This window comes from Plutella xylostella, chromosome 26 (assembly GCF_932276165.1).
Source record: "Plutella xylostella chromosome 26, ilPluXylo3.1, whole genome shotgun sequence".
Lineage (NCBI taxonomy): Eukaryota > Metazoa > Arthropoda > Insecta > Lepidoptera > Plutellidae > Plutella > Plutella xylostella.
The window spans coordinates 4,042,572-4,149,073 of NC_064006.1; the positions used below are offsets into that span (position 1 = coordinate 4,042,572).

Consider the following 106,502-nt stretch of genomic DNA (forward strand, 5'->3'; position numbering starts at 1 on the left):
GGTAAGTATATACTTATAACAAAGTCTAGACAAGTTTAAAGGGTTTATAAACTCTTGAGAGCAGACAAACAAGCTTCGAAGTCAAGTTGAAGACGACAGAGATCATAATATTAGTTTCTTAGGTCGTATACTTAACTTTAATACAAAGGTACTTTATTGAAATTTTTTCCCACTTGTTACGAGAAAAAAAATAAAACATATATTAGGTACATAAGTACCTACCCTAATTGTTAAAGAAATAAAAAATAGGTACTTGTAAGTTAAATCAGATTTATTTGACATCGGGTTTTTACAGGACCAGGGAAAGTACAATAAACCTATTGGTGAAGATAATATTCGATGTTGTATCGGGTCCAGCCAGAGATGTCTACAAATGATGTAACTTTTGTCATGACAGCTGGTGCTGATGATTACATAAATAAAAAGATTAATATTCGGAATTTATTCAACGTAAAATTTAACAATTATTTGATGATTGCTGTCAACACTCAGGAGAAAAAATGCAGAAAGAAACTCCTCGAGCATCTTTTCAAATTTTGCCAATATCTAATAGGTACAATTATTGTCAACTCAAATTTAAATATGTTCTTTTAGATTTTATTTACATTTTCAAGTTTAAGTACAGCTTGGGTAGAAAATGCCCCAACGTAAGTAAGTAGGTATTTAATCTTATCCCTGCGCCATGCCACCAACATTCAACACCCTATTCCTGGAATGAGCACGCTTTTAAAACTATTTTCCCGCCATTTTCCGCCTCATTACGACTGGGAAAAAGTTCAAGGATAGAATGGTAACGTTTTTAATTTGCCGCCAACGTCTCAGAGATAGTAACATCCGTTTCCGGGTACACTTCGGGCGTTCATTTCCGGCGATGGGGTTCCGGCGGTGTGTGCTCAGAAATATGGATCGGAGAATGTGTGAAATCCAATATGGCCGACCTAGATTAAGTCGCCTATCAGTTAAGTCTAGGTGCGCGATCGAGGCAGTATTGAATGCTTGTATATAGCATTGTACTGTTTGGTTACAGCTACTGCTGAACCTGCCCGTTAAATCTAGAGTTTCTCACACTCAATACACACAAAACACAAAGTATAATACACTCACGGGCAATGAAAAGGTTCCACTGAAATAAACACCATAAATTACTCCTAAACTGAAATGACTACCTTAATGACGCCTTCTGCAGCATTGAAGTACATTTAACAGTGCATCAGGATATTACCAACTAAAAACAATAATATTTTGTAAATTTTTGAAAGAATGTAAGAGTCGAATTTTTACAATGAACTTTAGGTTGCACAATCGCTACCATTAAGTACGTATCCATAGAGAAATGCAATTTTGTAACTTACTACTCACACATCTCGTACAAAAGCCTCTGGAACAGCATAGATGACAGTTTGTGATCCCTATTCAAATAGATTTCAGTATTTCCGTTGCAAAAATGAATGAAAAGTAAACCGGAACCTGCTGAGCTGATGCTTCCGGTAGCGCCGGATCTCGCTTCCGCTTCTAAGAGATTCGGGGACTTCTAGTTATAATGATACAATAGCAAAACATTGTGACTGAAAGTATTGATATGTATTTTAGCCAAACTATATTTATTTTACATCGAACAACGCGGACTCGGGATGATTCTACATATAAATAAATAGGTTTAAATCTGTCTGTGTTTTTTGTTGTACCCCACTAGTGATGTGGTTATCTTATATTTTAGAATTTCATTATTGCACCTTTGATGTGTTATATATTCTTTATATCGTTGGACCAGTGTATCGGGGGTTAGTTTTATAATTCCTAAAGTAGACAATATTCATAATATATTACTTATATATAAATAAGTAAGTAATACCATATAATAACAAGTACAAGACAATTTAAATATATAGTTTTAATGGTATAAAACCTTTGTTTTAGAAGCTTCTGCCTGTGTTCTGTTAAAGAGCCTCAAAGTTCCACCTTAACTTTGCAGTGACTTCAACGTGAATAAGTAAAGTTCTGCTTGTACAGTGCGACACGACCCAAAGTTTCATGTTGTGATAAGATTTTTCCGAACGATTGAAGTAAAAGTACATAAATAATAATTATCGTGTATATTAAAAGGAGTCCGATTAATCAAAAAGGGGTGACTCAGGGGTTCATTCTAAATAACTATAAAAATACCTAAGACTATTGAAAATTATTCGTCAATAGAAACTTTGTTGGTCACTTGACTCTTTTAATACATAAATATTAGTAGAATGACTCTTTTAATACATGTATAAATATTAGTAGAATATTTTTTTCTAACTTTGTTAAGTAGGCAGTTTTAAACGACGAGCAGAGACCCAATTTTTCGGCTTCCTATACCATCACGTTGTCGCTTTTGAGTCGTGCTTGACTGTATCTGAGTTGAAGCCTCTATGAAACCTTTTAAGACAAATTGTTTCAGACTCGCGCCACTGTCTTCACTTAGGTAACTTAATGAAGCTACACGTACTTGTGTTGTGTTTTGTTTTGTAATTTGTAAATTAATTAAATGGATACCCATTCTCATGTATCGGTATCAGAAATAATATGGTACCGGTACTTGTAATTATGTAGATAGGCAAAACTTTTCAGATACAAAAAAAAATTGTGCCTTAGGTAAGTACTGTTCAATTTTTTTAAGTTACAGGTATGGTCGTTTTAGTTACTACTCGTAAGTGAGTTACCAATTTCGGATTCTCCACCGTTAAAAAGAGAGCTGCTACATACACAAAATAAACGAGAATAGGTATGTAGAATAATGAAAATGCATATTTGTTATTTGTTCCATTGTTTATTTGCCGTGTTTGCCGAAGCTCGGAAGATTGATTAAGAATAACGAGAGACAGTGGGTCCATTACACAATTTATTACTCTATTTTACTCTACCTGTTTGTTTTCAGGTGCTTGTAGATTAAATTTTAGGAAGTAGGTATATAGTACAGAAAGATTTGATTCTATTAGAATTTTAACAATTTAATCTTGAGCCGTTTTGCAGAACAATTATTTTATAATAGCTAAATACTATATTCATACAAGTTTCAGTATTACTTTTATATCTTTATAACAAGACAAAGTTCTCCTTGATGTATCATACATCACACATCACACGTGATCCATATACAGGATGTTGTAAAATGGGAATAGTAATCTGAAAGGGGGTGACTCAGGGGGTCATCCTATTGATATCCAACATTTGTGATACAAAACTTTGGTAGTTCACGAAAAAAAATAAAGGTCAATTAGCGACTGACCACTACAACCACTCTGACCACTGACCGGCAAATAATTTAACCAAGTTGACGTATCCTAGCAAATCTAACTGTAGTGTTTGTCATCGACACGATATTATGAAAAAGATAAAGATAAAATACTCTTTATTGCACACAAACAGAAACAGTTTCACAAACATAGAAAATAAAAGAAACAGTACAATCGGCGGCATTATTACTAAAAGTAATCTCTTCCAGACAACCACATAGATAGGAAATAGACAATATGAAAATGATATATGAAGATACCTAGTTTACAAATTGTTTAAAATACCTCTTTAGCACTATTTAGGTCCACAGACGGATTTTTTAAACTTACAACACAAGTCTTCTTGAGCGAGGGTTAAAGATACATCCCGATTGATTTCAATTAGAGTTCAAGGTAATAAGTTGGTTTGTAAGAGGAAAATGTTGAGATTGGCTTTTACAAGTATATTTGCATTTTCATTGCAAGCAATTACCACTTAATTAATTGATGTTTGCTATAAAAATGGCCCAAGTAACAAGTGAATAGATTTTTTTATTGAGAGAGAGTAGATTATTTTCTTAATGTATCGGTACAGAGTGCCTGTTATTATATCTTACTAGCTGTTCCCGCGAGCTTCGGTTCGCCTTAATTCCGGGATAAAAAGTAGCCTATGTTCTTTCTCAGGGTCTAGACCATATGTATACCAAATTTCATTCAAATCCGTTCAGTAGTTCTGGCGTGAAAGAGTAACAGACAGACAGACAGACAGACAGAGAGACACAGTTACTTTCGCATTTATAATATTAGTAAGGATATGTTTAATTGTTTATACATTTCACTATATTTAGCGTGAAAATATCCTAAACTTCTTCTTATCGTGTCGCTGGCACAAGATAAATATTTGTATGTGACAGACCGTGGTGAAAGGATGAGATGAGTGAGATCACAGTCAGTTGCTGACTCCCCATAGTTGATGGATGGAGGGGGGTTCCGCTCATCTGGCATAATCTTTATTGACCAAAACTCATTTCGCATAACTCGTATGGTCTAAACTTTTTTGGCCGAACCATCACTTTGCCAAGACTTATGTGGCATAAGGCTCGTTTCGTCTAAAACTCTTTAGGCACAATCTTTAAACACCTAAGTTTCGTTTGCTCAAATTTATGTTCGTCTATACCTATGTATAATCTTGTTTCTCCTAATGTTATCTTGATAAATATTATATTAAGTATGTAGTAAATGTACAAATTGTGGTATTTTTCCCCTACATCCCGAAAATCACGATATTGTATGATCAAAAAATCGAAAGTTATAGATTGGCAAGTTGCTTAGCGACCCTCCTTGCGGGGTAAAAGACGCGGCGGGGACGAGGTACCCAAGACGACAGCGGGTAGCGGGAGGGGTAGCGGTGGAGGGCAACGCGTGCACTGCATGTCATTGTTACGGCAGTCTCGGCCGCGCAGCCGAGGCGGCCACATGTCTTATATAGTCTGTCATAATTTGAGTGCGACCCACATGAGATCATTGATCCTGAGACCATTAGTCTTAGGATGAGTGTTGAGGCCTTTTTAATATTATCATTATATTATTATTAGGTATCTATAATTCGTCAACAAAATAACGTTAAAAACAACAAATCGTATAATGTCTCAATATAGGGGCTTCTTGTAGAACAGCGTACCGGATCAGTCATGCTACGCGGCTAAAGGTTGGTACTGCGCAGTCAGATACGAAAAAGTAAACAAAAAAGACGAAGAGTCCATATGACAGTGCGTCAGTTGTCAGTTCTTGTAACTAGGAAAGCAACCAAAATTTATGTGATTTAATGAAAGTAATTAATGAGCAAAACACAGAGAAAAATTACAAAATTGATGAAATTTTGTAAGAAAATGGTCATATCGTGCTTCGCCTACCCCCATACCACCCGGAATTAAATCCTATTGAACTTGTGTGGCGGTACGTGAAAGGCGAGCTCGCAAGAACGTCGATTGACTCTAACTTAGATAAAGAGATAAAAGACTTAGAGTTGCTTTTCTCTAATTATTCGCCTGAAAAGTGGAGAAATTGTGACGACCATGTCATAAAAAATTAAGACGAATATTATAAATCTGATAGAGTATTTGACGATGTATTGGATAGGTATGTTATTGTTTATTTATAATTTAATGTAAATTAAACATAAAATATTATAGGTGTACACTGAACTAATATGAATGGCGTACTCTAGTACATTATACTTCAAAGTAGGTATAATGTTTTTTGGTTTTTGTCTTAGATTTATAATTGAAGTTAATGAAAATGATGATGAAGATGAGGATGACGACGATGATGAACAAGTTCAAACAGAGAGTGAACATGAAAGTGACATGGAAATTGATTTATAAAATAAAACACTTTTACATAAATAAATTCAAATTGGTAGATATTCTGAAGGTAAATATCCAAATTTTGATGCTGTCAAACTATAAATATTAAGCTAAATATGACATTTACGGGAACACTCATAGAATAAAATTTTACTTACGTCAGAAATAGTTACAAGCTATCGCGAGATTAATCCGGGCACACTTTTTTACGTGTGTAGCATGTCGTGCTACCTCGCCCCCGCCACTCCTTCACCCCGCAAGGAGGGTCGCCAAGTAACTTGCCACATTATAACGACCAATATAATTATTACAAACCCCATGAGATCGAAACCTAAAAATAGGTGCGACGACGAGCAAAGCGAGGAGGAGCGTGTTAGGTGCACATGTTCATCAAAACCAAAGCGGAGCGTTTTCCAACCAGGGGAAACAATACAAGGCACCAGTTTGCGCTATGTAGGGAGACGCTCCGTCAAAGTTAAACCAAACAAATATTATTACTTTGTATAAACCTATGCCATAGCATTATTAGGCTATTCAAGATTTGGCCATACCATTATTAGGCTAAACAATGTTATGCGAAATAACTTTTTACTAAACGAGATTTATGCCATACGATTTTCGGCGTAACGAGACTTTGACCAAACGTTACTATGCAATACGAGATTAGGCAAAAAAATCTTATGCCAAAAAAGGTAGAACCGATGGAGGGTGATGCGTCACTGGAGGCCACTCCAAGCACCCCTTATCTCATGTTTTTCCGAGTTGCAGAAATGAACTTTAATCTAATGTCGACCAATCCATGTCTGTCTCTTTTTAAAGAAAGATAAAGATTTTTGCCCGTATACTGTCAAAGCAAGGCAGCGCTACTCAACTTATAAGTCACCACTCAAAAGAAAAAAAACTTGCTTGACACGGATAATAGGATAGCTACTGTGTGGGCTAAAACAGACCAGGTATAGATACAGATGTTGTTGTCCTAAGGTACCCCGGTGGTACAGAGGGCCTTCACGAGAGTGCGCCGTCCAGTCCTCAGCAACCGCTCTGGCCTCCATCCAGCTCAGGCCTTGCGCTAGTAGCTCACCGTCCACTGTACGCCACCATGTCTGCACGGGGCCTCCTAGCGGTTTCCACTCGATGGAAATGCTTGCCATGTTCCCGGCTCCCCTTTTGATAGTGTGGCCGATCCATCTCCATTCCACAATTACACACTATAAATTTATATCACCCTTCTTTTTCTCCTCTTTCTCAGACCATTTAAGAACTTGGTCCATACGCTACAATTCTGTGCTACCTGGTGGGCCTGGCGTATCCAGGATGCAGGGTAACTCCTGGCTGGGATAGTGCAATACCCTTCTTTTTCTCCTCTTTCTCAGACGATTTAACCACTTGGCCCACACGCTACGCGTATGCGGTGAACGTTAAAAGCGTGTGTATACTCACCCACATTACGGGGGAGCGGGGAAGCCGCCATATTTAACAAAAAAATTACACGAAATTATGCGAATGAGTTTAGGAATGAATTTAATGTGTTTCCCGAATCGAGCAAATGTTTATATTTTAATCTGCTTTCGGAACTTTTGAAAATTGTTAATATGTGTATGGGTTTGGGTAAGTACCTAGCTACTATGGTTTAATATGTTTTCATTCGTTCGTTTTAAATTTTTATTAAGGCCTAAGTAAACAACAATTTTGCAAATTAAAATATATAGGTAGTACTTATGAGCAAAAACCTTTTTGAGACGAGTTTGTTTTAATTTACGCAAAAGAATTAATATAAAAATTGCGTAGCGGCTGCGGCATATTTTATGCAAATTAAATTCATAAAATTTTAATTTAGTCTATTTACTGACGGTAATCTTTTTTATGAATGCGGAAGAGCATAAGTTTACTTGCTCCCCATAACAGAATAATATGGTAAAAAACAAATACTTCAGAATACTAAATTATTCAAACATGTTAGTATTTAGTATTCTAGTAGGTACGAATATATTATTAGGTATATTATTATTAGAATAATTACCAGTGATCCGTGAATTATTCAGCATAATTATTATATTTTTTATTTATTTAATACTTTATTGCACAAATATAACATAAGTGTACAAAAGGTGGACTTAATGCTAAAAGCATTGTCTACCAGCCAACTTACAACCTATATTCTAATGAATAAGTATTTATTTATATCCTATGATTGCCATCTCATCATTGGAAAGAAAAGCAGAGTACTACACTTTGTAGAATGTGCTATTTTTCATTTCATTTTTATTTAAAATCATATATATGCGTAACTACCTACCTAAGTGCGAAAATGAAAAGCGGTGATTCAATTTCACAAAAATATATTTTTAAAGGTTTTACGTAAAACTGTTTTAGGCGCGTTTTCACCACCACCGAAACAATTACGTAGGGCCTCTACCCTTGTACCCATTTGTTATTTTTTAACCTTTTCCATTCACGGGTAATGCTCTTATCTCCGTTACTTTCACCTCACTTGTAGGTAGGTACTTATTAACATATCCATAAATTATCTTGCATTTAATTATAAAATCTAGAAACATATTAATTAACAGGCACTTGAGCAATGTTGTTTTATTAGTTTCTTCGTTGCAGGGCGATCTGCCAGCCCGACTCCGGCTTTATAATGAAGTCCTGCTTCAGAACAAAACTGTCCATGTCAGCTGTGACCCGGTAGTGTCGGAGTAGGTGCGCCAGAGATGTCTTTATAGACATCGTCGCATACGTTTTACCTGGAATAATTAATAGTGTCATATTTTGTTTGCCGCCGAAAAAAAAGAGCGGGCGTCTGTCTGTGGTAGAGTAACTCACAAACAGCTCAGCCGATTTTCGATTTGTTTATTTTGGGTCATAGTTAATGTTACCTCCAGCGTTCTTAGCTATATTTCATCAAAATAGGCTAAGCCGTTCAAAAGTTATGTGAATTTTAGTTTTGAATATCGGTGATATTTTTACGTTGGTTACTTAATTTATACGTGGGTTACAAAATAGTGCAAGTAAGCAAAAAGAGGGTGATCAGGGGATGATTGAGATCAACTTTTGAAACTTTGTTAGACTCATTGACTTTTTACCATTTTTGATTTATTTTTTATAATTGCGCTGAGTACGAGTATTGCAGCATCCTTTTCTTAATGGTATTAAAATTAAATAATTCTAGCCAAAGGACATCAATAATGGGAAACCTATTACGTAAAAATGACCTTAAAATATTATTATTTTTCTAACAATTTACGTTTTCGCATTGTTTTGAAATTTTCAACTACAGAATATTAAATCTGGTTGTTGACACTATGATTTAAAAGCGGATAAGTACGAGTATTATGAACGAAGCATGTCGCGGATTAAATTATGTAATTTTATATTTTATGACAAAACAAGTGGTGAATTTTATATGGCATAGTTAATTTTAAAATAGACATGCATGAATAAAAAAAATAATTATGGTTTATGTTCTTGACTTTTCAAAAAGCGGGGCAAATTGCCTCACAAAACGCCCAATGTCCTTACCTATACAGTTTCTTCTGCCAACACTGAAGGCGCTGAAGGCAGCGGGGGTCGGTATGAGAGCGCCTCCACTGATCCACCGCTCAGGCCTGAACACCTCCACGTCAGGGCCCCAACACTCGTGGGAGTGCATACCCGCGACTGACAGGAGTATTGTGGAGTCCTTCGGTATGGTCACGTTTTCTGAAGCAAAATAATAATAATAATAATCTTTATGTGCATACATAACTTAGATTTCTTGGTGTGTACCTGTGCAGCGATTACAAGATTTTCGAAATTACGTTAACGTTGCGTATCGTCAACTGTCACTGTCAAATGTAAGGTGAAAATTGTTAGTTCCAAATGTGACTACGTTGGCGCTGTTTTTTTCCATATGTTTGTGTAGTATCGTATAACGCTAGCAAATTGCCACATTAGCCCGTGATAGGCCCTCTGAAGTGCATTGCTCTCATTCTAAAACAGCGATACGGCTCGCGACCTATCATGTGGGTGCAAATTTACAGCGGCAAGCGAGTCACCTTTGGATACCTCTTCGGAGATTATAGTCATGATCATAGTGAACTTATTGTGTTTATTTATGTAAGTATGCATGCCAATCAAATTACTGGTGTTATGTAGACTAAAACTTAACTTACTCAATTTCACATCTTTCTGGGCATATCGAATAAGAACTTGCACTATCGGTATAACTCTCAAACTCTCCTTGAGCACAGCTTCAGTGTAAACTAGTTTGGGCATGTCTGCCTTAGTCACGTCTCTGTCTGAGTTGCCGAAAACTTCCGTGAGTCTGAAAAATATCAAAGAAAACTACCTCAGAAGTGTTTCTGAAGTTATTGACGGAAAAATCTGCAAGATAATACACTCTATAGCAATGAAAAAGTTCTACTTGATGTGTTTCTATAGTTCTCAACGGAAAAAAATACCAGATGAATACCTACACTCGCGGGCAATGAAAAAGTTCCACCTACAAACAGACAAATATTGAAGCACATTTTACATCACATCTAAATATTACCTAAACAAACAAAAACGTAAATATTTTATTAAAGTTTAAATTTAATCTCTTAAATATTTCGGGACATTATTTTGTGTGGGCATTTTCTAAGTGGAACTTTGCTCGCGCGATGATTGTATGAAAATATTGCCTGAAATAAATGAATTAATTATTATTGTTGCTTATTAAAGACTTACTCTCGATACACTTTATCCTGGACTTCGGGGTGGCTGCCAAGTAGGAGCAGGGTATACATCAGAGTGGTGGAAGACGTGTCGTACCCGGCTGCTATCATGGTGTCCAGTTCTTCCCTGATCTGCTGGTCCGTCAACTCCCCTTTGTCTCGGAGTTCCAACATCAAGTCTAGGAATACTTTGAAGCGACGGCCTGTATAAAAGTTAAGCGTCTTAACGATACAATTCTTAACAATTGACTCATACGGACATAACTACTTATATATATTATAAGTACAAAATAGAAATTTAGGTACTTACAATTACTTAAGTATAAAACTACGAAAGAACTACCGTCTACTCCTAACTATAAATATGTTAAAATAATCTTAAGACTGTTTTATGAAAAATAACATAAGTTTACATTTGATATCAAACGAAACATACAATTTGTACCTATGTGGAATCTGAGTCTATACGTATTATGTATAGTCTTTATAGTTTAGGAAACTATATTTCTCGATATCTTCTACCTAATAGTAAATATGTAGGTTCTATGTCCTATGAGTATGTTTAATATTTGTACTCACCACTACCGTAGTTATCAGTATTGGTATCGTTATCTTTTTGAGTAAGCTTTGTGGTTTGCATTACCTGCAAAATAAACAGGTTGTTGCAAAAAGGGTATACTAAAAAACCGCATACCAGTAAAAAAAATTCTACGAACTAGTCACAGGTACCTACAGGAAGATGGACAAAGGCGGTCACAGAATGGAGGCCTAGATACGGGGGAACAGCTGTTGGCAGATCAAATGCTAGATGGTCCGATGACATCTGCAGGGTTGCGGGGTAACAGTGGACCAGACCGGCACAGGACCGGAAAAATTTACGTACAAAAAAGGAGACCTACAGTCAGCGATAGAGGGCTGATGATGATTTCTGCCCTCTGCTCCACTGAACTCAAAACAAAGAAATCCAAAGCTCACCTCGTTGGACATATCATGCACTATTTTGGCGACCTGTTCCTCTTGTCTCTTCAGGCTGGATCTCTTGTACAGGAAGTCGTTGTGGTACCAGAATTTGACGAACCGCTGCCGGGGGATGCTGAACATATTGGAGGCCGCCTCGCTGTACTCCTTAGTCACCAGGTTCTCCCCAAGCTTGGGAACCCCTAGAGCTGTACCTGTACGGACAGCAAAAGAGATAATTACAACAAAAGCATGAAGATTCTGAAGGCACAAGATTTTTATTTTGTGATTTCAAACTTTACTTTGCCAGTGGAAAATTTACGCACGATTTACGAATCATAGGTCGTCCGTCGTTGTCCACCGCACACGTCAACGTCACGTCACGAGAACGAGATTATTTCAGGCCGAGTTTAGTATTGTGCGACAAACTTATCTGTTCCGGTGAGATCGAACTAAATTGATCCATATCTCATAACTTACCAATGAATTATACAGGGTTATTTGCAAGTAGACCTGATCCTTTCAGGAGGTGATAGAGGAAGGCATTTCCAGTCGATTATACCCTATAATGCATTTTCCGAAACTTAACCATTTCTAAGATATTTAATATTTAAAGATTTTTTAAATTTTTGCCAAAATTTCATGTTTAAAACCGAAAATAAAAAAAACTAGCCATATTTCAATACTTTTTTTGTTTGTTTAGCATTAGTAACATCTTAATAAACTAATTAAAATAATCAAATGTTTCTAAAAACATATAAGTCACAAACATGCATTATATCCACTAGAAGTTTCGTCAAAAAAAAAATAATAATAATTATAATATACCTACAAATATACTTACTACTTACTTATTATAACTAACTAATCAAAAATACCCCTCCGAGCCACACCCGACCCAAAGGTACCCATGACACTGGCAGCGTTACCACGCTGCACAGCCAGGGATAGCCTCTGCATCAGGTGTGCCCCGGAAGAAGATCCCAGACCACGACTCCTCAAGCGTCTGGTGATTTCCCTTAAGAAGGCCCTGCCCTCTTCTCCCCACACCCCCATCGTCTCCACAGCCAAGGGCACAAACAGATACCGCTGCATTAGCTGGCTATATTTAAGTTTTTTAAGCCGAGCCGCGGCTTCAGCAGCGGCACCCGCATTGGCCGCTGTAGACTGCACGTGAGACGGCGCGAGGGTGCAGACGCACGTCGCGTCCCAGAGTAAACTGCGGCCCTTCTCCCACGGCACCATGGTGAGTCCATCCGGACGCTTGCCATCAGCCCGGGACAACCCTGGTGGCTCCAGGACCGCCGGGACATCCGCAGAAACAAGAGCTCTCCGGACGATGTCATTGATAGCATGGTGCCGTGAGAACCTGCCCGCACTACGCACACAGTGTAACCCGTGACGTCCCGATTGATCCACCCGCGCGCCGCAGACACAAACATGGGGTCATCAAACAACATCAAATCAAATGTGCATTCTCTCTCTCTCAGCCTTCCGTAGTCCACTGTTGGACATAGGCCTCTCCTAACGATCGCCACCCCAAACGGTCACCCGCCATCTGCATCCAGCGGCTTCCCGCTACCTTCCGCAGATCATCAGACCAACGGGTTGGGGGGCGACCGACACGCCGTTTGCCGACACGGGGTCTCCACTCCAGAACCTTTCTACTCCATCGGTCGTCGGCTCTGCGGGCTACGTGGCCAGCCCATTGCCACTTCAGCGTGCTAATCCTTTTGGCTATGTCGGTAACTTTAGTTCTCCTGCGGATTTCTTCATTACGAATCCTATCTCGCAGGGACACGCCTAACATAGCCCTTTCCATAGCACGCTGAGCAACTCTGAGCTTGTGGATAAGCCCTTTGGTGAAGCACCACGTCTCGGCTCCGTAAGTCATCACTGGCAACACGCACTGATTGAAAACTTTTGTTTTCAGACACTGAGGTATGTTTTCAGTGAAGATGTGTCGTAATTTCCCGAACGCTGCCCATCCGAGTTGGATTCTACGAGCTACCTCTTTATCGAAGTTGGATTTACCTAATCGGATCAAATGTGCATTATTCGACTTAAATTAGACACAATACCTCAAAATAGATAAATATTTAAAAAAAATCATCAAAACCTAAAAACAAATAAGTTAAATTAAAAAAGAATTTCATATAACAATTTTTTGTGCACTTCAACTTAAAAACATTGTCAACTTATAAGCTTTCAAATGAGATATTTCAATATCAAATCGATTTAGGTATCACCAAGATATGGCCAAAACAATCAGAGAAGGCGGAGAAAACTCAACAGGGGTTTCCAACTTTCCATACTAAAGTGAACAGGACTGAAAACCATCACAATTTTTACCTTTAAATTGCGCTAATTTTGTTAGTTTTTCTGTTGAATTTTGTCCGCCTTCTCTGATTGTTTTGGCCATATCTTGGTGATACCTTAATCGATTTGATATTGAAATATCTCATTTGAAAGCTAATAAGTTGACAATGTTTTTAAGCTGAAGTGCACACAAAATTGTTATATGAAATTCTTTTTTAATTAAACTTATTTGTTTTTAGGTTTTGATGATTTTTTTTTAAATATTTATCTACTTTGAGGTATTGTGTCTAATTTAAGTCGAATAATGCACATTTGATTATTTTAATTAGTTTATTAAGATGTTACTAATGCTAAACAAACAAGAAAAGTATTGAAATATGGCTAGTTTTTTTTATTTTCGGTTTTAAACATGAAATTTAGGCAAAAATTCAAAAAATCTTTAAATATCTTAGAAATGGTTAAGTTTCGGATAATGCATTATAGGGTATAATCGACTGGAAATGCCTTCCTCTATCACCTCCTGAAAGGATCAGGTCTACTTACCAATAACCCTGTATATTCATATAGATTAGATTATAGGTTATATACAGGGTGGCCCAAAGAGTGACGTCCAAAGGAAAATGTTTGATTCCTTAGGTCAAGGGGTAGCCAAATCACCCCCATGTATGTTCAGCAATTTTTAGTAGTTTAGGAGTTATGATTGTTTTAACTAATTTTCTACGAAAATCGACCTCAGTAGATCAATTATGTTTTATTATTTTTTTGGATAACTTTTTAAAATTATTTTTTATTTTTGTGTCATCCTCTTAAGTTGTTCTTTTAACCATAAAAGTTTCAGCTTCCTAGCTGTAATGTAAGTTAGTTATTTTTATATCGAAAGTTCAAATTATATCATCGAGCTAGACTGCTCTGAATTTTCAACTTGAAATTAAAAATTGAACTAGATATTCTCATGGTCCCTTATTAATTTTAAAAACTCCGCAAGGTTCCAAAATAACATAAAAATAAAAATAAACTATAGCTTAATGGGGTATAATTTGCAGAAAACAGCCTTCAAAGGTACTTGGGTGGAAATTACCTCATTAGTCAATTGTTTCAGAAAGTTGAAAGATTCCTGTTATGTCATTACTAAGGACTAATTCAGTTAGAAAATGTATCAAATTAAAGGGAAAATAAAATTATTTACTATTATTTTTTATTTAAGTTACATTTTTGAATGTAATTTCTTAGTAAAATGTTTATGTCTGAGTTGTAAGATTTATGAGATAATTGTATTATTAATAATAAATAAATAAACTCAAATAATTCTTTTACAAAATTACTCACAATAAATTTTCAAAATGGCGACCTCCCACAGCAATACACTACCTACATCTACGCAAGATATTTTCTACAATCGACCTCAGTGGATCAATTGTATGTTTTATTATTTTTTTGGATAACTTTTTTAAATTATTTTTTATTTTTGTGTCATCTTCTTAAGTTGTTCTTTTAACCATAAAAGTTTCAGCTTCCTAGCTGTAATGTAAGTTAGTTATTTTTATATCGAAAGTTCAAATTATATCATCGAGCTAGACTGCTCTGAATTTTCAACTTGAAATTAAAAATTGAACTAGATATTCTCATGGTCCCTTATTAATTTTAAAAACTCCGCAAGGTTCCAATATAACATAAAAATAAAAATAAACTATTGCTTAATGGGGTATTATTTGCAGAAAACAGCCTTCAAAGGTACTTGGGTGGAAATTACCTCATTATTCAATGGTTTCAGAAAGTTGAAAGATTCCTGTTATGTCATTACTAAGGACTAATTCAGTTAGAAAATGTATCAAATTAAAGGGAAAATAAAATTATTTACTATTATTTTTTATTTAAGTTACATTTTTGAATGTAAATTCTTAGTAAAATGTTTATGTCTGAGTTGTAAGATTTATGAGATAATTGTATTATTAATAATAAATAAATAAACTCAAATAATTCTTTTACAATTTTACTTTAAGTCAGAAATTTTCTTTAAGTCAAAAAAGGGACAAATGTAAAAAATATGACATCTGTCAAAAAGTTAAACATGTCAAAAAAGTAACTTTTCTAAAAAATGTGACATCTGTCAATAAGTGACATCTGAATGAAACAGAGAAGCGTATAGGCGACTTAAAGAAAATTTCTTGCGTAGATGTAGGTTGTGTATTGCTGTGGGAGGTCGCCATTTTGAAAATTTATTGTGAGTAAATGTGTAAAATAATTATTTGAGTTTATTTAGTATTAATAATAAAATTATCTCATAAATCTTACAACTCAGACTTAAACATTTTACTAAGAATTTACATTCAAAAATGTAACTTAAATAAAAAATAATAGTAAATAATTTTATTTTCCCTTTAATTTGATACTTTTTCTAACTGAATTAGTCCTTAGTACTCGTAATGACATAACAGCAATCTTTCAACTTTCTGAAACAATTTACTAATTAGGTAATTTCCACCCAAGTACCTTTGAAGGCTGTTTTCTGCAAATAATACCCCATTAAGCAATAGTTTATTTTTATTTTTATTTTATATTGGAACCTTGCGGAGTTTTTAAAATTAATAAGGGACCATGAGAATATCTATTTCAATTTTTAATTTCAAGTAGAAAATTCAGAGCAGTCTAGATCGATGATATAATTTGAACTTTCGACATAAAAATAACTAACTTACATTACAGCTAGGAAGCTAAAACTTTTATGGTTAAAAGAACAACTTAAGAGGATGACACAAAAATAAAAAATAATTTAAAAAAGTTATCCAATAAATAATGAAACATAATTGATCCACTGAGGTCGATTTTCGTAGAAAATTAGTTAAAAGAATCATAACTCCTAAACTACTAAAAATTGCTGAACATACATGGGGGTGATTTGGCTACCCCTTGACCTAAGGAATCAAACATTTTCCTTTGGACGTCACTCTTTGGGCCACCCTGTATATATAGGTTTATATAGATATAGATTATATAGATATAGATTATATATAGGTTTATTAAAACCACAAGGGTGAATTACCACTATAGGCAAACGTAAAATCTTACAGAATCAAGAAATATTAGACATTTACGTGAGTTCTCACCGGAACAGATAAGTTTGTGGCACTACTACGATATGACGGATGTACAGTGCCACAAACTTATCTGTTCCGGTGACAGCTCACGTAAATGTGTAATATTTCTTCATTCTATAAGATTTTAAGTTTCCCAGTAGTGGTAATTCGCTCTTGTGGTTTCAATAAACCCATTTAATCTATATCAATGTATATAATTATATTTTGACGAAACTTCTAGTGGATATAATGCATGTTTGTGACTTATATGTTTTTATGAATAAATGGATACAATTTATAATAATATTATGAGATATGGATCAATTTAGTTCGCTCTCACCGGAACAGATAAGTTTGTGGCACTGTATATGTACCGCTACTTCGGCGACGTCATCTCGTTCTCGTGACGTGACGATGACGGCGTGCGGTGGACAAACGACCATAGAGTTGAATTTTAATTACGAGTGATTTGGTGCTATTGTGGTGCACTAGTCACTGGAATTTTTTCATCCCGAGTGTATTACTCGTAACTACTTACGGCAAATAATTTCCAAGGCGTTTTTAGACAAAGCCGGGAAATGGTCAAACTTCCCCTTGTCCACTTTTGACGCCAGCTTGGACACCAGCACTCGGGACTGTTCGTTGAATATCTCCAAGAACCCATCTAGAATGTGTTGGTTGAACGCCGGCACCAACAGTTTGCGATTCCGTTTCCAAATAGGCACTGAAAAATTTAAATAGTTAGGTAAATAGATTGCTTTTAATCGCCAAGCACCTTCATACCACTAAGGAACGAAAGTCCAGCGATGGCAAAGAATAGCGCAAAGTCTTCGGCGTTTCAGCTAAAGCTATCAAAGTTGCTTCTTTTTGGTCTGGACAAATATAAAAAATCGCATTTCACTGACACGAAAGAAGAAGAAGCTAAAACTATTCCTGTGACAGTTCACAATTTTACTTTTTTTTAACTTTGTTTATTTAGTAAATATAAATTATTACATATTGTACACAGTACCTTGCGCTGAAACCAACAGATTTAAGTGCGATATGGTGAGATCCCTGAACTACTCGACGGAAAGTAAATAATACTAACTTTTTTACTATTCCGAAATCTATGTCATTTAATATATAATATAACATTACATATTGCATTAGATATGATTCATACAATAAGTCGATAGACAAAATATATATAGAGAAATCGTTAAACTTCTTAAGCTGCGTACAGACCAGCCCTACGAACGCCCAACGCTGGATATTTATAATACATAATACAGGGCAGATTGCAGTAACGAAGGTCAACGAAACACATTCGTTGGCGTTCGTTTGGCCGGTCTGTACGGTACGTAGCTTTAGCTGAAACGAGGTATAGTGGGTAGAGGTCTTTACATAATAGTATACCAGCTACCCTATTCACAAAAGTCGCTCGTTTTTGTATCGTTACGATCTAACTAAGATATTGCGGTGTCTCGCCACTCAGCTTCTTGCCGTATTTTTATAATTTTTATTACATTACATTGATCATTTCGACTATTAAGTACACTTACCAGATCTGGCTGTGAAGAGGCCTTGACCGACGAAGGCTTCGCCGAATGAATACAAGAAATGTTTCTTCAAACATTCATTCGCAATTTTATGGACTGTCTCGGGATCTGTTACCACTGTCAAATACAAAGATGATATTACAATTATTTCAGTTTGAATTAGGTATAAATGGTTTAGATAAATATTAGCATATTTCGATATAAATACCTACTAGGTTCATTTTTTAAAATAAATAGTTACAAAAAAAATACACTTGAAAAGTATGTTGATAATATTTTTGTTTGATTACTACCCCCTCGTCACAGCGAATAGAATAGAATATGTAAGTAAGTAAATAATATTTACCGTAAACTAAATACGGTCCAAACCACATAGTAGCAACGCCTCCACGCTCGTTCGTTTCTTTGCTAACATCTTTCAATACATTGAATACATCTGAAAATAGAACCTTCATCGTCAATTTGTCACTTTGTATGAGGAACATAATTTAGTAACGACAACGCTAAGCGCGAGGCCCCATTGGTGCGTTGCGCCGTCGCGTCGCACTCGTCGCTGCCATATATTTTTATAAACGTTCCTTTTGGACGTTGACTATGCATCGCAGCACAAAACAGAGAATGGGGCCTCTCCCTAACAGTCTGATTCGCAATTACGCACAAGAAAATGACATATTTTATATTTTGACAGTAATTTAGAAGGCAAATATTTCACTTACTATTGTTTAAATCAAATTGATCATGCCATATTGACATCTTTAAGCAGACTGGCTTCCCTGTATATTTTTTTATAATTCTATATATATATATATTATATTTCACTCACGGGCAATAAAAAGGTTCCACTGAGAAAAACACCAAATTATTTCTATACGGAAAAGGCTAGCTTAATGACGCATTTAGCAACATTGAAGATCGGAATATTACCCAACTAAAAACAATAATATTTTGTCCAATTTTTTTAATAAATGATTGAAAGAATTGGTTTTGTTTGGTGTCAGCATTTTGTGAGTGGATCTTTTTCATTGCCCGTGAGTGTATAAAATCTAGTGACAATAAAAAAACTACTTACGAACACCGTTCCCAAGGAACTTGTGAGCGTGTCCAACAATGGGCACGTAACCCGATATCATTGGAGCTTTGCTCGCCACGCGCCACACTCTCCATTTAGTGGCGACATACCAAATGATGTAACCCACAGCTATGGATCCCAGTAGAAGCAATGATACAGACATTGATAGGTAATTGGTTCTGTAAAAGAAAAAACTCTTTTTATCCAGTTGTACCTCATTTTAGTAAGTGTCATAAAAATATTATTTTGAGACGACGACGACGACGCAGCGACTCAACGCACAAATGGGGCCTCATCCTAAATTGTAAACTTGATTCCTGCTCAAAGTTCAGCCAGTCATAGCGCTGCTCCATAGGTATAGGTACTTTAGATAAACTTAACTTTCTCAGTTGCAGAAAAAATATTTAAAAAAATCACAAAGTCGAAAATGATTTCTAAATAAGTAAAAAATATTTTATGACTGCCGCGCACTGCTCCACATTATAAACCTTCTTAATAAATACATAATCTATTTTCGATGTAAACTATTTTCTCAAAGAGAGTTTACCACAAAAGCTAACCGTCCTTAATCCCAAGTACAAAATAATAATAATAATCTCATTCGCAACACATTTTTGTGACGAGAACTTTGACTCAATCTAACTTTTATGGGTTCCTTAGTAGTATTGGAAAAAGAGAAAACAACGTTGAATATTACACAGGCTGTTGCAAAAAGAGTAAACTAAGCCGAAACCTACATGTGCAGCATGGTATATCTTTAAAAAAAAACATTCTCCATAGTAAAAAGTCACGTGACCAACAAAGTTTCTATGGATAATGCAAAAAAAAATCGCGAATTTTGAAATTCTGTTTTCATTTTCGGGCTAAGATATACCATGCTGCACATGTAGGTTTCGGCTTAGTAGGTATACTTAGCCTTTTTGCAAGTAACTGTATACAAACAATTTTTTATGCTTTCTAACGACAGCCTTTTGAAAAGATGAAAAAAGATAGAAAAAAGATACATCTGAACAATCGGAACAATATCTCGACAGTTGACTTGGTACTTAGCTATTTTCATATTTTACGAGTATTATATTCTATCCCTTATTTTTCTGACAGTTTAGCGTTGGAAGAAATAACAATGAAAGAGGATTTCGTATCTCCGATGCCAAGAATTGAACTCCTTTAGTACATAGGTACCTAGCTAATGGCTGGTTCCCATTATTCATTCCTTCTGTTAGGTTGATTAAGATGACGTTATGAATATAAAAAAGAACTATTTTTTTTATTTATTCAATTGTTTGTTTTTTGTTACTTTACTATATTGGGTTGGGTGACTTGTTGAAATTGTTGAGTTCTCGAGTGACAGGATGTTTCAAAAGTGGTATAGTAAGAAAGGAAGTGACTGCAAGTAGTATGTAGAAACAGGCAACTTTTATTTATATATTCCCAAGTAAACCTTTATAAATGAAAATAGGCCCAGAGCAAAATAAAATTAAAGGTAGTTGTTTATATAACCTAACCATAGTAACCAACGTAAAAAACCCTTCATCACAGAAAATAGCATATCTTTTGAACTACTAAAGAGATTTTCATGAAACATGGCTAAGACCACTCGTGGTAACATTACCTATGACACTAAAAACAAAACTAAAATCGGTTCGGCCGTTTGTTAGGTACCTACGCTATGTACGTGTCTAGAAAAATACACCCACGCAGACACGTTAAACTTATAACAGCCCCATTTTTCGTACGGTGGTAAAAAATATACACCAACTGTCTCGCAATAACTCAAACAGAAGTGAATCTCAGTCGACGTGTATTTCAGAAGAACAATAAAGAATTCCTTCTGACAATAAAAGGTATATTGACATAGGAAATCGTCTGAGCAGTTTGCTTTAGAGCCTTTCGGGAAAACAGTGTTGGGAGCTTAACTGGGTAGTTCCATCGGGCTTTGTGCTCGTACGAAGTGCAGCAAAATGTGCAATCATAGAGAGGGATGAAATTTATCTATTTTTTATTTATTTGATTCACCAATAAAGATTACATAGACGACCGAATGGAGTAGTGGTTAGTGACCCTGACTACTGAGCCGAAGGTCCCGGGTTCGATTCCCGGCTGGGGCAGATATTTGTTTAAACACAGATATTTGTACTCGGGTCTTGGGTGTTGATATTTATATTTAGTATCTATCTATCTATGTATTTGTGTAGATATATCAGCTGTCCGACACCCATAACACAGGTTCTGCCTAGCTTGGGGTCGGATGGCCGTGTGTGAGATGTCCCCACATATTTATTATTATTATTATTTACATCAATTACATGCTAAATTAAATTAAGTCTAACGATAAATGCATCTTCAATTATAGGTGAATACAGCATGCATTATACAGGGTTATTGGTAAGTAGACCTGTTCCTTTCAGGAGGTGATAGAGGAAGGCATTTCCAGTCGATTGAACCCTATAATGCATTATCCGAAACTTAACCATTTCTAAGATATTTATTACTAACATTATTTATTTATTTATAAACACAATCATTATTTGTATACTTAATACACATTTTCAAAAATGGACTTAAAAAGTAGTGTATTACTAAGGCGGGCTTATTGCCAAGAAGCAATTTCTTCCAACCAACCAAGCTTAATGTAATAGTATTGTGTAACTATAACGTCAAGCGGCTATCCACTTCGAGGGCTACATCTCAATGTTACGGTAAAGTTATAAATCAGGTTTTTACTACGACAGCTGGGCCGCGATGAAATGGAGACAAACGATCCTCTATGTTGCGGTGAAGTAGCTTTATTGCAGCTGGACTGTTCTTAGATTGAGTTATGTTATGATGTAATGAACATTAGTTCGTGTACCTATCATAGTTAATTGTTCGTAAAATGTTGGACATAGGGCTCTTCCTCATCCAACCACTACCTAATAAACGACTAAATACGACTTTTTAGTTTATCCTGCTTTCATATACTTATAATTTTTTGCACTTTTCTACATTTTTACTTGTACCTCCTAGGTAGGTTGTAGGTTGGCTGGTAGAAAATGCTTTTACCATTAAGTCCATATTTTGTACACTTATATCTCATATGTGTGCAATAAAGTACATATTAAATAAATAAAGCAATGTATCGGTACTCCTGTATAATGAGTACGGAATTCTCTCAAAACGTTACGTTCATTATTTCACTGTATTCAATTAAAGGCACCAACTGCCTGCACGCAGTTTAGTTGTTGTTATTTTACTTGTTATTATGCAGGTATGTTATAGATACTTACATAAATACTTAGATACTTACATAAGCTTTTGTTGCGAGATTCGCTTTGCCTCAAATTGTTTCAGCTTCAATAATGCACGGTGTCAGCTTACTACAATGTGTTTTATCAAAATTGGTCGAGCCAAAATCCGGTTAAAGAGTAAAAAACATCCATCCATCCCACGACATTTCACGTTTGCAAAAGTTAATACATATTAATACTATTAGTATTATACATAGTTATGTATCAACATCATCATCAGCCCGTATTCTTAGAAACATCAAGAGCATTGTACTACGAATGTAATTTCAATATTATTAAATTATTATCATCGATTCACAAACGCTGAGATGTCGGAGGTGTTTACCTCAGATCAACAAAATATGAACAAGATGGTGTGTCACATAAGTACAAAAATAGAGCAAAGAAAACGCGTTTTGTTTAGGGTGAGGCCACACGAGCGTAATTTCGGTCGCAGAAATTCTGCCCAGCAGAAATTCTGTCGGGCTGCCACACGGGCGCATTTTTCTCATTAGCATTCCTGTAGCTGACTGACGCTTTCCCCGCCCCCTCGCCCATGCCACGCGAGCAGAATTCTGTCGGAATTGTGCTTGTGAGTCGGCAGACAACTCATTTTGCCGTGTGAATCAAATAGGACGTTTCTATGAAACCGAATGCGGCAGAATTTCTGCGACCGAAATTACGCGACTCACAACTCACAAAATTAAACTCGTGTGGCCTCACCCTTACTGTCAAACTGTTTAAGTTCGACCTGATGACAACCATTGTACCAATGAATAGCAGTAGAAGTGGGGCTATATTTGAAAAGACTTTTCTTTTACACTGACACTCCCATCTATTTCGTGTATTAAAATACCGTTGTTGGTGTTTACATAAAATATGAAATGGAATGTCACATAATACGGGTGACGGCTACGGCTGTCGTATGAAAATGATATCAACCAGAAAATACAATATTATTTTGAATCCGCTTATATGCCGTTCATAATGCTTATGAAATAATTTATAATGAAATAACATTCACACAATTATTTTTAACTTATTGCCAAGAGTATTTTGAGTATTTCCGATCAAATTATATCCTAATACCACGGAACAGATGTCATTATATACCTTATGCTTCTGTCAAAACTCAAACAATAGTTGAACTAGTTTTATGATAATGCAGTGTGCAAAATGTTTTCCTAACATTAACGGGACACCTCCATGCAAGTTCGTACCGGATATTGGGGTATGTTTAAACTTCCGGTGCGTTCGTATGCTTGAATTTAGAACAAAGCTTGTGTGTCGCCGCCTGGCGGGAGTTTGCTGAAACTACATAAGACTAGTGAAGCACTGACTTTTGTTAAATATAAGGCAGCGTTCCCACTACGCTGGACCGGCAGATCTGCCGAAAACCGGACACCGGACAGAGTGTTCACATTACATCGGATCCCGGAAGAAATTCAGACAGTCCTCAGTTGAATTTGGACCTGCGCGCACAATGGACGACGAAATTGTTGTGTTGTGGTGGTATATGTGGTGGTGGTTTGGTCAGTATTAAACATACTTCACGCCATGCTTTAAGTTTTTGTCTTTATAGACGTCTTCGGTCTTATTCCACAGAACAGGTCTCTCTTGGACAAGCGTAATTAAAGTTTCTGCTTGAATATCCATGCTAAACGTCTACTTTTACCAGAACATGCGAGCCGAATGACGTGAGTGGAACACGGGCGGGGCGAGGGGAGCACGAGCGGGGCGAGCGGGGGACAGATACCGGCACAAACTCGTTCACATTACTCCGGGCCCGGTCGTTCTACCGGCAATTCGTAGTAACAAAACGTTCGGTAGAAATGCCGGGCTCGGCAAAAATGCCGGACCCGGGATAATGTGAATAGCTTCATATAAATTGTACAGCCACTAGCTCTTCCGGCAGATTTACCGGCGCGGCGGATCTGCCGGTCCGGCGTAGTGGGAACGCTGCCTAATTAATTCCTTCCAAGATCGGTTCTTTTACAGATATGATTGGCCAACTTCCAGTTTAGCTTTCATGTAGCTTTGGTACAGTACAGTACAGTACAGATAGAGTCCGACAAAGCCATATTTGCTACATCCTAAATAATATTATTATTATTAGGGGAATTATAAAACGAGCGAATAAAAAAAAACTTTGCGACTGATGATGACATACTGTTTTAATAACTTGAGCGGTATGAATTTAAGTAAGCGAAAAATTAACTAAACTGACGACGAATATTGATTTATTATAAAATCCAGAACGAGCTTACAAAAAGTGGACTGTGATAAATCCATTTCAGATATTAAAATTTTATCCGAGCGACTTCATTACTAAGTGAGCGACTGGAAATACAGAGAGGGCAACTTCAATATTAAGATATATTCGATTTTTCTAAGTGAGGTTATACTTAGCGAACTACTAAAAAGTTCACTTTGAGCAAAGTTTTGTATGCTGCTTTATTAATGATTATTGGATACTGATATTCTATTTGAGGGCCTATGTTTTTTATTTTGATACGCTTTTTAATGAAAACTACAGATTTTTAAATGCACTGGCAAAAAGGATCGTGCGACTGTCCCGAATTTTTCAATAGATATGTATGCAAACTCGTTTTGGGGCTATCAATTCGGCTCAAACTAACAACACCACCACTGGAAGCAAAATGATACCCATTGGACAAAAAAGAAAACGAGGCCGGCCCAATAAGTCCAAGCCCGCACTTATTTACCAGTGACGATGAGTAGTAGGGCTATCAATGTTTCTTAGTATTAATAGACGCATTTTTCCTGAAATAAAAATGACATATTATGTATCTAGCCTATCTGAAACCTAGTTAAACATTGTGAGATATGGCGTTTCGACTTTCTCCGTGTTCGGCATCATAAGGGTCACAGTGACAGTTAAATAAAGTCCATATTTCTCTCCACCTTTAATTTGCAAGGTGCGGGTGCCTATATAAATAGAGTGAGTCGCCCGCGCGCCTCAGTTGTAATATCACCATGCAGAAATGACTAAAATAATAATAAAATAATAAAAACGTTTATTTATGAAAAGTTACAATAATTGGCCTTATAATATTACATTGTAAAATATTTTATTTGAGATAGGTTTAGTAAGGAATAAGGACATCGTTATCCAAACTAGGGTAACCTGTATTTTGGGCACAACACCCTGTATCCCCTACTTTTGGGAGTATCAGATTATTATAAGGCTAGTGAGCACTTGTTCCCAGACTAGATCAAATCTGTCTTCTGGGAGAAAGTTAGGTAACTATGATGTTTTACACAAAATATTTAGGCAGGTACTTATAACAATATTGTAAGATACCGAAACTTATTATTTAAAGACACAGAGAAAGCATGCATTAGAGAAAAATAAAAATAGAACAATAGGTATGAAGCAAACGATATGTTGGTGGATCATTATGTGTATAGACATATTAAAGTGTGTGTATGTGTGTGTGTGTGTGTGTGTGTGTGTGTGTGTGTGTGTGTGTGTGTGTGTGTGTGTGTATGTGTGTGTGTGTGTGTGTGTTAAATATTTATTAGAACTAACCTAACCTATCTAATGAATGCAGAGTAGAGTAAGGTATATTTTTTTTTACATTAGGTACAGGATTTCATTATCTTTGTTGGATAAGGTCTTCGGTTTCATTATAGTTAAGTGCTTTTAGCCATTTATGTAGAGCAATTTTACAATTAAAGTTATTTAAGTTGAAAATAGTAATTTCCTTATTTATACGATTATATGTGACTTTACTCAGTATATAGAAATGTCGGCCCGCTAGTTTCGTTCTATGCCTTTCAACCTTACAGACTAGGTCACATCTTCGTTTCAGATAGGCTAGATACATAATATGTCATTTTTATTTCAGGAAAAATGCGTCTATTATGTAGTCTGAGCCTATCTGAAACCTAGTTAAACATTGTGAGATGTGTTTATTATCGCATGGTGGAGAGAAAACCAACTGTGACCCATAAGCTACTGATGTGTGTATCAGTAGATAAATATTTGAATCTATAAATTTATAATTCATAGATTTCTAGGTAATAGATATACTAAAAAGACAGGTATAAGTATACATAAGACTTAAGTACTTCCTTATTATTCCTGACTTGTCAGAAAGTTATGGAAGGTATGTACCTATACATATAGGTAGGTATTTATACATATGGATACACAGTGCCTCTTCGAAAGCAATACTTATAAGTAATTATTGATCAAAATCTTGGTATTGTCAAGGCAATATTTTTAACATACACTAGCCGAATGGATGGAACCAGTGAAATACTTTGCAACAATATTTAAAAGCTGTAAAATGTAGAATATCGATCCAGGCCGCTGGGGCTCAGGCCAGCACATGCTGACTAGGGTATGTAATTCTGGACTGACCTCAGAAATGCAGCAGCCGACCCTGGAGCCTCAAGGACCTGCTCAGTCAGCCCCGTACGACGACACGGCCTGCAACACCTGGCGCGACATCTAGTCCTTGGAACAAGGAGTGGTGCTTGAAGGAAAGATAATTTTACTAAATATCTCAGCCTCATCAGCTACTGGAAAAGATTAGATGAAGGCTGTGACACTGGCGGATAACTAAGTATTCAGTTTTTCAAAACATGATGCAGGTCACTATATTCATATTCTAGATTGACAAGTAACACACAGTCTAATTTTGTATTCTAACTAACTCGGCGGTTCCTCTTCCCTCGGATCGCTGAGTACGGTCAGTCGTGTTTTAAATCTTAACTCTAAAACATTTTATTAAAAACAAGAGGTCAAGTTACACTGGACAGTCAGCCGATTTGTTCTTATTCATCGATTGCGACCACTTCTGTGTGACCTCTGATAAGATACAGGTCTTCTTATCTGGACGGAACGCGATTCTGTATGCGATCGTCGATCGGTGACCAGTTTTGGTGACCCCTTCATACCTGCGTGTGCCTAGCAGTTGAAAGTCAGATACATCAGTGCCGCGCCGATAATATGGATAAGTCATTATCTACGCCGGACATTTCTAGCCGAGAAAACGCAAGTACACCTCCTAATTTTGTCTCGCAACGGAATAAAAGAAGGAGAGAGTTTGAGACGGATGATATGGATTTGGCGTTCAGTTCATTTAAGGAAGAAATGAAGGAAATGATCAAGACGCTGATGGAAGGACAAGAAATTGAACTTAAGAAAATCACCCCGACACTCATGGAAATAAAGGAAACTAACTGTAACATTGAAAACTCTATAGCATTCCTAACTGCTCAAAACGATGAGTTTAAAAAGAAAATTGAGCAAATTGAATTACAATCTAGAAAGGATAAAGAGTATATTACTTTACTTGAAGAAAAACTTGAAGATATGCAACGTGGGAGTCGAAAGGCAAATATAGAAATTAAAAACGTTCCAAAATCCAACAAAGAAACTAAAGATGAATTAATAAATATGGTTATGAGTCTGGCCAAAAACATAGACTGTAAAATTACGAAAACAGATATCAGAGATATTTATAGAGTACAAGGAAAGAAAGATGCTAAGACTAACACACCAATTATAGTTGAGACTTCTTCTACTATTTTGAAGACTGATATACTGAAGCTGAGCAAGACTTACAACTACAAACAAAAACAGAAATTATGTGCCAAACATCTAGGCATCACTAAAAATGAAGATACTCCTATATATGTATCTGAACAATTAACCGCAAGAGGTTCTCGCCTTTTCTTTCTCGCAAGAGATCTTGCTAAATCAAAAGGATATAAGTTCAGCTGGACTTCTTATGGAAAAATTTACGTGAGGCAGGACGAACACTCACCAATAATTGCAATCAAAAGTGAAGCTCAAGTTAACAATCTTATGCAAAAAAAGTGACTAGTTATAACTTTACCTACATCTATTATTGGGATTAGCTTGCTCATTTTATATATAACCATTCAAAACACACACACACTTGATTTCAACACAAACATTCACACACATTCACAATTAAAAACGATAAATAAACTACTTACACTAATTGCGGGTATAATTATTTTTACTAACTCAAACAAAAATATAATCAAACATAATATTGATGAGATTACAAACAAAAAAGTTTTCATGTGTCACATGTTTCTGGTACAGATACACCTTATCCTACAGACATTGAAACATGCTTAACTCTCTTACGACTTTACATGAAATAGACAATACAGAAACTGCGCGATCCATTGCATGTCAAATCGAAGATTTGTCCAAGACTGTATGCATAAAAAATACAGATCTAACGATCATTTCACAAAATATAAGAAGTATTTATAAGAATATAGACGATTTACAAATTACTCTGGCTCAGTTTGATTTTAAAAATGATATAATTGCTCTAACAGAATGTAGACTTGATCCAATGAAACCTACCCCACAAATTGATAATTATAATTCTTTCTCCACAACTTGTCATCTAAACAAATGTGACGGGGTAGTTGCCTATGTAAAAAACAATCATAACGTAAGTTTTAAGGAAGTAAAACTTACTCATGCATCATGCTTACAATTAACTATTAACGATGTTACTATCCTATGTATTTATCGCTCTCCCTCAAACAAAAATGCAGTAAATTTTATAAATTCGTTGGATCTTCATTTACATACCATAAAGACCTGTAAAAATATTATAATCACGGGCGATAAAAATATTAATATAATTGCTAATGAGAATGAACAATCATATGAGCGCTCAAATAGACATTTTTATTTAAACATGTTAGCTATGCATTGCTTACTTCCCGGTCACATGCTGCCTACACGAAATGAGAACTGTTTAGATCATTTCATTATAAAACTAGATAAAAATAGTAATAATAAAAAATCTGCTTTAATCGCTGTTATAGATACAACCATCACTGATCATCGTATGATATTTTTAAAGATAAAAAAAGTAGCACACAAGGACACAAGCTCAAAAACTAAAACCAACATTGACTTTGAAAAAGCTCTAATCACTCTAAATAAAAATAATGTCTCGGATTTATTATCGTGTGAAGATCCCACCACATTAACAGAACAATTCATCAATATACTAAGAATGAGTTTGATGGAAAATACTATAACTATACTAGTTCCTAGAAATGATCGAATCATAAAGCCTTGGATAACATTGGGCATTTTGCGATGCATCCAAAATAGAAATAATATGCAAAGAAAACTGCGAGCTGACTCAGAAAACGAAATATTAAAAATCACTTATCGAAGATACCGCAACTACTGCAACAACCTCATAAAAAAATTAAAACGTAGATATAATAAAGAACAATTATCAAAAGCAAACAAAACCCCTAAAACTCTATGGAATGCTATAAATAAAATAACAAATCGTAAACAGAATAAAACAAAGAACTTGGAATTATTAAATATAAAGTCATCCCCACATGATTCAGTAAATCTAGTAAATAGTTATTTTGCAAATGTCGGAAAAACATTGGCTGAAAATATCATCCCCGATGGTACAGCAGAGCCACATAATGTCACCTTGGAACCGACCAACTCACAGGTTTCGTCTTTTGTACTGTCCGAAACTGATAACAATGAGGTGTTTATGGTCTTAATGGGTCTTAAATCCGAGAGTGCTCCTGGTTGGGATGATATAACTACCAAATTTCTGAAATTTGCTAGTGGTATTGTTGTTCCAATAATTTCTCATCTGTGCAATCTATGCTTCAGCCATGGCATTTTTCCAATACCTCTTAAACAGGCTATTATCACCCCAGTATACAAAGGAGGTGACAGAGACAATCCTAGCGACTATAGGCCTATATCTGTTTTGCCTTCTATATCCAAAATTTTAGAAAAAGTCATTAACATTCGGCTGATAGGTTACCTAAACAAATTCAACATAATATCCGATTCGCAATATGGGTTTCGACAAGGTATATCAACTGAAGATGCCGTAACAGCACTAACTTCTATTATTGTGGATCACGTAGATAAAGGTAAAAAATGTATTACAGTCTTTCTAGATTTGAAGAAAGCTTTTGATACTGTCTCTGTCCCAATCCTTGTGCGTAGACTTGAGAATATTGGCATTAGAGGCGTCCCTTTGGCACTTTTCAAAGATTATCTTGTAAGTCGCAAACAAAGCGTTAAAATAGGAAAATATGTTAGTGAAAATTCGAACATTACATATGGTGTCCCACAGGGCAGTGTGTTGGGCCCAACCTTATTTCTAATATATATTAACAGCTTATGTGACATGAAAATTGAAAGAGGACACATATTTTCCTATGCAGACGATACTGCTGTTGTGTTTGCTGGTAAGACATGGAGTGATGTACGTGGCTCTGCTGAAAAGGGACTTGCCCACATTGCTCACTGGCTTAACTCAAATGTACTAACCCTAAATTTGTCTAAAACTAACTATATATGTTTTACAAAATATAATAGTACTCAACCGTTGAACGACTTCCAAATTAAAATTCATACTTGTAAGAATCTTCAAAACACTAACTGTTCATGTGGTTTAATTGCTAGGGTTACAAAAACCAAATATCTAGGGATAATGGTAGACCAGCGTTTATCTTGGCACTCTCACCTAGAACTGGTTATAAGCAGAATCAGAAAACTGATGTGGATTTTTAAAACGTTAAGGCACGTAGCCACAGCAACCCTTCTCAACCAAATGTACATCACTTTGGCCCAATCAATCCTAATATATTGTATACCTGTGTGGGGTGGGGCAACTAAAGACAAATTTCTTGGATTAGAGAGGGCACAAAGGTCGCTCTTGAAAATTATGTACTTTAAGCCGCTGGGATTTTCAACTGAAAACTTATATAAAATTTGTGACTTACTTAGCATTAGAAAACTTTATATCCTGCACGCTGTTTTAAAACTACACAAAACTTTAACTTATGACCCTCGTATCCTCAACAAAAGAAGGAAAGATATAGTAGCCCCTGTAGTTTCTGTAAATTCTACTTATGCAAGTAGACAATATCGTAAACAATCTGCATTCTTATATAACCTAATTAATAAAGACATACAAATTTATCCAATGAACTGCTACGAATGTAAAAAATGTGTAACAAAGTGGTTAAAAACGCATACATATGAGCAAATTGAAACAATTCTACTAAATTCTGGATAAAACTTTTAAAATATTACATGTGCTAAACCCTCACAAATCGTAACAGACACCCGCTATCACACATACACACATTCACACACACACAGTCACAAACACACACACACACACACACACACACACACACACACACACACACACACACACTACTTACAAACTACACTTACACTTATCAAAACTAAATTACTAACTAAAACTTCCTTTATAAAAATCATATTTTCTTATATTGTAACCATTGTGGAAGAGCGGAGCCTCCTGATACAGGTATTGTTTACTTAAAAGGAGACTCCATTTACTTGTAAATGTTATGATTATTTTGTTAAAGGAAATAAATGATTTTTGTATTTTGTATTTTGTATTTTGTATTAACGAGTTACTGTGCAGTCCTACTAGGAAGGAAAGTTATTTTATAAGCCTTTGCACAGATTTTGTGGGCTACTATCATTCTGTACCTATCATCATGTGTGAATATTATGAGCTCTGGCAGCATTCCTTGGTAGATGACATCAATTAATAAAGATTGATTAACACAACAATAACAATTATAATAGTTGATAAATGAAACCCGGCTAACATGTCTTAACTGGGTAAGTAAATGATCAGTCATGCCACCAGGATAAGTAAAATGTTCAGTACTTCATATGAAAAACATTAACAAGGTCACCTTTAGGTATGTTCGTCAACACTAAGGGCAGGTCTCGGCCAACACCTTAAGGCTTCGCCTCGTTGCAACTTCAAAGGTACGTAGGTAGGTACCTACTTATATTGTTGTAGGTTCGATTATGAAACCATTAAGTCAACCTAGATAAAACAAAATAAAATAGCTCGATTAAATAAAGATGGTACGTAAAGATGTTAGTTGTACCTGATCAGACCTGATGCAACGACAGCCAACATAGACTCTCTAATCTGTGGAAGCAACAATCATGGTGGCGGGAACATGGACAGTTGGACGAGCCACCTCGAGCCTGACTTATCAATCAGAACTGACAGTTCGCCAACAGCAGATAGCTTGCGGCTATCTATAGGTAAACTAAGCTATACCCAAGAAAAAGTCCTGACAGTGGAACGGCGAATAACTGTGACATTCTTTAAAACAAAAAGACTTGTTTTTGTTGTTGTCCAGCTAAGGAAGGTTACCTACTTCAGCGACCTGGTATTGCATTCTGAAAGAACTGCGAAGAGTTAATATTATGACTAATAATTATTACTTATTTAGAAAGTTTTCAGCAAACTCTAATAAATCAAGCAGCTACCACGTCACCGCTGCCCGGTTATAACTCTGTACTAGCTTAGTAGATATATATACCAGTTCTAGCCTTCAGCTAGAGGCCAGAGAGCTCCTAAATGAGATGCGAGTACGAGCATGACACAAGTATTTTTTTTTTTTTTTTACTTGGTGACTAGTTACGTAACTAACTGAAAGATCCATAAAACAGTTGAGGATTACTCAAAATGGAATTGTGAAAACGGCACGTCTGCATCTTAACCAGTCAGTCTAAGTAGTTTCAGCAGATACAGTGTTGAAAAATAGTTATGAAGCGTTTGCGCCAGAATCGAATTAAAAATACATTTTCATTAGAGAAGCCGTTTAGGCATGAATAGGTACTTTCACACTTTGGATTGTGCTCCAAATGATGACCTTCGAAATTCATAGAAATTTAATGACGACTGCCATTGTTTATTATCTAGCCCCGTACATTGAGTAGGGCTGCGGCTACACGTGATGTGATACACAGTACACAGTAGGTATATGCATGTTCCCAGAATAGTGGAAGTTATAATTTTACCAAAAGGTAGTCGTCTCGTGCAAGAGCACCGTTACTCGATTTATTCGATAGACAACTAGTAGACAGCTGCTGCGTAGGAGGTTCACGCATTTTTCAACAAAGAGCTCGGATACACACTCACAATCCACTGGAACATAAGGAAGACAGCTAATATGGTGCCACTCAGAAACCGCGATGACACTCCGATCATGATCACCCGACAGGTAGGATCATAATAAATTCGGTAACTTGTGAAGCGGTATGGTATAGCAACAGCGACTTTCATGAAATCAGGAATTAGCTCAGTGCTTTTAGGTTGAACACTCGCCGGTGGGATTCACTTTGCTCACAGCCGGGAAAAGAAAAGACTCAAAGCTGGAATCTGCCGATGTGTCATGACACTTAAGATAGTGTCTGGGGGTCACTTTATATGACGAAAAACGAACTTTCAGTGCACTGCGGCGCGAGCCGCTCTATCTGTTTGTATGTATTAAACGTGCCGATTGCACGACAGCTCTCGTTCGTTCGTTTCTCATCAGTATAGAGTAACGCTCCTGTACTTACCGTGCGTCACCATTCCCATGAGCAGTCCAATGATCTTTAGGCAGTTTAGAACAAAAGCTGCATTAGACAATTTCTTCAGCAGAGACATCGAAATAAAAAATTGATTGCACAACTATCCCCAGGAGCAGTCTACAGGTCACTTTGGGCAGTTCAGAAGAAAGCTGCTTTAATAGAATACCCTACCTCAGCGGAGGCATCAAATTGAAGTGCTATAACACTTTTAGAAGCGGTGCACGTTAAACGATTTGTCGTCACCCATGCCGATGCGGCTACGGCGACTGCAGGTGGTTACTCAGGCTTCGTTGGTGTGCCCTTGTATGGCTAACATGACCAACCTTGGCAGTAAACGTTCGTCTGCATATGCCAAAATCACTGATGAATAGCGCACGTTACTCGATACCTTCTAAATAAGTCACTCATTATGATGGCTGATGATGATGATGACCGTGCTAGGTGCAGGCGGTTCCGCTGAGCATAAAATCTCTTCCCAGACAGGGGGCGTTTGGATCTGGCAACCAGAACAGGAGTGCCAGGTGTGCGCAGCGATGCAGGTGGGACAACACAGCCGCCAGGGCAGGAGTACATGGCTGGGTCTATGCAGCGATGCAGGTAGCACAAACCGGTGGCCTGGGCCAGGACCGGGTGTACGCTGCGATGCAGGTGGCAAGAGACGGCGGCCAGCGCAGGAGCACAGGGCCGGGTGTATGCTGCGATGCAGGTGGCACGAACCGGTGGCCAGGGCAGGAGCACAAGGCCGGGTGTATGCTGCGATGCAGGTGGCACGAACCGGTGGCCAGGGCAGGAGCGCAGGGCCGGGTGTACGCTGCGATGCAGGTGGCACGAGACGGCGGCCAGCGCAGGAGCACAGGGCCGGGTGCAGGTTACACGAAACTTCAATTTCACCGAATCGGCCTGCCTACCCTCAGCGGGTAGGTACCGGCGGATCACATTACTCGCCGCACATGCCACAATGTCCCAACATACTGAAACTCGGAGCCATGTGCTTCCTGTAAAAAATCCTATGACGGTCCTGGAAAGCTCCTGTTTGTAAAGCCTTACATAAGCTATAATCAAGTGCATTACTGTAATAGCAAAGTTTTTATCAACTGTTTTCTAAAAATATTAGAAATTGAGGGTAGAAAAATATATTTTTATTATTTTTTCCTGTATAAAATTAACATATGCTTTACTTAAAGCGGTCATTAATGTAAGTATCTAGCTCAAGCGCCACTAGTAGGACCGGAATATGTGATCAATCATCACCACGACTATTGAATCGGACCCTACTGCGTGGGATAAAAACCCCAAGCGCCGGAGCATTATGACCAGTGGCTGAGCTTTTAAAAGCAGTAAATAATAGCATTTTACTCACGGCTTATCAACTCAAACCTTCGTTGCGAAATCCTCAGCAATGGCTGTGTGCGCAGCAGCCGGCAGGCCTCGCGCCGCCTGGTCCGCATCACGCTACAACTCCCGGCAGCGAGGACTCCGCAAATTCAATATTATATTTTTCCCCGTCGGAGCGAAGCCGACGAGAACCGTGGCTACATTAAGCCATTTTGCCGAAGTGTTCACTTCAAAAATCAAAAACCAACTGAGGCGCGCGGGCGACTCACTCTATTTATATAGGCACCCGCACCTTGCAAATTAAAGGTGGAGAGAAAAATGGACTTTATTTAACTGTCACTGTGACCCTTATGATGCCGAACACGGAGAAAGTCGAAACGCCATATCTCACAATGTTTAACTAGGTTTCAGATAGGCTCAGACTACATAATAACAAGTTTTTTTTTTAGTTGACTGAAGCGTCTTATTTAAATTTTTGTTCATTTTATTGAAATAAATGCATGCATATTACTTTATTTTTATGGAGTACATTGTTTTATTTAATTACCCTTATATTTCAATAATAAAATTTCTCAACTAATAGAATAGTGTTTCTTCAAATAGTTATTTCATATTATTTTTATTTTTTAAATATGAGCTCATTATACTCTGCTCAGTAGTGTATTTTTCAAAGTGGTTTTTGTATTCGAAACACTTCATTTAAGATAAAATGCCGCTCAGTATAAAAAATACATTTGCCAAATATAGAAAAAAATGCAGGACGTAACGTTGACACTCAAACAAATATTAGGTCGCTCAAATATTATGAAGCTGCTCATTTTGTATTTTAAGTAACTCAAATTAATGTTTGTAAGTTGCTGTTCTGTTGATTTCTCGTCACTCGCAGTCAGTCGCTCACTTAGTAATTCTATAACCCAAATTAATTAATTTTGACACTTAGAACTGTAATTTACAGTCACTCGTTTTATTGCTACCCTTATTATTATGCGAAAGTAACTGTGTCTGTCTATATGTAGGTATGTCTGTTACTCTTTCACGCCAAAACTACTGAACGGATTTGAATGAAATTTCGTATACATAATAATATGGTCTAGACCCTGAGAAAGAACATAAGCTATTTTTTATCCCGGAATCCCCACGGAAATCTTTTTAAAGCTGCGTACACACCGGGCCAACGAACGCCCAACGAACGCCAACGGTTATTCCAACGATGGATATTTATCATACATAATACAGGGCAGATTGCAGAAACGAAGGCCAACGAAAAACGTTCGTTGGCGTTCGTTGGCCCGGTGTGTACGCGGCTTAAGGCGAAGCGAAGCTCGCGGGAACAGCTAGTTATAATTATATATGACGACTCAACCGAGTCCCATCCCTATTCTCCGATGTAGAAACTTCAATAGCCATGAATGAGGTGACAGGAAGGGAAAGTTATTTTCGTATCGTATTTGTGCCCCGATTGTCACCTTGCCTTTTCTGTTTTGTATATTGTGTAAACAAACTGTGCTTTGAAGCTTAGGAAAAAAAACTGCTGCGCCAACCATACCTCTATCTCATTGTATTAAGAGAGCCGATTGTGTGAAAATTCTGCGTCGTACATTCGTTTGTAACATTTTCTGTATTATTTTCTGGTTTTTTTTTTCATATAAATTTTTTGTAGTATTCTTTTTCTTTTTGTTTCTGTTTTTTATTGTTCAGTGTGTCAAATAAATGTTTCTTTCTTTCTTTCTTTCTAACATAACACAGGCGAAAAGTGCAGCAATCCAGCCTACCTCGCAAGGGAGTACATTAGTACAAGGTGTGAGTGTTTGTTTTTGTGTTTTTTTTTGTTTTATTCGTCGATTTAGAGCAAATTAGTTACGTATTGTGAGTTATTGCATAACTATCACTCATGTATTAAAGCCTACGCGCGTTAGTATACCCAAAAAAATAATGATAAAAAAGAGAAACCTAAGGTCACGGTTGTTGTGTGACACCTAAATACAATCGTGGAAAACAACTGAAAATAGTCAATATACCTACCTAATGTATTTACGAATATAATAGAGGTATGTAACACTCGTTATACAGGGTGTTGCAAAAAGATTTTTGTTTTCATTTCCGAACTCAGATATAATCATAATCATGCTGCACACATAGGTTTCGGCTTAGTTCAGAATGTTCAGATATAGTTAGATAATAAGCTAAATTTCTATCATATAGCCTAACCAACTACTCGTAACCTTATTTACCTAAGTACCAAAATTATTGTTATTGTTTAATATTTACTAATGTATCTATACAAATTACTGTAAACCGTAATAGTCGTATTTAGAATGTCGTAATCTGATCCTCACTCCACAGGCTTGCCTAGTGTGAGGGCCGCAGTGTATTTCTGATTGTAAATTGTGTTTTTTGTTAAATAAATATATTTGAAATTTGAAATATTGCGAAAAATCCAGTCATTCTGCAAACCTTTCGCAAATATTCGCAAGAAATATGAAAATCCTTCACAGCAACATTTCTACACATTCCCAATCCTTCTTATACAGGGTGCTACATCGTTCACATATTTCTGTGTCGGATTATTGCGGATCACTGGACGATTTTAGGCTCCATTGGGTATGGAGACTTACGAAGCTACCCGATTGAAGATGAAGATAATAGTAATGTCTATGGATTTTGATGACTTCGACAAAGTGGTATAGATTTTAGTATTACGTAGCTACGGTATATTCGGTAGAGGACAACTTAATTGTAAGCATAATAAATAATTAAGTAGTAAATAGGTAAGTAAATACTTTATGAACAAAATGAACATTGGTACTATAAATAAGTAAGCACTTAAAATATCAAGTTTTGTGGTTGTTTATATAAGTACCTAAGTACTACATTTTTCTAAAATAAGACAAATACACCGTCCTATACTTCTTATTGTAGAAGTATGTCTACATTTAAACCTTGGTATTCGTAAAATATTTAGTAGGTAAGTACTAACATATTTTAGAAGAGATCCAATTAAGGATAGATAGGTAGGTACGTATTATTATATATTCATTCAATTGTATTGCCATTCCAGGCAGGTTGGTATTTTCTATACAATACTTGAAGCTTGTAAAATTCCTAAATAATGAAGACATTACTTAAATTGAATATAAATCTTGCTTTTGACATCAATAAAATAAAATGAACGTAGAATTCAAATCTAAAAATGGTTTATGATTCAAATATCTTCGCTTCGCAAAATATTTCAGTTAACAAAAGCATCATTCTCGAATTCTCGATTTAATGCGATTACGTAACGAACTCGTTTGAATAATAACAAATTGTTTATTATTGATTAAACAGGGACCTTAAGCCCCAATTTCTCCATAGTCGGTTATCTAACCGACCAGGGTTTGGTTAGGAATTATCTCCATATAAAATTCTTGCCAGTAGTGTCAAAAGTAGACCATTAATACCTGGTTATGCTCTAACCGACAATGGAGAAATTGGCACTGAATGTTGTGAATCAATTTTTATTCTATGTATGCTTTATCAATGGCTTGTTTGCTCAGGGGTCTGAATCTGGCTTAGTCCTATTGATACCTGCACTTCATACATTATTCATTTTCTTTTTTCATAAAAATACCTACTACCTAAGTTACGATATTTCAATGTTCATAGTGCTTGACATTATGTGATTAAATTTGAATTTCGTGAAAGAAAACCTCTAATGAAAGGATTAGAAAGTGACCCTTTTACAATTATTAATTGCCATCGGAGGTATTTCATCTGAAAGAATGGGTTGCATTTCATTATTTTATGAACACTTTATTGTACATTTAAAAAAATAAAAAAGTACGTGAATATATCATTAAAAATACAGAGAATGTACGTACAAAGGTGGGTTTATTGCCAAAAAGCAATTTATTGTGGATAAAACATCTCTGGACGTTCGGCAAACAAAAGCGTTTCGTTTTGTTACCTTTCTCATGCCATCTGGCCGATATGCTGCGTCGGTCATTAAAAGTTGTATCTCTTCAGTTAATTATTAATTATGTGCCTACTGACCCACTCATTAGGGACTTTAAAAGTCGTTTTCATTACTCATGCTCTCAAAGCAGGTGTGATATTCACTAAACAGAGGCATGAAAATAGCGCTCCGGGCAAATGGCTTTCTAGAAAAGAAATGATGATGGGATTTGGAAAATGAACGGGATTTCACCAGTAAACCTTTATTTCTCCGATTGTAATACCTAACGGTGATGGAAAACATCGTGAGGAAACCTGCACATCTAGATCCTAGATGTGTATCCTAAGTGCATTGTACCTACTTATTCCAAAACGACCATATGGTTCGCAAACTATCACGTGAGTACAAATTAATGTGCTGCGAAAAGTGGGTGGCTCGCTTGTGAGCCACCTCTGACTACCCCTTCGGGGATTACAGTCGTGAGTGCATGTATGTCATACCCATACCTAACTATGTGTCAGTGTATTAAGTGTCTGTCTGTCTGTATTCTGTATCAACAGCGGTCCGAGGCTAAAATTAGAGCCATTATGTAAGTAACGCCCCAACGCATTATTTCATGAGGGTATAAACAATTACACGCTAGCTTCGCTCACGCTCGATAGCAGCTTTGATGCTATTTATACTTAAGGTACCTACTTAAGAAGGTGGAGTGAAAAACAAGTTTAAATCACTATAGGTACATACTTGAGAAGGGATAATTAAGTATAGTTAATTAAGTAAAAAATAAACAACTATGAAGGGGTCTTCTTCTTCTTGTCGTGTGACAACACATAAGCAGGGCCCGAAGTAAAAACACAAGGAAATTACATTATTAATCCAAACTAATATTAAAAATGCGAAAGTAACTGTGTCTGTCTGTTACTCTTTCACGCCAAAACTACTGAACGGATTTGAATGAAATTTGGTATACATATTACCACCACACAGTATTACCACAGTACCACCTACCTACTTAGTTAATCATTTTATTTGTAACCATGTACACTGGCATCCACGACACAGGCTGAGCCTAGTGTGGAAGCCACCGAATTTCGATAATTTATAACCTATCACCCTTTTATTTAAGCAATTTCCTAAAATTATTTATTTGTACCTACTAACTTTTTTAAATTCTATGGTGTTTAAATAAAAATTTTTTTTATTGATTTTTGATTTTGATATATATGTGGTCTAGACCCTGAGAAAGAACATAGGCTATCCCGGAATTCCCACGGGAAAACTTTTTAAGGCGAAGGGAAGCTCGCGGAAACAGCTAATATAGTACCTATATAAGACAGTCTAGCGTCAGTCGCTAGCTTCCGTATTATAAATTTAATTCCACAGTATTTTTTCTTACTTCATTTTACCAACAAATCAACAACAACTTGTTATTTGTGTTGAGATGCGAGAAGGTGATGAGTTGATGACAGACTAGTTCAAAGGTTACTTACTACTTTACTAAACACTACTTAACAATGTGACAATGTTCTACAGGGTGTTGCAAAAAGGGTATACTAAGCCGAAACCTACATGTGCAGCATGGTATATCTAAGCCTGAAACTGAAATCAGAATGTGAAAATTCGCGAAAAAAAAAATCATTTTCCATAGAGACTTTGTTGGTCACGTGACTTTATACTATTGAAAATTAATTTTTTTTTCGCGAATTTCCAAATTCTGATTTCAGTTCGGGCTTAGATATACCATGCTGCACATGTAGGTTTCGGCTTAGTATACCAATTTTGCAACACCCTGTATAGCTTTCACGGGTTTATTCATCCGGTATTCAAATTATACGGTTGATGATTTTTTAAAATTTAATTTGGCATGGTAGGTAAGTACGTAGGTTTTTCCCCGGAATTCCCACGGCAAAACCCTATAAGGCACTGCAAAGGGAGCGTTGAAATTTAATTCCCAGACGAGAATCGAATCCACAACACACATCGTTGTGTTCTAGATTATTTCGCAGATCACAGGGTACAACTTCGACGGTTGATTTAACCTTAGTCCGTATTAATGCATACAGGTGCTTACATAAAGAATCGGGTTCCCTGTATCTACCCGTACCGGTAACATGATTTGGTATGCGAAAGTGATCATTGAGAGATTTAAAACCGAGAAATTCTCTAGCGCGAAAGGTACGGGTAGATATAGGGAACCCAGTCTCTCTATGTAAGCACCCTACGGCGATACAGCTCGCGCCCTCTATCACGTGAGTATAAGAATGTACAGCGAAAAGCGGGTGAAACGCTTGGGAGTCACCTATAACTACCCCTTCGGGGATTACAGTCGTGAGCATAATGTATGTATGTAATAATAATGTATGTATGTAGTCCATATACCTAGGTACTTAGTGAGGCAATTGTGGAAATAGCTTACCTGAAAATGAAGCACAAAAAACACACAGTCCCGACCACCGACTAGTTAACACACCAAAAAAAACTACTGAAACCTTGTGTAAGGTTGGCATTGAATTTAAAGACTTTTAGTTAAATTCATAATACAATAGATAATAAGTATATTTTGCAAAAAAATATGTTAGGGCCAGATTACACTGTGTTTTCTGTACTTAGTATTTATAGTCGCATGGTGGACCCACATCACATAATAGCTATACCTAAGTACTTTCATTAATTTCATTAATGGTACTTAGGTACCTTAGTGCTCCTTTATTTTTTTAAATGTTTCAGAAGTGGTACTTATCACAGTTTTTAGCTTTGAAATCAAGGAATTTAGGAAAAGCTAGTTGTACCTTAAAAAAAGTTAAATTTTATAAATTCCATTTCAGGCATCTCTGGCATTTCCATGTAAAATACACAACTGTCGGGAATATCTGCGATTACATAGGTACATTGACATGCCTTCGGGAAGTTACTTAAAACTACAGTTTGATGTCATCAGTCGTCACAGCTGAAAGTTTCATTCCTAAAGTTTTTTCAACTGAATTACCAGTAGGTACCTACCTATTAAAAAATCTTTAGGTTGTGATACCTCCATCAAACCTGCTTATGGTTAAGGAACCGATCGCAGATCAAAATCACAGAAAAAAAAGGTTGTGGTGTACACGAGGTCTTAGTAATTATAAATTCCAACACTTCAAATAAGCAGTTTCATAATATGGTGACCTTCAGACTAAAAAATATTATTTTAATAAGTAAACAATCGTTAGGTTATGTACCGGTGTACCGAGTGACGCCTAAAGTCTAAGGAAATCTGTCGTTCCTACAATAAAAAATATCCATTGATAGGTATTTTAATAATTATAAAGGACCCTTTATATACTTAATATAATTATTATCTATTAAAGTATGAAAGTAAATTATTATGGATATTTTTGGTAGCTCAGTCGGGTAGGTAATCACCAGCTTCTCACGCCAGAGATGCGGGTTCGAATCCCCGCGCTGACATGAACCAATAAGTTCTTTGGAATGTAGGTACACCATCGCTGTTACGGTGAAGGGAAACATTGTGAGGAAACCTGCATTATCTAGATTCAGCTCATCTAGATAGCCCTGGTGAACCCACCAACCCGCAGTGAACCAGCGCGGTAGGAAATGATCCAAGCTTAGGAAGGCAGTTAGACCTTGGGGATATGCGCAAAGGTTCCATTCGAGATAGCCACAGTGAATAGAATAGAATAGTACCTATACCTACTGATGCAACAAGTAAATTCGGAGCCTAACATGCGACTAGATTATAAAAGTGGTTGGATCGAAAAAGTTAATGAAGGTAAACGAAGCAGTGGTAAATAGGTAGACCACCCATCTACCACTGCTTAATTCATCATCATAATCATCAACTGTTGGACATAGGCCTAAGGACCAAGGACCGTCAGTCACCACACCTTGTCCAAGTGTCCACTACCGGCTACCCTGTCTATAACCAGTGGACCGGAGAGCGTCGTCTATCCCAATGGCCTTCTACTCTCCAGTTCTGCGGTAGCGGCAGATTATAATATATTATAATATTATGACCGACTCACTGCCACTTCAGCTTGTCTGTAAATATTGTTATTCTAAGATTATTATTTAGTGCACTATTAATATTATTTATTCTGAGTAGTACAATTAAATTTCTGAACGGAAAATCTAATTGTCAATGTCATGTCAACTGTCAACATCAAACGTCAGACGTCAGTGTCAAAACTGTCATTAAGTGTCTCACAAAAATTTTGAGGTTATAATTTAAATTAAAATAGAAAACACAAGATATTTTTACTAAATTGCCTTATAAAATAATCCAAAATGCCGTTCATGAAAGGAAGAGCCCCTATTCGACGCACTCTGGACTACCTGAACGCGGGAAAGCTAGTTTTCAAGGACAGAGTCAGGATATTCTCGCTCGCCTACAACATCACCGGGACAAACAATGCAGGGGCGAAAGACTTCGTCTTCTGGTATTTACCACAGATCCAGTACAAAAACCCGGACGTCCAAGTGGCCACCTTGAAAAACCTAACGCCATCGCCCTTCATAAAGTGCTATTTTGACGATGGCAGGCATATTCTCGTTGACATTGATAATAAGAGCAAAGAAGACATACTGCAGCATTTAATCAACACCATAGGCAAGTCTAAAGAGATCCTAGAAGCTGAAGCAGTTGAAAAGGAGGACAATCCAGCCAATTTCGGTATCGGCTGTGAGCGAGCATGCATCTGTGAAATGAACGGGCAAGTTCCATGCCCCGGTGTTGTGCCTTTACCAAAGTTCATGAGAGGAAAGTTCAAATATCAAACTAACTAATTAAGTATTATTAAGATTTGTAGAAGCTACTTTGTATTAAAAACTTTCTTGTCTACAATTTCTAAAATGTTTGTCTAAGAATGAAACTTACAGAGTAGTAGATAAGCATCTTATTTAATTTTAAGACTTGTAGATAGTAACAATATTACAATAGATTTATAAAACAAATACAATACTTTAATTTTACTTTAAAATTTCATCAAAACTTGAAGTTTTTAACTGTGAAAGCCATCAACGCTGCGGCTATGTACTGGTAGTTATTAAAAGTATTGAATGTCCTAGTGTTGGTGTGAGTGACCAAAGTGTCATCAGGATTTAGTCCCCGTAGGTCACTGTGTATAAAAATCCATTGCTTACTGGCATTTCTTGTAATATCCTAGAAAACATATAAAGGCATTGTTGAATTAGTATAAGGTTTGATTATCCAAAAGTGTTTATAATACTATTAAAAGAGTAAGGCCTTATGTCAAGTAAGTATTAGGTCAGTTACTTACTTTCTCTCTAACAGTAAGTTCTGGATGAGTGTCTTTGTCCCCCCTTGACCCAGCAATTATCACATTTGCTCCGCCTATCAATTCGGGTATAGCAGTACATGACCTAGAGATTGTTTGTGTGGTTTCAACCATTTTTTCACTCTCTTTGTAAAGCAGGGGACTAATAGGCTTATTCTGAAAAAAAAAAACAATTATTTTAGTAAAGGAGAAATCACAACATAAGCTAACTTAGAAAATGTATATTAAGCGCCATCTATCAATATAGGTAGACACTTTAAAAATGCCCTGCAGCGCCATCTGTTGAACCTATGCAAAAGTTTTTTTTTCCAGGCAGTGCAATATCTTGACAATAGGTCTGATGAATTTAGTCATTCTTGAACTAGTGCGTTATGAAGACAACAGATAGCGCTACTTGTATTAAAATAATACAATATGGCTGTTATGAAAATAACACAACATATATACAATACATATAGATGTAATAACATATATTGTAGAACAATGCGTTTCCGAGTTTTTTTTATAATAGGTAGGTACTTTACTTATATCTTAAACATTGCCTGAAACGGGCATAATTTTAAATTTATCTCTAAATTCTTGTTACCTGACAACAACATTTGAATTTAATATTTGCACCGAGCATCGGACAGAGAAGAAGATACGAGTTGAGGACCGGGTGAGGGGGCCCCAGATATGACACCGTCAAGCCTCTCATACAGCCGAAGTCTTCCTGTAAATCAGCAAAACATAAGTACTAAGCTTGGGTGTTTTCTGTGGCATCGCATCGGATATGAATTTGTTCATCAGATCCTTAGAGGTAGGTAACCTTCAGTTCTTTAACTGCCAGTTTCTATAACTCTATCTATCCATAACTATGTAACAGATTGTTACTTTTGATTATGTCAAAATCGTATGAAAGTAACTACCAGTTATGGATTATTGAGTTATAGAAACTGGCAGTAAATGTCCATGCTGAAGTTTTTACGACTGTACCTAATGGCCAAACGTAGCGTGTGACATATAGAGTGACCCTCCTGCTACCGCTTCATGGGTTCGTTATCGACGTTGGTTTTTTAAACGACACTGTATCGAAATTCACCGTACTTAAATACGGCGCTGTGATTGGTGCGACGACGACGACGAGTTTATCGACGTTTCGATAACGAACCCGTGTAGCCGCTGCTGTTCATACATTCGGGTTGGCTCCTTCACCCTATAGGTTCATAACAACCAAGGGTATTAGTCATTATTCTGTGTAACAAGTAACTACAACTCACAACAACACTCATGACGGTGGCCAGCGCCTGCACGGAGGCGTGCGTGCGCGAGCGCATGCACACGACCGGCACCGAGGCGCGCGCCGCCAGCCGCTGCACGCACGCGTGTGTTAGAGTACTCACGAAGATTATGTCCGTCATGGTTGAGAGCACCCTGTAGATAATAGTTCGGATTAGTAAATCAAATAAAGTCTGTTAATCTAAAAGTTTAGTCAACAAAGAATTATCATCACAACCCGTCACCTCCTCACTGTTGGGGCACGGGTCTCTTTCCAGGGAAGGGTTTTAAGCCTAGACCGAATGGCGTAGTGGTTAGTGACCCTGACCACTGAGCCGATAGTCCCGGGTTCGATTCCCGGCTGGGGCAGTTATTTGTTTAAACACAGATATCTGTTCTCGGGTCTTGGATGTGCCCGTAAAATGGCAATAGGCCCGCCCCCTATTACATTGGGACTAACATAACGCTCTGGCGAAAAGTGGGTGCAGCAATGCACCTCTGCCTACCCCGCAAGGGAGTACATTAGTACAAGGCGTGAGTGTTTGTTTGTTTTTTTTTTTTTTTTTTCCACTATGCGGGCCCAGCATTGCGGATTGCTGGACCCCAATACAAGCAATCTTGTTGTGAGAGAGTGGTCGGGAAGTGGTCAACTCGACTGTCAGATGTTTTCATGCTACCCGAAGGCCTCTGATTAAGCTTCACGACTGCTGCCGAAACAGCAACCAGCATTAGTATGAAATCTCCCCATGGGTATAAATAGGTCTTACCATAGACGTAAAAAACTCTTCCTTTAGTCTATGGTCGCACTATTTGGTCCGTGAATGAATGTCTGATTGCACGCGTAGAAAACTCTGAAGAGTGCTTATGGCGCTCCTATGGACTTTGAAATAAGAATTACACCTTTGTAACATACCTACTTACATAGCTACCTAAAATACTGAATAATACTTTCATGATGAAAGATACTTCTGAAAATTGAGTAGGTAAAATACGTTCATTATGTACGAATGTCGGCATTTCTTTATAAAATGCTTCGTTCAGTATTAAACTGCTTTCCGTTCCATCACTGATCAAATTACTCCCCTATAGGTAGGTACTAAGGTATAATTTGATATTTTGTCGGATAAAAATATCAAAATCCACAGAAGGGTAGAGTATTTAAAGACCAAAGGGTCTAACTGTCGCCGCCCGCCCACGCTGTATTAGTTATTTCAGGATTTTCCGCAAAAATGTCACGCGAATTTCGTAATAAATACCTAACATAGATCTTATTTCAAGGCCAACATTCTATGTTAAGAGCTAACGAATTAGTAGTTTTTGTATAGGTATTTGCTGATACGCTAGCTATTTGGCTATAAGTATACACAGACACACAGCCATAGGACGTCCACTGCTGAACACAGGCCTCCGCTAATGTTTGCCCCCTTTTCTGATCGGTGGAGGCCCGCATCCAGCGCTTCCCCGCGGACTTGACCAGGCCCTGTAGCACAGGGCGCTATTAAGACGAAAAATGAGTTCTCCGTCACGCTCGCTCTTGAGGCTGCGCGATGTGAGTGAGCGCGATGCAAAACTCTTGTCACGTCTTAAATGCGCCCCGTACTAGCCCTTCGTCCGTTCATCTCGCGGAGGCCGCCCAACGCTCCGCTTGCCGGTACGTGGTCTCAAGTACGGGTTCCGCTCATCTGGCATAATCTTTATTGACCAAAACTCATTTCGCATAACTCGTATGGTCTAAACTTTTTTGGCCGAACCATCACTTTGCCAAGACTTATCTGGCATAAGGCTCGTTTCGTCTAAAACTCTTTAGGCACAATCTTTAAACACCTAAGTTTCGTTTGCTCAAATTTATGTTCGTCTATACCTATGTATAATCTTGTTTTTTCTAATTTTATCTTAATAAATATAATATATTAAGTATGTAGTAAATGTACAAATTGTGGTATTTTTCTCCTACATCCCGAAAATCACGATATTGTATGATTAAAAAATCGAAAGTTAACGACCAATATAATTATTACAAACCCCATGAGATCGAAACCTAAAAATAGGTGCGACGACGAGCAAAGCGAGGAGGAGCGTGTTAGGTGCACATGTTCATCAAAACCAAAGCGGAGCGTTTTCCAAACAGCGGAAACAATACAAGGCACCAGTTTGCGCTATGTAGGGAGACGCTCCGTCAAAGTTAAAGCCAAACGAATATTATTACTTTGTATAAACCTATGCCATAGCATTATTAGGCTATTCAAGATTTGGCCATACCATTATTAGGCTAAACAATGTTATGCGAAATAACTTTTTACTAAACGAGATTTATGCCATACGATTTTCGGCGTAACGAGACTTTGACCAAACGTTACTATGCAATACGAGATTAGGCAAAAAAATCTTATGCCAAAAAAGGTAGAACCCTCAAGTACTCTTGTCAAAATAATGATGATGATGAAGAATGTGTTAGTAAATACCTTCCAGTGTAGTCGTTGCCCCACTCCACATGTTCCCAGATGGTGTTGTCATACGCCCCCAACATCGTCGCTGCTTTAGACACGGCCTGGCTGAGTATAGGCTCATTCACTTCTTTCAGTATCGTCACTTTACAGTTCTCTAGAACGTCCTGAAATAAAGGAATCTTAAGTTTTTCGTCTTAAGCCGCGTACAGACCGGCCAAACGAACGCCAACGAACGGGTTTCGTTGACCTTCGTTGCTGCAATCTGCCCTGTATTATAATGTATGATAAATATCCATCGTTGGGCGTTCGTTGGGCCGGTCTGTAGGCAGCTTTAGCGTAGGGGTTATAAGAATAATGGAAACTAGAGATATTGGATTTGTCATTTAGTGAAAGGATTGGCCACTCAGATTAGAGTCAGTCGCTAACTGCCCATGCAGGGTGCTAACAAGGCTGTTAATCCCTTTCTTAATTTTAATTACCTATTCATTAGCAAATTCCTGTTATAGACTGTAACTAACACACAATGGTGAAACAAGGCCTTAAACGTCGCTCAAAAAGGCTCCTTTCGTGACCTGAGCTTAAAATATATATCTATTTCTAAATATATACTATCTATCTATATTGTTAGTATTTAAGTTTTTGTAAGTTTCTTTTATGTGTACAAATAAAGAATATTCTATCTATCTATCTATCTATCTATCTATTTTGTATTTACTGACAAATAGGATCAAAACATTAATAATATGACTCGTGTATTATATTTTACATACATATATTTCAGAAATGCCTCTGTACCACTAACCGAACTTATGTTTCATAAGCCGATTTAGATGCACGGCAAGAGAACATGACTGTGGAAGCTAGATACGATACGATTTTACGATTCTGCTGTGCTAATCACAGCTCTGTGGCATTGAGTTAGAGGTAGCAATAGCATGGCAACCCAATATTTCCAGTGCAAGCGAAAACGCTGGAATGGCTGGCAAAAAGCTTTCGTTAGAGGTCTTATAAGCAGATTATATTATGACTAGCTGTTCCCGCGAGCTTCGCTTCGCCTTAAAAAGTTTACCCGTGGGAATTCCGGGATTAAAAGTAGCCTATGTTCTTTCTCAGGGTCTAGACCATTATGTACCTATACCAAATTTCATTCAAATCCGTTCAGTAGTTTTGGCGTGAAAGAGCAACAGACAGACACAGTTATACTTTCGCATTTATAATATTAGTTAGGATTCCTACGTTGGTCCTTATCACAAACATTCTCGCATGTTCATGTTCATGACTATTATCTTCGTAGCCACATTTTCGCCAGAGGTATTATGTTAATAGAATAAAACCGCGCACCACTGACCTTTATGAAAATATCAGATTGAAACATTATTACAAGTATTCACTTGGGAGAAAACCGACTGAATATGGGTAAGATGATAGTGGCTGTTATACCTACTTATGAAGTAGGTGTTGGCTTCAGTTTTCTGAAAGCCTTCAAAGGTAGCCGTTGATATCAATATTAATAATAATGACTATGAATACAGTCATTATTATTAATATAAATAAGCCTATACCCTGCAGTGGGTTGACATAGGCTGATGATGATGATGATGATGATGTATTCATACGCTGTATTTTCAAGGACATTAATTTGTTGTCTTTCTAAATGGTACTTACCAAAGATTATACAAAGTACCTAGTAAGTTATATATAACCCAGCACGTTAAACATATAACACCTCTGTTTTTCCGTCGTGGGAACACCAATCGACAATTGTTTACTACAAAAATAGCTAGAAAAAGTTACCCATCTCTGGAAGTGCGTTGATTTACAGCTCTCCTTCAAAGTGATAGCACTTGAGACTATGTTCATCACCATATCTTCATTCCACTGAAGGAAACATATTAAATGCTGGGGTTTCCTTGGACATGAGCAAACAGTACGATTTCTATAATATTTTCCTAAACGAGGCAAGCCGCGGCATTTTAGCACCGAAAACATTTTTTTTTTGTCAAGTTCGTCTAATGTGTATTAAGGTATTATAATTATTTCCTCATGTTTTTATATTTTCTAAAAATATAATAAAGTTTACCTATACATAAAAATAGGGTTATATCAGGGGGGGGGGTCAGTGCCTTAATGGCTGAACTTTTAGTAGAAGGTAGCGCCATCTCTTTATATTACTCCAAATACCAAAAAAGATGTAAGATGGCGTTATGAACAAGACCCTAGAACAATAACAAGACACATAGATAAGTAGTATTTGAATGTTAACATTGTCATGATCTATGGCTATTGTGAAGAAATTGCGTGTCAGTGTCAGTTCAGTTGTCTTACAATGTCTCGCAAATAACATTTTTGTAATAAAAGCCTATATTCTCGGTATATTGTTATTTATAAATTTTATATACCTACAAATAAAAATAAACATGATGTGTCAAGAAAAAGCATCTTTATCCGCTAAAAGTGTTTTTATGAAATTCTTGCGATCTGACCGATTCCATATGGATCCAGGTTCCATGTGGTTCCACGGGAACCGAGCTGAAATGGCGGCACTGGAAAAGAGCGATTGACATCTTCATATCCGCTGAAGATTAAAATACTATGTGTTGTGTACCAAACTGATAAATGTCGTCAAAGATTTGCCTCACGAGGATAAATGATGCACTATTATCTTGGACGAAATGACAAGTGCATTATGATGCCGCTAGGGATCAATTGAAAGGATTTGCTTCTCTTGGGAAACATAAACTAGCAAAACATGAATTGGTTTTCATGGTGAAAGGAATAAAAATGGAATACACACACCCACTCGCATATTATTTTACAAGTGACATGAACAAAACTGAACTGAAACATTGTTATATGCGAGGTAATAATGAATTATATAATAATTTGTTTTTTATTTATTGTTGCATGTAGGTAGGTACATAAATAGATTGAACTTACATTTAGCTAATAAATGTAATAACTGTTGTGTGGTGTAACTACGTTAAGGCAAATATGCCTTATAGTGCAGGTGGGTTATTCCGAATTTCGGCTAATTCCGATTTTAGCCAATTTCTTCCAAACGCAGCCATACTTTGAACCGTGGAACCATTCACTTTGATGGCAACTTAATCTTCTTGCTTGGGTTTGTTCCACGGTTCAAAGTAACGCTGCGTTTGGAAGAAATCGGCCAAAATCTGAATTATCCGAAATTCGGAATAACCCACCTGCACTATATCTTTATAGATTGAAGTTAATTACTTGTGATAACAATATCTATATATACAGGGTGTCCCAACAGGGCACCCTGTATGTATGTACAATGAGGCTGAGAAATATAAAGAGATGCCGCTGTTCAGTATGACGTATAGAGTATGACAAAAACTCCTCGAGATGGCACTCTTTTCACAATTATTTATTTTTTCTCTATGGGTTATATTATAACCGTCACAGATAAGCAAATAATCAATAGAACAACTGACAGAGTCTCGTAAAATATTCGTAAAGTACTTATACAAATATGAACCAGGTTATCTGTGCACAAGTTCTAAGCCGCAGCCGGTTACACTGAAGATTTTTTGTAATAAATAACCTGGGCTAGTAGCACGGAGTGCATTTAAGACGTGACATAAGTTTGCATCGCGCTCACTCACATCGCGCAGCCTCAAGAGCGATCGCAACATAGAACTTTTGTCACGTCTTAAATGCGCCCCTTACTAGCCCTTTTGGTTCATGTACTTATAGTATTTTGTTGTCCGAGTAAGACAAAATAGGATGTCACGGAAAACAGACAAAACATTTCCTACACCATGCGTATAGTAAATATTGCCTCGGAAATATCGTGTCAAATCTCTGTCAATGAACTACAATAACCGGCAGGCGTCTCCGCGGCACTTCGTCAACACAATTCGTTAGTCCGGTGAGCGGATTACGGCCACCGGTAATCCGGCCAATTTTAACCGGTTCGTTCCGGTTTTTTGCTCGTGTCTATTGCTGATAGATTCCTGGCAGTTTACCAACTAAGGCGACCACTTGAGAATCTTATTCACATTCTCTAAAAGAAACTACGTTTGTAAGACATTTCTGTCTAATTAGAGCTAAGTAGTTAAGAAAATTGGCACTAAATATTTTTCACAGTGACGTTGTTTTGCAAATTCCTTTGACATACGGAGATCATTCTCCTGCCGATGCATTTAAGGTTCAGTTCACAGTCACACAGCTCAGACCGGCTTGAATAGGAGAGCAGATAGTAACACGATGGAAATAGAACCTCGAGTTATTAAGAAGGATTATAGTAACAAGATTATAGGTTTATTTATTTATGTTTTCCTGCCTGTGTGAACGTACCCTAAGGTTGCTCCCACTATACCTACATCCACAGAATTTCAGTTGTGTTAACGTTGCGTTGCACCGAAGGCAATTATGAAACTTTTTGATTGGGTTTACCCGCTGAACTGATCCTAACGACTCCAGGATTTTCACGTCTGCCGCACGTCCACGGGGCACGGATAGTTCAACCGCTAAATTGGCAGATGAACTTACCTACAGGGTGTTGCAAAAGTGGGGATAAGCCAAAAAGTGTGTGATTTAGCTGATTGTTTTGATAATTACCGAAAAAAAGTTGTTTCTCCATGGAAACTTTGTTGGTCACGTGACTTTTTAGACGAATTTTCCCATATAAGTACCTATATTTTATTTTTTTCAAATTAATCCCTGAGTAGTCATTCTCTTTCGACTCTACAGATACTTAAGTACCAAAATTTGCCCTGTATAGGTGCTTAACTTTTGTATCCAAAGCTTAACTGATTTGTATTAATTACAGATTAATTAAAATCTTATTGGATTGGCTGCTGACTGCCACTCGTGAAACAGACAAATGGCGATTGTGGTTACAATAGCTGATCATTTTCATCATTCTAAAACACAAAGCCACAAATGATTTATTCGAACATTATATAAATCAGAGAAGCAAAGCAATGGTTAAAAAAACTAGACTTTCATTTGCCGTAGATATTGATATGTTTAAGATTTATTATAGAACCTATGGGTACATATAAATGATATTAAAAGGAAAGCTAGCTCTTATGTAAAAGGTATTGCAAAAGGCTATTTATACCGAAAAACTGAACTGTAGTTAACTCTGTTGAAAATATACAAAATACGCTCGTAGTTTTAGTAGCTTTTAGTACCTACTTAATTGTGTCCGACACATTCTATATGTCGGAGTGTAATTTTATTTGAAAATATGTTTTTTTTGATTCGTCAGATAGAGTCATGGGGATGTAAAGGATAAAGTCTCGGCTCTCTTTCGCGAGGTGATGGGTTCGATTCCGGGGAGTAGAGTACAAATATACCAACAGACCATTTCCATTCCGTGGCTAATGCGTCGTAGAGAAGAGTAAGTATTTAAGTATATTAGTTTTGAAGTACCAAACTACCAATGTACACTTTTGTACTACTCAAATGTATGAACATCTTTAGCATTAAAGTATCATTTTTGCAACATCATTTAGGCAATAACAAAAGGTTGCTGGTATATTATATTGAATGTGAAAAGCTATGTATCCCATCCAGTGCCTGGGAGAGACCTGCGTGCAGCAGTGGACTGCTAGGCTGAAGATGATGATGATTTAGAAAATGTTTTGTCTTATTTACTGCTAGACAATCTATGTAGGTATTTTGCATTAACAGCACCTGGGTAAACAAATATTCTAGCTAAATAATTAATATAGGAATTGGAATATATAATTATTATCTACATATTCATGATATTGTGCTAACAGTCTGAGTTCAATAACAGTAGAATCTTGGTGGTGTCTGTATTCAATAAGATAAATTTATAAACTTACTTATTACGATTAATATAATTTAAAAACCGGCCAAGTGCGAGTCGGGCTCGCGCACAAAGGGTTCCGTAGCAGCAAAATTACAGTTAAATCAACCTATCTCAAAAACTATAAGAGATACTTTGATCAAACCAAAAATCGTTGAAAGAGTTAATTAGCATGCATCACCTCTATTTTTTTTAGAATTTTATACCCCGTAGTTATAAAAATAGAGGGGGGGGCACATACTTTTTACGACTTTGAGAGCTGATATCTCAAAAACCGTTCACTTTAAGAAAAATGTTTTTTAGAAAACTTTATATCATTTTAAAAGACCTTTCCATTGATACCCCACACGGGTATGTACATCGAAAAAAAAAATTTCATCCCTCAGTTACATGTATGGGGGGCCCCACCCCCAATTCTTTTTTTTACTATTTAGTATCATATTTTTGTAGCGGTTCATACAACACATATTCCCATCAAATTTCATCACTGTAGTACTTATAGTTTCCGAGTAAATCGGCTGTGACAGATGGACAGACGGACAGACGGACAGACGGACATGAGGAAACTATAAGGGTTCCGTTTTTGCCATTTTGGCTACGGAACCCTAAAAATGACTGTAGAGTAGATATTTTATTTATTTCTTTACTACATTTAACAATGATGATCATATGGTTTCATAATGAAAGTTACTCAGTGTTTTGCATGGCATGGTATGTTGAAATGGCTGGTAAAATTCTTCATGACACAAAATTCATAATATTATTTTTGGTTCTTTTAAAAGGAATTGAAAAAATATTAGTTAAAAAAAATCTTTCTGTAAGTACCAGTTCTATATGGCAATAAAGTAATTTTTCGGGAGTCTATCACTTGCAACCTTAAGCAAGCAAGCGAGCTTAAGCGAGGGGAACACAGCCATCTACCTAGACAGATTCTCACAGCGACGTTTATCCAGTAGATATTCGCGGCGCAATAACGCTGCAAACTGGTGAGGAGACGTCGTCTGTTGTGGCCAGGAAATAATACAGGGTGTTGCAAAAACGGTATACTAAACCGAAAGGGGGTGATTCAGGAGGTCATTCTGAACAACTTTTGTTGTACAGGTTCGAAAATTCACGAAAAAAAAACCTTTTTCATAAAACTTTGTTGGCCACGTGACTTTTTACTATGGATCCCTTTCGGATTAGTATACCCTTTTTGCAACACCCTGTATAATATCTCTGTCCTGTGTGCGTGTAGTAGTAGTAATCCGATGAAAATGCACAAAAACCGCCCTCATGCAATTTCCTTGGACGATTAGGTATTGCCCCGCACACCGCTATGCTAGCCCGCTCCGCTCTGGTGGACAGGCCAGAGGCCGCCTAATCCTAGGCACAGTACAGCGTCGTTGGCTCCCGCTGAAGACCCTTCAGGGACACCCCAACTACTTTCAGAAGCGATAATGATCCTTCCGGGCCACCACGTCTACATTACAAAGACTTTCCCATTTCATCCACTAATACTAATGGACTCTCTAAATAAAAAAAACTTCAGATTATCATGATGGGCAAGGTGGAGGGTAAAAGGAGTGCTGGAAGGAGAAGGAAGTCGTGGCTCCGAAACATTAGGGAATGGACAGGAACTGTCAGTGTTGAAGACCTACTTATTTCACTTGGCAAGAGAAGGAAAAGAGTATGCGGAGCTGACTGCCAACCTCCAATAGTGGAGAGGCACTTGAAGAAGAACTCAAAATTCTAACTCGAACTGATTATAATGACTAGCTGCCATACGAAATACTCGCTGCGGCGGCATCAGTACGAATCCGAAAGGATACGTCGGCATATTGCATTCCTATATATTAAAATTTATATCCGCTTTATTTAAACCGGATGACACGTTTCGATTAATTTTAATGGTTGGTTCTTGGAAATGCCAAGATATTTTCATTTTTATCTTATCTGCTTGATTCGTTCGGGCATATTAATTATATGCTTGATCGCGATGAAGATAGGGTTATCTATTAATTTATATACTTACAGAAAACTCATGGAAACTGTTTTTTGTGGGAATACAATGACATGCTGTAGCATGTAGGCATATATTTTTCAAAATATGACCTAGTACTAACTAGACCTTAGTAATTACTTACTTATGGAATTTGGAACAGTTAATAATTATTTAGTACTGTACGTCTTGTAATCTAGCGGAAACTATCATTAAACTTTTGACAGAAAATGTAAGTAGTATACAGTAATTAAAGGAAAACAATTTTTTTTTCGTTTTTAAAAATTGCAAAACCCTAGAGGCTCTGAACATAAAAAATTTGCGTGTCATCCAAAAACGCTCACTTCGTAGCGCAAAGATATCACGAGAAACGTCTTCTCCCTACAAAATATACTCACGATATTAGACTCAAAATGCAACTAAAGTATATTATTATATACGTCAGTGCTACTCCCACCTCCGTAGTCAAATGTGTTGATCCTGAACAAGTTCATAAAATTCAAACTATATTGTCTTTATGCATAACTCATCATAGCACGGCAAAATTGTTACCTACGTGAGAGAATAAAATTCACCTTTACGAGAAATTTTATCCTGTAGCTACAGACTCTCATAAAAAGTTAGTTATGTGATGTTTTCAATAGAATATTGATATTATACCTATTATGGGGAGATACACTGGTACAGGTGTTCGGATGGAGAAAATGAACCTTGTAAAGTACTAACATTATTCCTAGTTTTTGGTTAAATCGTAAATGTCTCGGTCGAAAATTAAGGTGAAAATCCACAGTCGTTTTAAACGGAAACTTTTGATTGTAGGTTGTTAAATGTTACAACTATAATAATGACGTACCTACTACCTACCTGCATACAGTAAATACCTACTGTAAACATAATTACATAACTAAAATGTTTGCTTCATTTTCACCCAATCGTTATGGCACTTCGGTGCTGACTGTTGTTTATACAGGGCGTTGCAAAATAAATCCAAATGGGGTGATCTCATCATTCTAAACAACTTTAGTAAAACGAGTTTGAGAAATTCAGGATTCTAACTCTACTCTTCATATTAAAAAAATCACGTAATAAACCAAGAAAGTTTATAAGGTGAATAAAGAACATTCAACTTTTTTTTTGCAAATATTCAGAAGTCTGAAAAGTCAGCGACTGATATTTATCGGACTGAATAATCCTCTGTCTGTTCACGGTGACATATCAATGAAAAATACTATTGAGGAAGCCAGTATAGCTAGTATTCTTCTTCCATAGATAGCAATGAATGAAAGTATTACAAGGATATAAACTTCAGACTGTCTGGCCAAGTTTTGCAGTCTTCGTCAAAACTTTTCAATGTTGAAAATAACAAAAATTCCATTTTCCATGTAACTTATACCATTTTTTGCGGACAAGTTAATCGAAATAAGTTTGAGAAATACCTCTTTAAGATATACCAATGAATTAATTTACGAGTTAAGTAAGGAAAATGACTTTTTGCTCTAGCGGCTATAGATACTTTAGCCAAATAGAGATTGCTAATTTTAATTTTAATGTATAACTAATCACGTATACAGAGTTTGAAATGAACAATAGGGTAAACTACCCTATTGTTGACACCCCTCCATTTATTGACACAGCGCGGAATAATTAAAGAAAACAAGACAACGCTTCGTTCTATTTAGTGATATTTATCTTTGAATGCAGCAGTAATAGTTATTCTGTAATGGTAACACTCGGCAGTTCTTTTTACAGCAATGGCTGACCAATAAAACATAGACAATTCGTGCCTCTCCGTTGCTTCTTCAAATTCCGCCATCTTGGATCGCTTTTTGCAAAGGACAGTGGCTACTTTAAGAAGAAATTTGCTAGTATTTCTTTGAAAAAATTATAAATTTGTTATTTGGACTGAAAAGTGAACAAAATTCCTTTTCCATTTCTTACCTCAAAAACCACTTATTTTCGGTTATAACTTTGAATTTAGGTGGTGTCAATTATAGGTAGCACTTTCGGTATATTTTCCTAATATTGACATATTGGGTCAATAATTGGAAGGAATGTTTTTTGTTTTCATGTTAATATTTTTGCTTTTTCCGGTAGTATATCCTATAATGATCATGTTAACACTATTTAATCATTTATCCCACACGAATTTCCAATTCATGACACAGTGTCAATACAGTGAAATCCAATTATCGACATAGTGTCAGTAATCTATTTCCCTATTATTGACATGTCTATATATAGGCAAAGTGTCAATAATTAGTCTCATAAACGATAAATATTTACATATACTCAAAAAATAACTTTTCCTGCTTCACTTCTCACTGCCTTCCTGCAACCTATACGAAGTCGTCTGACTATCAGTGGCAGGTGGCCTGCCAACTGCTCTACCTTCACCTGTCATCATTTTGCCTGTCCAAAAGTGTCCTGCACACTTCCCACCCAGCTGAATCCACCTCGTAATCTATTAAAACTGGGATTCTGACCCGGTGGGTAAACAATGATCAAGATAGGTGTTAAGATTCACAAAATTGAATGATATCCAGCGGTATCGTTCGTTTCGATTGGGACACTGGACATTACACCTTAGTCTTGAACATGTTTATCTACAGGCCAACCCTCAAGGATGCTACGTGTAGTTCTGCGAGCATAAACTGGAGATATCAGAGGCATATTCATGATTCATGATGTCTTCATCAATACAGATGTGACAAAGGTACACCACACTTTTTCTTTGGCCTTTCTCTTCCAGCAGCTACTTACCAGGTACATGTCTAAGATCAGCCTTGGTCCTGATGGCCAAAAGGCGTGCTATGTCATGCTTGCCTGTTCGTTACCTCCACTCGAGAACTCGATTACTCCAACTGTCTTTCTTCTTGGGTGGCTGGCCTATTGGCATCTCACATTGGTTCTCTGATGGATTGATTACCCCATTTCAGTCCGCATTACGACTTTATATCAGTGGACCTGTTAGCCCAGCCGAGACCACGTTTCTGAACCATATGGCATCAGCAGCAGGACGCACTGGCTGGAACCTTTGAGAAATGCCCAGGAAATCATGAGACGAAGCAGCCTAACTCAGTGGGACTAGTCTGCTAGCATCAGTATTAGATGTAGTACATATGGTATGTCAGATAACTAGCTGACGACTTATGGTATGTGACACTTATGGTGTTTCAATATATCACCGTGATATACCAAATAGAGAACCGGACCCATGGTACCCTCCCAAAGGTTTAATTCCTGTTAAAAACGGTTTTTATTACCTAATATCAAGCATGTCAATAATTGGTACAGGAGGTGTCATAAATTGGAAAACGCGTGTCAATAATTGGGAAATCGGGGTTCTTTCAAATTTATAGCTGATAATAAAAAACTAACACTATAGGGTCATTGTTTTGTAAAAAATATTATAAATGAATATACACCTGAAACCGCTACAGAAAAAAATACCACAATACTAATATTTTATGCGTATTTATGGCCAGTTTTGCAGACAACTCGTCTTAAAGTGTCAATAATTGGGTAGTTTACCCTAGGTCATTGTCATTAATAATTAAATTTTAATGAGTCCCATTACCGATAGTCGTGGCATATCTGCTGAAATAAAATTAAATCACAAAATTCCGCTGAATTGGCCGTCTCTATATAAACGGCTGTCAGTTCTACTGTCAATTTAAATCCTGCACAGTCTTAGTTTAGTAGAAATTCAAAGTTAGTGATAAGTAAATGGAAATTTAGGTGACTTTCGTGTCAAGAGAAAGAAGATTCATTGTTTTTTGCTACCAAACAGGCTGTTAATTGCAAAGTGACGCAGGTGGTCAATCTATTCTATTCTATTCTATTCTATTCTCTGTGGGGGTAACAGTACCTGCACCTGGCTCTCTCGAATGGAACCTTTGTGCATATCCCCAAGGTCTAAACTGCCTTCCTAAGCTTGGACCATTTTCCCACCACGCTGGTCCACTGCGGGTTGGTGGGTTCACATATCTAGGATGTGCTAAATCTAGATATGCAGGTTTCCTCACGATGTTTTCCTTCACCGTAAGAGCGATGGTATACATTGTACTTAAATTCAGAAAAGAACTCATTGGTACATGTCAGCGCCGGGATTCGAACCCGCATCTCTGGCGTGAGAAGCGGGCGCTTACCCGACTGAGCTACCACCGCTCCAATGGTGGTCAATCTAATAAATGAGCAAAAAATATCTATCAAAGTTGTTTACCTGTGTGATAAAACATAATTTTATTATAATACGTAACTATGCTGTCCCTGTCTAAAACATAACAGAAAGTTATAAGTCAACATGACTTGTATTTTATCTCACAGATAACTTTTATCCAGATAATGAGAAATAGGCGGTAAACATTGATAATAATACTTAATAAGAAAATACCTAATGTAATATTGATATGATGAGATGTAAATGTAATTATCGACATGGTCAAAAATAAATGAGTTTGTAGGTACCTCTAGAGACGAAAAATTGGGTCATTTTCGGACACAATAAGTACTGTACTTATATATTTTATATGGATAAGAAAACAAAAAAATATATTAACTAGGTACCTAATCAAAAGTTTTCAAAATCATATACCTAAGAGTAGTGTATTAAATACCTTCAGTAAAATATGCGAGTAAGATACGAAGAACGTTGCACGTTGCATTTATTTGTACTTATTTACATAAAATAATAACAAATGATGGAAATGCAAATATAATATGGCAATTATTAACATAGGCTGGTACAGTAACGTAGTGCCTATTTATTGATACCTATGTGAAGTGTGTTTTTAAGTACATACAATTGATTTTAATAGTAAGTAACTGATAAAATATAAATTATGTCCTAATTAAATGTATATATTTACAAGCGAATGTACTCCGATGTATGTTTTCATACAGACATAAAGTTTTATAATTTTTAGGGTGTGGATATTGTGAATGTGATAGAAAATGGAAGTTAAAGTATTCCATAGTGCATACTTTCGGCAGTATGCTTGTGTAATTTTAGGTAAGTTTTTTAATAGTTACTGTACTGCATTAGCTGAGTAGACACCTTTTTGGCGGACAACAAAATTTATAGCTATAACCTGTTTAGTATACAATTTATAATTATAAGTATGATTGCTGTTAGTGTCAAATAAAAAAAATCTCTCTTTCTTTATTTCTCTCTTCTAATGAATTGCAAAACTGAAAAAAACTAAAAAGTCTATTATTTTATTTCGGATACTTAACACATAAATATCATCGTAAATGATCTGTTAAAAGTTTTATTAAGGGCTGATTTTTCTATTCAATAGTCAGATAAAAATTATCGGAGTAATAATTCTGATGCTGTCGCGTGTGAATGTTTGAATAATTGACAGTGACAGCAACAATTTTGTTCCTCAAATAACATTTAATCTCACCATTGAAAAATCGGCCCTAAAGCTTCTTGGCTGTATAAAAGCTGCCTAAAAAAATCTATTTCCATTGTTACAAATTGAAGTTTAGACATTGCTTAAATTAAAATTAGTTCCTTCAAAATCGGCCCCCATAATGGTGTTTTTTTTTTCAGCAACTCTAAACATGATCGGTGCTGGGATGGACCTAACCTGGTCTTCGCCAGTATTGGTCAAACTCCAGGACGCGAACAGCACCGTAGTCTCTCGACCAATCACAGAAGAGGAAGGCTCGTGGATAGTATCTGCTATGCTGGTACCGTATTTCTTTTGTAAGTTGAGACTGGCCGGTCTGATGACAATTTATTTCCGTTTACTGCCTTAGTGCCAATTTCTCCATTGTCGGTTATCTAACCGACCAGGGTCGGTTAATCAATTACACCTCATCTCCATATAAAATTCTTGACAGGTGTGTCAAAAGTCAACCACTAATGCCTGGTTATGCTCTAACAGACTATGGAGAAATTGGCATTTAAACTACTATGTGAAAATCACCATCATCTTCAGCCTATGTCAACCCACTGCAGGGGTATTGGCCCCTCCTTCATGTTATTTTTCACGATCACACTTACCCAGTTTGGTGTTAACTGGGCACGCTTGTGCTGAGAGAGTTGTCGGGTGTGGGCAACCTGTCACATTGTTCCAAGTGACCCGAAGACCATAAAATTGGTGACACATACAAATTTATTATCTTTTTCAGTATATTTCCTCTTCACTCCAATGGTCGATAGGATTGGGAGGAAATACTCAATCATTTTATCTATTATACCAAGAACCCTTGCTTATGTGGTATTTATATTTGGTAGCAAAGTGTGGATGGTAATTATGGGCAGGATATTGCAAGGTGCAGCTGATTTCTTTACCTTAGGTGCTATGCCTATGTATTTAACCGAAATTGCCAGTGTAAGTAAACCAATTTCTATATTTAGGTATTTAAATATGTCTGTTCCGTTTAACTGCGTTATTTATTCAATTGTTGAATATTTTTGGATGCCATTAAATACATACGCAAATTAATGTCAGTCTTAATAAATGAAACACGTGTAGGTAACCTGTATTACTGCAGCTGCTAGATGGTAACTGAAGTTTAATTCAATGTTTATTCAGAATGCATGGAAAATAAAACGTGTACCTTTTAAAAAGAAAGGTTATTCCTTAATTAATTAATCATCATCCCAAGGCTGTTATTGTCCCCAGGTGGACATAGCTCCACAACACTCTGTACTTCCTTATCTCTTTTAGCGTTCCTCATTCAACCAACTTACTTACAGGGTTATTGCAATAATAACTAAAGTCTGTTTTTTTTATCTCAGATACTAAATTGTCAGATTCTAAACGGTTCATTAACTGTCGATTGTCCCACGATTTAGTAACGTACCTATCGTTCTATGGCTGGACAATCGACTATGGATGAACCGTTCAGAATCTGTCAATTTAGTATCTGAGATTAATTAAAAAACAGTTTTTAATTGGTAGGTACAATGTTTCAGAAAGAGATTCGCGGCAGTGTGGCCATGGGACTACAGTTGGCGACTGTCTCTGGCATGGTCCTCATGTACTCTGTTGGACCATTCATGAGTTATGAGCACTTAAACGTCTTAGGATTAGTGACTACTGTAGTTCTGAGTGTTCCTCTGTATTTTCTGCCTGACAGTCCCATCTTCTTGTACAAAAAAGGTGAATAATACTCATTAATTTAGGCACATACTTAATAACGAAATTTAAAGATAAATTCCTTCCTATTTTATATTAATTTTATAAATATAAATTAAGCTTTTCTACTTTTTCAGGAAGAAAAGACGAGGCACTTAAGGCACTGAAATTTTTCCAAGCATCTGATCAGAAAGCCATGGAAGAGCTAAACCAATATGAAAAGTGTACGCCCAAAAGAAAAACGAAAATAAAAACTTTACTTAAAAACAAAGTTATACTGAAAACACTCGGCTTAGTAGCAGTTTACTGTACTCTTTTAGTGTTAACGGGACATTCTGCTGTCATGTACTATCTACAGCCGATACTAGTAGCTACAAATACTAATATTTCATCGGAAATAGCGTCAGTAATTATATCTGTAATGCAATTAGCATCGTCGATTGTAACCGCACTTGTCGTTGATAAATTTGGAAGAAGACCTATTCTTATAGTAACTGTTATTGGAATATTCATTGGGAAGGTGAGATGGAAAGCATAAAATAATAGATACATACCTACTACAGTACAGTTATGTAGATGAAATAACTAGTGGAGACCGTGAACAGGCAAACATAGCGAGGGATGTAAAGTAACCGATTCTCAGTTATCGGTAGATATAGTTTTGAAACCGGGCATAATATTACTGTCTAATGTACGATTATCTTATCACGGTCTCCACTCGAGACTTCTATCTTCACAACTGTCTGTTTTTGGGCAGATTATGTGGCCAATTATTCTCAAGTATTTTTTCGTTTATATTGGCGTAATTTTCAGATATCCTTAGGGACATACTTCAAACTATTAGAAACTGAAAATCCAGTGCTGAAATCTTTGAATTGGATGCCAATCACATCACTGGTGTTAGCTATATGCTCTTATAGTGCAGGTAAACAAACAAAACTATGTTAATTACACTAAGGCCCTGTTTCACAATGTCTGGTTAGAAGCTACCTGTGAGATATAATAAATGCTGTCACTGTCAAAGAAATAATATCAGAGAGTGACAGCATGTATTTTATCTCACAGGTAGCCACTAACCAGACATTGTGAAACAGGGCCTAAGTACTTATATTGAAATTTGACTGTAAAGTCAAAGTAAAGTGGCTCTGACTGTTATGCCGAGGGTTCCAGGATTGACCCCCAGTCCTGTCACGGCAGATCTTGTGTATGAAATGTATTTTTTTGTGCTCTGTGATATATCAAATCCGCTTGCCAACCGTGGAGATTACACCAATACCCTTCCAGTATAAAGCTGAGGCCAAACGCTCCCGCTTCGCAGTCGCTTTGGTCGCGCAGGTTTGGCCTCAGCTTTAGAGGAGGCCCACATCAGACAGTGGCACCACAGATCATAACAATCCTTAGCGTCGTTTGCTTGTCAAAACTGACATAATTTCTATGGATCTGACCTGACAGATGTTTGATTGGCTAGCCACGCTGCTTAACGATTTTGAAATGGTAATATTTCGGTAGTGGTACGGTACCACGATTTACGGTCGTATGAAAAATGTTATTGGAATTTTAATTCTGATTTTAGGCCTCCGAACTTAAAATTAAATGATTAATACTCAGTATCGTTTTGTTTCAGGTTGTGGCTCTATATCCATGTGGTACATGTCCGAGTTGTTCGACGACCAAGGCAGAGCGTTGGGGATGTCCTTTGTTATGGGAATATCAGGACTGGGCGTGTTTCTATCATCCTTGTTCTTGGCCCCATTGATGAGAATACTCGGTGCTTCGACCGTGTTTTGGGCTTGCTCAGTTTTCACACTTATTTTGTGTGTTTTCGTGTATTTTTGTATGCCGGAAACGAAGAACCGTAGTTTCGAAGACATTCAAATAGAATTGGGAAAGAAATGTGAGGATATGCCAAAGGACAGTCATAATCCTTTAGCCTAAGATTTTCTTGGTATTACAGAATTTATATAATCAAAGGCGAATACAAGTAACACTATTAGACTCACGAGAAAAGAAAAAGTTCCAAACATTTTGGTGTCGACATTTTGAAACTGGAACTTTTTCTTTGCTCGTGAGTATAATTATGTAATCTGAGGAAGATATCATGTGTGATTATAAATCTATAAACAGCTTCGTAGGTATAGCTATATTATTATTTACAATTTAGGATTTGTCTTAAATGCTGTAAATGCTAGACTTAAAGTTTTATCCATCTATATTTACATGTACCTACTTGCTTGTGTATGTGACCATAACAAAATACATTATTCTATCTACATTATGAAGTATTCGTCTCAAACTATGCGCAAGTGAAGCCTACCGTGAAATTCAAAAGCTTTCACATTCATACAGCTGTTGATTACTGAATCTTCAGGAGTTTGGGTTGACAACGAATATGTCTACGCCATGGACGCAGGAGTGAGAAGCAACTAGTTTAGTATTTTAAACGTAAATTATGTCATTTGATTTTGATAGATATAATTTTAACTTACATCACAATGATAGATAAGTGTAATTTTTTACTGTTATTGTTAAATATGATTTATTAAGTATTTTTATGAATTCATTATGTTGTAGATATATTACTAAACAATAATATTGTAAAAAATAATTTATAACCAATAAAAAATATGTTGACATCAACGTAAGGTTGCTTATTGAAATTTACACCAGTTAGTGTAGTACTATAGTACCTAGTAGGCTTTACTACAAAAGGGTTTTTTTATATACCTAATAAATGTAATTTCAGGCAGGTTGACAAACATACGATAGTTTACTAAAAAAACGGCCAATTACCAGTATGGTGCGATACTCTAAAATGCCGTCTTCATTTCCACCTCCATGTCAGTATTGTGAAGTTGTGGACAAGTTGTGATAGCCAATCAAACTACGCGATAAGTTTAGCGACCTTGTCACGCGGAATGTGCTGCGGCGGCGGGAAAAATTAAGATGGCGATAAACTTGGAAGTGAGCGACTTGAGTGAGGCTCCACCGATTTATTGTGTTCCAGACCTTTATGTGGTAAGTCTGCACCTCGACTAGTAACTGAAAGTTATTCTGTGCGTCAACCATGAGGAGTAGCATGAAGGCATTTAAGTATAATATGCTAGCTGTTGCCCGCGAGCTTTGCTCCGCTTTAAAAGTTTTCTGCCTACTTTCTACGCATAAAAAATAAAGAAATAAATATCATGAAAATCTCTATCAGACAAACGAGTGCTAGTCTGCTTCATACATAACACTTACCTACAGAATTAAACAGAGATGACACAGTTATTAGATTTGTAATCTCCTATTCAACAATAACGACCGGGTATAAAAATTAAAATTCATGCGACAACCCTTTTCGTAAAATTACTGAACAGAGAATGAACATTTTGTAGCGAATGTTAACTCCTGGTTAACGAGTAAACGGGACGCCCTAATGCCCGCTGGACTGACGACCTTAGGCGGGTAGCTGGTAGTGGCTGGATGAGGAAGGCCGAGGACCGAGTGTTTTGAAGCCTCTCCCAAGGAGGCTTATGGAGGCAGTGGATGATTATTGGCTGATGATGATGAACGAGTAAAATATTGTTTTGGAGTTATTGAAGTAATCTGGTAAATTACTATACATACAAATCCTAACTTATAATATTATAAATGCGAAAGTAACTATGTCTGTCTGTCTTTCTGTCTGTCTGTCTGTCTGTCTGTCTGTTACTCTTTCACGCCAAAACTACTGAACGGATTTGAATGAAATTTGGTATACATACGGTTTAGACCCTGGGAAAGAACATAGGCTACTTTTTATCCCGGAATTCCCACGGGAAAACTTTTTAAGGCGAAGCGAAGTGCGCGGGAACAGCTACTAAGTAATAATTATGTGTTTTAGTACTTATCATGTGGTATCATAACATAAGTCACTGAAATACTACCTACTCGAACGTATAATTCGGCTGCAAAACCTTTTTTTGTCAAGCCTTCGAAAATTTATTCGGGATGTTTGAAAAACCTCCGTTGTGTTAACGTGACCAATTAAAATTGAGTGACGTCACGTCCAACTTTACCATGAGGCTTTTCCGAATTTTTCAGGGATTATCAAGTGTAAAAATACAGATTACCATATCTAAATTAAATTTATTTGGTGTGTAGGAAAGTAATTTAATACTTTATGCATATTATTAGGTACTAAACAACCAAATCCCTTTACCAGCAGTGCTTTCACAAAATTGAAAGATATACTGATGCCGAGTTGCAGAAAGGGACTTTAAGCTAATGTCGACATTAAATCTATGTCTGTCTCTTTCTGTCCGTATACTGCCAAAGCAAGGCAACAATACATTTAATGCCGACATTAACTTAAAGATCCTTTCTGCAACTCAGTGTGAGTGACACAAATGTGGCGCTTACAGAGTACTTAAACCATAAATATGTAAATATCGACAGCTTTTGTTCTACGAATTTGGAAATTCGTGAAGCACCTTTAGGGCCACTTGCACAAACATTTAAATCTAGATTTAGCGTCAAATCTCGATTTAAGAAACGTCAATCCATATAAAATTTGACACGATATCGAAATTTAACACTAAATGTAGATTTAAAATGTTGGTGCAAGTGGCCCTTAATACAGTTTCGACTCAACTCAGAATTTTGCGGTTTGAGCCTGATCGACTTAAAACTGAGTTATATATAGTATTCTCTCTATTTTTGCGACTTCCCGAGGCTCCGGTTCTTTCAGTAGTCAACTGTAAGATGCGTGTAATTTATTGAATAACTAGCTGTTCCCTAGCGCTTCGCTTCGCCTTAAAAAGTTTTCCCGTGGGGATTCCGGGATAAAAAGTAGCAATATTATAAATGCGAAAGTAACTGTGTCTGTCTGTTTGTTTGTTACTCTTTCACGCCAAAACTTCTGAACGGATTTGAATTAAATTTGGTATAAGTACCTACATATGGTCTAGACCCTGAGAAAGAACACAGGCTACTTTTACCCCGGAATTCCCACGGGAAAACTTTTTAAGGCGAAGCGAAGCTCGCATGAACATCTAGTGGGTAATAAATACAACAGAAAAGAAGAAAGAAAACAAGATGTCTCTACCGCAATTCTTAGAATGTCTTTTCCATTCAACGTGAACCTGGATGTGTGTATAATGTAGCTCTACAATACGTTATTGTAAACTCTAGACAAACTGCGACGTCCGCAATGATCCCGTTTTATGAATAATTTTAAGATCTGACTAAGGGCCAGTTTTTTATTCGAAGTTAACTCAGCAATTGGTCAAAATGGCTACCATTAGTTAAAAACCAATAATATTATTCTAGCTCCCTTTATCATGTATCATGCTATTCATGCTACATGGTTAATCAATTAAAATATTTTTTCTTAAATATCATTGAAATCTCTCTCTTGTGGAGCGTGTGCCCAATGTCGAAATTCGACGTAAAACTCGTGTGGATGACGTGGGTAGCCGAATCACAAGATTAAAGTGGAGATGAGCAGGACACTTGGTTAGGAGGGACGACGGCAGGTGGACTGGGGCAGTCACAGAGTGGTGGCCAAGAACTGGCAAACGAGGAATAGGCAGACCGCCGGCCCGATGGTCTGATGACATTGTTAAGGTGGCCGGTAGACACTGGACTTGACTCACACAGGACATGAAGAGATGGCGTGATAGGGAAGAGGCTTATACCCAGCAGTGGGCAGATACGGGCTGTTAATGATGATGATGATGATGATTGAAATTCTTTTCACATTTTACTACGAACCCTATGGAAGTTAAGCCAAGCTCGCGGTGGTAAGCCGAAGTTATACCTATATAAGGTATAAACCTCAAGTACCAGCTTGTCTCAACCCATGTGGCTGCCGACAGATATTCAATAGCTTTTAGATCTGCCAAAGGATATTGCTGCGGCTGCGGCCACCAAGTCTCGGGGGTCACTCTATACTGACGAAAAACGAACGAACGAGAGCCTTGCAATCGGCACGTTTAATACAACGAGATAGAGTCGTGGCTCGCGCAGGAGCGCTCGGAAACTTAGTTTTTCGTCATATAGAGTGACCCCACTGCAGGTTGGGATTTGACGTAAATTGAGTTTGATGTTGTTGGCTAGCAAATACAGCAAATGTATTAGAATAAAAGCATGAAGAAATTGAGTTTCCCGTCTGAAATTAAACAATACGCTGTAGGGAAATAAGGGATTTAATTTTTTTAAAACCACTACCTTTTTTTGTAACTTCCTGTATCATACCTAAAGTCCAAAAACCAAACGATCACAACGCCGCCGTCAAAAATACGTATAGTGCGACAAACTTATCTGTTCCGGTGAGAGCGAACTAAATTGATCCATATCTCATTACTTACTAATGAATTGTATATTAAAGTTTAGTAAGAGATTAGAGCGAATTAACAATACGAGCAAACTTGAAATCATTTGGAATTAAGAAATATTAAACATTTATGTGAGCTGTCACCGGAACAGATAAGTTTGTGGCACTGTGAAAGGGAAAACGATGGGTACTTTTTGCTTCATTGACAAATTAGTCCTGTAACATTTGTGGGTTAATGCAATCCGATTTGCTTTTATTGTGGGACATTTAATACATTGACGTGCTCTTAGGAGTCAATGGAAAATAAACGGGGATAGTTAAGGCATTTTTCCCCAAGGTGTGTACTATGTATCTTCAACGACTGGTAAATATACATATTACGTAAATATAGATATTAAATTAGACCCAGCACGGATCTCCTTTGGTCTGAAAAGGAAGCATTGAGTCGTGAGCTCAACTTTCGATCCTCCGTTAACTTTCGTTGCGTATCGTCAACTGTCACTGTCAAAATGTAAGGCAAAGTCAAAGTTAGTTCCAAACGTGACATTTGTTTTTTCCATATGTTAGGTGGAATTTCACCAAACGCTAAACGTATTTAGTAGCCTGTCATACGTCTGTCAGTTAGTACAAAATGTGTTTAAAATTTTATTCAAATACGTTTAGCGTTTGGTAAAAGTGACCCTTCGTGTAGATTCGAAAATAGAATCGAATCCTATGCTCGCTGCACTGATCAATAAAACTAACATCATAATTGACACAAAAGTGATTTAGGTAAGCGTCCACCTACCACCGTCGTATGTACGGATCAAAGCGTTTTCATAAATATAATTTAAATAAATATAAATATAATTTTAATCATAAATTATAAAAATACTTAGGTACCGTAAAACTAAAATATAATACGGAGGTACGGCGCGGCGTCGGCAATACCGATGAAGTGGACGCACACTTGTGTGATTTTCTATACAAATAATACTGAATGCGATGCGCCCGTTGTGTAAGATGCTGAAAGGTGGATGCTTACCTTATTATAGGATTTAGGACGACTTGCACAAACATATTAAATATACATATAGTGTTAAATCTCGATTTAAGCAATCAATTTATAATGGATTGACGTTTCTATCGAAATTTTTGACACTAAATAATCTAGATTTAATATATTTGTGCAAGTGGCCCTTAATGAATATCCATACAAACCCTGACAAACTGATGAACTTCTGAAATATTTTGATAATAGGAATAGCCGATGAAAAGTATGATTTTACCATTTTTGAAATGCTCAATGCTTCTGACCTATTCAGAACTACCGCTACTTTCTTAATTCAACAAACCTGCTTATGTGTATATATATAAACACTCACACCTTGTACTAATGTACTCCCTTACGGGGTAGGCAGAGGTGCATTGCTGCACCCACTTTTTTGTAGTGTTTATGTTAGTCCCAATGTAATAGGGGGCGGGCCTATTGCCATTTTACGGGCACATCCAAGACCCGAGAACAAATATCTGCCCCAGCCGGGAATCGAACCCGGGACCTTCGGCTCAGTAGTCAGGGTCACTAACCACTACGCCATTCGGTAGTCATTTCGTCGCTTATGTGTATGTTACTATAAAACGAAATTCTGAATAACATGATACATTTTGTTTATCTGAATAAATTCCCAGTAATTTATAATTATTATGATAATTACGAAGGTTTGTACCAAAATAATAGCCTGGTATCTGATCGATGCCGGAATCTGTTGTAGAAATCGGATCAGATTAGTGATATCTAGTATTTAAACAAATCAACAATAAACAGGGATTCGTGTAAGTCTCGTGAATATAGGTAGCTTGATCAATAGGTTATTGATTTCAAAGAAGAAATGTTATAAATAAATTAAAATAGTCTAATCAGATACTATAATGTTTTAAAATTATAAAAGTGAGTGAAGGGATGTAGTTATGAGTGTACCTCGGTAGTGAATGTGTGAAAAGTGATTAAGTTTAACCTGTACCTATGTATGAGTATATATACCTACATTGAATTTTATGTTATTCTACCTAATTATATAGTGTAAAGTGCTCATTTCCATCCCACGATGTTGTCGATAATATCATCGTTTGGACCTTTTGTCAGGCAGTACATTATTGTAATTATCGGTAAGTTTGTAAATGTAACTTGTATTTGGTATTTGAAAACTTCATGATGGGATAAAAAAAGATCCTAGCCGGAAAAACGACAAAAAGATTGAAGATTGAAAAATAAAAATAATTTAGATAAATATTATACTAGATATACACTAGACATACATTTAACGAACGAATGGTGTAGTTATTAGGGTGCTTTTCCACCAGAGATGTGCTATGCAGCTATGCTGCGAAGATGTGATATCTACGCTACGAAAATATGTGACCGTTTCCACCAATACTACGCTAGGTAGCTGTGCGAGGAAGATGCGCATCTCGAGCTATGCTATGTATCGATAGTAGGGAAACGACGGGGGCGGCGGCGCCATAGCTACACCACTCGCGATGGTCCATAGCACATATCCATAGCACGCATCCATAGCACACATCCATAGCACGCATCATTCCATACAAAAAACATATCTTAGTTGAATCCGTTTCCACCAGTGCTAAGCTATGTGCACCAATAATTATGATTGGTGGATATCAAACGCATCCATAGCATCGTAGCATAGCACATCTCTGGTGGAAAAGCACCCTTAGTGTTAGTGACCCTGACTGCTGCTGTGCCTGACTGTGGTTCGATTTGTTTAAGGATAAATATTTATACTCAAGGTATAGAGTCTGTGTAGTGTGATATCTCTAACCCACCGTCTGCCAAACGCGGAGATTACGGAAATAACCCTCCAGTCTTGGAGGTGGCTGGGGGCCACTCTATATGACGAAAAACGAAGTCTATACTAAGCAGTGAGTTTTTACTTACTATGAAAAATGACTTTTTTTCACGAATTTTGAGAGTTTGATTAAATTTTTGGGCTTAGATATATAATGCTGTGCATGTAGGTTTCGACTTAGTGTACCCTTTTGGCAACATCCTGTATATTTACTGGAAAATACATTCATAATTAATGAAAACTACTACACTCCGTATAGTAGAACATTTTCATTGCTCGTGTGTGTGTGTATTCCATATTTCGTGACCGCGCCCGTGAAGTCAACGTGAACAAGTATTTCTTTTACAATCTTTTAAATATATATCTATATATTTCTTAATTTAGACAAAGCAAAGTTTAATACATATCATATTTATTATCAATTAATCGGTATTTGATAAGGCGTCAGTCGGCGTGAGTTAGGCTATGTTTAGATAATCAACTTAATATTATTCGCAGAGATTTTACGTTCTTGATAAGCCATGTTTATCAATGCAATATCATCATCGTCATCATACTCACATGTACGTTAAAAGAAAGGATTATCCAATTATAGCCAAGTAAAGAGTCAAAATTTACGGTTGCCTGCGCCTAAAAGTTTACTGGCGGAGTTATTAAAATAGCGATCCCAAGCTCACATGCTGCTCAAGCACATCCACATAAACACCACTGCTACACACATCACACAAAACACGCTCCGGGATTTATAACAGATGAAGCTGGTCCCTTCATCATCAAGGATCGCTATTTTAAAAACTCCGCCTGTATACTTTTAGGCGCAGGCCACCGTTAATTTTGACTCTTTACTTGGCTATAATTGGATAATCCTTTCTTTTAACGTAATAAAGGAGCATCCAACAATTCCTTATTCCTTTAAACGACTTAATATTTAGTAAACAGAGTAGGTAATATAGGCTGGCTTGTGTTGGGGTCCACCAAGCCGCACTAGGCCCGCGTGGTAGACTAGGCCTTAAAACCTTCCTTCATAGGAAGGAGACCCGTGCCACAGCAGTGGGGACGTGATGAGTTGTGAATTTGTGATGATTTAAAACTCACACAAGTCACATCAAAGGCTTCGTATAGTGGTGTAATTATTTTGGATATAGCAATGCACTATCCTAAGGGTCAATTTACACGTACCACAACCACACCACAGCCACAACCACACCACAACGATGCCGTGTGGTCGGGCGTATATTTCGTATTGAAAATGAATAATCCAATTCACACGTGCCACATTTTGCCGTTGTTATCGACCACCTGTGTAATACGACCACATCGCAACCACATCGCGACGGCAACGCCGCCACCTGCTCTCCCTATTAACTGCATACGACCACGTGGTTACCACATCGCAACGACAGCGACAACGCAACCACATCGACGTTTTGTCGCTGCCACAACGCAACTGCAAAAAGCCGCTGCGACACTATTTGTGAATACTCGTAACCACAGCTAGACCACATTATGTCGTTGCGACGACGTGGTGTGGTTGTGGTAAGTGTGAATTGACACTAACTTTACTCTTGTTATTTCCAGCCGATCTTTCTCTCTTCACAAGTGGGCTGGGTCTAGCATGGACTTCGCCGATGCTCGTCAAGTTAGCCGATGAAACCAACCCGGTGTACGAAACACCTATTACAGGCACCGAGGCGTCATTGATCGTGTCTTTGGCCGTTATTGGTTCTGTTACATGTAAGTAGTACTTACATTTTATTCATACCTCTTAAGTTTCTCTAAAGGTAAGGTATTGGACTAAACGGATTTCTATGGATGTATGGAGAAACAGCGTCGGCAATGCCGATAAAGTGGACGCACTTGTGTGAATTTCTACATAATATACAAAGAATACTGAATGCGATGCGTTTATTGCGTACGATGCTCAAAGGTGGATGCTTACCATTCATAATTATGATTACTATCATTGATATTATAGGTACTTATATCTTTAAGCACAATAAACATGAAATAATTCAATTTCAGCGAACTTCCTCGCGGCGTATTTAGTGGATAAATTAGGAAGGAAGAAATCAATTTTGTTGTCGTCCATACCAAGAATATGTTGTTACCTCATGCACTATCTTGCCACGGCGGCATGGATGAACTACGTCGCCAGAATCTTGGGGGGTTTCAGCGATGGAATCAGCTACTCCATAGTCCCAATGTATGCATCGGAAATAGCTAGTGTAAGTGACAGAAATTTAACAATTTCAAGAATAACTACTCACGTACTACTTTCTAGTTTCCAAAAGTCGTAGAATAAATGTTGTTCAGGATTCGGATTAGTTGGTTAAAATATCACTTTTGGAACACTTTCTATAAAACCTTTCTATAAACGCGAAAGTTTGTAAGTACATATATGGATGGATAGATGTATGTTCCTTCAAGGGAAAACGGTTAGATCATTTTAGATACAATTTGGTAGGTATGTAAGAAACTGTAAATTATGCTACTGTTTATTCTCACGAAAAAAAGATAGGGAAGAGCTCCTTGGCTACACCTGATTTGGTAAAAAATATGACTGTAAGTTTAACTCAGCGGTGCTATTTAAAAACATATTTTTTTTGCAGAAAGAAATTCGTGGTGCCCTTGGAACACTGTTTCAAATATTTTCGGCTTTTGGAATTCTGCTGATGATGACAGTCGGTCCGTTCATGGACTACTACACTCTGAACATGTTGTGCCTGGTGCTGTGCGTCGTCACTGTTGTTCCGATTTTGTTTATTCCTGACAGCCCCTATTTTTTACATAAGCATGGTAAGATATGAAAGTATGTGCTGTTGTGTCTATTGTGAGTAAGCTAAAAAGTCATTGTTTTAGAAAGTAGGTATTATGTCCTTATCTACAGTCATGTAGTATTTCATGATTTTTTTTACATAAAAATGTATTTATTATAATATACCAAAAGCTACTTAATATTATCTTTATTCTACTGTAAATAGAACCGATGCATCTATTTATAGCTAGTGGTAGTTTATTTTAATGTTTGTAAGTAGGTATGTTCCTAAAACTTATCTGTCATGAAAATTCCAGGTAACAAAAATGAGGCTATAGAAGTCCTAACATTCCTACGACCCTCAGAGTCTGAAGTAAAGGAAGAAATACTAGAATACGAAATGGAAGAGGAAGTAACTGACATGACAATCAAAGAGCTATGCAAAACTGCAAATTTGCCGATTCTAAAGGTTATAGCTATAACTGTGGGTATCGGAGTTGGAAGTCAGATTACAGGATTCAACGCATTGGCCCTGTTCTTGCAAACTATATTGGCTTCGACGAATTCTAGTGTGTCTCCTGAGATAGCTTCAGTGATCATTGGTGTGATCCAGTTGGTAGGCAGCTTTTTCACTGCATCTATCATTGATCGATTTGGACGGAAGCCCATTTTGTCTACCAGCATTATAGGAGTGACTATCGGGATGGTGAGCTGAACTTATTTTTCTATATTAAAATGATATAGATAATAGAAATTATAAAAATACTCAAATAAATGAAAACTATCGAAATGTACTTGTACTTACGCCTGTTTATTTTTAATCTATATTTACTACTTTTGAATATTTCAGATTGGCTTGGGTACTTTCTTTTACAAAACATCTGACGGTGATGTCTATGGATTTTGGAACTATTTACCGCTCATTTCAATCATTTTAGCCGATTTCAGCTTCAGTTCTGGTAAGTTTTATTATAGGTATCTATTATAATTTAGTAGATTTACCTTTAGAATATTAAAATGACTGACAGTTTTGTATAAGGAAAAAGACCAATTAAGATTTAAAATAATTTTATGACGACCGAATGGCGTAGTGGTTAGTGACCCTGACTACTGAGCCGATGGTCCCGGGTTCGAGTCCCGGCTGGGGCAGATATTTGTTTTAACACAGATATTTGTTCTCAGGTCTTGGATGTGCCCGTAAAATGGCAATAGGCCCGCCCCCTATTACATTGGGACCAACATAACACTCTGGCGAAAAGTGGGTGCAGCAATGCTCCTCTGCCTACCCCGCAAGGGAGTACATAAGTACAATTCGTGAGTGCGTGTGTGTGTGTGTGTGTGTATAATTTTATGATTGTTTTCACCGATGTGTGATTATAAAAAACTGTGGAAATTTAGACAGAAAATTAAATCATTTTGGTAGTTGGGAAGAAAATCAATAACTGTATGTCTTCTACAGGTGTCGGCTGCCTCATGTTCCCACTGATGGCCGAATTGTTCGACGGAAGATCTCGGGCCATAGGAATGTCTTTCGGCGTGATATCCTGCTTTACAGCTACATTTATTTTGACGATATCCTTTAGTTCCTTAGTAAACGCTATTGGGCCTGCTTTCACATACTGGCTCTTTAGTATCAACTGTGTACTATACTTTGTGTTTATTCTAGTATTTGTGCCAGAAACTAAGGGTAAGACGTTTGCTGAAATTCAGGTGCTACTGGGAGTAAGACCTGCTGAGCAAAAAAAGTGTGAAAAAGAACAATTTAGGGAAATAATGTGAGTAATAAATACAGTTTTAAATTGTAGGCCTTGCATTTTAATATAATAAATATTGTGAAAACGATTCCATGTTGAGATTTCAAAGAAAACATTATAGTTGTTGGGAACAGGTACTTAATCCTGGTCCCGTGGTAGGCTCGTTCCAGACTCCTCGCTCCTGGTCTCCTGCTCCAGCGATAGTATGTCCTGCCTGCCTATAGTAAGGTTTACGGCTTGTACTCAGAATGATTGATTTATTATTCGTTAATTTTTAAATGTTTATTTGCTGGTGTCACAAAGGCAAGTGAATTACAATAATGATTGTACAAACTAATACAATAAAATAGATGGCGCTGTGAAACAAACTAGATGATAGAACGACGGTCTAAGACGAAAAAGCATCTCTGGTGCGCGTGCGCCTCCTGTAGTTCTCGCCACATCCGTTAGATGGCGTGAAAGCGTGAACATCCCGCCGGCCTTGGAAGCATCAGCTTTCTATCAGTCAGCCATGTCTCGGAGTCACGGTTGAGGTCGTCGAGTCTGCGCCACCGCTGGTGTCTTCATCAGCTTGCATCGGAAGTGGACAGATCTTGGCGAACGTCCTCTGAATGATCCCGCGCGCCGTCCGTATGTCGGCTACGCGAGAGACGCCGTCCTTGCCTGGGTAGGTCCGCACTATTCGCCCCAGCCGCCATCTCAGGGGAGGGGTATTGTCCTCCTTGATCAGTACCATCATGTCGGTCTGCAGGTCCTGTTCCCTCGTCTTCCATTTGCTGCGGATCTGAAGCTCTGAGACGTACTCCTTGCTCCAGCGTCTCCAGAAATGCTGTCGCATCTGCTCGACTCGGTCGTAGCGTAGCAGGCGGTGAGGGGCAGCGCCCGTCAGGTCAGCGCTGGCAGGTGCGGTCAGAGGCCTTCCTATGAGGAAATGGGCTGGGGTAAGGGGGAGAAGGTCATTAGGATCAGCGGACAGTGGGGATAGTGGACGACTATTTAATACTGCTTCTATTAATGACAATACTGTCGTAAATTCTTCGAAGGTCAACTTAGAATCACCGGTTATTCTACGAAGGTGATGCTTACACGATTTGACTCCTGATTCCCATAAACCCCCGCTATGAGGACTACGTGGGACAATGAATCTAAATTGAATTTGTTCATTTGCTGCAAAATCAATAATTTCTTGAGAATTATTTTTTATAGCTAAAGAAATCTCTTTTTCTACACCAGTAAAATTTCCCGCATTATCGGAAAAGATAGATTTTGGTTTACCTCTGCGACTATAGAACCTTTTCAGCGCTAAAATATAGTCTTTAGTTGAGAGACCACTGACTAACTCCAAGTGGATGGCACGAGTTACAAAGCACACGAACAAACAAATGTAACCTTTTACCAGAGACCCGCCGCGGCCCTTACGGTTTAATATTGATACTGGCCCTGCGTAATCAACACCACAGTACATAAACGGATAACCCGGGTGAAGACGTTCAGAAGGTAGGTCTCCCATGATGGGAGTCAACGTGTTACCTTTCAGACGAGAGCATATGACGCATCGCCGCACCACCTGCCTCGCCAGGTTCCTACCCCCGAGCGGCCAGTAGCACTCACGCACGGTCGCTAGCAACAGCTGAGGCCCCGCATGAAGTAAACGTATATGTTCGTCTCTCACTAGCAGAAGCGTAAACCGATGTTTACTACACAATAATACTGGATGCTTTTTATTATAATCGAATTCAGTGGCATTCGACAATCTGCCGCCTACTCTAATTATCTTAAACTTATCTAAAAATACGTTAAGTCCCGTTATAGAACAACCTTTTTTATTTGAAATAGGTAAATTGTTTTCTAAGTTATGATATTCTTCCGGAAACATCTGTTTTTGAGCGATAATAATTAGCGCGCGCTCAGCCGCCGTTATCTCATCTACTGATAACGGGCCGGTCGCCTTTTGTCCGCGCTGCGGCCGAGTGTTGCTAATAAATCTAAGTACATATGCTACAACACGTTTCATTCGATTCAAAGTTGAATATCTTTCAAAGTCAAACACATTATCTACTGTACAAATTAATGACGTAGTTTGCGTTTTCAATTCTGGTAACTCAGGAAGCTCACTAGGCAAGTGTTGGCTGAAATTTAAATTATTTTCCTTTAAAAATAAGGGACCATGCCACCATCTACTAGACTGACTAAGCTCGCTTAGATTTAGACCTCTACTCAATAGGTCTGCGGGATTCTGTAGTCCATTCACATGTAACCAGGTCAGATCTCCAGTAAGCTCATTTATTTCATTCACCCTATTTTGTACGAATTGTTTTAATAAGTGTGGAGACATTCTCAACCAACCAATTACGATAGTAGAATCGGTCCAACAATAAATGCGGTCGAATTTCAACCTTAGAACGTTTACAATTTTATGACATAATCTCGCACCTACTAACGCCCCGCATAACTCTAATCGTGGTATACTTAAACCTTTTAAGGGAGCTACCTTACTTTTAGCACAGAGTAGCTTCACTGTAACTTCGGATAGGTCATCGTAGCTTCTAATGTAAGCACAGGAGCCGAATGCATCTTGAGATGCATCGGAAAAAATATGCAGTTCCGTGTGTTGAGTGTGCTCACTCCTTACATAACGAGGAACTCTCAATTCTACTAAAGTACTCAACGTCTGTATGAAACTGTTCCAAGTTTTAACTATGCTATCTGGTACGGCGTCTTCCCAATCTATCTTACAAAGCCACAATTTCTGAATGAGAATTTTGGAAATAATTACTGCTGGCGCTAATAAACCTAATGGGTCATAAATCTGTGATATAATCGATAACATGACTCGTTTAGTCAACCTAGGTGCATTCTCAACCTTTGTTGTGAAGTGCAGTTCATCTGTCGTGTTTAGCCAACCTAACCCTAGCGTTTTACTCTGAGTATGTTCTCCCATAAACATTTCAGTTGAACTATTTTCTGAAAATTTTGAATTAAACGTCCATTTTCTAAGTATGAATCCGGCAGCTTCTAATACTTGATACGTTTTTTCGCAAATACTATGTAGCTGTTGATAATCATCACAACCGGTAATTAAATCGTCTACCAGAAAGTCTTCATTGATGACGCGAGCGATGACGTCATCACCGCATTCCGACGCTAACTGACGTAAACAGCGCATACTCAGATAGGCCGCTGAGGCCGTCCCATAAGTCACGGTGTTCAATTGATACACTCCTAGGGGATCCTCCGGCGAGTCGCGCCAGACAATTAGCTGCAATGACCTTTGATCAGGTTGAATGAGAACCTGTCTATACATTTTCTCGATGTCAGCACAAACGACGTATTTATACTGACGAAATCGCAATAATATAGAAAAGATATCGTTTTGTAACGCTGGACCTGAATACTGAATGTCATTAAGCGATTTTGAGGATTTTGTGGGCACCGAGGCATTAAAAACTACACGTAAACGAGTTGTGGAGCTACTCTCTTTAAATACCCCGTGGTGCGATAAAGTGTAGTTAGGTAATTCGGGTTTATCTATAACTATACGTGTCATGTGACCTAACGACTCATATTCATTCATGAAATCGCAGTACATTTGTTTATACTCGGGCGAACGTTGTAGTTTACGCTCGAGCGACATGAACCTGCTTCGCGCCGTGCTGTATGAGTCACCGAGCGCGTCAGCTGATTCTTTCAGGGGAATCCTAACGCAGAACCTACCTGTTTCGTCGCGAGTAGTCGTGGTACAAAATATCTCTTCGCATTTTAGCTCATCTGCGGTGAGCTTTTTTGTTATAGGGACTTCTTCAATTTCCCAAAACTTTCTCATTTGCATATCTAACGAATCGTTATCTATCGTAGATGTAAAATGACAATGAACCTGTTGTTTATTCGATAGGTTCGTGTTGTCAATGCGGCCTGAAATAAACCAACCTAACTTAGAGTTTTGTAAGTAAGGTCCGCTTTGCAATCGAATTCTTTCTCCTTCTAACAGTTCCCAAAACCTATCCGCGCCTATAAGTAGGTCGATCTCTGACGGAATGTTAAAGGTGGGATCTGCGAGCTGTATATTCTCCGGCATACATAAACTGTCTACATCTATACCTACACTGGGCAGATTAGAAGTTATACAAGGCAATACGAGACATTGCAACATTGTATTGTAACTACACGATTTAGATCTCATAGCTATTTCGCATAGTTGACTCGAGTTAGTGACATGTTGTCCTACACCCGAAATTCGAACAGTGGACTGTATTAGGGGAAGCTTTAACTTTTTACTTAATTTCTCCGTTATAAAACTATGCTGACTGCCACTATCAAGGAGCGCTCGGGCTAGATGATATTCGTTGTTGACATCAGCTACTTCTATTAACGCGGTGGACAATAAGGTAGGTTGCAGACCTCTCAACTTGGTATGCAAACCAATATCGCACCTATTTTCTCTCGAACTAGGTTCAGATTGACTATGCAGTGCAGCTGAAATAGTGGGAATATTATTGTTATCGGCCGGCGAGGATGAATTCGCACGCACGACAGATAAACTACTACTACTATTAGCCTGATTATGTAACAAACCGTTATGTTTGTGATGACATAACTTGCACGAGCCATAAGTGCAGTCTGAAATTGAGTGACCCGACCGTAAACAGTTAGGACACAGGTTTTTATTCTCCACGAACTTTACCCTATCATTAACGGGTAAATTCAAGAATAAAACACAAGTGTACAACGCGTGATTACTCTGACACATTGCACAACTGCGAATTGTTTTCTCTGACTTGCTTTGAGTGTTAGACACATAACTATGCACTTGTTGATTGGGCTTATGTACCGCGTATTTTTTAGCATCAAAGTGATTATTACCGTGGGAAGATTTGTGTTCTTGTAATGATTTATTTTTATTGTGACTAACCGTTATCATTTCGAGGGTGTCAGCTTTATTCTTTAAAAATAAAAGCAAATCACTTAGTTTTAGTGAAGAACTACTCTGCTGATCAGACCTAATGGAGCCTTTTTGACTTTCCCACTCTTTTTCTGTGGTTGGGTCTAACTTTGTTACGATTAGGTATATGATTAACGTATCCCATTGATCTACGGGTTCGCCTATTGTTTTTAACGCTCTTAAATTACGATTAACGGTATCTATCAGTTTTCTAATTTGTGAAGGTGACTCGGATTGAATACTTTGAGTATTAAACAACGATTTTACATGATTATGGATCAACAAACGGCTATTATGGAACCTATTCGTTAGGAGGTCCCACGCGTGAGTGTAGTTGGCTGCAGTAAATTCTAGCGCACTGATAACCTGCAATGCACTCCCGCTTAGAGATGATCTCAAGTAATGGAATTTCTGAATCGCGTCCAGGTCATCCCGTTCATGTATCATGGTGTCATACGAGTTCCTAAATTCTAACCACTGATCATATGATCCGTTAAAGGTCGGTAGTTTAATCTCTGGTAACTTTACAGATGCTAATTTAGATGAAGTATTGCGAGTACACGTGGAGTTCGCCATGCTCTCATCAACTAACCTGCCCCCGGCGGCCGCTAACGCCCTAAAATATTGCTCCTCAAACTGTTCACGGTATTCTAATTGTTTTTCTAATTGATTCTGATCGGATAACCTCTCTATTTCGCACTGAATTTGGTTAAAGTTCTGATACAAAGACTCAATAGACTGCATTCGCAACTTTAATTCGGCCTTATCGGTGCTATTTAATTCGGTATCTTTTAAATTAATGAAATATTTATCGAATAAAGTTAACCGTGCCTTCATGGTACCTCGTTGTTTCTTGAGGTCGGCCATGCGGTCACCAGAATTTTCGCGTGATTGAGGAGAACGCGGAATTTTTAATGATTTAGCAGCACTATCAGACGATTTAGATTCACTGTCACTCATTTTAGGGGCTTAGTGGAAAGATGGAGTACTCACTTGGTGAAGATGCCACGCGGTGCGGTCACGAAACTGACGATATTGCCGCCGATGCCGCGTGTCGCGATTTCACTGGAATTGAGATAAGCGCACGATTTATCACTGTAGGAGAGGAAGGAGGATGGTAAGGAAAGAAAGCCTGACCGTTTCTCGTGGTCCTCGAGTATCTGCTTCCGGCGAAGAAGGTCCAAATGTTGGGAACAGGTACTTAATCCTGGTCCCGTGGTAGGCTCGTTCCAGACTCCTCGCTCCTGGTCTCCTGCTCCAGCGATAGTATGTCCTGCCTGCCTATAGTAAGGTTTACGGCTTGTACTCAGAATGATTGATTTATTATTCGTTAATTTTTAAATGTTTATTTGCTGGTGTCACAAAGGCAAGTGAATTACAATAATGATTGTACAAACTAATACAATAAAATAGATGGCGCTGTGAAACAAACTAGATGATAGAACGACGGTCTAAGACGAAAAAGCATCTCTGGTGCGCGTGCGCCTCCTGTAGTTCTCGCCACATCCGTTAGATGGCGTGAAAGCGTGAACAATAGTTACCACCCTAATAATTCTAGATAATTATATTCTACAATGCAACATTCCTGAATACAATATTGACAAGATTGTAATTTGTTTGACATGGTTTATTTATTGTTATGAGAGGTGTTCTCAGAAAGTATAATAAGCAAATACTAAAATATAGGTAGGTACTAAGTTATAATTTTTTCAGCTTGAATATTTAATCATAAAAAGTGGTAGTGTAAAAATAAAAAAATTGTAATGGTTTTTTACATATAAGCTGTAAATGCTTCTTTCATATAAGTCCTTTTCTGTATTTCTCACTTTAGCACTTTTATTGTTCACAATACTGCTGCAAACTAAACTGTATTAGTACATGTTTAATAATATGGGTGAGAATAGTTATAGCACATGCAAATTGTAAATCTAAATAAGTTTTCCGGTTCGGGCTAGCGACAGAATAGCGTCACTGGGCAATCCTGTTCCGTGACAACAAAGCTGAGTCGCCCGGCCCATTCACACTATACACAACTACTGTGAATAAAGCCTGTAACTGTAATTCAGTTCATTTATTACAAAACTACCCACAAAATTATGAAAAAAAAAGTTAATTTTACGTTTAGTTTAGTTAAGTACTATATTAATTAATGTTTTTGAAAATATCTTAATTATGTCGTGTATGTTGTGATTTAGTGTGAATAAATGAATTTAATTTGAATTGAAATGTTACTGCCTTCTTCATCTACTTTTCTATTTTGTAATTTCCACTGTCACGTTTGTGTTTTGGTATCAATAAAGTAGGTATTACTATTCTATTATAAAATGTGGACAATTTAATAAATAAGTGCTTTTTTTGTTTTCCAAATATAATTTTCGGACGTGCAAATTTTATTATTGTCCACAATGTTTTAGTTAATTTATAAACTTGCATAATAATTTATTGTCTCGAAATATAATGTTATCAAAATTCTGAAGGACAGACGATGATTTTCTATCTACCAGATATTGAAAATTTATCAGATCCATTCGAGAATCTGTTGTGTAAATCGGAAAAATCTGTGATACGTATTAACGACTGAATAAAGATTATTAACATTTAATATCAGTTCCGTGAACGAAAGTGACTTGAATAACGTGACTGTAAAATATTTTTTAACATCATTTAACACAATTTAACATTAATCAGTGACACTTGTTTTTGAATCGTTCACTGTGTACGTAGATATTTTATTATAAATAATGTTGTATATTCTGTGATTGTATTTTACAATAGCAGATACATCTGTTAGTGCATATAGGTGTTGTTTTTATTGAGATTCCACCGGGCTGCCGCAATGCTGCCGATATTTTCTTCGTTTGGGCCTTTTGTCAGACAGTACATTATTGTAATTATTGGTAAGTAATTGTTTTATATATATTAGTAACATCTATAACACATTATAGTAGGAACCTACACGGTTTTTTAACACACATATATTATGCCTCTGATTCTGTAGCAATTAGTGAGGAGCTATCTTGTTTATTCTTTCTTCTTTAATGACTATATTTTTTGCACACCTTTTTACTAAGTAGGTACATCTTTTTCCGTACCTCCTGTAGGTTGACTGAAAAAAAATGCTTTTAGCAGTAAGACAGCCTTTTGTATACTTTTATGCTACATTTTTGCAACTTACATTTATTTCTTTATTTTATTTCAAATAAGTACCTACAGGTTTTGATGTTATACTTAAATGTGTACCTAATTGGGTTTTTAATTTATTTACAAATAAGATAATTAGTAGGTATACATAATTAGTATACATTTTAAAAGGTAGCCTCTGAAAGCTATTGTGTGAATCTACCTTCAAATCATTGAAATTAATGCGTATAAAGATAATCCTCGTTTATTGAAAAATCTATAAAAATGTTATGAGTGAGAATGTTTTTTTTTTCGTGACTAAAGCTGAACAGAACATCGGGTTCATTAACCTGCAACTGTCGATCACTGATCAATTTTAACATTCATATTAGGTATATTGATATGGTGGAGTTGCATATCATGTATTTTTAGATAAAAAACGGATCAAGATAACCGAATCACATTGTAATTATTATATTTTTCGCCCAGATTTAAATCTTGCTCGAGTTTATCTTGTTAATTTAGTATTAAATATTACCTATTAGAGTTTCACTATTCAGGGTGACTTGCAACAAAAATTAAAAACGTAAATAAATACTTTCGGATGTGCACCTATGAAAGACTCACCCTGTACCTATATTGCTGGCTTACTCTGACTGAATCAGTATGTAGTAAGTAGGTTAAAGTACCTACTTACAAAAAATTACATACTGATTTAATCATTTAGAAACCTATTTGCACACTTTAAAACAGTAATAATGGACAATCAGGTGGACTTTAGTAGTGCTCAAGGAATTTTCTGCCAGTCAATCTGCAGGAGACTCTGATAGTATTAAAGTAAGGGTGTGCAAAACAACTGTGAAACACAAATTTGAAAAGACCTAAGTACTATGGTTATATCTTCTCTATAGAACCGATAGAACAGAGATTTTAATTGTAAACTGCGACATGTTTCCCATTTAAAAATTGCTAATTAAATTATTTAAATCCCCTTTGTGTAGCTTGTATGCTAGTAAATATAAAATATATGCTAAATATAATTATTTTCACTCATTTCCTCAGTATTGCTCTATCTCTTTGTTTCCAGCAAATCTCTCTCTATACACGAGTGGTCTCGGTGTGGGATGGAACTCTCCGGTCATCGTCAAATTACAAGATGAAAACAACCCCGTGTACGAAAAACCCATTACAGATAATGAGGCCTCCTTGATCGTATCACTGGGACTTATTGGTGGTATTACAGGTAAGTTTGTTATCTTCCAGAAGGTTAACTATAGAAGTACCTACATTCTTTCAATTGGAAGTTAAATATACGAGCGATGAAAAAGTTTTATTTACAAAATGGCTAAATTTTTTTAAAACATTTAATTTAAATCTTCAACAAAATACACTCACCGGCAATGAAAAAGTTCCCCTGAGATAGATAATCCCAAAATTACTCATAGTCGGAAAAAATTTACTTAATGACGCCTTGTCTAACATTTAAGTACATTTAACGAATAATATTACCAACTAAAATCGAAAATATTTTGTTAAAATTTCCTATTACAAGTTTTTTTTTTAATTACGCCATTTTGTGTCTGCATTTTGAAAGTGGAACTGTTTTTTGCCCGTGAGTGTATACATATAAGTTTATTTTAATATCCTGAGGCTCTGTTAAATGTACTTACTTCAATATTGCTGACGGCGTCATCAAGCTTTTTTAGGGTTCCGTAGCCAAAATGGCAAAAACGGAACCCTTATAGTTTCGTCATGTCCGTCTGTCCGTCTGTCCGTCTGTCCGTCTGTCACAGCCGATTTACTCGGAAACTATAAGTACTACAGTGATGAAATTTGATGGGAATATGTGTTGTATGAACCGCTACAAAAATATGACACTAAATAGTAAAAAAAAGAATTGGGGGTGGGGCCCCCCATACATGTAACTGAGGGATGAAATTTTTTTTTTCGATGTACATACCCGTGTGGGGTATCAATGGAAAGGTCTTTTAAAATGATATAAAGTTTTCTAAAAGACATTTTTCTTAAAGTGAACGGTTTTTGAGATATCAGCTCTCAAAGTCGTAAAAAGTATGTCCCCCCCCCCTCTATTTTTATAACTACGGGGTATAAAATTCTAAAAAAAATAGAGGTGATGCATGCTAATTAACTCTTTCAACGATTTTTGGTTTGATCAAAGTATCTCTTATAGTTTTTGAGATAGGTTGATTTAACTGTAATTTTGCTGCTACGGAACCCTTTGTGCGCGAGCCCGACTCGCACTTGGCCGGTTTTTTTTCGTTTAGGAGTATTTTGGTGCTGTCACTGGAACTTTTTAATTGCACGTGATTATAGTATAAGGTATTTGGAAAAATTGTTTTGGAAAGAAATAACTTACAAAATGGTGCACAAAAATAGGCTCCGAGTGACGTATGCAATGTACCTACCTTGACGTATGCAATGTACCCGTTCGGAGCACTTTAGGCAGTCACGGTGTAGAGGGCTTAGTGTAGGATTTTCTCAACCAAGCTGTGGAAAACAACGTAAAGGAGATTGGGGAATATGGTACCCAAACATTGCACGGCTAGTGAGACACTGCATTAGAAATGCCAACAGCCATCAGTCACCCTTATATTTATTTATTTAATTCTTTATTGCACAAATATAAAAAAAATATGTAGGTACAAAAGGTGGGCTTAATGCTAAGAGCATTTTCTACCAGCCAACTTACAGGAGGTGTACTTAATACTTATTTGTAAACGGAATTTAGCAAGATATTTTCCTGTTTCAGCCAACGTGGTCGCTGCTTATTTAGTGGACAATTTAGGAAGAAAGAAGTCAATTTTACTGGCTGCGGCACCAAGAATATTTTGTTACACCCTAAGCTACTTTTCCGTCGCACCATGGATGAATTATGTGGCAAGAATTGTGGGTGGCACTGGCGATGGTCTGAGTTTCTGCATTGTTCCCATGTATGCATCTGAAATTGCCAGTGTAAGAAAAAAAACATTTTAGATTTTTTACCATTAACTTGCTTTTTTGCAGAGATGATTTATACCAAAAGCTTACTATCTTTATCGCCCCAATTTTCTCAAATCATAAATTGTATATCTTCATCACATGATCACAACAGTATTGCGATTCTGTAAAATCAGACATCTCACTTCGATCTTCATTCTCCCTTCACCTTTCACTTCACGTTCGAACAGTTATGAAATTATATGTCATCTCATACATTATTTATCAAAATCTCGAAATTCGATGTGTCTACGGAAATTACAGAATGCCAATTTGAAAACTCACTCCGGATTCAGAATCGAGTTTTGACAATTAGCTTTATAGAATCGCAATGCAGTATACTTATTGAAAGTTTTGTTTTACAGAAAGAAATCCGTGGTGCGCTGGGTACAATGTTTCAGATATTCTCATCGCTCGGTATTTTGACGATGCTCTCTGTGGGTCCGTTTCTGGACTACTACACCGTCAACATTGTTTGCATCGTCCTTTGCGTGGTCACAACTATTCCGATGTTAATTATACCTGACAGTCCGTATTTCTTACATAAACAAGGTAAAGACAAAACTAATTGATATATTTTTTGTTTCAAGGCCTTTGTATGTGTCGCTAAAATTAAAATCTGTATGTATCAGGTAAACCAAATTCAGAAGATTTGTTTACTGTTTTTGATGACAAACTAGTCACGACTAATGTAATGTAATTATACTCGTAGGTAACGTCGAAGAAGCAGTAAACGTCCTAACATTCCTGCGAGCTTCAGAGTCCGAAGTGAAAGAGGAAGTACAAGAATACGAAAACGACAAGGGAGTGACAAACATGACATTCCGAGAGCTGTTTAAAACATCCAACTTGCCAATTCTGAAGATAGTAGGCATAGCTGTATGCATCGGTGTTGGGAGTCAGATCACTGGATACAATGCCATTGCTATGTTTTTGCAAGCGATATTGGTGTCGACTAAAACAAGTGTATCTCCAGAGATCGCTTCAGTGATCATCGGTGTGATACAGTTGTTGGCTAGCTTCTTCACTGCGTCCATCATTGATCGGTTTGGACGCAAGCCCATTTTGTCCACCAGCGTCATCGGCATCAGTGTCGGTATGGTACGTAGTTTATAATATATATACCTACGTTTTTTTTTTCACTCTCAAACTTTTTCATAGCGTGTCTCGCTCAAATACAATAACGTCACTCGCTGACTGCCCAACAGGGTGCGCCAAACGTATAAAGTTGCTATAGTTAATGCATCACTGGCATCAGAGGCTCATTTCATACATAAATAAATATACTTAAATATCAAGGTGACAAAATATTAAAAAAAAAACTAATTTCAACGCATTATTCTGTCGATTTTCATGTAAATACAAATTAAGAACGTTATGTAAAACTCGAATCATATTTAGAATTGTGTTTAAATACATTTTTAAATACGTTTTGTACTAACTGATATGCGTTTGAATGGTGGCTAAATACGTTTATTATATCCTGCAAGTCACTTTGAAATATCAAATTGATATTTGTTTGTTTTTTTACAGATTGGCTTGGGCACTTTCTTTTTCAAAACATCTGAAAGCGACGTAGTCGATGGATTCTGGAACTATCTGCCGCTTGTTTCAATCGTCATAGCTGTCTTCAGCTACAGTGCTGGTAAGTTTTCTCAGGAAATATTTCTATATTTTCATCCGCGTCTATTCTATGTTTTTAAAACTGTACCATCTGGTCCTTTTTGATAAGTGTAAACAATAGTCAGTAGCAGGATGCGTTTGTTCGACTTGCAAATGTCAAGTTGAATAATAAGTATGAGTGAAAATAAATTGACATTTGCAGTTGTTAATTTAGTAGGTATCAAAATAATAGACTTCAGCTAACAATATTCCTGTCCAGGACGCAGCCTAATATGCTTTCAATATTTTTTTCCAGGTCTCGGCTCACTGATGTTCCCGCTTATAGCAGAACTATTCGACGGCAGATCGCGAGCTCTTGGAATGTTTTTCGGCGTAGTATCAGTTTTCGTCGCCACATTTATTTTAACCCTTTCTTTCACATCTTTAGCCAATGCCATTGGTGCCGCTTATACATACTGGTTCTTTGGTGTTAATTGTTTAATATTCTTTGTATTTATTGTTTTGTTTGTGCCAGAAACGAAGGGAAAGACGTTTGCGGAAATTCAGGTGCTGCTAGGAGTAAGACCTGCCGAGTCGAACAAAGATGTAGAGAAATTTTGAATGCAGATTGTTTTGTTTAACATTAAAATAAAGTATCAGTTCTGTAAAATGTCCTATCTTCAGTATTTAAGGTACCTCTCCCTCATGTGGCATCACCCAGAGACACCCTGTACGTTGAAATTGTATTAAGTAGATTATATGTGTTGAAATGTTTCAAAACTTTGGCTATTTCTGGCTACATACAGGGGGACTTACTTAGTTATGAACTAGGCAGACATAACAAAATTAAACTACGATTCTCTTGCTGTTTGTGATGGCACAGTTAAGTTACAAAACTTATTGGTAAGTATTATTTTGAAACTGTGTCTTATATACCTAATAGGTGTGAGTATATAGTGTGGAAGTACCTATTAGAAACAACACATTTAGGGTTTTAAAAATGTAGACTCTAGAAAATCCAAAGACACCGCAAAGCAACTTTATTTCAACAAAATCACTGTAATACATAGATAACTAGGTTATGAACAAAAACGGGCTCATAACGATCAAAGGTAATGGGACCTAAAGGCTTATATTACACAGGAAAATGATCTTTAATGTTTAACACGTGCAGAGGAAGCCTCCACAAATTCCGTTGCATGATTCGATTGAGTGGCGCCCACTTGTTCGAAAATACTAGTTAAACTTTACCGGTGAATAAAACTTCCATCTAAATACATCACAGTTATTTTTAACTTAAAAATAACATTGCCACAAGCACCCACGCTTTTACTGGGAGTAGCCACCTACAGGCATATTTCATCGGAAGGGCCCCGGTTAATTTGACAATCCTAAGTAATTGTGTCTGTCTATCTGTCTGTCTGTCTGCTGTCTTTCTGTAACTCTTTCACGTGAAAACTACTGAACGGATTTGAATGAAATTTGGTATACATACGGTCTAGACCCTGAGAAAGAACATAGGCTACTTTTTATCCCGGAATTCCCACGGGAAACCTTTTTAAGGCGAAGCGAAGCTCGCGGGAACCTCTAGTATTATATAAAGTATCATCCTATGTATTTATTACCTACTTCTACAAATATTATGCTTAGTGCGACCAAAAAAAATAATATGTATTTTTTTGTTTGTTTCTATGTTGTAGGTATAAGATATATATTATTATACTTAATTCTAACTTGATACGGAATTTAGATACCTACTTAGATTTTTTTTTATTTAATTAATACAGAATTATAATACTTACTTACCATTTTGCAATCCAAAGTACAATATCATTAGTTTTCAGTTTCATCAAAACAAACAATTACAGTGACCCATAACATTTTATTCATTGTCTTAGTTTGAAATTGGTTTGGTGATTATTATGAATGGTCTAATGGGGAAAATGATTTAGTTAATCGAAATATGGTTTATTAACTAAAGTATTATTGTTCTAAATCACACTGCAACGTTCCTCTTAAACGTAATTTTACCATAATTGGGAGAATCTAAATTTAATTACAGTAATGATCGTATGGCGTAGTGGTTAGTGACCCTGGCTACTGAGCCGAAGGTCCCGGGTTTGATTCCCGGCTAGGACAGATATTTGTTTAAAAACACAGATATTTGTTCTCGGATCTTGGATGTGCCCGTAAAATGGCACTATGTCCGCCCTCTATTTATTGGGACTAACATAACAATGGCGAAAAAAGGGTGCAGAAAAGTGGGTGCAGCAATGCACCTCTGCCTACCCCGCAAGGTAGTACATTAGTACAAGTGTGAATAGATGCATTTTTGAAATACTTATGCAGATAGATTCAACTGTTGCTGTAATTTCGTTTATTTCAAAATATTCTCGGTAGCATTAGAATTGAAAAGTGTTCTTCTAAAACTTTCCGGGTTACAACGGACCAAAAAGTTTATTAATATCGTCCCGGACAACAGAAAACTCAATCACCATAATTTTTCGACTTTATTTCTTTGCTGAGAAATATTTTAGGCCCCTCCTAATAAAGTGCTAAATATGTAGGTACTTACGCGTTTTTGAATTTGCAATCTAAAAATATTTTAAAAAGGAGTAAAAAATTTACATTGTTGAAAATATTTTTCTCCACACTTGGGTACTTAGTTTACTATTACTTACATTATTAACAATTCAAAAATTATACCTACTTATGTTTTCAAAATTACCTTGGTATATCGGTGCGTTCGAAATGCTCACCCGACACATAAGTGATGGCTGAAATATCTAATTAGTTATCATTCAGCAGGGCGATCACGAAAAATATAGAATCGAATGCGAGTGCGACTAGTGTCAACTTGACAGCACTTTCGAACACTTTTTACCTATCGAATTGACAGTTGTCGCACTCGCATTCGATTCTATACGTTAGCTCTGTTTTTCGTGATCGCCCTGCAGATACCCATGTTCAACTAAGTTAAAATTATGCTATGACCAAAGCAAGTCAATCTCAATTAAGCACTTACCGATTTAATTATCTAATCAAACTAAGAGTTCGGAGTGCCCACTTGAGACTACTTTAAGGTAGCGATTGACGCTTTTATAAGTACACTTACGGGCAATAAAAAAGTCCACTCACAAAATGCAGACAAACAACAAACGATTCATGTAAAAATTCGACAAAATATTACCGTTTTTAGTTGGCAATATCCTGATGCTCTGTTAAATGTACTTACCTACTGAAGGCGCCATTAAGCTAGCTTTTTCCGTTCAGAAGTAATTTGGTGCTATTCTCAGTGGAACCTTTTCATTGCCCGTAAGTGAGAGTATCTGTACTTGTTACTAGCTAGACCAAACTCACACAGTGGTCACAACAGCATTGCGATTCTATAAAGCTAATTGTTAAAACTCGATTCTGAATCCGGAGTGAGTTTTCAAATTGGCATTCTGTAATTTCCTTAGACACATAGAATTTCGAGATTTTGACAAATAATGTATGAAATGACATATACTGCCAGTTTCTATAACTCTATCCATAACTGGTAGTTACTTTCATACGATTTTGACATAATGAAAGGTTACAAAAATCGTATGAAAGTTACTAGGTACCAGTAATCGATAGATAGATTTATAGAAACCGGCAGATAATGTCATTACTGTTCGAACGTGAAGTGAAAGGTGAAGGGAGAATGAAGATCGAAGTGAGGTGTCAAGTGAAGTCTAATTTTACAGAATCGCAATGCTGTATGGATTCGAATCCAGCCAGTCCTTGCCCTTAGCGTTAATTTTGATAGTGAGTGTTCCCAAGCAAGCATACGCAAACAATCGAGATAAGTCTTAGTGTATACTTAGTGCCGCTAAACATACGAAAGCCAAATAACGCCCTCCAGAGAAATAAAACTTATCTTTGTTATACATTTTAAGTAGGCTTAAGTAGTTTACATAACTCTGGTCTATTGTTTGTTACATAATGAATTCCGCGGGGAAACACCTTTAAACGAATCTATGAACCTAAAATGGGACCGGAGTCTGGAGATAACAAAAGAAAATAACGTAGAATGTGCGTCAGCTTATTTTGCTAGGTTTTTTTCGTGTTTGTAAAACAAGATTCGGGTTTGTCAGTTTTGTCACTGTGGTGAACTTGGCCAGTCAGAATAGCGCCAGTCAGAGTGTGCCCCGGACGCTTAAATTAACGATATATAGGTACAAACTAGATAGGTAATATAATATATAGTATCACATACTTTGATACTTACTACAACAAAGCTAAAAACAGACCGCATTTTGTGTTCAATCTGGTTCAATCTAATGACAACCATTATAATTATAAATTCCTAACAGGACAAATTTTAAGTTAATAAATATTGTGCATATTAATCAGTTTTAAATTATTTGGAACAGATTAAAAACTATGGTAGCTGGGGGTTCTCACACCACCAGCTGTTTTGCACTGACAATTCGTAGTTGGTATTACATCATGGGCCTGAGTTACAGGAAACTTGATACGTCACTCGAGGGTCGAGGGGTATTCTTTCGTTTCGATTCTGTTGGGTTATTTATCCGCATCTAACGCTAATCTCTTTAATTTGTCGCCACATGATTGAGAATCGATTTCGTCTCGAACTTCCACCGAATTTGCATATCTTATGTAAATTGTATTACTTCGGGAAGTCGTTTTCGAGTCACAAACAGACTCCCTCGCAACTTGCTAAGTAATCGATTACACATTTTCACGTTAATACGGGTCTTCGAGTTTAACATCGTCTTCGGTGGAATTTGTTTAATTTTATTGGGAAATGATAATTATTGAGGCAGGTTTGACAATGAAATGAAAGAATATTTATTTTAACCAACTTAACATAGACACCTTTATCAGACAGGTTTATATTATTTATTAACTACTTCACACAGATAATGTAGCGAACGAATACTTATATTAACAATATACGAACAAGATGGTTTGTTATTGATGGTCGATAAATTCGTTTCATGAGCGTTCCACCAATAGGCGAATAGTGGTATAGTGACGTTATCTACTTCGATGGCAGACCCGTGCAGCAAGAACTGTTTTAAATTGTAAGCAATTTATATTTTATACAGCTATTTTTTATCATAAATCTCATTTAGAGCGTGACTTGTTTTAAAACACGCTGTCCATCCTGAAAAAAGAAAAAAATAAGAATGAGTGCCACCAAGGGTTCAGTATCTATTATACCATTTTCCATAATAACATTTCGTTTGTTAATAGGTATTTATTTTATTTTGTTCAAATGTTTATAAACGGTTTACGTATAATAAATTATTAATTATAATGAGGACGACTTGGTGAAAACAGTAGGTAAGTACGGTAGTATATTTCTGATATCTAAAAAGATAGGCACTACGATTTATATAGTCTTTTCATCAGAATTCGTATGCATTTTATTAGTTTCGAACGTTACCGACAGGGGCGCTGAACAAGAGTGAACCGCCTATCGAATTACGTATACATCGGCAATAAGACTGCAACTCGTATTGAAAACCTGGGCGTAGAAGAACCCCAGTGAACCAAGAACCTCGCCGAATGGTTCAATATGTCCACCATAGAGCTATTCCGAGCTGCGACTTCCCGGGCCCAAGTGGCCATAATGATAGCCGACCTACGATAGTAGATGGAACCTGAAGAAGAAGAAGACGTTTCAAGTATAATCGTGATTTGTGCACCTAAGGACCGATCGCTTTAGGTAAGTAGGTAGGTACATTCAATAAGCTTGACTATAAAACCACAACTATTAAAAGTCCGATAGCCAATTATTACACTTTGCGAATGGTACCCTGAAAACAAAATGCAGTCGAGAAATTTAAAATTCTACGCCGTTTTTAAAAGTTGCGCGTAGTTGGAAGTATTTTATATCATTTCATTGCGGTCTGTACAGCGCCTATTTATAACCATTGTACCTACGTTATAAAAAAAGAAATTATGCTGAAGAAATTCCTGATTTCAAGTAAGTATCGGATATTTCAGCTAAATCCAGACATTACGGTGAAGGAAAACATCGTGAGGAAACCTGCACATCTAAATTGTTGATGTGTAATTAATTGTGTATCCTAAGTGCAATATACCTACGGCTCGCGACCTATCACGTGAGTATAAATGTACAGTGAAAAGCGACTCTGACTACCCCTTCGCGGATTACAATCGTGAGAATTTTATTATGTAGGTATGTATGACTGTGTGGGCTGAATGTGAGGCCATCATTCACAAGAGAAACAGAATCTTGGGCGGCTACAAATTACCCCCATAGATGTCAGGTCTCTCCCTCCCGGTAAAATCATCAGGTTTATAAAAGAACTGGGCCTGGAGAGTGAGATTTGACATAGCAAGGGGAGCCACAATAGATATTATAGGTCGCAGTGGTGAATGGGCACTGGTTGCCCTCCCCTTGTCTATAACTATAACTATGTAAATATGAAGCCATTTCGGGCGATTTTTCTTCCCTCAAAAACTTAATTTATTCATATTTTATGTAATAGGTAATTGTCTTTATTATTTTACTTGGCACTTTATTAAAAAAGTCTATACTTACTTAACAAACTATTTCCCATGGAAGGTGACTTACACGAAAAGTTTCGGAAACTTGTTCATAAAGTCTCGAGAGCTTTTAAAAGTGTTTCCGAAGTGCCTTTAAGTTTTTTTGCAGTTCATTGACCCATTTTACACAGATGGTTTCGTATTTGAATATTACACTTCAGAGTAATACAAAATGTTCAAAGCTATTACAGGTACCTAATTTATGTCATAGTTTTCTACAATATAGATAATTTATACTTAAAAAGGATGACCCTAAATCTTGGAGACTAAACGTTTATTCAAAAGGTTTTCGATCGGATAAATTTTCACAATAGCGAACGAGCGGTTTTACCCAAAAAAAATAGATGATATTTAGGGAAACGACTTTCATTTAGCCCATTGGAATATTAAAGACCTCTTCTTTTGTAACGATTTTTAACAAAGATGCTCTTAGGCTTGTCTTAGAGTAATTCGGCCTTCGAGATTATAGAGATCGATTAGTGAAAGCCGATTCCACATTTGTATCATTTTCGTCCTTGTATCAAAAGGCCTAGCACGGGGCGCAAGACGCGCTCGTCAAAACGTGACAAAAGTTGGCAGAGCCTTAGCTCTTTTTTTGTAGAGATTATAATATATTTTGTTAAATTCATTTTTTTAACATTCTTTTAGCATTAAGTTCGCCTATGTACAAATTGATTTATGTGCACTAAAGAATTTAATAATAATACTTGAATACCTAAATAATATTAGTTTAAATTAAGGAAACGCAATGAAGTTGTATTTGTTGATAGTCAATCCAACTATCTTCATTATCATGATAATCGTTAATTTTCGAATGTCATGTTTAATCAGCATCATTTGTTTTAATGATTTTGTATAAAATAACTTTCAAATAGTACTTATATAATATCATATTTTTTGATTATTTTTAGGAAAGATTTTATCTTTTCTATATTGACGAGATTTCGTTCTCAAGATTTTCTAAAATCAAATAATATCAAGTGTTTCCAGGAATATTATGCTACACAAGTTTTAAGTAACGACGTTTTTATAGTACAGACGGAACCCAGAAAAAACGGCGAAATTTGCATTTTAGTTACTTACGTCTTTATCTAGTTTTTTTGAGCCAGCGGTCATCGGGTTTTCGTCAGATATGACTGGCCTACTGATACTTTAGCTGAGGAAAATTTAATTTCTGTATCTTTTAGCGGCACCCATACCTTTGCTATTATTGACATTTCCTAGGCGACCTACTACTGACACACTTACACAAGTACAGGTCTCAGCACTCTTAATACAACGAGATAAAATCGTGGTAAGGGAGTGACCCCCAGTTTTCAGTAGTTTGCGTAGAGGGTTCAGCTAAGTGTTTGAAATAATAAAAGGCACAAAAGCGAAGCGACAATAGTCGTGAAGGCTATATTTCATGGCACGAAAGTTCGTTGCTGACAGTTTTACAATGAAAGGAAGCCGTTCCTCTATTGAGAGAACCTCTCCCAGACTTCAGGTTGGTAAAGTACGTAGGTAAGTACTTGAATGATGACCGAAAGGCGTGGTGGTTAGTGACCCTGACTACTGAGCCGAAGGTCCCGGGTTCGATTCCCAGCTGGAGCAGGTATTTGTTTAAACACAGATATTTGTTCTCGGGTCTTGGATGTGCCCGTAAAATGGCAATAGGCCCGCCCCCTATTACATTGGGACTAACATAACACTCTGGCGAAAAGTGGGTGCAGTAATGCACCTCTGCCTACCCCACAAGGGAGTACATTAGTACAAGGTGTGAGTGTTTTTTTTTTTTTTTGTAAGTACTTGAAATGTACCTACTGTTCAGTAGGTAGATCAATTTAATACTTATCACACTAATATTATAAACGCGAAAGGTTTGTCAGTAAGGACCTTTATTAATCATTCACGAAAAAAGTAAATAACGGGTTTCGATGTGTAGATGGGCTTTTTCAGGCGAAGTGAATCTACCAGCAGCCAGTAATATACACTAACGGGCAATGAAAAAGGTCTAGTCAGAAAAGTACCAAGTTATTCCTAAGCGTAAAAGACTAGCTTAATGACGCCGTCTGCAATATTGAAGTACATTTATAAGCTCACTAGAATATTACCAACTAAAAATGTAAACATTTTGTATGAATTTCCTGTAAAATTAAAAAAAAATTGAGGCCATTTTAGTGTCGGAATTTTGTAAGGTGGAATTGTTACTTTGCACGTGAGTATATTAGCAACAAATCAAATTTGCAACTAGATTCTATTCATATGGAATAAGGCGTTTTTATACGCAGTTTGCAGTACGCACAATAGCACACACAATAATACCGGTACGCACAATACTAAATAGGTAAGTGACATTGCTTTGTTTTTAGGGTTCCGTACTTAAAAGATAAGAACGGAACTCTTGTAGTCCGTAAGTATGTCTGTCTGTAAAGACTTTTCAATGCGTGGAAGTATTGAATTCAGAACCACATATCGAAGTCTATGGCTGTAAAAAAAAATGTTCCTCGAGCTGTAATCCTCATAATAATATGTTTTATCTTAATTAAATTAACGGGCACTATGTGCGTCAACTCCGGTAATTCTGATTTTTGCAGATTTTAGGTGAGTAAGTAAGAGCGGTGGTAGCTCGGTCGGGTAAGCGCCCGCTTCTCACGCCAGGGATGCGGGTTCGAATCCCGGCGCTGACATGTACGGTGGCCTGCGCCTAAAAGTATACAGGCGGAGTTTTTAAAATAGCGATCCCTGATGATTGGGACCAGCTACATCTGTTATAAATCCAGGGACGTGTTGTGTGTGATGTGTGCAGCAGTGGTGTTTATGTGGATGTGCTTGAGAAGCATGTGAGCTTGAGATCGCTATTTTAAAAACTCCGCCTGTATACTTTTAGGCGCAGGCCACCGTACCAATGAGTTATTTTAACTTAAGTACAATGTATATTTCATTTGATTTCATTTATTTATTCATAAACCATCGCTCTTACGGTGAAGGAAAACATCGTGAGGAAACCTGCATATCTAGATCTAGCACATCTAAATATGTGAACCCACCAACCCGCAGTGGACCAGCGTGGTGGGAAATGGTCCAAGCTTAGGAAGGCAGTTTAGACCTTGGGGGTATGCACAACGGTTCCATTCGGGAGAGCCAGGTGCAGGTACTTACACCCCCGCAGAGAATAGAATAGGTAAGTAATAGTAAGTAGGTATAAATCTCAAATTTGTATAAATATTATGTGCGGCCCGTGCTATGGAAGGCTGTTTGTCAATCAGTACATGATCTTAGGTCAAGTTCACAACCGTCAAGATGTATGAAAGAAAACAATGACGATAATAATTCACTTAACTTACCTACAGGCCCAGATTTTATTTTGTAGTAGAATCTGTCTTGTTTTGTTTGTACGTAATGAAAGATTCGAGGCAGTCAAGAATTATTGCAAGTTCAAAACACAACTAACCACTTTTTTGGTGTTTCTTTCATAATTTTTCAGTGAAAGAGTTCAGATTGTAAATGAAATCAACTTACATGAGCTCCGTTAGATGTGTTTGAACTTTCAATAATTCTTGACTGCCTCGACGTAGGTACATATACGGTTTTGGTATCATTGTTTAGCTTAGATCAAATACTTTAAAAAAATACATCAAAATACCATCAATTGCTATTTTCAAAGTAATTTAAGTTAATGTAAATTTTTGCTGTTTCTTATTGTCAAAAAAACTAGATTAGGTGCTTTTTACTTATTTTATGTAACTTTTTAGCAGTTGTAGATATTTTTATTGGATAGAGATGACTTTTTGCGTATAAAAGCATATTATTTCATGTCCGTAAACTTTCAAATCTCGAGATATGATTTTCTAAGAACTCTAAGTATGTTAAACTTTAAAAATGGCAAACATTTGTAGAATATTGAGATTTGACCCCACGATATGGGGGTTTTTTCTCGATGAAATTACTCGTAGAATCAGTGGCGGATTTACCTATAGGCCAAAAAGGCCAGTGCCTAGGGCGGCAGATTGAGGGGGGCGGCAAATTTGGCAAATAAGTAGTTTTTTTTTATTATTAATTATACGTGTATCATCTGTACCATCCATGTATAAATTACTATTATAAAATACGAAAACGATTAATAAACGCCTTGTAATATTTCGATAAAACCGGATCCTGGATTACATACATATCTATCTTTGCTACTGCGGAAACAGAATTTGGAGCATATTATTATTTATCCAAACTTGGATAGCACTTCGCATTGCACACCGCTGCCCCCCTACTCTTGAAAGGCAATGTATTGCGACTGTCTTGCGTTGGCAACATTTAGATTATGGCCAAAAAAAGTATTTTTTGGCGTTTTTGAAAAATAACTTCTAAATTGTATGCATTATATTCTTGTTTCTAGGTTCTTAAAATAGGCATTACCTAGCCCGTTACATAAGTATTTTTAGTCTTTATTGTAAAAACGCTTTTGAAGAGAAGTTATGATTTTTTAAATGTTGACAACGAAAGACAGACGCAATACATTGCCTTTCAAGAGTAGGGGGGGCTGAACGAATGAACCGATTTCAATTTAGTTTTTTTTGTATCACATGTGTTCTACGGGAGAGTGTTCTTAGACGCGTGTTTTGAAACTATACAAGGCCAGAACGCAGAGGTTGGGACTGCTCGCGTATATATTTTCTAATTAAAATGGTGCTATGATTTACTTGAAAGTATACAAGGCCAATTTTTGATTTGCCTATTTTTTATTTGCCTGTTAAATTAAACTTTTTAGGTTAACATTAAACTCTTTAGTACATAGCGGGTTGCAAAAATAATCTAATTAAATGACAGAAATATGATTAAGTTCACAATCGTACTAATAACGGAATGAAACAAACGTATTGAATTTAAAAAGTCAGTAGGGGCGGCAAAATATTAATGGCCTACGGACGGCAAATTTGTAAATCCGCCACTGCGTAGAATCCACCCTTAAAGTTTGTCGGGTCCGAAAAACAACACACTATACTTACACCTATATATTATACATACTACAAAAATAACAAGAAGGTAAAGTAAGTACTAAAATTTTATCGAAAGTAGATTTCCGATAATGACGTACTTGACTTTTAACCACATCATAGCAGCAAAGGACGTTTTTACGTCAGTAAATATGATTTATGTCATAATGACGCTATTTGTCATGAAAAACGTATAGTTATATAATAAGAAAATTGCATATTGTATTTATTTATTTTTATAGGTAGGTACTTAAAGGTCGGTGAAGATACAATTTTTTTATATGTCAAGTTGCAGAAAGGAACTTTAAGCTAATATCGGCATTACATCTATTATATTTCTGCCTCTTTCTGTCCTATGCTGTCAAAGCAAGACAGCAATACATTTAAGGTCCACATTATCTTAAAGTTCCTTTCAGCATGTCGACTTTTGTAAATTTTTAAACGTAATTGAAATATACTTTTAGCTACAGACTAACAGACAGAAACAGACCATTACACCCAACTCATACACCGATCTGTATTCGTTTTCCGTGAAACAAAATCTGATTATGTGCCCTTGTCAGTACAAGAAGGAGCTGGGAAAATAAAAGTGTTAGATAAACCCTTGATTCTACGAGTGATGGATGGATCGACTTAATTACATTTTAGGGAAGAAACATTACTTAGGAAAATGTCTACGTCCAGGGTGATGGTATCGGGGACATTGGCTTTTTGTTATTTTATTCGAAGAACGTATTTTTTTTTAGGTCAAAGGGTTTTCGGGTTAGGTGACTTGTATTGGGTCATTTTAGCTGTAATGTTAGACAGAAACCCACGATTATTTTAGTCGAAACTAGATGGAGTGTCAATGCAAAAGAAACGTCTCTTGACGTCCCGCCCCGTTGAAATAACATCCCACTTCTGACAAGAAGTTACAAGAATCTTCGGTTGTGACTTTATTCATTGGTACAATAAAATGATGATGATACGGAATGATATGGTTGGTACGGAATCCTTCGTGTATGATTCTGACTATTTTTGACTCGCACTACCCCTGTATTTTTTCAGAGTTTAGGTTTTTGAACATCCCGTAACTTGTAGAAGATCGAAAGAATATGAGGTTGAATCTAATCTTAATTTGAAGATATTTGTACAAATCTTGGAATTTATCTTCTAAAGTAGGTGCTTAAGTAATTGATTTTGTAAATGATCATTGATTCAGGTTTACTTTCGTTCAAGAAATAATTAAAGCTTTGGAATGAAAATACAATAATAATAACGGCGCCTCGATTAGTAGAGTCCAACAATATATTTGCTACTGTTAATTCTGATTGTATTATATTATTGTTAAAACAAACGCTTACTTTGCAACCGACAAAAGTACTGAGATACAGAAAAAAATATTTTTAGGGTAAAAAAACTTGTACGTTGTTGCTGTTGTACAATTCTTATTCTTTATTAATTCAGGGTTAAAACAAAACGTCCACCTTTTACCCGTTGCAAAGTTTTCTTCTCTACCTTCTGATTATTGTTCTTTGTTCCAGGGATCTTCTTTTCTGTGGTAGATGGAGTACATTATAGCTAAATAGGTGCAGCAAGAAATGCCGTTCAGGGGGGTTACCACCACCGAACATTAGCAATTAACAATCCGTAAGCAGCGGCTCTCGCTTGCCGAATCTGACGTAACTATTATGGATCTGACAGATGTTTGACAAGCGAGTTCAATGGATTGAGTTTTGTTTTTAGGAAGCTTCGAAGCACTGCGATAACTAAGGGTGTTTTTAACATCGTGTGGATTTTCTCATGCATGCGGGATTGCACGCCTATCTCGTTGTATTATTGTATTATAGATATTAACCCTCAAATTCATAGACTGTATTGTTTTACAACCAGGTTAAAATGGTCCTTGAGAAGAGTTTCTACTCTTTACGTCAGTCAAAACGTTGAAATTCCTGTATCACAACGTCCATTTTAAACCTATTGTAAAGTGGCAAAAAACTCTATGAATTTGGGGGTAAGTCTTAAATGTTATTTTAGGTGTTTTATGTACAATAAAGTTATACTATTACTACTGCTATTATGCATGGCGATTGCATGACAATTGACAACATTTCAAAATTTTATACAGTTGAAATTCGAAAACCATTTAGAGATATGGCTCTAATATTCACAAAAAAAAATGTTTCCGATTTTTCTTTTGATTTATTTCAGAGAAAAACATAAAAATCTAAATTATCATTCGTGACACCACGATGTGGCATAATAATTAAACGGGCTTTTACTTCTAAAACATAAACAACAAAAAAACATGTTATGTCACTTTGACAATGACAATGACAAACATCACTCAAATGTCTGTCACTTTTATGTGTCCTTGTCAATGACGGAAGTAGATACTCATTACCAAAATTTTGCCCACGACCTTGCCTCGCTCGCAGGACCGAGGCTTGATAATTCCTGGAAAGAGTCCTGGGACGCATCCAGGAATATTAAAGGTAAATATTACTCTTTAATCCAACCACACATTCCCAAAAGGCCATGGTTTTTTAGAGCAAGACTTCTAGATAAACCGTCAACCTCGACAATCTGCAGACTCCGCCTTGGTCATGCGTGCACGCCTGCGCACCTGGCTAGGATTCGGGTGCGTGATAGTTCTGTGTGTGACTGCGGCACCAGCGAAGGATCTGTTGACCACCTCTTCTTTGAATGTCCCAACCTACAAAGTTCCCTCTATGATTTCCTCCCCCCTTCTATCCCAAGACCTGTAAATATCAATTACCTACTAACACTTGTACATACTCCAATCGCTAACATCCTGTACAAATTCCTCAAAACTAACAATATTAAACTATAAATTTGTTTGTGTTCACTATATATACTAAAATTTTACTAACCCTATATTTGTGATGTCCTTGTATAAATTGTGTACGTCTGTTTCAGGTATTAATCTTGTAAATATCTCTAAATCACCACCGTAAAGACAGTTAAAAACATTGTGTGTATCTCAACACTATCGTAATTGGCCGGATTTGTTGTGTTAGTCACACACGACATATAGCCACAAACAAGATTGAAGTTGATGACGGAAGTACGTGATTGGTCCTTGCCACAAAATAAAGTTGAAGTTGAAGCTGATTGGTCCTTGTTCATGTCAAGTTAATGTCATCCAACTTTTTTTTTTTAGGTTAGGCAGGCAACGAAAATATTTTTATCCCAAGCCTCGACGTGACGTCACTCATACTAAAAATATTTTGAACTTTGAAATCAAAAAAATATATTAAAACATAGAAATATTAAGTCTGGTGAGCGCTATTATTAGTAATAATAATATTGAATCTACATATTTACTAGGGGACTTTAATGCACACCCTAATGAACAATTTTATAATGAACTTAATGGTTTTTGTGTGCAATCTAATTGGCAGTGTGCGGACATTGAGTTGTTAGGGGTAAACTCTGATACCTATACATTTATTAGTGAAGCGAACGGATCCAGACGCTGGCTCGACCATTGTGTTGTGACTGACTCTGCCATGATGACTGTTTATAATGCGTATGTTATGTATGATGCGCTGTGGTCTGATCACTTTCCCCTGGTTATACAATGTAAATTAAATTTAATAAAACCGAAAATTTATAACAACAACATTAAAATCAGGGACTGTAATAGAATAAGATGGGGTGATCGGACACTTGACCAAATTGACATGTATACTAAATTTTGCAATGATAATTTAAAATTAATTGACTTTCCTTTAGAATTAAGTGCATGTTGTGACTTTATGTGTAATAATTTGAACCATAGACATATTATTGATAAAATGTATAATGACATTATTACCGTGTTATGCCAAGCAGCGAGTGAGAGTTGCAATGTGACCTCTTACAGGCGTAAAAAGCCAGTTATAGGGTGGAACAAGCATGTCAGTGACGCTCACAGGGACGCCAGACAAAAATTTGAGTTGTGGGTGTGGTATGGCAAGCCAAGGGAGGGTCATTTGTGGAATGAAATGCAGGCCAGTCGTAGGCTGTTTAAATCTCGCCTTCGATGGTGTCAAAATAATAGAGAACAAATTAAAATGGACATCCTAGCGTCGCTGCATTCTACAAATGACTTTCGCGGTTTTTGGAAGGCCACCAACAAACTGAATAGCAAGCCGGGACTGCCTGTGAGTGTCAACGGCATCAGTGACTTAACCGGTATTGCGGAAATTTTCAAGGAGCAGTTCACTGTAACCTCACATTTGGGGCCATCACGGTCGTCATGTGAGGGTGGTGGGGGCCAGGAGGCTAGTGTCCGATTCTCGGCAAAAGATATACGAAAAGTGATAAAATCAATGTCGAGGGGTAGGTCACCTGGCCACGACGACCTGAGCATAGAGCACCTCAAGTACGCGGGTCCACATCTGCCCAGAGTGCTGGCAATGTTCTACTCCTTGTGTGTCGGGCACTCGTACTTGCCGGCGCCTATGATGAAGACTGTGGTGGTGCCGATTGTGAAAAACAAGACTGGCGATATTAGTGATAAGGGCAATTATAGGCCTATCTCATTAGCCACGATCAGTGCTAAGGTGCTTGACAGTTTGCTTAATACTCAGCTGGATAAATACCTACAAATACATGACAACCAGTTTGGTTTTAAGTCAGGTCTATCTACTGAAACAGCGATATTGTGTTTAAAGCAAACTGTCAAGTACTACACCGACAGAAAGACGCCTGTTTTTGCTTGTTTCCTTGACCTATCGAAGGCGTTTGACCTGGTTCATTTCGACACACTATGGAAAAAGCTTCATAAAACATCAATGCCAGAGGCACTTATAAGCATTTTCAAATATTGGTACCAGAACCAGGTTAACGTCGTTCGGTGGTCAGGCGCTTACTCGAATCCGTACAGGTTGGAGTGCGGGGTGAGGCAGGGGGGGCTGACCTCTCCAAAGCTCTTCAACCTGTACATGAACGCGCTGATTGAGGGGCTCAGCAGTACTCATGTTGGCTGCCATATTGGCGGAGTTTGCCTTAACAACATTAGCTATGCAGACGACATGGTACTGTTGAGCGCCTCAGCGGGCAGGGTGTCGGAGCTGCTTGGCATCTGCGAACAGTACGCGCTCGAACACGGCTTACTTTATAATGTAAAAAAAAGTGAATGCATGGTGTTTCAGGCCCGAGGTAACTATCTACATGACATACCAGCCATTAAACTTAACGGGTGTCCTCTAAATAGAGTGTTTAAGTTTAAATATCTAGGACATGTTGTAACCTCGGACCTGAAAGACGATGTAGACATAGAAAGGGAGCGTAGGGCGTTGTCTGTTCGTGCGAATATGATAGCCCGCAGATTTTCACGCTGTTCAAGAGACGTCAAAATCACTCTTTTCAGAGCATTTTGTACTTCGTTCTACACGAGCAGTCTGTGGGCGAGTTATACGCAGAAACAGTACAGCGCTCTACGGGTCCAATACAATAATGCGTTCAGGATGCTGTTGGGGCTGCCGCGCTTCTGCAGCGCGTCGGGCATGTTCGCGGAGGCGCGCGTGCAGTGCT

General features: G+C 37.1%; 8 protein-coding genes and 1 long non-coding RNA gene across 13 annotated transcripts; 6 read left to right on the plus strand and 3 right to left on the minus strand.

Annotated features, from left to right (window-relative positions):
• Positions 1-7,933: 7,933 nt before the first annotated feature.
• On the minus strand, positions 7,934-41,786 carry LOC105388303 (cytochrome P450 4C1). The gene is made up of 11 exons (XM_038111702.2): positions 41,669-41,786; positions 19,269-19,447; positions 18,546-18,635; positions 18,203-18,316; positions 17,197-17,382; positions 11,284-11,480; positions 10,888-10,951; positions 10,322-10,511; positions 9,766-9,917; positions 9,134-9,313; positions 7,934-8,358 (listed from the first exon to the last, which is right to left on the minus strand). Exons 2-11 carry the CDS (start codon positions 19,429-19,431, stop codon positions 8,204-8,206), a joined length of 1,491 nt encoding a protein of 496 aa, XP_037967630.2. The 5' UTR covers positions 19,432-19,447; positions 41,669-41,786; the 3' UTR covers positions 7,934-8,203.
• LOC125490636 lies at positions 27,516-28,391 on the plus strand. The gene has a single exon (XM_048630480.1). It carries the CDS (start codon positions 27,516-27,518, stop codon positions 28,389-28,391), a length of 876 nt encoding a protein of 291 aa, XP_048486437.1.
• Positions 41,787-43,416: 1,630 nt separating the features above from the next.
• Positions 43,417-44,204, plus strand: LOC105385507 (probable 28S ribosomal protein S25, mitochondrial). Its single transcript, XM_011555898.3, has one exon. The coding sequence runs from the start codon at positions 43,534-43,536 to the stop codon at positions 44,029-44,031; it is 498 nt and encodes a 165-aa protein (XP_011554200.3). The 5' UTR covers positions 43,417-43,533; the 3' UTR covers positions 44,032-44,204.
• LOC105385506 (ornithine transcarbamylase, mitochondrial) lies at positions 44,127-50,340 on the minus strand. Its single transcript, XM_011555897.3, has 6 exons — positions 50,042-50,340; positions 48,263-48,411; positions 45,803-45,956; positions 45,130-45,255; positions 44,526-44,699; positions 44,127-44,407 (listed from the first exon to the last, which is right to left on the minus strand). The coding sequence occupies exons 1-6, from the start codon at positions 50,234-50,236 to the stop codon at positions 44,231-44,233; spliced, it is 975 nt and encodes a 324-aa protein (XP_011554199.3). The 5' UTR covers positions 50,237-50,340; the 3' UTR covers positions 44,127-44,230.
• A 10,316-nt stretch (positions 50,341-60,656) lies between these two features.
• LOC105398181 (facilitated trehalose transporter Tret1) lies at positions 60,657-65,768 on the plus strand. 5 transcript variants are annotated; one of them, XM_038111542.2, is made up of 8 exons: positions 60,663-60,853; positions 60,963-61,048; positions 61,595-61,750; positions 62,179-62,381; positions 62,969-63,155; positions 63,269-63,651; positions 63,945-64,056; positions 64,756-65,768. In XM_038111542.2, exons 2-8 carry the CDS (start codon positions 60,991-60,993, stop codon positions 65,064-65,066), a joined length of 1,410 nt encoding a protein of 469 aa, XP_037967470.2. In that variant the 5' UTR covers positions 60,663-60,853; positions 60,963-60,990; the 3' UTR covers positions 65,067-65,768. The 5 variants fall into 5 exon arrangements, with proteins under 5 accessions (XP_048486678.1, XP_048486677.1, XP_048486674.1 ...); XM_048630721.1 differs by lacking the exon at positions 63,945-64,056 and having other exon boundaries at positions 60,657-60,853; positions 64,756-65,030; XM_048630720.1 differs by lacking the exon at positions 62,179-62,381 and having other exon boundaries at positions 60,662-60,853; positions 61,595-61,734.
• A 5,474-nt stretch (positions 65,769-71,242) lies between these two features.
• On the plus strand, positions 71,243-83,940 carry LOC105398135 (facilitated trehalose transporter Tret1). The gene is made up of 8 exons (XM_011570189.3): positions 71,243-71,571; positions 73,851-74,006; positions 74,295-74,497; positions 74,882-75,068; positions 75,345-75,733; positions 75,878-75,986; positions 76,487-76,902; positions 83,258-83,940. Exons 1-7 carry the CDS (start codon positions 71,511-71,513, stop codon positions 76,804-76,806), a joined length of 1,425 nt encoding a protein of 474 aa, XP_011568491.3. The 5' UTR covers positions 71,243-71,510; the 3' UTR covers positions 76,807-76,902; positions 83,258-83,940.
• On the minus strand, positions 77,196-80,085 carry LOC125490637. Its single transcript, XM_048630481.1, has 2 exons — positions 79,873-80,085; positions 77,196-79,530 (listed from the first exon to the last, which is right to left on the minus strand). Exons 1-2 carry the CDS (start codon positions 80,083-80,085, stop codon positions 77,287-77,289), a joined length of 2,457 nt encoding a protein of 818 aa, XP_048486438.1. The 3' UTR covers positions 77,196-77,286.
• A 373-nt stretch (positions 83,941-84,313) lies between the features above and the next one.
• Positions 84,314-90,109, plus strand: LOC119692158 (facilitated trehalose transporter Tret1). Its single transcript, XM_038111541.2, has 7 exons — positions 84,314-84,617; positions 85,928-86,083; positions 87,611-87,813; positions 88,203-88,389; positions 88,550-88,938; positions 89,371-89,482; positions 89,756-90,109. The coding sequence occupies exons 1-7, from the start codon at positions 84,557-84,559 to the stop codon at positions 90,058-90,060; spliced, it is 1,413 nt and encodes a 470-aa protein (XP_037967469.2). The 5' UTR covers positions 84,314-84,556; the 3' UTR covers positions 90,061-90,109.
• Positions 90,110-103,351: 13,242 nt separating this feature from the next.
• On the plus strand, positions 103,352-104,023 carry LOC125490701. The gene is made up of 2 exons (XR_007267848.1): positions 103,352-103,453; positions 103,899-104,023. It is a non-coding gene; the product is annotated as an uncharacterized LOC125490701 (long non-coding RNA).
• Positions 104,024-106,502: the final 2,479 nt, after the last annotated feature.

Excerpts from the sequence above, each read along its gene's own strand:
- LOC105388303 (XM_038111702.2), bottom strand. The coding sequence starts at position 19,431 with ATGTCTGTATCATTGCTTCTACTGGGATCCATAGCTGTGGGTTACATC. Across the intron at positions 10,512-10,887 it reads TACTGATAACTACGGTAGTG|GCCGTCGCTTCAAAGTATTC; the intron begins GTGAGTACAAAT and ends ACTTTTATACAG. Across the intron at positions 9,314-9,765 it reads CCAGAAAGATGTGAAATTGA|AAAACGTGACCATACCGAAG; the intron begins GTAAGTTAAGTT and ends ATTTTGCTTCAG.
- LOC125490636 (XM_048630480.1), top strand. The coding sequence starts at position 27,516 with ATGGATAAGTCATTATCTACGCCGGACATTTCTAGCCGAGAAAACGCA.
- LOC105385507 (XM_011555898.3), top strand. The coding sequence starts at position 43,534 with ATGCCGTTCATGAAAGGAAGAGCCCCTATTCGACGCACTCTGGACTAC.
- LOC105385506 (XM_011555897.3), bottom strand. The coding sequence starts at position 50,236 with ATGTTTTCGGTGCTAAAATGCCGCGGCTTGCCTCGTTTAGGAAAATAT. Across the intron at positions 44,700-45,129 it reads AATTCAAATGTTGTTGTCAG|AATAAGCCTATTAGTCCCCT; the intron begins GTAACAAGAATT and ends TTTTTTTTTCAG. Across the intron at positions 44,408-44,525 it reads AACTTACTGTTAGAGAGAAA|GATATTACAAGAAATGCCAG; the intron begins GTAAGTAACTGA and ends TATGTTTTCTAG.
- LOC105398181 (XM_038111542.2), top strand. The coding sequence starts at position 60,991 with ATGGAAGTTAAAGTATTCCATAGTGCATACTTTCGGCAGTATGCTTGT. Across the intron at positions 61,751-62,178 it reads GCTGGTACCGTATTTCTTTT|TATATTTCCTCTTCACTCCA; the intron begins GTAAGTTGAGAC and ends TATCTTTTTCAG. Across the intron at positions 62,382-62,968 it reads ATTTAACCGAAATTGCCAGT|AAAGAGATTCGCGGCAGTGT; the intron begins GTAAGTAAACCA and ends ACAATGTTTCAG.
- LOC105398135 (XM_011570189.3), top strand. The coding sequence starts at position 71,511 with ATGTTGTCGATAATATCATCGTTTGGACCTTTTGTCAGGCAGTACATT. Across the intron at positions 71,572-73,850 it reads GTACATTATTGTAATTATCG|CCGATCTTTCTCTCTTCACA; the intron begins GTAAGTTTGTAA and ends TGTTATTTCCAG. Across the intron at positions 75,734-75,877 it reads TAGGAGTGACTATCGGGATG|ATTGGCTTGGGTACTTTCTT; the intron begins GTGAGCTGAACT and ends TGAATATTTCAG.
- LOC125490637 (XM_048630481.1), bottom strand. The coding sequence starts at position 80,085 with ATGTATAGACAGGTTCTCATTCAACCTGATCAAAGGTCATTGCAGCTA. Across the intron at positions 79,531-79,872 it reads TCATCAATGAAGACTTTCTG|AAATTGTGGCTTTGTAAGAT; the intron begins GTAGACGATTTA and ends ATTCTCATTCAG.
- LOC119692158 (XM_038111541.2), top strand. The coding sequence starts at position 84,557 with ATGCTGCCGATATTTTCTTCGTTTGGGCCTTTTGTCAGACAGTACATT. Across the intron at positions 86,084-87,610 it reads ACTTATTGGTGGTATTACAG|CCAACGTGGTCGCTGCTTAT; the intron begins GTAAGTTTGTTA and ends TTCCTGTTTCAG. Across the intron at positions 88,390-88,549 it reads GTATTTCTTACATAAACAAG|GTAACGTCGAAGAAGCAGTA; the intron begins GTAAAGACAAAA and ends TTATACTCGTAG.